The 144,179-nt window shown below is 45.7% G+C and overlaps 1 protein-coding gene across 2 annotated transcripts; it reads right to left on the reverse strand.

The window, feature by feature from the left end:
• Positions 1–13,605: 13,605 nt before the first annotated feature.
• Positions 13,606–48,299, reverse strand: NOP9 (NOP9 nucleolar protein). Of its 2 annotated transcripts, XM_068253538.1 has the most exons (11): positions 48,219–48,299; positions 45,913–46,254; positions 41,512–41,949; positions 30,709–30,789; positions 30,485–30,626; positions 29,800–29,992; positions 28,153–28,293; positions 27,642–27,761; positions 24,083–24,313; positions 16,284–16,389; positions 13,606–13,854 (listed from the first exon to the last, which is right to left on the reverse strand). In XM_068253538.1, exons 2-11 carry the CDS (start codon positions 46,184–46,186, stop codon positions 13,697–13,699), a joined length of 1,884 nt encoding a protein of 627 aa, XP_068109639.1. In that variant the 5' UTR covers positions 46,187–46,254; positions 48,219–48,299; the 3' UTR covers positions 13,606–13,696. The 2 variants fall into 2 exon arrangements, with proteins under 2 accessions (XP_068109639.1, XP_068109640.1); XM_068253539.1 differs by lacking the exon at positions 48,219–48,299 and having other exon boundaries at positions 41,512–41,935; positions 45,913–46,236.
• Between the last annotated feature and the right edge of the window lie 95,880 nt (positions 48,300–144,179).

Raw genomic sequence — 144,179 nt, forward strand, 5'->3', positions numbered from 1 at the left:
GCTAACCTATACTGGGGCCACTTACCTAGCTAACCTATACTGGGGCCGCCTACTTAGCTAACCTATACTGGGACCAGTTACCTAGCTAACTTATAGTGGGGCCACCTACCTAGCTAACCTATACTGGGGGCACCTATGCCTGACTAACCTACACTGGGGGCACCTACTTAGCTAACCTATTCTGGGGGCAACTATCATGGCTATTTATACTGGAGGTGTCTACCTGGCTAACCTATACTGGTTGCACCTATGCCTGACTAACCTATTCTGGGGGCACCTACCTAGCTAACCTATACTGGGAGCACCTATGCCTAGCTAACCTATAGTGGGGGCACCTACCTGGCTAACCTATACTGAGTGCACCTATGCCTGTCTACCTATATTGGGGTCACTTACCTAGCTAACTTAAACTGGGTGCACCTATACCTTGATACCTATACTGGGGGCACCTATGCCTGGCTTCCTATACAGGGGTCACCTATATCTGGCTACCTCCTGCCTTCCTATACCAAGGGTGTTTTTTTTCCCCCACTGCGGCTATGGCACGCGGTGCAAATTGTCAGGTGTTGTGCGATCATTCCTAATTGGGGGGGGGGGGGATAAATATGACTGTTGGCCCTCGACCTGGTCTAAGTTTTTCATTTCGGCCCTCCACCTTTTTGAGTTTGACACCCCTGCTCCACGGCAATGGTGTGTTGCTGCCAGGGTAACCAGAGCCAGCTTCTCCCCTCACTGTGAGAATAGACCGGAAGCACTGTTATCTTCCTGGCTGCAGAAAGAAGCCTGTTTTGGTCACGCTGCGGGAGGATGTGTCCCCTCTGTGAGTACACACGATTCACCCCATACTGAGACTTTCCATCTGACAGACTCTAGACACCCTAGCCTGAATTTCAGCTAGCTAGAGCAACCTATACCTTACCTGTGCCAGTGGCAGCTACTTCTGTACTATAGTAGCATTTGCACATTTTGGCATTTTAGACTCTGATGTATATATATCTATATACTATATATACACGGTGGCTTGCAAAAGTATTCGGCCCCCTTGAAGTTTTCCACATTTTGTCACATTACTGCCACAAACATGAATCAATTTTATTGGAATTCCACGTGAAAGACCAATACAAAGTGGTGTACACGTGAGAAGTGGAATGAAAATCATACATGGTTCCAAACATTTTTTACAAATAAATAACTGCAAAGTGGGGTGTGCGTAATTATTCAGCCCCCTGAGTCAATACTTTGTAGAACCACCTTTTGCTGCAATTACAGCTGCCAGTCTTTTAGGGTATGTCTCTACCAGCTTTGCACATCTAGAGACTGAAATCCTTGCCCATTCTTCTTTGCAAAACAGCTCCAGCTCAGTCAGATTAGATGGACAGCGTTTGTGAACAGCAGTTTTCAGATCTTGCCACAGATTTTAAATTGGATTTAGACCTGGACTTTGACTGGGCCATTCTAACACATGGGTGTTTTGTTTTAAACCATTCCATTGCTGCCCTGGCTTTATGTTTAGGGTCGTTGTCCTGCTGGAAGGTGAACCTTCGTCCCAGTCTCAAGTCTTTTGCAGACTCCAAGAGGTTTTCTTCCAAGATTGCGCTGTATTTGGCTCCATCTATCTTCCCATCAACTCTGACCAGCTTCCCTGTCCCTGCTGAAGAGAAGCACCCCCAGAGCATGATGCTGCCACCACTATATTTGACAGTGGGGATAGTGTGTTCAGAATGATGTGCAGTGTTAGTTTTCCGCCACACATACCGTTTTGCATTTTGGCCAAAAAGTTCAGTTTTGGTCTCATCTGACCAGAGCACCTTCTTCCACATGTTTGCTGTGTCCCCCACATGGCTTGTGGCAAACTGCAAACAGGACGTCTTATTCTTTTCTGTTAACAATGGCTTTCTTCTTGCCACTCTTCCATAAAGGCCAATTTTGTGCAGTGCACGACTGATAGTTGTCCTATGGACAGATTCCCCCACCTGTGCTGGAGATCTCTGCAGCTCGTCCAGTCACCATGGGTCTCTTGATTGCATTTCTGATCTGCGCTCTCCTTGTTCGGCCTGTGAGTTTAGGTGGACGGCCTTGTCTTGGTAGGTTTACAGTTGTGCCATACTCCTTTCATTTCTGAATGATCGTTTGAACAGTGCTCCGTGGGATGTTCAAGGCTTTGGGAATCTTTTTGTAGCTTAAGCCTGCTTTAAATTTCTCAATAACTTTATCCCTGACCTGTCTGGTGTGTTCTTTGGACTTCATGGTGTTGTTGCTCCCAATATTATCTTAGACAACCTCTGAGGTCGTCACAGAGCAGCTGTATTTGTACTGACATTAGATTACACGCAGGTGCACACTATTTAGCCATTAGCACTCCAGGGGCCCCAACCGCCCCGATTTCGGCGGGACGGTCCCGATTTTGGGGGGCCGTCCTGCTGTCCCGCGCAGCCCCCCCCCTGGTCCCGGCCGCTGGGGAGTGAGGGGAAAAACAAAACGATCGAGGCACCAGCCCGATATGCGGCATGGATGGCCGCCGCCATTACACTTCTCCCTCCCTCCCTCCTAATCTGCCCCCCAGTGTCCCCTTCTCCCCCGCAGAGTAAAATGGGCAGTGGAGCGGGCAGTAAGTCTTACCACTGCCTCTCTGCTGCGTAACAGGATCTCCTCTGATCTTCTTGCTTCCTGTGACGTCACAGGAAGCGAGAAGATCAGAGGAGATCCCGGTTCTGAGGACAAGTCAATTGCTAATGTGCATGCAAGTCCGGGCTTGTGTACACGCAGTCCCCGGAACTACTTGGGAACATGAGTGTAACGATTGGTGTATGAGTGTAACGATTGGTGTCAGCAAGAACAGACTTCTGATTATGAAATGATCTGCAGTATCACCTATAATCAGATATATACCAGATTATATGGTGATCTGCAGAATCACCAATAATACTGGTATATATGTACTGATGTGTAACAGGTAAGTAACCACTTTAATGCACAGAGTGTAGTGATTGGTGCAACAGTAATTACTGATAGAGTTAACTAAACCTCACCAGAGGAGCTGGTGGGCACTATCAGTACAGCACTCCTCACCAGGGACAAGGGCTCCCTGGTGAGTATAGAGAGGTCAGAAAAATCGGTTCAGCAACCAACAGACAGAGCAGGTACAGAATCGTAAGACAGAGACAGAACATATTTCAGGCAGAGTCGGCAACAGGATCAGATAGGCAAAGGTACAGAATCACTGAGAGTTAGATAGGTCAGAACTAGCCAGAGTCATACACAAAAAATACAATAATAATATTAGCTAACAAACACTGCATATACATCTATCATCCACAGGAACCTCTCTAGGTCTGAGTGCTCACACGAAGTATCCGCAACAGCAGACAGTTTGCAAATGATTCCCAGAGGCTTAAGAAGCGGAGGAGACCCCTCGGCCATGCCCACACCATTCAGCCAACCCGAGCAGCCGAAGGACTCCTCTGACGTCAGCCGACCGGCAGGTCAGCTGGCGTGTCTTCTCCCCGCATAAAGATCCTCACGGCGAGCGCGCGCACGCGCTAATGTCCCCCTGAGCACAGCAGAGACACGCGTCCCTGGCGTACTAGACGCCCGGGACGTGGAGAACCAAGCAGGCAGGGATCCTGTGATGGCCGCGGTGGACCCCCCGTCCACCGCAGCCGACAAACGAGTACTCCTCATACCCGTCCTCGGCGTGCTAGACGCCCGAGGAGCGGGGAGACTGGCAGGCAGAGAATCATAAGCAGCTGCGGTAGTACTGCTATCCACCGCAGGTGTCAGGTCACTAACCATTACTGTACCCCCCCCCCCCCCTTGAGGAGTGGACTCCGGACACATACCACACGGTTTCTCAGGATGCAATTCATGAAACCTTTGCTTCAACTCCTCCGCAAGCATGCGGTAAGCTGGTACTCAAGAACTCTCCTCCGGCCCATACCCCCTTCCAGTGCACCAGATACTGAATGGAATTGCGCACCCGATGAGAATCCAAAATCTGCTCTATCTCATACTCAGGTTCCCCATCAATCACCACAGGGGGGGGGGGGGGAGAGGAATCCACATGTACTGCAGGCTTCAAAAGAGACACATGAAAAGACTTTCCACATCTCATACTGGGAGGCAGAGCAATCACATAGGTCACATTGTTAACTTTCTTGGATACCGGATATGGGCCTATAAACCTAGGGCCTAGCTTGACTGAAGGCTGTTTCAATGCCAAGTGTCGTGTAGAAACCCACACCATATCCCCATGAACAAATTCCCACTCCGCAGACTGCCTCTTATCCGCATGTCTTTTCTGAGTCGCAAAGGCCTTCTCCAAATTTCTCCTCACCATAACCCAGATGTCCCGTAAGGACTTCTGCCAATCTTCCATGGCAGGAAGAGAAGAGGACTCCACAGGTAATGGAGAGAACTTAGGCGATCTCCCCGAGACCACCTGAAAGGGGGAGAATCCAGAAGAAGCACTTTTGAGATTATTATGCGCAAATTCCGCATATGGCAGGAATTTTGCCCATTCTAGTTGAGCATCAGCCACATAGCACCTGAGGAACTGCTCGAGTGACTGATTGACTCTTTCGGTTTGCCCGTTGGTCTGTGGGTGGTAGCCTGAGGAAAATGACAAATTCATTCCCAGATGATGACAAAATACCCTCCAAAACTTAGACACGAACTGGACCCCCCTATCTGACACCACATCTTCTAGTATCCCATGCAGTCTAAAGATGTGGTGGATGAAGAGATCCGCCAATTCTTGGGCTGAGGGGAGTCCGTCCAGTGGGATAAAGTGGGCCATTTTGCTGAATCTGTCTACTACCACCCAGATGGGCTGCCAGGCAACTGGTATTGTCTAAAAGGAAATAAACATGACAGCCTCCATATACCTCTCTCTTCAGTTCCCCTTTAATGAACTCCCTCAGTAACCTCGAACAGGCACTTCTCCAGTTTAGCATACAGGGAGTTCAGTCTTAGTTTTCTTAACACATACTTCACATGTTCCCTGTGTTCAGCTCAACTGGATGAGAAAATAAGAATGTCTTCCAAATAAATGAGGACGAACCGTCCCAAAACCTCCCGGAAGACCTCATTGATTAACTCCTGGATGACGGCTGGAGCGTTACACAACCCGAAGGGCATAACCAGATACTCGTAGTGCCCGTCGGGCGTGTTGAACGCCGTCTTCCATTCATCACCCTCCCTTATGCGAATCAGGTTGTATGCCCCTCTGAGATCAAGCTTAGAGAAGATACTGGCATTGGTGATCTGGGAGAATAGATCATCTATCAAAGGGAGTGGGTAACGATTCTTTACAGTAATCTTGTTTAAAGCTCTGTAATCTATACACGGCCGAAGTCCACCGTCCTTCTTTTGCACAAAAAAGAAATCTTGTTCCGTGAAGGACGGATGAACCCTTTAGCCAAATTTCCCTTTATGTACTCCTGCATAGCAAGTTTCTCTGGAGCAGACAAGTTATACAGATGGTCTCTAGGGGGCATACAACCTGACCTCAACTCAATAGCGCAGTCAAAACTTCTGTGTGGCGGAAGTTTATCTGCGGCTTTGGGACAAAAGACGTCCACTGAGTCATTATAAGATGCAGGCAAACCTTCCATTTGAACCTTGGTGGCGCAAACAGCAACTTTCTCCAGACAATGATGATGACAGTGAGACGACCAGCTCAATAGCTGACCTGAACTCCAGTCAATCTAAGGGGAGTGTTGCTGCAGCCATGGCATACCAAGGATCACTGTGGAAGTAGCCATTTTGAGTACAAAGAACTGAATGTGCTCTTTATGAAGCACCCCCACTTGGCATAACAATACAGGAGTCTGTGAAAGAGGTTGTTTCCCCTGAAGTGGAGAATCGTCCGCTGCAGTTACAAAAATCTGTCTGTCTAAGGGAACAATGGGAATTCCTAATTTCATAGCAAAATCACTGTCAATGAAATTGGCTGCTGAACCCGAGTCTATGAATGCCTGGGTAGGTAAGACACGATTCTCCAAGGTAATAGAGCATGGCAGAAGCAGACGATTTTCTTTTAGAGGTAAGACAAGCTCGCCTAGGGTAGTACCTCTAGCTACACCTAGGCGGCAGAGTTTTCCGCCTTCTTGCGGCAATTCTATACCACATGGCCCTTCTCTGCACAATATAAACAAAGCCCTTCCATCAATCTCCGACTACTCTCTACCTCCAACAATTTAGAATGTCCAATCTGCATCGGCTCATCCCGGGGAAGAGACGGAGAAGATGAGGAGACGGCAGCAGGGGTAGATCTCCCAGATAGTCGGCCCCGGGTCTGTCTTTGATAACGGACCCGGCAATCTATCTTAGCTGCCAATGAGATGGCGTCGTCAATAGTTTTAGGCTCGGGGTGACTCAGCATGAGATCTGCCACTGCATCAGAGAACCCTGTCAAAAAACAGTCCAGTAAAGCGAACTGACCCCATCTTGCCGAGACAGCCCACCTTCTAAACTCAGCGGCGTATGTCTCTACCATGTTATGCCCTTGCCTGAGTGTTTTTAGCTTCCTCTCAGCGGTCACTGCTAAGTCTGGATCGTCATATATAACGGCCATTGTTTTAAAGAATTCCTGAACTGAACTTAAGGCCTCATGCCCTGTGGGGAGGCTGTAGGCCCATGTCTGTGAGTCCCCAGATAACAGAGTTTTAATGAAGGTGACCCTCTGAGTTTCTGACCCTGATGAAGTAGGAGATAACTCAAAGTAGGAAAGGCAACGATTCCTAAAATTCAGAAAATCTGGAAGAGGAATTCTAGGTTTCAAAACCACAGGGGATGGCACAGTTGCGTTAGTATTCTGAAGGATCCGCACCACCTCAGATAACTGGTTGATCTGTGTCTGCTGAGCGTTAACCGTGTTGGTAAGACCATTAACGGCCGCGGTTAACAGCTCAACTTGACCGCAAAGTGCCTCCATAGACATTTTGGTCTGCTGTTCTGTAACGATTGGTGTCAGCAAGAACAGACAGATTATGAAGTGATCTGCAGTATCACCTATAATCAGATATATACCGGATTATATGGTGATCTGCAGAATCACCAATAATACTAGTATATATGTACTGATGTGTAACAGGTAAGTAACCACTTTAATGCACAGAGTGTAGTGATTGGTGCAACAGTAATTACTGATAGAGTTAAAGGGACTCCGAGCTCACGAAAAAAAGAACAGTTGTACTCACCAGGGGCTTTCTCCAGCCCAGTGCTGGTCGGGAGGTCCCACGCCGGCGTCCTGGCTCCTCTCCTTCTCCCCGCTCCGGTATAGCCGACAGGCCGCAGCCCGGGCGACACTCGGTGGAGTGTCGGGCTGCAGCTTCCGCGTATGACGCGGATTACGTCACACGCCGGCCGCCTCGCGTCATCACGGCGGCCGGCGTGAAAGTACTGCGCATGCGCGCTTTAATCGCGCATGCGCAGTACTTTCACGCCGGCCGCCATGATGACGCGAGGCGGCCGGCGTGTGACGTAATCCGCGTCATACGCGGAAGCTGCAGCCCGACACTCCACCGAGTGTCGCCCGGGCTGCGGCCTGTCAGCTATACCGGAGCGGGGAGAAGGAGAGGAGCCAGGACGCCGGCGTGGGACCTCCCGACCAGCACTGGGCTGGAGAAAGCCCCTGGTGAGTACAACTGTTCTTTTTTTCGTGAGCTCGGAGTCCCTTTAACTAAACCTCACCAGAGGAGCTGGTGGGCACTATCAGTACCGCACTCCTCACCAGGGACAAGGGCTCCCTGGTGAGTATAGAGAGGTCAGACAAATCGGTTCAGCAACAGACAGACAGAGCATGTACAGAATCGTAAGACAGAGACAGAACGTATTTCAGGCAGAGTCGGCAACAGGATCAGATAGGCAAAGGTACAGAATCACTAAGAGTTAGATAAGTCAGAACTAGCCAGAGTCATACACAAAAAATACAATAATAATATTAGCTAACTATAGATAGATGTATATCGCAAACACTGCATATACATCTATCATCCACAGAAACCTCTCTAGGTCTGAGTGCTCACACGAAGTATTCGCAACAGCAGACAGTTAACTAGGCCTTTACTTCTTTTTCTGCCTGAAAGAGTTAACAATTCAGGTATGCCAGAGTTTCTTTCTAGTCAGATCTAACATAACCCTCACTGGTAAAGAATTACAAACATAAAACTTTTGCCTGGAAGAGAACAGCTTCTAAGTGCAGGAGATAGATAAATACAGACCAAGTGGGGATGGGAGCGTCCAATCAGCATGCAGACTAGTGAATAAAGTTAAAATGATGCGTACATAATGACGCATATGACGCGGATAAAGGCAGCCAATTATTGCAGCCCGAAAGACAAGTGATGACGCGTACATACTGACGCGTATGGATGACGCCTACATAATGACGCGCATGACGTGGAAATGGGTCACCAGCCGCGGACGTAATGACGCGTATGATGTGCGCGGACGCGACCAATGATATAACAGGAAGGAAACGTGATCACGCGTACGGAAGCGGCCAATCAGCGTTAAGGAAAAGGATATAAGTACCCTGGTAATGAGTCCAACCCCTGTGCCCCTGATGATGAAATCGATCGGGCGGGAGATTGGACATACCAGGAAGTGAACGGCCGGTGGAGGCGGTGGTGTCTGCAAGCTGAGTGGAGGAGGAGCTGGAGTGGAGGACCCAACACAAGCAGTGCCCTACCTGGCAACGGGGGAGAGCCCGTAAAACTCTATGTGTGCAATACTCTTGGAGCATGTGAGTGCAATTTTATAATTAAAGTTTTAAGTGTCATACGGAGTTACGCTATGCAGGCTATTTCTTTGAGGTACTATACATGGATTATGTGGAGAATGATGGTTGTCTAAAGGGACAGCATTAAGTGGTACCAGGATCCTGAAGTACTGAGGCTCCTGGATTTGTGCATGGTTGGCCAGTCTAGCAGTGGCCAATACATCTGGTGAGTCTGTTTACTGTTGGGTGTCTAAGGTGATGGTGGCACAAGAAATCAAGATACTGCATATGTGGACTTTGACGTGATTTTCATGTGGACTTTAATATAAACTAGGATGTGCGCTTAAACGATTGTGTACAAATAAACAGACAGTTAGCTGCTGTTAGAGTCAAAAGGCACTGATATGTGATTTGAAATGTCGGGAGAAATGTAGGGTGAAGGGAGATGGGTCACTAGCCACCAGGGAACTGTATAGGAGAAAGAGGGGGCTACTAGCCATCAGGGAACTTTATAGGGGAGGGAGGGGGCCACTAGACACCAGGGAACGGTGTTGGGGAGGGAGTCCATTGAACACTGGGGAACTGTATATGGGAGGGAGGATTATATACTAAACACCAGGGAACTGTATAGGCGAGGGAGTGGTGGCCACCGAACACCAGGAACCTGTGTAGGGGAAGGAGGGCGCTCATTAGACACCGGGGAACTCTATAAGGGAGGAAAACAACCCCTAGACATCAAGGATGGCCTACGACTTGGTCCCAGTTTTTTGATTTTACTCCACTGTGTATTTCAGTTTGACACCCCTGCCCTAGATAATGCAGGCACTCTGCCTTTTCTGAGAATTTTCCATCTTCACTTTCTTCTTCTCGACAGGACAGGTTGCTGGGAATTTTCTGTCATCTCCCTCTCTTTATCTTATATGGACAACTGCCAAATAATCTACTAGGCCTACTTGCTGTGTGTTGCCTGCTAAAAGGAAGAGGAGAGCAGTGGTGGGAGAGGAAGAGAGTAGCTTCACTGACAGGAATTTGCTGGTCCGCATGAGGGAGCTGTGCTAGGAGAGATGATGGAACACAGGTAAGGAAGAAGAAAGAAAAACATAAAACCCTACTTTGTATATATAGTTCTTGCAATATCCCACTAAACCTCCTTCACATCTTAGCTGCTCCACATAGCTGTGATCATACAGACACACTGACTTCTGTCCACTCACACTTCCAGTTATGCTGTGACAGCCTCCAGAAAAACCTCCATCTTCTCAATCCTGGACGTTTGCTGCTGGTAGTGGCTACTGAAATGATTTTGTGCATGATTTCATAGGCTAAGAAAGTGTGGAAAAGATGACATTAGTTATTGAATAACTTGATTATTGGGTCTTTCCATTGCAAACCAATTTCTTTTGGCTATTTCTTAACTCAGACCTAGTATTTTGCCACTGGCGAGCGACACTGGGAAATTATATTTCAATAGGAAACTGCAATAATTTGTGAAAAAAATTGCATAGCACAGGGTTGGGCTACAATTATTTGGCGTTCCTATACTTTTAACACAAATACATTTCACAAAAAAATGCAGCAGGCAGTGCGCTTTCGTTAAAGGGATACTTAAGTCAAACAAAAAAAATGAGTTTTACTCACCTGGGGCTTCCAATAGCCCCCTGCAGCTGTCCGGTGCCCTCGCCGTCTCCCTCCGATCCTCCTGGCCCCGCTGGCAGCCTGTCAGCTCCTGTCACCGAAACAGGAAGTGGCTGCCGGCGGGGCCAGGAGGATCGGAGGGAGACGGCGAGGGCACCGGACAGCTGCAGGGGGCTATTGGAAGCCCTAGGTGAGTAAAACTCATTTTTTTTGTTTGACTTAAGTGTCCCTTTAAGTAAAATCCAGCCTGGCTTTTTATGTATTTCTTTTGACAATTATGTCCTCCGGGGTATTTTTCTATCAAGCCAAATGTCATTCAAAAAAGTGAGAAATAGTGCTGACAGGCCTTTGAGTTCAGCTTACAGTCATCCTTTGCCAATTTATCTACCATCCCTACGATGACTATTTTTCTCTTGAAACTGTATCTTGAACTTCTTAGTGATATTTGCATATCCTCTCACAGTAACATCAAACTGCTTAAAGGACCACTATTGCGAAAATCGTAAAAATTTAAAATAACGTAAAACACATACAAGTAAGAAGTACATTTCTTCCAGATTAAAAGGAGACATAAATGACTTTTCTCCTATGTTGCTGTCACTTGGAGTAGGTAGTAATCGGACAGAACCGACATGTTTTGGACTAGCCCAGCTCCTATGGGGGATTTTTATGGTTTTCTTTATTTTTAAAAGCACTTAGTAAATGGCAGTTGCCAAAAAAAGATGCGCAAACAGGTAGGAGGGCGGTCTGCATCTTTATGTAAATCCTTTTCAGGGATTGTCTCTGTAGAAATAATAATGTCAGATTTCTACTGCTTTCTGTAACAGCAAAATAGGAGAAAAGTAATTTATGGCTCATTTTACTCTGCAAGATACATACTTCATATTTGTATGTGTTTACATGTATTTTACAATTTTCACGGTAGTGGTCCTTTAAAATGCTTTCAATAAAAATGGAACATTGCTCAAAGCAATCAATAAGAATCTTTGGTCTGAGCATCAGCTCTTCTTTTGCTCCAATTTTCATTACACTAATTTTGTTACATCTACCAAACAGCAGAGTGGCCACTTTATCCATTCAAGTAGCCTAAAGTAACTAATTGCTTGCACAAATTCTAACTCACCTGGTGCCGTAAATTAATTTGGGTTTTAGAAAAGTTTAACTTTTGGGGAAAGTGCTGGGAGATGCCTTTGTTTTGACATAGTGGTGTCCTAATATATTATAAATTAAAGGCAACTAAGCACCTGGCAATAAAATGGTTCACAATAAGAGTCCCCATAAGGTGTTCATTGGGGGAACATAGGCTGGGGTGAGTGTCTCTACTTACCTACGAGGTGCTACTCCTCTGGTTTTCAGCTCATATGGGATACACCATCTTTTCCACGGAGAGACAGCAGCTGTACAGAATTTTCAAATCCCCATATAAGTGTGATGGACGCGCCTGTCGCAATGCATGTCGGAAGATGTAGTCCTTGGATGCGAGTACAGAAATGTTCTTGCTTGGGGCCAGAGGAGTAGCACCCTGTAGGCAAGTAGTGATGCCCCGTCCCCCAATGACACACTCCATTACGAACCTCCCTTTTAGGACGAGGTTCATTTTAAAACCTTTTATTGCCAGGTGCTCAGTTCACCTTAAAAGCATAAAAAAAAAAAGGTGTTGGCTTACCTCCATGAATACATGGGATTGAAACAACGGGAAAATACGTTCCCGTTCGTTGATCTCTGCCCCCCAGTAATGATCGGCGATCATTGTGGAAAAAAGAAACAAAAAAAAGTTGCCCAGCCTCCCTGAACTTCCTGCAAGCGTACTTCCTGTACGCTTGCAGGACGCATTTACAAAAAGTTACTGTGGCCATCTTGTGGCCAAATAGTAAAACTACACCCAAAAGCATTTTTCATATACAAATACATTGTTTTACATTAGAAATTAACTCATTACCTCCCACACTCCCCCAATTTTTTTTTTTGTAATAAAAAACAAAATTACAATTAAATATTTAAAGCGTTCAGTCCCTAAGGTAACTATTTATGTATTTTTTTTATGTCAAGAGGGTAGAACACTGTTACTTTATAAACTATGGGCTTGTAATTAGGGATGGACGCAAAACTGAAAAAAAAAATGCACCTTTATTTCCAAATAAAATATTGGCGCCAAACATTGTGATAGGGACATAATTTAAATGGTTTTATAACCGGGACAAATGGGCAAATACATTTCATGGATTTTAATTACAGTAGCATGCATTATTTAAAAACTATAATGGCTGAAAAATAATGATTTTTTCCCCAAATTTTTTCCTATTTTCCCATTAAAACACATTTAGAATAAAATAATTCTTGGCATAATGTCCCACCTAAGAAAGCCTAATTGGTGGCAAAAAAACAAGATATAGTTCATTTCATTGCGATAAGTAATAATAAAGTTATAGACGAATGAATGGAAGGAGCGCTGAAAGGTGAAAATTGCTCTGGTGCTCAAGGGGTAAAAACTCTCAGTGGTCAAGTGGTTAAGTGTATTGGGGTCTGAAGAGAGGAAATGCAACCTGACTAAGCCCAAATGAGCACAGCACAGTTATATGAATCACCAAATCTATAAGTGGAGTTCCCCTACTTGAAAGAAATGACTCTTGTACAAATATACTGTTTTATTTTAGAGAACATCCATTAGTATGTACACAAATAACAGGCAAATGGGGTTCATGAACTCAAAATTGCTTTTTTAACATGATGACAAGTCATTCTCTTCCACAAGGATAGTGGATTTTTGTCCACCTCTGCAAAACAGCTGTGGATTTTATGCTGATAGCTCAGTTTGGCTCTGAAAGTGAGCAGCATAAATGGACAAGGTGGTTTTATTTCACAAATGAGCCCAGGGTGAAATTGAAGTTCTAATCTCTTCCCACCCTATTAAAAACCTAAAAAAGGTAAGCTCTCACAAACTAAAAAGATTTATACGTACCTGGGACTTTCTCCAGCCCCATATGCTTCCGGTCGCTCCCACGCTACCATCCTCAGTCTTCTGCAGCTCCGGTACTGGGTCCCCGCACTTCCGTCAGTCGGCTCCAGCCTACGCAGGAGAAGTGCACTCTCTGCACATCTCTCCAGCAGCTGCTGAAGAGATACGTAGAGGAGGCACTTCTCTTACGCCAGACTGAAACCAACTGACTGAAGTGCGAGGACCCGGTATCGGAGCTGCAGAAGACTGAGGATTGCGGCGTGGGAGCGATTGGAGCGTATGGGGTTGGAGGAAGCCCCAGGTATGTATAATTCTATTAATTTATGAGAGCTCTGGTACACTTTATGGCCTTTGCCCATAAAACACTGCTGTGAAGTGCCTCCTCAGTCCTCCAAGATCTCAGCAAACATTTTCCGACGTTTATTCTCTGCCTGTTGGTGCTCTTCCCAGTCTTTTCGCCGCTTCAAAAAGTGTGTCAGGGCAAAGTTTCTGGCAATGTGATGACCAATGGGGTCGCTTTGCAACACTTGGAGTCGTTCAACTGCAAAAGAGAAACAGAAAAACATTTCAGCAGACTGAATTGCATAGAGACTTGTTTTAAAGTGTAGAACATTCATACATAAATATTAAATGATCAGTGAGCTACCTAATATACAAACTGAATATAAACTGGTACTAGGCTCACTGTTTACATTTTAATACTGATACTGAAAATGCACAGTGTAGGCAGGGCTCGCTAGTGCCTGTCTTACCACCAAGCCATCAACATATAAAACAAAAAAATGTTACTGTAGCAAAAAGTCCAGACACGGTCTCTGAAATTACCACAGAGAAAAAAATTCACTCCTTGGTCTCGCTAAAGGTGCTGTTGGACCCTGTATAAAATAGGTGACCCATCTGTGGAGAATACTAAACACAATTAATCATCTCTAGAGAAAAATTACATAGAACAGGATTTTAAGAAATATTCAAATAACATAATAAATACCTAGACGCTTTTGTCATCTGAAGTACATAAAATTAAAATATACTTTACCAAATTCTCATTTCTGGGGGCTTGAACCCACAATCCTGAGATCCAGAGTCTTATTCTCTAAACCATGTACGATGTGGGATGCCTCTATGTACAGTATATGTGTGTCTTGACTGAGCTTCTAAATAAATTGAAAAGGATCGGACCTAGTTCTGACACTTGTGGACTTCACTGCTAATAATATTCCATTTCGAATATGATCTGTTTACGACCACTCTTTGCTTTCTATCCCTCCATCAGTTATATAACCACATGCACACACTTTATCCCAGTCCATGTATACTTAGCATTTGAACCAGGCTATTGTGGGGAACAGTGTCAAAAGCCTTTGCGAAGTCCAAGTATATTACATACTGTATATTGTTTTTCCAAGAACTAAATTTGCTTTCACCACTTCATAAAAGCTAAGCATGTTGGTCAGTTAGGACCTGCCTTTAGTAAACCCATTGCCGCTGACATGAAATGAGATTATTCTTTGCTATATCATTTTGAATAGCATCCCTTAGGATACATTCAAACAATTGTCACACAGCTCATGTTAAGCTTACAGATATAGTTTATGGTTCTGATTGTTTTCCTTTCTTGAATAAGCTGTGCGCCAGTCATAGGGAACTGACCTACCGTACTCTCAGAAAATAGGATAATGTGACCTATCTATAACTGAACTCAACTGTTGTATTACCCTGGGGTGAATGCATATTGGCCAGGTGCCTTATCTATTCTGATGTTCTTTTCCAGTTTAGGGGTGGTCTGGTAGCCCCTGTGAGTTTTTGACATGCTTACCTGCAATTCACATCCTACTATTAAGGGTGTTAATGGCAGAAACACAGGTAACATAGGACGTTTGTAAGCAAAGTATCCCCATAAGTTAACCAGGCAATTGAAATGTGATGTAACTAATACCTGTGATTCCTTATGACTGTTAGAGACAGGGATTGTTACAGCCAGCTGGGGTAAGGTACAGTGTTTATTCATTGGTTTCTGGTTTGATCCAATGCCAGATCTTAGTATTGCCCTGAGACTGGGTTATAAGCATGTTTGAAATCAATAATATGTAGTAGGTAGTGTCTACAATGCATAGAGCAAAAATGTCTTTGTTGAGTTGAAGGAAATGGCAAGTTTACTTTAAAGAGTAACTGTCAGGCTGCAGAAGCTAATTTAAACCTTTATTCTCCTGTGTTAAACAGTTTAGAAGGAAGCCAAAAAGGCATTAGTGAAGATAAAAATCTCTCTTACCTTTGATGTGTCCTTATCAGAAAAGCTGTTAGACCCAAGCAGGACGCAAGCCGCATACTATACTGCAAAGCATTCTGGGGCCCTCCCCTCGGCTGCTAATGAGACGTTACAGCAGCTTGTAATCAGTCCAGCGCATAGCACTGATAAATCTCCGGGCAGAGTACACTGCAGGAGTCAGCTATTGTTCCTAGCCACATGGCTAATTAATATTCACTGCGCACTGTGTTATTCAGTACGAGCTTTTCTGTGATCAGGAAGCAGGGAGGACATGACGACACAATTGGCTTCATAGAAGACAGAAAAACATGGAACCTGCCATGAGCTGTCAGGAGCATCAATCTCTGCATATACTATATAAAAATTCTGTGAAGTACAAACGTGGACAGTGAAATGCATATGTAATGTAAGTACAGCCTATATTTAGCTACTGATATATGTGTTTATTTTCTCTGAGACCTTATACCTAACAGCTCCTCTTTAAAGCAGTTCTGAACTGGCGAAAGAGAAACTGTTTTAAATTGTTATATCGTGCACTTTGAGCCCCACTGCACTGTGCCCAAAATGTATCAAACTGCTTTGAGCATAGTGTTGTCACTTACTGCAGGTGACCTGCATTGAAATATCTCATATTACCATCAACAATGCAATTTCTATAGTATTGTTTCCCCAAATTAAATAAATATCCATATATTTCAGCTTACCCAGCTTCTGTGCAATCTCCTCTTTAACTCCTATGGTGGATGCATTCCAGACACGGTCCAGTACTCGGCTCCCGTATTTGTTACATGCCAGTGCCATGGGGGAGGTCTACGGAAAGAGGTCACAGATTAAAGAAATTGGTAATGGCAAGACATATTGAAGCTACCATTGCATAATTCATTGTAAAAATACACATTTTGCTTTTTAAGCTATTAGATCTGTGACTAGAGTCATCTAAAATTAGATATAGATGAAGTTACATTTCAAAAAGCTTTGGGGAATTCTGAAGGAAGGAGCACCCTAATGTAATACTTCAGTTACAGGAGGAGTGTGACAGGTTCAAAAACATATTGACTATTTCAACTCCATGTGGGGGGGGGGGGGGGGGGGGGTGAGGTGAATGATGACCTTAGGAAAAAACACAGACAACTGGAGCCCAATAGCACAATATGTAACTATTTTCTGAAATGATTGAGTCAACAACAAGAAATATACTCACAAAAGGTAGGTTGCAATAAGGGGCAACCAACCACTTGAGGCAGGCGGAGAGAATCAGCCCGTCTCCACTCCTTTAATCCAGTGTTGGCCGGATGGGATTCGGTTGCACTCTTTAAAAATCGTAGATAAGATCTGCAGGAGGCTACGCCAAAACAGACTAAAGCATACAAACCACCCCACGAGAAAATGCAGGGGAGGTTAAACTTAGCACAGCAAGGGTGAAGAGGTGCCCAGGATGAATAAAATTTAATGAAAAGCACAATAAAATAAGAAAATATTAGGTGGCTCTTGAGAGGCGTCCCTGGCTATCTGGCTTGTTTGAAGTGGCACTCTTACTGGCCTGAGGAAGTGGGCGAGACCTACGAAACGCGTTGCATGTGCAAATAAAAATCTTTTTGTTGTTAAAGGGGAACTGAAGAGAGAGATATATGGAGGCTGCCATGTTTATTTCCTTTTAAGCAATGCCAGTTGCCTGGCAGCCCTGCTGATCCTCTGCCTCTAATACTATTAGCCATAGCCCCTGAACAAGCATGCAGCAGATCAGGTGTTTCAGACTTTAAAGTCAGATCTGACAAGACTAGCTGCATGCTTGTTTCTGGTGTTATTCAGATACTACTGCAGAGAAAAAGACCAGCAGGGCTGCCAGACAACTGGTATTGATTAAAAGGAAATAAATATGGCAGCCTCCATATACCTCTTACTTCAGTTCCCCTTTAAGTTGTTAGTGTCATTGGAGAGGTAAGCCACCTCCTATTTTCTTATTTTATTGTGCTTTTAACAAAGTTTTATTCATCCTGGGCGATTCTTCACCCCTGCCATTTTAACTCCATGTACATACAGTATTTAAATATAGTTTTCAATAGCTTATGAAGCAAAATGACAAATGCTACCTTTTTGTGTCAAAAATAAGTTAGTGGTGCCGAACCAGCATAGGGTCCCTATCAAAGAAAAAGGGGACTGGGGACCATAGGGACACTCGCTAAGTATAATGATTCCACCAATGGGTATTTTCTAGAGATGGTCAATGAAATGCAAATTTCAAACTGGTACAGTTATGTAAATGTATGTAGCTTGAAAATGAACCAATTGAACTCCACCTCAGCTTTAATTGGTCCATTTTAAAGCTACATAAATTTGCATAATTTTGCATCAACTTAGAATGATTTGCATTTCACTGACCTACTTTCTACAATTTGCCCAGAGCTTTAACTACAAGTTTTATGGGTAGGGCTGCTGTTACTGATTGACCCAAAATCACTGTGCTGTACAGACAGCAAAACAGCAAGAGAGCATCTGTCTGAGCTGACTGCTGCCACCAGCTCAAAAAAAATCTGTGCTGCAGTAAATGGCTGCAGATGTGGGTCCTGATCAAGGGATTTAAAATGTCACTCCACAGTAGCACCAAAGTCCTTATATGAAAACGCTATAAAAGCCATTTTGTAAGTAAATACCATGAAATGTTAACTTTCAACTCATGCATGCAGCTGCTAAAACGTTACACAGGAGTTGGGAGTGCTCTCAGCCCTCTCCATAACAGCCACAGCAGGCCATACACACAAAGATTTTCCCGTTCAACTCCCGGCAGTTTTGGTCACTCTCATTAAGTCTGCCGGGAACCTATTGCGCACCATGCAGTTGGAACACTCTGGGATAAAATCAATCAAAACTACAGGACGTAGAATTTCTGTCAATTGAGGGCAGGACAGGAGCGGCAATAGATTGCCGGCTCAATAGCCGTGCACAGCACTGAGCAGTGCAATGCTGTGGTTTACCACAACAGTAATGTTCCTCTTTGCTCTAAAGATAAGCAACAACTTACTAACCTTTAAAGAAAAAACATTTCATTGTTACAGCTGATACAAATGCAGTGTGTGTCTACTTCCTGCTTTCATGGAAGCAGACATCTTGTTAACATCCTGTGTTTACCAATTAGCTGCTCTGCCGTGCAGCCAGCTGACACAACTGCGAGAGCAAATTACAACTTGTGATTAGTCACAGATGAGGAGGAATCAGAGAGGCTAAACTCTCTAAATGCATACTATGTGCATTTCTCTATGTTTTCCTTCTGTCCTGTGCAATAGTTCAAGTCCACTTTGAAAGGAACCCTGAGCAGTAAATAAAAATGAAATTTGGACTTACCTAGGGCTTCCTCCAGCCCCGCATAGCCTGCGAGGTCCTTCGGCATCCTCTTCTTTCCACTCCTGGTCCCGCTGGCAGCTCTGGTAATCGGTGGCTTTGGGTGCAGTCGCACATGCGCGCCCTTAGCATCATCACGCCTACTGCGCATGCGCAGCTCTATAAAGACTGAACTGCGCATGCGCAGTAGGCTTACAGCAACCAGCGTGATGACGCAACGTGTGTGCGGCAAGGGTTGACTTCACCTGAAGTCGCTGATTGCTGGAGCCGCCAGCTGGACCAGGAGAGTGAAGAAGAGGATGCTGGAGGACTTTGCAGGCTATGGGGGCAGGTAAGTCCAAATTTCATTTTTATTTACCACTCAGGATCCCTTTAAAGTCATAGTCTAAATAGTTTTCACTAATTTAACAATCAAATTAGTCCTCATGAATGACAGAATGACCCAAAAATGGAAATACAAGTATAATGCAAGAGAACATTAATCTATCATCACATCTTATGTTTCATTAACCATCCGGGAATTGCCCGGTTATTCTGAATATCATTTACCAGACTCTCACACTGCATAAAGGACAAATGTATGGAACATTAGGTTTAACATACAATTAGCTTTTAACTTTTTCTTAAGAAATCTACAGTTATAGAGAGTGTTAAAGTCACTGAAGACAGGTCAGGGCACTCTAACTGTTTTTAAGGGGATATTAACCACTTGAGGACCACAATCTTTCTACCCCTTAAGGACCAGGCACTTTTTTTCCATTCAGACCACTGCAGCTTTCACGGTTTATTGCTCAGTCATACAACCTACCACCTAAATGAATTTTCCCTCCTTTTCTTGTCACTAATACAACCTTCTTTTGGTGCTATTTGATTGCTGCTGCGAGTTTTACGTTTTATTATATTCATCAAAAAAGACATGAATTTTGTCCAAAAAATTGATTTTTTTAACTTTCTGTGATAAAATTTGTCAAAGTAAGATTTCTGTATACATTTTTGTCCAAATTTATTGTGCTACTTGTCCTTGATAAAAAAAAAAAAAAAAAAAAAACATTCAGTGTATATTTATTGGTTTGGGTAAAAGTTATAGCGTTTACAAACTATGGTGCCAAAAGTGACTTTTCCCATTTTGAAGCATCTCTGACTTTTCTGACCACCTGTCAGGTTTCATGAGGTGCTAAAATTCCAGGATAGTATAAATACCCCCAAATGACCCCATTTTGGAAAGAAGACATCCCAAAGTATTCACTGAGAGGCATGGTGAGTTCATAGAAGATTGTATTTTTTGTCACAAGTTAGCGGAAAATGACACTTTGAGACCAAAAAAAACAGTTTCCATTTCTGCTAACTTGTGACATAAAAAAAATGAAATCTGCCACGGACTCACCATGCCCATCTCTGAATACCTTGAAGTGTCTACTTTCCAAAATGGGGTCATTTGTGGGGTGTGTTTACTGTCCTGGCATTTTGGGGGGTGCTAAATTGTAAGCACCCCTGTAAAGCCTAAAGGTGCTCATTGGACTTTGGGCCCCTTAGCGCAGTTAGGCTGCAAAAAAGTGCCACACATGTGGTATTGCCGTACTCAGGAGAAGTAGTATAATGTGTTTTGGGGTGTATTTTTACATATACCCATCCTGGGTGGGAGAAATATCTCTGTAAATTAAAATTTTTTGATTTTTTTTTTTACACACAATTGTCTATTTACAGAGATATTTCTCCCACCCAGCATGGGTATGTGTAAAAATACACCACAAAACACATTATACTACTTCTCCTGAGTACGGCAATACCACATGTGTGGCACTTTTTTGCACCCCAACTGCGCTAAGGGGCCCAACGTCCTATGAGTACCTTTAGGATTTCACAGGTCATTTTGCGGCATTTGGTTTCTAGACTACTCCTCACGGTTTAGGGCCCCTAAAATGCCAGGGCAGTATAGGAACACCACAAGTGACCCCATTTTAGAAAGAAGACACCCCAAGGTATTCCGTTAGTAGTATGGCGAGCTCATAGAAGATTTTTTTTCACAAAGTGTCATTTTCCACTAACTTGTGACAAAAAAATAAAAACTTCTATGAACTCACCATACTACTAACGGAATACCTTGGGGTGTCTTCTTTCTAAAATGAGGTCACTTGTGGTGTTCCTACACTGCCCTGGCATTTTAGGGGCCCTGAACCATGAGGAGTAGTCTAGAAACCAAATGCCTCAAAATGACCTGTGAATAGGACGTTAGGCCCCTTAGCGCACCGAGGCTGCAAAATAGTGTCACACATGTGGTATTGTTGTACTCAGGAGAAGTAGTAAAATGTGTTTTGGGGTGTATTTTTACACATACCCATGCTAGGTGGGAGAAATATCTCTGTAAACGGACAATTGTGTGTAAAAAAAAATCAAAAAATTGTCATTTACAGAAATATTTCTCCCACCCAGCATGGGTATGTGTAAAAATACACCCCAAAAACGCATTGTACTACTTCTCCTGATTACCGCGATAACACATGTGACACTTTTTTGCAGCCTAGGTGCGCTAAGGGGCCCAACGTCCTATTCACAGGTCATTTTCAGGCATTTGGTTTCTAGACTACTCACGGTTTAGGGCCCCTAAAATGCCAGGGCAGTATAGGAACCCCACAAGTGACCCCATTTTAGAAAGAAGACACACCAAGGTATTCCGTTAGGTGTATGGTGAGTTCATAGAAGATTTTATTTTTTGTCACAAGTTAGTGAAAAATGACACTTTGTGAAAAAAAAAACAATAAAAATCAATTTCCGCTAACTTTTGACACAAAATAAAATCTATGAACTCGTCATACACGGAATACCTTGGGGTGTCTTTTTTTCTAAAATGGGGTCACTTGTGGGGTTTCTATACTGCCCTGGCATTTTAGGGGCCCAAAACCGTGAGGAGTAGCCTGGAAACTAAATGCCTCAAAATGACTGTTCAGGGGTATAAGCATCTGCAAATTTTGATGACAGGTGGTCTATGAGGGGGCGAATTTTGTGGAACTGGTCATAAGCAGGGTGGCCTCTTAGATGACAGGTTGTATTGGGCCTGATCTGATGGATAGGAGTGCTAGGGGGGTGACAGGAGGTGATTGATGGGTGTCTCAGGAAGTGATTAGAGGGGAAAATAGATGCAATCAATGCACTGGGGAGGTGATCGGAAGGGAGTCTGAGGGGGATCTGAGGGTTCGGCTGAGTGATCAGGAGCCCACATGGGGCAAATTAGGGCCTGATCTGATGGGTAGGTGTGCTAGGGGGTGACAGGAGGTGATTGATGGGTGTCTCAAGGTGTGATTAGACGGGGGAATAGATGCAAGCAATGCACTGGCGAGGTGATCAGGGCTGGGGTCTGAGGGCGTTCTGCGGGTGTGGGCGAGTGATTGGGTGCCCTAGGGGCAGATAGGGGTCTGATCTGATGGGTAGCAGTGACAGGTGGTGACAGGGGGTGATTGATGGGTAATTAGTGGGTGTTTAGAGAAGAGAACAGATGTAAACAATGCACTTGGGAGGTGATCTGATGGCGGATCTGCGTGCGATCTGATGGTGTGGGTGCGTGATCAGATTGCCCGCAAGGGGCAGGTTAGGGGCTGATTGATGGGTGGCAGTGACAGGTGGCGACAGGGGGTGATTGACAGGTGATCAGGGGGGATAGATGCATACAGTACACAGGGGGGGGGAGGGGTCTGGGGAGAATCTGAAGGGTGGGGGGGTGATCAGGAGCCCCCAGGGGGCAGTTTAGGGCACACAAAAAAACAAATAGCGTTGACAGATAGTGACAGGGAGTGATTAATGGGTGATTAGGGGGGTGATTGGGTGCAAACAGTGGTCTGGGGGGTGGGCAGGGGGGTCTGAGGGGTGCTGTGGGCGATCAGGGGGCAGATCAGTGTGTTTGGGTGCAGACTAGGGTGGCTGCAGCCTGCCCTGGTGGTCCCTCGGACACTGGGACCACCAGGGCAGAAGGCAGCCTGTATAACATGCTTTGTATACATTACAAAGCGTTTTATACGCTTCAATTGCGGCGATCGAGGGGTTAACAACCCGCCGGCGCTTCCGAACGGCCGGCGGGTTGACGCCGCGGGTGGGCGAAGCCAGTTGCTGGGGGAAGCGCGCTTCACCAGTGACGCGATCGCTCCCCCGGCATGCCGAAAGGACGCAACGCCGATGGGCGCATTGCGGTCCTTTCGGCGTCCACTTTGCCGCCGCCCATCGGCTGTGGGTGGTCGGCAAGTGGTTAAAGCGGAACTGTAACAAGAAAATTATTTGTTTTTTTTACAAAACAAAGGAAAAGAGAGAGTGTTATGGAGAGACGAAGATATAACCAAAAGAGAGGAAAGAAAACCTCTTATCCCATCAGTGTAGTGTAGAAAAAGTGCCTAATGCAGCATAGGAGGAAACATGTTTACTACTTAGTTGAGATAGATAGATATATATATATATATATATATATATATATATATATATATATATATATATATATATATATATATATATATAGATAATACAGTTTATCCAGATTGCTTAGGGCCCTGTTTCACACTGATCTGATCTAATTCCATTAGGTACTAAAGGCACTACTATATAGATAAAGGTAAGTGCTCCAAGTGCCTGCACAGAGCTAGGAATGTTTGTCCCTAGAAATGGTCTATAAAAGTGATGGCTAACCTTGGCACTCCAGCTGTGACAAAACTACAAATCCCATCATGCTTCTGCCTCCCCGAGTTATGCTTAGAGCTGTCAGAGTATTGCAATGCCTCATGGCACTTGTAGTTCCACCACAGCTGGAGTGCCAAGGTTAGCCATCACTGGTCTATAAGGTTCAGTTTACACTGCAAGAAACAGCAGGAGTAGCACCATAACTGTACTGTACAGATACAATGTACAGGCTTCCAGGATCCATTGCAATGTGTTACCGGTTTGGAGAAGAATGTGCCATGCAAATACAACCGACAAAGTGAACACATAAAACAATGTTGTTTTACAACAAGCCCATAAAAAAAATCAGTGTAGTTTTCATTTCATGTATTTTTGTATAGAGCATATTCCATCAAAAAGACAGAGCAGCAGACCTAGTGTGATCCAAGCCAAACACTCAAGAATCCTTTAAATATTAAAATATCTATACTGGGTTGTTTGACAATTCCACAAACTGTGGTGACAATCTCACCCTGAGCTTCCGCAGAACCTTCTTCCTCTGTTTCTCTGTTATAGTGCTGCTGGAGAGAAGGGCATCAAAGACATGGCAGCCAGCCTGGCTACAGGCCACGGTAATGAGATCGGCCTCCGACATACTTCCCAGACTCTGTAGGGCTGGGATGGGGTCTTCAAAATGGAGGAGCTGCTGGACCAGTAGGGAGCCGTGATAGTTCACCAGCTGTAGCTTGGCCTCTGGGGTATCCTGAAGGTAAAAGTAAGATAAAGTGTAACTTTTTTGTTATCAGGTACTGTCTTCGGAAAAAAAGCAGCAAAAAGAATATAGTGTTCCTAAGCCATTCTTTGAAAGGTGCACTACATTGAAACATTTTTAAATGTAAAACACTTACCAGTACATATAAGATGTACATTTATCCCAGAGTAAAATGTACTTCAACCGCTTTGCATCCAGACCTTGTTTCCCCCTTTTGGACCAGAGCAGTTTTGACATTTTAGCTATGTCCCTATTTAATCAGCAATAACTTTATCCCTACTTATGACACCTAAATTAAATATATATTGTTTTTTCAAGACAAACTAGGCTTTCATTATATGGCACTTTTTTCTTTGAACAATCTTGTTTTCTATGCACTTTAATGGGAAAAGAAAAAAATAGAAAAAAAAAAACACATTATTTCTCAGTTTTACCAATTCCAGTTTAAAAATAAAAAAAAAATGGTACAGTAGATAAAAAAAAAAAAAAAAATTGTTTGGCTATTTCTACCATTTATCACAAAACTTAGATTATGTTCCTGTCACAATTTATGTTGAAGATATGCGATTCTGAAATAGTGCTCCAGTGTGTATTTTTCACTATGAACTTAGAAAATAAAATCATTTTAATGGTGCAAATCAATTTTATTGGCTCAGGGAACATATATTTCCTTTAACCAATGAATGCTGCAGTAGATAGTGCCAGAGGTGTGCACAAGAACAATGGCCAATTCTGCACAGCTGTGTTTCAGCTACACGACTTATATCTACGTCCTTGTGGCTTGAAGTCACAGAGGACATAGAAATACTACAGTGGTGGATAAAGTGGATAAATTACTCTTTCCTATGTAGTAAAAAGCTGTCAGGTTTTGGACTATTACTTCTCCTTAGGTTGGATGCTCAGGTCTTTCTCTATTTTCCAAAGAAATTACTGAAAGGCAGTTGCTCAATCCAGCTGCCAAAATGCTGTTGTACAAGCGAGTAAGGAGGCTGGCTGGCATCTTTCTACAGATTCTTTCCATTGCCTTACTGATGGAAATTCTGAGAATTCCCAATGAGGCGATGGACTAGACCAAAACATATCTGATCTCTCAGATTTTTACTAGCTAATGTGACAGCGATATAGGAAAAAAATTTAAGCCCCATCTACACCATACAATTTTTTATCCGATTTGTTTCATTGATTCGATTCAATCCAACATGTCCGATCAGGATTCGATTCAATTTGCCATTGCAAAACGGACATGTCGGATTGAATCAAATCAAATCAATGAATCGGACAAAAATAAGTGTATGGTGTAGATGGGGCTTTAGGTTTGGATTTAGATAGCAGAGAGGGTTGAAACCTCCTATAAATCATTACTGGCATCTAGATATTGTCTGGAAATATTTCTACTCGATGTCCTGTACAAATAATAGGATCAGCGAGAACAGGTAGTAAAATCTCTTCAATGTGGAAACCACAATAATAATATATAAAATAAAAACAAACTACATTTTCACAAGTAATTTTTTTTTTTTTCACAGATTTCATTGATTTTTTTGTCCTCAGTGAAAACTTTTCCCTTTCTCCCTGTCTTAGGACCCTATCACACCAAATAGAGTTTGTTTTCTTTTTTTTAAAAAAAAGCCTCCATTGATTTACATTAAAATCGCAGCAAAATTTCCACGATCACGGTTTTTTAAAAAGCGATTTTAATGTAAGTCAATGGTTTTAAAAAAAAATGAAAACAACTCACAAAACTCTATTTGGTGAGTCAGGACCCTAAGTGAGAGATTCACCAAATGCAGAAATCTCTCCAACTTGGGCCCAAATAATCTGACTAAGGCTCTAATGCTTCTTGAGCCATACCTGACACCAACATAAAATGTTTTGGCTTGAGTTATGTTTTCAGTTCAGAAGGAAGATTAAGCCCAAACTAAAATCTCCCAAAACTACAAAAAGAAATTATTGATTATGTCAACAGATCCAAATTAAGGCGGATCCGAGATGAAAAACCAACTATAACAAGTAACTTGTCTATATATCTTATCTAAAGTTTAGATAGTTTACACAGCATATCTAACTGCAAACAGCATCAAATGTTTATGATTATTTATTCCTGTAATACAATGAGGGCAACCATGTTCTGTTTGTCACATTGTCACAGGCTGAGGGCTGGAGATGCTATCAGCTTGTCTGTGTGTAAATTCAGTCCCCTCACCTCCTTCCTTCTCCCCTCTGCCTCTGAAATCAATGGCTAGTAACCTCCTCCTCCTCCTGCCCAGACTGAGCTCCCATAAGCCCTTGCTACAGTGCCAAGGCACAAAAGAAGCTGTGGTCGAGGCTTGTTTAGTTTATAGGGAAATATAGTATTAAAACAAAACAAAAAAAGTATTTGGCTTGAGGAATGCCCTGTAAACTATATGAAAGGAACACAATTATGCAATGAGTAAAAGTTTATCTTGGTTCCACTTTAACACTAAATGTAGGCCCTTATCCAATTAACTTTTTCTCCTGTGTTTTCATCTTATCTTAAAGATAACTTTTTTAGCACCTAGTAACTGAAAAATTGCTAAAAGTAAGCAAAAAGGTAACATCAAACTAATTGTGAGTGTTTTCTTGCATGCTGGGAGCTTTTAAGTGAACCTAAGTAAAAAAAAATAAAATAAAAAAAAATGCCCATTTACTTACCTGTGGCTTGTTCCAGCCCCCTGAAGTCTTCCTGGTCCCTCACCATCTCAGCCATTCCTCCACTGTCCAACCTCTGTAATCTGGCCAACTGATGATTTGGCTGGCCGCTGTACATGCGCAGTGCTGGCCGTGTGCATCCTCTATCGCGCTCCCAGCGCTCTGTGCATGCATGGTAGCAATTTTTGCTTACTGTGAAACCGATAGAGGATGCATGCAGCATGAGGCAGCACAACGAGCATTGGAGGGTGACATCAGATAAACAGCAGAGTGCAGGATGACTGCAAGGGACATGGAAGACTTCCGGCGGTTGGGAGAAAAAGTAAACAGGCTTTTTTTTTTACTTTAGGTCTCCATTAAAGTACTTTACTGATGAAGTTGGAAAATCTATACTTGGAGAAAACTCAGGAAAAAAAGTTAATAGGATATGGGTCCTATTGTTGATAACAATTATTGTCGTCAAGTTATGCCATTTTATACAGTGTAGTACAATAATAAGGTGCAAACTTGAAAAGAGCAATTACTAAAACATGACGCAAGAGGAGGGGAAGAATCTGCCCAAAAGAGCTCACATGAAACAAAGATCTGATTAGATATGATAGGCAACATTAATAATCCTTTCTTAAACTTAATAGTTTTAGTCACTTACCACATGTTCTGATGGTTCCTCTGCCTCATCAGTCTTGTAATAAACCTCGTATGTCAGTAGTGAAAGGAAAAGCGGTATGCAGGTTATGCGGCGGGAGGTGGGAGTGGCGCAGTGGAAAGCCTATGGAAGGAGGGAAAAAAAGAGTTATCATTGGCAAACTAAAGGTGGCCACTAACTGGCCAATTTCTAGCGAAAAATCGTTTGGGCGATCAGAAATTCTGATCAGATTGTTTGTAAATAATCTCCATTGATGGGCACAACCGATTACAAATGATTATAAAAATAGTCGTCCAATTGGATTTTCGTCAAATCAAAATTTGGATTTTCTTGTTGGTTGTGAAAGATAGGAAGCAAAGATTGGTTTGTTGATGGTGTAGTGAACGATTTTTCTTCTGAACAGAATTTTCTGATCGCTCTAATGATTTTTTACTAGAAATTGGATTGTTAGTGGCCACCTTAAGCTGAATTAGGAGAGATCAGAAGAGATCTGGGCAGCATGCTAAATACCAACCTCCATAAGCTGTGACAGCAGCACTGTCTGGCGACATTCTAGCTTCTTGCAAGCTTCTGCCAGGGTAGTGATGATGCCCATGTGACCTTTCGCCAATACATCCTCTATGGCTAGAGACAGCTCATCGAACAGCACACAGAACTGAGCAGAAGAAAAAAGGGAAGGACATCCAGCAAACAGTCCTGAAACTATAAGCAGGGCTAGACACTGGGTACAAATGTGTGTCCTAGCAGTGAAGAACAATAAAGTTCTATAAAGTATCGTATATGAATTTCAGAAAAATTTTGACACTTTGCTGACACACACCCTGCCTGTAACTTATCACATACACAAAAACACTTAGGACTTCCCCCATGCTTTTCCAATTCCAATGTCCTACTAATGTCCCCATTACTTATTTCCTCCTCCCATGCATGGCTACAAGACATCTTTCAGGCTGCCCACTTTTAGCAGAAATGGCTCCTCAAAACCTTAAATATTCACCAACACCCTTATTTTGGTACCTCCCTCACTCATAACCCAGGCCTGGGTAAAAATTAACCAGCCCGGGCCCCGGCTGCAGACCATTGCGGCTCGCAACTCTCCCTGCAGAGTTGCGAGCCGCGATAAGAGTGGGTTAACACTCACCTAATCGCAGCTTCCAGTGTCAGGTCTCCATGGCAACAAGTGACACAGCCATCAGGACACGCAAGAGTATTATACGCAGGCACGTCCTGATGGCGTGACACGTCAGCTCTGTTGCCATGGAGATCTGAGGCTGGAAGCAGTGATTAGGTGAGTTTTAAAGAACTCTTATTGCTCACAACTCTGCAGGGATGGACGGAGGGAAGAGAGGAATCCAACCAGCAACAGGCCGGATCAACAGCGCATGTGAACCTTGGGCCGTAGTTTGCCCAGCACTGCTACAACTTGTGTTTTCCCTCCTCTTAGATTGTAAGCCTTACTGAGATACATATATACACACTAAGGCCTGGGACCCACTTGCAACCACTAATTGCTATCGTTCAGCATTTTTGCTAAAGTTTTGTAAGCAATTTTAGGAGCAATTTCTGGCGATTTTTTAAGCATTTTTATTTCAGTGCTAGCAATTTGAGAGAGATTGCAATTAGCTATTTGAAATCTTATGTTTTCAAAGGATTCTAGGAAAAAGCAGGCGATTCTGGGTAATACAAACGCTTCAAAATAGCTCACAAATCACTTTGTACGGATGATTCAGGAGTGATTTTGCAACTGGCCAATACTTTACCTGGGAGCGCTATCACTCACAAAATGCTGCATGACCTACGATTGTGATTAGCTATAATTGCAATTGCTCTAGTGGGTTCCCATCCATTGACTTTCACTGGCAAAGCAGTTTTTGAATTGCGAACGAATTACAGCGAACCAAAAAACACTGCCAAAAGCACTCTATTGGGTCCCAGAGCAAAATGTACTACTACTTGGGAGTAAGGGAAGTGGAAATGGAAAAAAGCAAACCATAACAATGTTAGCTCCTTATTTTTGTTTATGCCGTAGGCAGAAAAGAAGTGGGAAAAGGGAAGGGACACTGGAAAAGAGAAGGAAGGACAGGGAAAATTAATAAATGGCAAGGTAAGAAATAAGAGAGGGAACTGAAGAGTAAGGTAGAAAGCCAGGAATCGCTCTCACCAGCTTTTTGCTCTGGGCAGCACGGATTAGCCTCTGCACGGTGTAGTTAGCAATGGGGTGGGCAGCCAACACACCCAGCTGCCCCTGAAAGTGGCTGTTATAGAGGCGTCGAAGCTGCTTCTTCTCACTCACTTCCAGAATTCTCTCCAGTAGACGGCTGCTGGTCTCATCCTTCAGGAAAACCAGGAGGGAGCTGGTAGACGAGGTAGAATATCAACCTCCATCCACAACTAAATATCAAACTATATCCTACTATTAAACAATTCCACTAAGCACTAGTTATATGTTAAACTGTGCAAATGTATATGTAATGCCATAAAATCACCCAAATATTTTAGAAACTTTGGCTGTGGAAAAATATACTATGAATTGTAGCTCCTGCATGAGGTCATTCGGTCATTTCAAAAGTGAACCAGAAAAAGAAAAATCAGTTTCCCCAATTTCCCTCATGAACTGTGTTGTCATCTGGCATTATGTATGAGAGATGGAGTGGGAAACAGTGAGGTGGCAGGCCCAGAGCTGTGCAATTAGCTGTGACCCTAATGTAAGGAAGGAGACATTTTGTTTTATTTAGGATATTTTGAATTAGGATGATATTATTTGGTAATATTTAACATCTCCATATTTTAAAACTTAATTTGATTAGGATGGAGTGGTTGTTCAAATTAGAGAGTCAACACCTTACCTGCTGTCACCAGACACATTCCTGGAGGAGAGGAACTTAATGATGTCATCACATAGCATAGCACAGATAGATGGTAACTTCCTGTGCAGAACCTGCAGAGCAACTTGCATCCCCAGACAAGCAACTTTATTGGTAGCGAACACTGCAGGTGGGAGGAGACCAGTTGTTAGTTGAAGTTCAATTGGTGAGAAGCAGAGGGATTATTTTGGGTAATGAGGACTCACCTCCAATGTTATCACGAAAATAGCTGCTCATTTCCTGTAACTGTTGTAGAAAGATGTCCGGGACATCAAACTCAGAACTTACTGTAAGACAGAGATGCAAGAGGGTGTGAACAAAGTGGAAAAGATGGGAAAACAGCAAGATGGAGACAGCATGAGGGCTTGGGGTGAAAGGTGGAGGAACAAAAAAAAGTAAAATGTGAATGAGAGGAAAATGGGAGGAGAGTAAAGGGCAGGGAAGAAAGGAACAGTAAAGTTAGGAAGGATAAGAGTGGAAAAATCAAAAACGGAGAGGAGAGTGAAAAAAAAAAAAAAAAAAAAAAAGGGAGGATGGGGTGGAGAAGTAAATTATGGAACAGGAAAGGAAGAGCAGAAAATAAAGAGTAAGGCTGGTTTCAAAAAGTGGATTGGTGGTACCGCCAACAACAAGCCTTCGGGGATTACCGCATTAGACTGTGATAATCCCGTCTGGCAGCGGCCAAGCAGGAAATATCACTCACTTCCTGTGGCTGAAAGCAATCACGTGTGCGAAAGTATGTTGATAAAATACGCTTCCGCGCATGTAATGTAGGTATGCGCTTGCGTAAGATAGGGTACTTCTAGCACACCGCAGGCAATGTGAACTCCCCCATAAACTTATTGCCCTAGTGGTAGGCTGTGGTTAAGTGCTGCACCGCGCCAGTGTGAAAGGGCTCTCAGGATAAAAGAAGAAAAAGGCATGGTTCACACTTTATAAAAATCACATATGAATTGAGATTTTGTGAAAATCACCACACATGGAATTGCAAATCTGCGTCTGCGATTTTCCTGCATTTTAAATTTGGATGGCAGTGTGTGTGTAATGCGCTATTTGTGTTTCAAGGCAAGTCAATGGAAACACAGAAAAATAATGTATTATACGAAAGATTGCATGCAATTTCAATTTTAATATGTATTTTTATGTAAATTAGTTTCAATGGCATTAATGAATAATTAACATGTATAAATACATCAGAGGTCAATCTAAAAGCTTGGTGAATGAGCTTTTTGTCCCTAGGCCTTCACAAAGGACTAGAGGACATAATCTGCGCATGGAGGAAAAACACTTTAGCCATTTATTTAGGAAAGGGTTCTTTACAGTAAGAGCGATTAAGATGTGGAATGCATTGCCACAGGAAGTAGTTATGGCAAAATCTATATCTGCATTTAAAGGAGGCTTAGATGCTTTCCTTGCAATAAAAGATATCCATGGCTAGAATTACTAGGTAATGCCGAGTGGTGTTGATCCAGGGATTTTATCCGATTGCCATCTGGAGTCGGGAAGGAATTTTTTCCCTTTTCGGGCTTGTCACACGCCCCCTGGTGACCAGACCGCACAATGCCTTCCAATCGGTTCCAGCACACAGACCATGCAATCTGTGGTCGCAATCAGTGCGCAGAAACCACTGGAATGTTGGCAACAGACACGCTAGAAGGGAGCTTGTGAGTTACAGTAACACAAATAACACACTATTTCAGGGTATAAAAATGCCACCACTTCTGCAGAAGGGCAGAAGACCTAACCTCACTGATATTAATACCTGCAAATAAAATGGTTTAAACACACTCTATTTTATCTAGCTATCAACAGTAGTAGTGACTCTTCGGAAAGCGAGGATTCTTCCTGTGTGGCTGAATAGCAGGGGTAGCTGAACAAATAAATGACTTTTAAAAGTCTTTTATTATGAATGCAATATAAATAATTAATACATACAGAAAATCATTAAAATCAATAACTATAGAGACAATAGTAGCGTAGGATAAAAATAAAAGTAAGGGAAGAAATAAACGGATACTTAAGCTCAGGTGAAAATGTCCTTCTGGGTATGCACATTAAGTTCCTTTGTTTTTGGAGCAAAGTTCAAACAAATATTGCCGCTGCTCAGTCCTCAGAGCAACAGCATGCCTTCGTGACGATGGAATTTGGAGGACTCAGGGGAGGAGTCACTGTCAAGTTCTTTTGAATGACCCACATTTTTGGGTGGGGTCTCCGGTTCAGCCCAGGGGCTGGACAGGGGCAGTTACCCTTCTGGGTGGGACATTTTCCATCCACCCAATATGACATTTCATAACTCAGCTTACGCGTTCCGCACACACAACAACCACAGAATATGACAATTCTTAGGACATCAAACTTGATTAGGGTAACATGTTCTGACATGAGGCAGCTGCATACCTCGGTGACTGGGTATGTCAGTGGCCCCAATTTAATATTAAAATATTCACCAGATCCGGAGCAGCAGAACGATATAACTTTCGTACAACTTATACAGTGGCTTGCGAAAGTATTCGGCCCCCTTGAAATTTTCCACATTTTGTCACATTACTGCCACAAACATGAATCAATTTTATTGGAATTCCATGTAAAAGACCAACACAAAGTGGTGTACTCGTGAGAAGTGGAACTAAAATTATACATGATTCCAAACATTTTTTTAAAAATGAATAACTGAAAAGTGGGGTGTGTGTAATTATTCAGCCCCCTTTGGTCTGAGTGCAGTCAGTTGCCCATAGACATTGCCTGATGAGTGCTAATGACTAAATAGAGTGCACTTGTGTGTAATCTAATGTCAGTACAAATACAGCTGCTCTGTGACGGCCTCAGAGGTTGTCTAAGAGAATCTTGGGAGCAACAACACCATGAAGTTCAAAGAACACCGCAGACAGGTCAGGGATAAAGTTATTGAGAAATGTAAAGCAGGCTTAGGCTACATAAAGATTTCTAAAGCCTTGAACATCCCACAGAGCACTGTTCAAGCGATCATTCAGAAATGGAAGGAGTATGGCACAACTGAAAGCCTACCAAGACAAGGCCGTCCGCCTAAACTCACAGGCTGAATAAGGAGAGCGCTGATCAGAAATGCAGTCAAGAGGCCTATGGTGACTCTGGACGAGCTGCAGAGATCTACAGCTCAGGTGGGGGAATCTGTCCATAGGACAACTATTAGTCGTGCACTGCACTAAGTTGGCTCTTATGGAAGAGTGGCAAGAAGAAAGCCATTGTTAACAGAAAAGCATAAGAAGTCCCATTTGCAGTTTGCCACAAGCCATGTGGGGGACACAGCAAACATGTGGAAGAAGGTGCTCTGGTCGGATGAGACCAAAATGGAACTTTTTGGCCAAAATGCAAAACGCTATGTGTGGCAGAAAACTAACACTGCACATCACTCTGAACACACCATCCCCACTGTTAAATATGGTGGTGGCAGCATCATGCTCTGGGGGCGCTTCTCTTCAGCAGGGACAGGGAAGCTGGTCAGAGTTGATGGGAAGATGGATGGAGCCAAATGCAGGGCAATCTTGGAAGAAAACCTCTTGGAGTCTGCAAAAGACTTGAGATTGGGGTGGAGGTTCACCTTCCAGCAGGACAACGACCCTAAACATAAAGCCAGGGCAACAATGGAATGGTTTAAAACAAAACATATCCATGTGTTAGAATGGCCCAGTCAAAGTTCAGATCTAAATCCAATCGAGAATCTGTGCAAGATCTGAAAACTGCTGTTCACAAACGCTGTCCATCTAATCTGGCTGAGCTGGAGCTGTTTTGCCAAGAAGAATGGGCAAGGATTTCAGTCTCTAGATGTGCAAAGCTGGTAGAGACATACCCTAAAAGACTGGCAGCTGTAATTGCAGCAAAAGGTGGTTCTATAAAGTATTGACTCAGGAGGCTGATTTACTACGCACACCCCACTTTATAGTTATTGATTTGTAAAAAATGTTTGGAATCATGTATGATTTTCATTCCACTTCTCACGTGTACACCACTTTGTATTGGTCTTTCACGTGGAATTCCAATAAAATTGATTCATGTTTGAGGCAGTAATGTGACAAAATGTGGAAAACTTCAAGGGGGCCGAATACTTTTGCAAGCCACTGTATAAACGGTATTCCTTAAGCATGCTAAAATCATACACTACATTTAGGTTTAATGCTGATGGGATAGCTCCACTGTGTCTGGAGCCCTGCTGTGTGGAAAGCTCGCTTTTGCTGGAATCACCAAATGGTATCTTGCCAGCTCAGCAATTCACACCTGGATATGATTGGTTCCTTGATGAAACTTCTTTTGACCAAGTTAATTAAACAAACATTGGGACAGTCAGAGACAAAAGGGGACTTCATGAAAAGAGCTCCATCAGCTACAAAGAAAAACAGAGACCCCCAGGCTTTACTGCAAGGACCTACACATCCAATTATGATCTGGCACGTCCACGACAATCGGTGCAGAAAACCGATTGCTATGGCATTTTCTTTTCTCACGGCTTTTCCTTGACAGGGCTAATCGGACCATGCTTTGTAAGGGTTTTTTGCCTTCCTCTGGATCAACAGGGATATGTGAGGGAGAAGGCTGGTGTTGCACTTTGTTTTCTGGTTGAACTCAATGGACGTATGTCTTTTTTCAACCCAAATAACTATGTAACTTTGTAAACAAACGCATTTTAAAAAAAAAAATCATAAAATTGCTCACAAGACTAAGAAAAAAATATATACAAAAATAGCAAGCACAGAAACGTTTATATGAAAAACTGCATGCTTTTCCGCTAGAATGAGGGTGAAAAAGTAAAATAGAGTTAGGGATGGTTCAGACAGGTGACTGCCGGCAGCTGTGCACAGGGCTTACCGCGTCCCACATTGAGATGAATGCAAGAACGCTTTGGCCGATCAAAATGTATGTGTAGAGTCTAGCTTGGCTGAGTTTGAGGTTCTGTGTCCACCTAGAGGCTCAAAGCGCAACGCGATGACAAACCGCTGGGAACTGATGCCAACTGCTTTTCGGTAGCAGAAAAGCGTTTAAGAATTTGCTAAACGACCTGCCGGCAGACGTCTGTCTTAACTGGCCCATAAGAGGAAAGAATGGATAAAGATAATGGAGTGAGTGGACAAAGAAGATGGAAAGGAAATCAGAAAGATAGAGTAGGAGAGATGAGGATTTGCTAGAATTCCAGTTTGTTAAAAAATATATTTGCAGACATTTTGAAACCAAGCTGTAATTCTGATCCTTTGCTTCACTAACTTACTAATCCGCTATTAGAAATTGTTAAGGAGATGAAAAAAAAATCCAGCTTGCAAGCAAATTTTTAGAGCATAGAGAAAAGGTGGAGGGGTTAGAAACTCTTTTACAGCTGCCGTGAAAGACGAACTGGATTAATATTGTGAAGATATGGGGCCAATTTGGGTAAATATTCATTGTAGAAATAACTGTTACCAATTGCTTACTGGTGTGTACTATATGCTACCACATATCCACGATGCTACAGAACTGCAACTACTACAGTAGATTGAAAAAGTAAAAGTGAGGTCATAGTTATGGGTTATGACTTCAACTATCCAGGCATTGATTGGGATATTGAAGGTACTCATTTTAGTAAAAGTCCCAGATTTCTGGCAACACTACAGGACAGTTACTTGACTGAAATGGTAAACTGAACCAACTAGGGGGAATGCGTTGCTGTATTTGGCCATTTCAAATAGACCAGATAATGTATCAAATGTGCAAGTTTAAGAACATATGGGGAATAGTGATCACAACATGATAACATTTGATTTGGTGATTGGTAGGTTGGTGGAGCAGTGGAACACCTAAAGCTAAGAATTTTAGCAAAGCAAAGTTTTATCAACTCAGGCATGCACTAAGTTCGGTGGACTGGAATTGCATACTACAAGGGGAGGACATTGAAGGGCAGTTCAAACTATTTTCAATGAATATTGTAGTAAGCATATCCCATATGGAAACAAAACTGAGGAATTAAAAAAGGGCCTCTATGGATGAATAGAAATGTCAGAGATAAAATGAAGTGGAAAAAGATTGCCTTTAAGGCCTTAAAACAAGAAAAAGGCTGCATTAAGCAATTATAAGGAGTGAAATAAAAGTTGTAAAAAAATTAAAATAAATTAGGCTGGCAAAGACTGAAGCTGAAAATCAAACCACTAGGGATATCAAATCTAACCCAAAGAGGAGTAGAAGTAGGAAGTAGGTAGTAGTAGGAAGAAGTAGGGAGTAGGTGGTAGTAGTAAGTAGTAAGTAGTAGTAGTATCAGTAGTATCATGGATTTGTGACGACCTTTAGTACACACCAGTGGGCAGCACGGTGGCGTAGTGGTTAGCGCGCCCGGTTTGAATCCCAGCCAGGTCAAAATCTGCAAGTATGCAAGGAGTTTGTATGTTCTCCCCATGCCTGTGTGGGTTTCATCCGGGCACTCCAGTTTCCTCTCACATCCCAAAAACACAGATAGTTAATTGGCTTCCCCCATATTGGCCCTAGACTATGATACGTACACTACATGATACATACATAGACATATGACTATAGTAGGTATTAGATTGTGTGCTTCTCTGAGGGACAGTTAGTGACAAGACAATATTCTCTGTACAGCGCTGTGTAATATGTTGGCGCTATATAAATACTAAAATAAATACATAAATAAAAAAAAGAAAGGTGGACTGTATTGGACTTCTAAAGAATGAGGGAAAGAATTCAATGGTGGACGACCAAAGCAGGGCAGAACTATGAATGCTTGCTTTGCTTCTGTCTTCACAAGGGAAACAATGTTGCAAATTCCAGATGTGGAAGGGTCCCAATCTTCCAATTTTAATATTAAATAGTAAATGCAGGAAGGAGTAAAGGCAAGACTAAATAAAATAAAACTGATAAGGCACTTGGCCCAGATGGCATACATCCTCGGCTGCTAAGGGAATTAAGGAATTAAGTTCAGGCATCGACAAACTCCTGTTTCTTAACATCAGCATGTTCAGCTTTTAGGAGGTGATGAATGTTAGTGTGGATATTGGGAATACTGTAGATGTTATACTTGGGCTTTGCAAAGGCCTTCAATACAGTTTCCCACATCAGTGTGGTGGAAAAGCAGAGGATACAAGGACTGGGGAAGAGTGTGTGCATGGATAGGGAACTGGCTAATGGACAGAAAGCAAAGAGTTGTGGTCAATGGATCATATTCAAAATGGGTGACTCTTAGCAGTAGGGTCCCATAGGGGTCAGTACTGGGTCCAGCACTCTAATTTATAAATTACCTAGTAGATGAAGTAGAAAGTAATGTTGATATTTTTGCAGATGAAGTACAACTATGCAGAATTCTTACCTCTCATATTGCAGAATGATCTTAATAAATTGGCTTTATGGGCACATAAATGGCAGATTGGTTGTACCAACTGCCTAGCACCATACAAAATAAATGGGATATAGATGGGTACATCACACTTGGAAAAAGGACTTAGAAGTACTGGTCAACAACATGTTAAAGAAAACCTGTAACAAAAAAAAAAAAAACTCCCCTTGGGGTTACTCACCTCAGGTGGGGGAAGCCTCCGGATCCTATTGAGGCTTCCCCATCCTCCTCGGTCCCACGGCGGCGGCGATAAAGCTCCCCGAACAGCGGGGATGTAAATATTTATTGTAATAATTAATGCGAGCAGACCTAATACTCCAGCACAACTCCAAGGAGGAGGGCCCACCTGGAAATGTTAAATTCAGTAAAAAATGTAAAAAAAAAACAGGCGGCCCTGCATCCGCTTGTACAAAAACTTTATTAATACTAAAAACCTTTGCCCATTCAGCAGCTGGATTACCCCTTTAAAATTCTTAAAACCACATTTAGAACTGTAGGGAACGCTTCTTCACATAATGTTACCACCAATCACCATTTGGTAATTGCAGAACACGGTCACCCAGACTTAGCATATGCTAACCGCGTCTGCCACCAATATGGTTGGATTGTATGTGGACCACCACCGCACACCACGAGGCCTCAAAAATTTACTGCAGCCACTTGTGGTAAGAAACATCAAAAACTTCAAATGTCCATGTTCTTAAGCCCTATGATCTGCAAAAGACCTATGACTGAATCACTTATGTCCACTCCGTGGGAATCTATGAGTTCCCGTGTGTGGCCTGTATACCTGTCTGAATGGTATACCTGTCTGTATACCTGTCTGAATGGTATGCCCACGGACTACTGGTATGAAGTGTTGTGAACCAGGCTATTGATAAACATCATGATGGCTAGATGGCAAAGTTCTCTGTTCCCCGCAGGGCAAGTTGTATAACTCACGGCTCCTTGTCGCCAGTGCCTCCAGATGCATCTCGCCGTTGCTCTGGCTCAGCCCAATCTGGCGCTGCTTGCTGGCTCTTTCACAGAGCTCAAGCTCCTAGGAGCAAGCTTCTGCCTTTACTTGTCCCAGCTAGTGGCGTCTTGCCTCTCCGGATTCGCCGCCATGCTCAGCGATCAGCGGCAACTTGAGATTCAACTCCGGCATCCGGGGGTCATGTGAGCGCTCAACTCCAGTTCTGGAGAGACACCTCTGGAGGCACTGGCGACAAGGAGCCGTGAGTTATACAACTTGCTCTGCGGGGAACAGAAAAGTTTGCCATCTAGCCATCATGATGTTTATCAATAGCCTGGTTCACACCACTTTATACCAATAGTCCGTGGGCATACCATTCAGACAGCTATACAGGCCACACAAGGGAACTCATAGATTCCCACAGAGTGGACATAAGTGATTCGCTCATAGGTCTTTTGCAGATCATAGGGCTTAAGAACATGGACATTTGAAGTTTGAGGTTTCTAACCGCAAGTGGCTGCAGTCAATTTTTGAGGCCTCGTGTTGTGTGTCGGTGGTGGGTCCACATACAATCCAACCATATTGGTGGCAGACGCGGTTAGCATAGGCTGGTCGACCGCGTTCTGCAATTACCAAATGGTGATTGGTGGTAACAATATGTGAAGGAGCGCTCCCTCCAGTTCTAAATGTGGTTTTAAGAATTTTAAAGGGGGAATCCAGCTGCTGAATGGGCAAAGGTTTTTTGTATTAATAAAGTTTTTGTACAAGCGCATGCAGGGCCACCTGGTTTTTTACATTTTTTTTACAGGATGTAAATATTTACCTTCCTGCCTCCAGTGCAGGCGCAGTATGGACTCTCCGCTTGGAGATAGGTGGAAATAGTTGATCGCTGTTGGCCCGCTCTACTGTGCAGGTTGCAAGTCTCCTGCGCAGTAGAGCGGACCCGACAGATATTGGCTATTTTCGCCTATCTCCGTGTGGAGAGCCGCAAAAGCGCCCCCCCCCCCCCCCCCCCCGCTAGAACGAAGAAAGGTAAATAAATCAACGCTAATCAGCGCTTGTTAGGCTTGTCGAGGGAGGATTGCCAGACACTTCGGGGGAGCCAGCGCTGGATTGCCTGCAGCTACAGGGGAGGAGGAAGCCTCATTGGGACCCTGAGGCTTCCCCCTCCCGAAGGCGAGTACCCCCCAGGGGGACTTTTTTTTTTGTTACGGGTTCTCTTTAAATAATCCTATTCAATGCCAAGCCGCAACAGGTAAAGCAAATAACATTTTGGGATGCATTTAAGGAGGAATAAGAACTCGGGATGCTAACATAATACTGCCCATTTAACTCTCTAGTAAGGCTGCATCTGGAATATAGAAATTCAGTTCTGAGCACCTGCATTACAGGAAGGATATTGCAGTTTTAGAGCAGGTGCAGAGAAGAGCAACAAAATTGATTAGAGGGATGGAAGGAAAAGGAAAGATTAGAAAAACTGGGCTTACTTATGCTAGGTGTACATAATGCACTTTTCTGACAAATTTACTGTCCGATCATTTATTTCCAACATGTCCAATTTGATTTTTCATACAAGTGAACGGAAAATCGATTGAAAAATCAATCAGAAATCAGATCAGACATGTTGGAAATAATCGATCTGACAGTAAATCTGTCAGAAAATCGCATCGCGTGCACCTACCATTAGTCTGGAGAAAAGATCTAATTGACATGTATAATTGCATTAGAGGGCAATATAAAAGCTTGGCAGACAATCTTTTTGTCTCCAGGCTTGTGCAGAGGACTAGGGGACATGATCTGCGCATGGAGGAATAAAGTTTTAGCCATTTATTTAGGAAAGGGTTCTTTACAGTAAGAGTGATAAAATGTGGAATGTATTGCCACACACAGGAAGTAGAAATGGCAAAATTCTATATCTGCGTTTGAGGGCCCGTTTCCACTTGTGCGGTGCGAATTAGTAGCGGAAACCACAAAAACGAATTTGCACGCGGATGCGAATTTTACCGCAAATTCGCTGGCGTTTTAGCGTATGTTAAGGAGTATGCGAATTTAACCACGTCAGTGCCTGTATGCCTTTACATTGATTTTATGTGAAAACGCCTGCGAATTCGCAGTAAAATTTGCATACGAAAACGCAGGCAAATTTCCTATTAAATACATTGTATGCGAATCGCACACCGCAAGGCGGTATGCGAATTCTGATGGCTCTGCCGTGCAGATTTTTTCTGCACAGAAAAATGCTTAGAAATCCTGACAAGTGGAAACAGTCCCATCCACTTGTATTGGCTATGCAAATCTGCATGCAGGAAACACATGCAGATTCGCTATAGTGGAAACGGGCCCTAAGGGGCCTTCGATGATTTTCTTGTGTTGAAAGACATCCATGGCTACGATTACTAGGTAATTCCCAGTGGGGGATTTTATCTGATTGCCATTTGGAGTCAGGAAGGATTTTTTTTTCCTTTTTGGAGCTAATTGGACCATGCCTTGTAGAAATTTTTCGCCTGCGTGGCCATCCGCGTTTGTGATGTGCGGCCACCTTTATACTTGCACTCTTGAAGACTATACAGTCATGACATACCATACTTATGCTGCTAAGGATTTACTGCAATGCACCATTACAAAATGATGAAGAGTAACCTTTGACTACACAGGATCCAAGTTGTTGTCACACAGACACAGAACATGGTGACAGCACAGTGCATACAGTACCTGTTGGTCCCTGTGTTCCCTTCTTATTGGTCTCCTGCTTCAGGATGGTGCCACTAAGCACCTGGAACAAAGTCCGTACAATGAAACTGCCATGTATGTCCTGATTGTAAGGCAGAAACTTCCCCTTCACTTCTAAGCACAGACTCATTATCAGGTCCTCCAGATTCTGGCCTGGTTCTCCTTCCTCGTCCTCTACCTCTGCCTCCTCCTGTTGGTAAAGACGAGGGTACTGCAGCAGTGCAGTCTGGATGACATGCGCCCCACTTCGGTGCCAACACACCTCCTGCCAGTGTCTACTGAGAATGGTAAGAAGCTGGCATAGCTGAGCTGAAGTGGCCACTTCAAGAAGCTTCTGTAGAACAACACTGCCGGACATGTCTGTGGCCAGCGCCAGCTCGTTGCCCTTCACTTCATTAAAGACATTCTGAACAAACAAACCTACAATTAATCAGAGGGAGTGTTAAGCATCTATCTGCCATGTTCATTCAAAGTTAATCTACAACAAATTATTAATAATTATTAAAAACTGGATAAAATACAGTTTTATCCATAAAAAAAAGGCCTTGGTAAGTAAAGTGGAACTAAACTCAGAACTTCCTCTCTGCTCTAAAAGATTAGCCACAGCATGATAACCTTTATGGAAGAAAAATTCAAATTACCGTGCTTGCCTTCCTTAACTAATCAAGAGATTGTCGGCAGGCTGTGTTTGCCATTTGAATTTGTGTGTGAATAGAAAAACGAGGCAAGTAAACGGAAGTGATGTTTGTAGCAATCCTGGCGTAGTATAGAACTGAACTGCAAGGTCCCGTTCCTCTAAACAAAAGCTGAAGGGTAAAATGAAGTTAAAGTGAACGCTTGCACAGCACACAATGAAAAATCTTAATTTCTGGCTCCTTTGTACCCTGAACAGAGTTGCAATTAAGTGCAAGTGCTTGTATTTTTCAAAGTAATTTCCCCGCCCTAGTGCAGTAAACACTGCTCCAATGCATTGGTTCCCCACACAAATAATATATAGGCAATCTGCACATAAAATTACATCAGTAATTGATTCTATCCATGTATATGGCATGTACACAGCACAATGCACCCGAAAAAATGGTGTGAGGGACCGTGGAATTTATGGGTACCTTATATACAGATTAAATATATTACTCTGCAGTTCTGGAGCCACCTAGGGTTCCTGGGTCTGGTAAATAATATCATGTAAAGCACATCACCACTGCTTAATTACATAGTGAGTTTGTATACTGTATGCAAAACCATTTTTCTAACTTTAATGAATACACCTCTCTCTTTTTCCTTACTGTTTATGCCAGATTTACATTACCTCTGTGTTTCCTTATAAGGGACATGCTGATGCTTGTGCACTACAAATGTAGGCACCTGCACTTTATTACACTCTGCTCAGAGTGCAAACTATACATAAATTAATTACACATTAATTGTTTTAGAGAGGCATTAATGCGTTTTCTGTAAGAGCATCATTTTTAAATATTTAGTTATATATTTTCATGTGACAACACTGAAGATACAACGTAGTCAGTGTAAATTTATTGTCTTATTAAAGTTACTCAACACACAGCCATTAACAAAAAGGGAGTACAGCCCTAAGCAAAGAATATCAACACTTTTCCGAACTACTGTAGATGATTTTCCTCCATCTGGGTCATGTTACATAGTGTTACAAGGTCACAGGTGTGAATGGGGAGAAGGTGTGTTCAATGTGGTGTTATAGCTCTCACACTGGTCACTGAAAGTATATCATGGCACCTCATGGCAGATAACTCTCTAAGGTTCATTAAAAAAATAATTGTTGCGCAACATAAAGATGGCTATAAAACAATTGCTAACACCCCGATACTGAGCTGAAGCACAGTGGCCGAGACCAGTGGTGGTGGGCTCATGAGTCCGTAAGGACTCGAATTCGTGATTTAAATATGGCTTAATTGCCTCAGGTGTGCAGCTGGGAGAGAGGGGGTTACTTACCCATAAGTCCACTGTCTTCTATGTGTTTCAAACGTCTTGCACACGTACTATTGGAGGCGTTGCAAGACTCACTACCGCACTTCCTCCTTCAAGCCGGGAGGAGAAAGTGCGTAGTGGTGAGTCTTGCAACGCATCCAATATGACGCCTGCAAGTCGTCTGAAACGCATGGAAGACAGCAAACTTATGGGTAAGTAACTCCCTTTCTCCCAGCCGCACACCTGAGGCAATTAATCCTCATTTAAATCACAAATTTGAGCCCTAACAGACTCTTGAGCCCATGCCTAGCCAAGACCATACAGTGATTAAACAGGACAGGTTCCACTCAGAACAGGCTTCACCATGGTCTACCAAAGTTGAGTGCACATGCTCAGCGGCATATCCTGAGGTTGGCTTTTGCAAACAGATGTATGAGTGCTGGCAGCATTACTGCAGATGTTGAAAGGGTGGGGGGGGTTGTCATCCTGTCAATGCTCTGACCATATGCTGCACATTGCATCAAATTGGTCTGCATGGCTGTCATCCCAGATGGAATCCTCTTCTAAAGATGATGCCTAAAAAAGCATGCCAACAGTTTGCTGAAGACAAGCATATGGAGGACATGGATTACTGGAACCATGTTCTGGAACTTATGAAACCAAGATAACCAAGATAAACTTATTTTGCTCAGATGTGTTAAGCATGTGTGGTGGCAACCAGGTGAGGAGTACAAAGACAAATGTAATAGGGCCGGATCACACTTGCGGTTCCCTGCCAAACGGACCGGATGACCTGACCGGATCCGGTCAGGTTGCATCAGGTGTTCATCAGGATGCGATCCGGATCCGTTTGGCAAAAGATAGTAGAAACCGAATAAAAATGTTGGGGTCTGGGAGGTCAGCAGAAGGTGGACCTGTGGAATCAGGCCCTCCGCTGTTTAGCACTCACCTCCACCTCCGACATACTGCCAACATCTCCAGCACGTTTAAAGTCACTGCTGCTCCACTCCAAAATGCTTGCCCATGTGTCCCCATCCAAAATCGCCGCTACAATACGCATAGGAAGTGGGGTAGAACATCCAAATTTTTAGCCAGTGTGTTGTGCGCTCTCCGGTTCTCATTGGTTTGTATTGGCCGGATGGTGCAGTCCGGCTCCGCTCCGGATACGGCTGCCGGAGGAGCCGGACCAAAAAATAGCGCATGTTGGGTCTTATGCCGGAGTCCGGATCCGGTCCGGACGAAACGGACGCATAGGCTTTCATTGCTATGCCGTGCGTCCGTTCTGCATGCGGTCCGGCTCCGGCACGACTATTCCGGACGGTGACCGCTAATGTGAACCGGGCCTTACTTGCATACAGTCAAGCATGGTGCTGGCAGTGTCATGGTTTGGGCTGCATGAGTGCTGCCAGCACTTGGAAGCTACCCTTCTTGAGAGATCCATGAATGCCAACATGTACTGTGACATACTGAAGCAGACAGGGCAGCATGCCAACATGATAACGACCCCAAACACACCTCCAAGATGACCACTGCCTTGCTAAAGAAGTGGAGGGTAAAAGTGCTGGGCAGGCCAAACAGGTTTCCAGACCTAAAGCCGATTGAACATTTGTGGGGCATCCTCAAATGGAAGGTGGAGGAGTGCAAGGTCTCTAACATCCACCAGCTTCGTTAAGGAGTGGAAGAAGACTCCAGTGGCAACCACTGAAGTTCTAGTGAACTCCATGGCTAAATGAGAGAATGTAAAATTTTGACAATTCTTCACTTAAGGGTGTAGTCACTTTTGTTGCCAGGGCTTTATACATTAACTAGTTACTACAAAACGGATGTTTTCAAACGATCCCTTTTGCAGTACTGAGAATAGTACCACAAGGGGGAGGGAAGAGGAGGGGTTGAAGTGCGCACAGCCACTTTCCGCTGCTAATGGACTGATGGGATGTGGCTAATAACTGTGTTACACTGTTATACAAGCTGCACACTGACTACTTTACATTGTATCAAAGATTCATATCTTCAGCGTTGTCCCATGAAAAGGTATAATAAAATATTTACAAAGATATGAGAGGTGTACTCATTTTTGTTATATACTGTATATCTGCAGCAGATATTAACCCACGTCCTGCCTCACCCTCTAGTTCCTCTGTCACGTTACTGAGTGTCCCTGCCCCACTCCCTTCTAGACTGTAAGCTAGGGTCCTCAATTGTGTTTCTAGTCTCTGAGGTACTTGTACTTTCAAGTAAACAAGTACCTGTATTGCTGGATGCCATGATACCATGCATTAACTTTGCATGTATGTTTGTATTTGTACTGCTAGATATTCCAAATGTACTATACATGAACCGTGTATTTATGTTTCCCACTATTGTCTACATTATACTCTCTATGGCACCACAGAAGGTGATGGGGATATAGAATAGAAAAAAGACAAAACATTTCCTTACTTCTGTCTTCATCAGAACTGAAGCCCTGTTGAAGCGTTTCCCCCACTCTTCGGAAATATCCAACAGACTTTGGGTCCAGCCGTGGCAGTAAATTCTCAGTTGGAACTTTCTTTTTCTGTACAGTAGGCAGGTTTTCAGGCCACGATGGACCACTTTTATTCTCTCTCTTTGGTTTCTTTGATGGGGGTTTCTCTTGTCCTGATGACTCATGATTCTTTACTTGCTTTGGAGGATGTCTTTTCTTGCCACTATCTTTCTTCTTCTCTGACCCCATTCTGATCCAACTTCACCAGATCTAGGGACACAGGTCTGGTCTAATTATGAATCTTAACATATTGCCACCTAAAAAAAATGACAAAAACAACAGAACCTTGTTGTAAGCCTATGCCTTGGGCATCAAGGAAAAAGCACAACACAATAAAGCAAAGCGTGTCGAACTTGAATCTGAGGTTCAAGTGCTCTGCATCTGTCACTTTTCCAGGACATTATCTTTACAGCAACAAAAGCAATGCACATGCATGTATTTGTTTCTCATGCAACTTTTGGCTAAATAAAAAAAATTACAAAACGAGGCATGTGCAAAGATTTATACACCATGTTGAACCTTATACATGCATTAAAGTGGACTGAGCAGCATTAATTTACAGTACGTTAAAAATCGAACCTCCCCAAAAGGGAAGTTCGTAATGCTGTGTGTCGCTGGGGGTTGGGGGAAGCCCCATTACTTACAATGCTGTACACGCATCACCTGGACTACACCTCCCAGCATGCACATGCTTGACCCCCACCAGGAATTACAAATGCTGGCAGAAGCTGAGGTTGGCTTTAGAAGATGGAGACTACCAAAAAGGCTGGGAGCCAAAGGAGCAGCACACTGTAGGTAAGTAATGGTGCTCCCCCCAATCCACGCACTCCCATCGGCACACACCATTATGAATCTCCCTTATGGGGGGGGGGGTTAGTTTTTTTTTGAAAGTAAGAAAAACGCTAATAGTTATAAGATTGACATCTGTACAGTGCTAGTGCTTCCATCTGCCTCAACTAGAAATTTCCAGATGATTTATACTTTGCTCAACTCTGTGAAGACTCACGTGCCATTTTTACCCTCCCTGATGATACAGTACAATCTGATCCTCTCACCACTTCATAGGCACAGTATATGCTACTCCTATCTCCCCCCCCCCCCCCATCTCTATAGTACAAGACATATTATTTGTCTGCCCCTAACTTCTCCACAATACAGCGCCTTTTTGTTCCTATTTGTCCCACAGTACAATTGCGTTAGTGCATTAATAACTAGAATATAGCCAATTGCATGTACAGTAATAAATGTTTTTGATGGTTACATTATCTTACTATGTAATATGGTCTATACATCAAAGGCTATGGTTTTCATTACTTATTAGAATTCTTAGGCACTAGTCTAATTTAGGGGACCTAGTAGGAAACCACATAGGTAAATTCCGCCAACATGATTGGGTAGACAGCACCCTCTCGAACTGCTAGGTTTCAGATAGGTTGTAGTTAACTATGCCAGCACTATTCAGCCAATCATAATGCTTTGTGCTGAAGAGGGTGTTGTGATTGGAGAACTGTTCCCTAATAGGTTTCTTGCTGGGTCCCCTAAACTAGACTAGCGCATAATTAGCTTACAAGGCTTCCCACTGGGTCAACCTAAACCATACTAGGGCCCAGTGCCGCATATGTATTATTCTGTCCCCTGGTCAGTTGGGTGCAGGGTGAGCTGAATAATGAAATTCCACATGCCATTGGGACTAGCTATTGTCAACACCCTAATTACATTGAAAATCCTGCTGCGCCACTGTAGTCATAATAACAAGTCTAGCAGGCGCTACATTCCAAAACCACCTGTTCTGCCAATGCTGACATTCAGTGTGAAGACACAGAAAATACCTAGTCAAATTCACCTTCCATCACTATAACCCCCCTTTCCCGTTTCACCAAATCTAAACCAAAACGTTTTGGATGGAGTTCCCCTTTACCTGGGGTTACACATGATTGTTTACAATCCAAATTGCATTGAATGCACTGCACTGAGAGATGATAACAACAAAAGTAAAAACAAAACAATAGTGTCGTTTTCATTGCATAAACAGTACATTCATATAACTATACAACTTTGCATATAGTACGGGACATATATATATATATATATTTATATATATTATTTAGCTGAATAAAAACACTAGTAGACAATAATAATCTTCAACCGAAGACTGTACGTCACCCAGTCCTCGGTACAATAATCGCCCTGAATATAGCAATTATTACTGATCAGTTCCTACCTCTCTACCGCGTACAGGAACTGTGAACATGTGCGGTGGTCGCGTAGTGATGACATCAACAGCCTAGACTCACGTCTCACGCCTTCTCCCTGACATCTTCCTGCGGTGGCTGGTTACTGGTTAGCGGTAGTTGCTTGGTTTCCAAAGAAAGCGCGTCAGAAAACAATTACAACATTGTAACAAATTAACGTGCATACATAGACCTATCTAACGTTTTATAGTGTTTCTTTTTTAGTTCATGGTAGTGTTTCTTTGTTCGTACAGTGATCTGTTATTATACAGTATACTGACTATTATCCACTATTATGAATATTATCAAAAGAATGCATGAATGAATGCAGAATGAATTCAATAGGTCAGGAGAAGCACTCCTAAAACTGAGAAAGTGAATTGCTATTTGAGATAAACATTTTATTACTAGTACTGCTGGGTCCATAGAGGGGGGGGGGGGGGAGACTTCGGGGGTGTTACACACGCATGCTCTATAGCTGCTGCTTAAATATGAATAAGCATAAACTGACTCCTACTATTACAGCGAGTGGAAGTTAATTTCCAGTTCATGTGAGAAGAAAACAGGTTGTCTGATTAGATTAAAGATATGTGACATTTATTGGATTGTTGGATTTTAAACTCTAGTGTGGACTATTGGGGGGGGGGGGGTTTACAGGCATTACATGCCTTTAGGAGGCAGCCCCCATTAGTAGTGTCTAAATCACACTCCAGTAACAAGCATGAGGCAAGTCCAGTCAAACTTCAAACATTTTATCTGCATGCTTGTTCAGGGTCTATGGAAAATGTATTAGAATCAGTAGATCAGCAGGACAGCCAGGCAATTTGCACTGCTTAAAGGGGAACTGAAGTAAGAGGTATACGGAGGCTGCCATATTGATTTCCTTTTAATCAATTCCAGTTGCCTGGCAGCCCTGCTGGTCTATTTCTCTGCAGTAGTATCTGAATAACACCAGAAACAAGCATGCAGCTAGTCATGTCAGATCTGACTTTAAAGTCTGAAACACCTGATCTGCTGCATGCTTGTTCAGAGGCTATGACTAATAGTATTAGGGGCAGCAGATCAGCAGGGCTTCCAGGCAACTGGTATTGCTTAAAAGTAAATTAATATGGCAGCCTCCATATCCCTCTCAATTGTGTCCTTCAGGCCTTGTTCACATCATAAATTGCAATCGCTGAGGCCAGCGTTTTTACGATTTTGTGAGTGATTTTTTTTTGTTTGTTTGTTTTTGTTTTCTGTAGCGCCACCTGGTGCTTGCCTGTATGTTGCGATATTATTTTTTTATATTTTTTTTTTATAAAGTGGAGAGCACAGCTATTCTGTTTTTGACGTCAGGAAGTGAACTCTTTCACCTGGAAATGAATAAATACAATGTATTTATTTATGAAAGCGCTGGGCAAATCGCTATACAAAGTGCTTTTGCGATTTCTCTATACCTTCAATTGAGGCAAATCGCCCCGAAAATAGTACAGGCACCACTTTGGTGAGCGGATCGTAATCGAACCGCTCATATGTGAACACTCTCATAGGGAATCATTGCACAATCGCTTTTACGGCGATTTTGAAAATCGCCGCGCTTAAACAAAATCCCGAAAACACCTTTAGTGTGAACAAGCCCTAAAGCCTGATTAATAACTTTGCAATTGGTTTCAGGCAGCTTATTAATCAAAGCACTTCAATGACTAAATGAATGAAAGAGGGTTTTAAAGTAAAAACCTCATTTTTTTGGAGGCTTCACAGTCTCTTTAAACCTCATGTATGTCCATATCTCCAAACCCAGACAAGCAGCCTGTTGCTCCTACCTAGAAAATGGCCCAGGAGTAGGTCTGACCAGTGAAGGTGCAAATGTACAGCAGTGAGCCTGCCTCCGTCATTACACAGTGAAGAAAGGATGGAATTAACTAGGCATGAACGCATCAGGAAGATTCAGATCACAACCACTTTTGTTACTGCATGTTTTATACTCATTCATATTCCCTTTGTGTCGCAGTACTTTCCTTCCATGCTCCCACTCTGCAGCTATTTGAAGTGGCCATTAGTCTTTAGACTGGCCACACTACCCACAGTATGACGACACTGATTGTTGCGGTGCGCATGCGCCAATCATTCAAAAATCAGTGACAAACTTCCTGTCCAGCAGGGAGCGCGTCACTGAGTGGGGACCAAAGCTATGCAAATTGCTGTCGGCGGACTCTGCTGCAGGGTGATTTACAGTATATACTAAATGGTTCAGTGCGATTGTCCTGCGGCGGGCTCCTCTGCCACTGAACAGTTGCACCGCATCATGTGTGAAACCAGCCTAAAGCTCACCGCCAGACAGAGATCTGAAAATACAATAATGGATTAGTAATCAGTTACCTGTTTATGTACTATAAAGCTTCTGCAACTAGGATGCTGGTACACGAAAACAAGCTGCAACTGTGAACCTACAGAAGACAAGGAGAACACTGGTGTCTGAAGAAGGTCTTTAAAGCACAACTAAACCAATGAATCTACTAAATCAAGTCTAACCTGTTAAATCTCTACATTGTTGAATAAAATACTTTTATTACAGTGTGTCTGGTAGCGAAATCTTATTTGAAGCAGAGATCTGCTGCAGTGACAACTGCCTCCGCCCCACTAGGTCACATTTTGGCTCCTATTCTCTTATATTAAAGCATGCCCAAAGTGAGTGGAATATAGAGGCTGACATTTTAAACAATGCAAATTGTCTGGCTGTCATCCTCTGATCTGCATGCTTGTTCAGGGTCTGTGGCTAAAAGTATTGGTGGCAGATGTTTCTGACTGAAGTCTGACTCAATTTGCCACATGCTTGTTTCAGGTATGTGATTCAGACTGATGCCTGAAAGATCCGCAGAATGTCAGGCTAGTGGTATTGTTTAAAAGGAAATAAATATGGCAGCTACAATGTGCTTCTCACTTCAGGTGTACTTAGGATACACTGGGTGACCAGGGTAAAAAAAAAAAAAGTAAGAGAGGGCGCATGCGCGAACCACCCAAGATGGCCGCATAGGAGATACGCTCCGCTCACCGCCGCTCTTCACAGCCGCATCCTCCGCCCCAGAAGCAATAGACATCGGCGGTTTTGCTGGGGAGAACCTCCGCACACCTCCCTGCCCGGAATGACGTCCAAAGGGGGCCCCAAATCTTCGTCCCCAGCGGGCACTATGGACAAATTTCTCCGTCCCTCCCCCAGCCAAGATGGCGCCGAGCACACAGACCAGCCAGACGCTCCCTCCTCTGACCAGGCAAGTGACATACACTCTACGCAGCCACTGACTGCAGCACTACTAGAAATGTCTCTGGACAAACATTATCACAGCCTGCAAGACTCTCTGCAAAAAGTTATTATGGCTGCAGTGGGGGAAATACATGCTGACATGGCAGGGCTGGGGGAGCGCACACAGGCCTTGGAGGAAAAAGTAGATGCCATTGCTATAAAACAGGCTGACTTAACAGAAGACCAACAACTCATGCAATCTGATATAAAAGCAATGCGTCTAGCCCAGGAAGATATGGAAAACAGGGAGAGGAGACAAAACGTACGCATCAAAGGGGTCTCTATGTCTCTTAAAAACGAACACATTGTTTCCTATCTGAAAGAACTGTTCCACACTATTGTTCCAGATTTGCCAGATGAGATGTGGAGAATAGATAGAGCACACAGATCCTTAGGGGAAAGGAAACCAGGCTCTAAATTACCTAAAGACATAATTGCTAGACTGCACTACTTTGAGGCAAAGGATGCTCTCTTTAAAGCACTGCGGAACACATCAAACATTACATTTAAGGGAGAAGATATTGCTATCTACAATGACTTGTCTCTAATAACTTTGACAAAACGCAGGATCCTTAGACCAGTCACGCAGCTACTTAGGGACGCCGGCATCTCATATAAATGGGGCTTCCCCTTTCGCCTAATTGTTAATAAACAAGGCCTTATCCTAACTCTATCTGATGTGGATGATGCTCCCATGTTCCTAAAGCAACTAGGCCTCAAACTCCCATCTTCTTCCGCATCCCTTACTCGCCCTGCGATAACCTCTTCACCACCGAGGAAAATCCGGCACATCTCTGAATGGACTAAACAACCACTGAGGAGCCTCACGTTCTCAGATAGAACGGAAGACATGGATGATCACCCTGCTTGATCAAACCCTCACAACGCTATAATTCTCCATAACAATTTTGGAAAGTTATCATAGCTCCCATACACCCCTTCTTTTCCTATCCTCATGACTGATAGTTGAATTCTTGTTTGTGATGCTAGCTGGCCTAGCAAAAGAAATATCTTCAACTAAGTCCTGATATATAAAGTTATCACCCCCCTTCCGTTTTCATACTTCTGGGATTTGTTTATACGAGCGGCGGGATGGAGCCTATCTCGGTATTTCTCAATGGTTTATGACATGTTTATTATTATGTTTATCCTAATGTTTCTATTCCTGGGACTCGGCATGCACCTCAGGGAGATCCTCCTTCGAATTGTCTGGTTGCTACGGCAACCGGCCAATCTAGGACGATTTCCATCTAGGCAGCAGTTTTATGCTGCCCATATGCTTAGCCATTGGTTTATATATGGCTTGCCCTTAGATGACCGATACGCTAAGCTACAATTTGTTACTTTCAGTACAATATATATTGTTATATCTATATACATGGTTATACCTTTTTACTTTTTATTATCTGTTTATATTTGTCCTTTTTTTTCTTTCTCTTCTGATATTGCATATGAGCTTCACATGGCCTGTTCACCAAATACCTACACCACTTTATATACATCTCAAAAATGGTTAAATTTCTGACACTAAATACTAAAGGCCTAAACACACCTCAGAAAAGGTTTTCACTATTTCGAGATATGAAGAGGCTGGATATTGACTTAGCCTTCCTTCAGGAAACCCATCTCCGCAAAACTGACAATACACGTTTATATAACAGATTATATTCTGAGGTGTGTTTGGCCTCCGGCCCCACAAAAAAGGCAGGAGTAGCAATCATATATAAAAAAGGTTTCCCCCTACAAATCTCTAAAACCATTTCTGATCCCAAAAGTCACTATCTGATACTACAGGGATCATTGGCGGGTAAAGATATCACGATGGCCAATGTCTATGTCCCCAACAATAGTCAGCTATCTTTCCTTACCTCATTTCTTAAGAAACTATTCAAATATACAAAGGGTTGCTTATTGTTGGGAGGAGACTTTAACCTAGCATTCTCTAACCTCAAAGATCGATATGTTCCCCCCAGTACTATTACAACGGCCACTCATGACCGCAACTCCCGCAAGTTTAGAATCCTTATGAGACAGTATAAACTGCTTGATTTGTGGAGGATCTCTAATCCTACCTCTATTGAATACACCTTCTTTTCTCCCCCACACGCATCTCACTCCCGTCTAGACTATTTCTTTTCAACATCTAGTCTCCTGTCATCGTTGAAGGGAGCTGAGATACTACCAATTGCATGGTCTGATCACCAAGCAGTCATCACAGAAATTGATTTACTCTCCCACACTCATAAACCGATTTTCTGGAGATTGAATGAAACTCTATTACAAGACAAAAAAATTCTATCTAGGCTGGCGGATGAATTGCAATCCTATTTTACAGTTAACATTGAATCAGTTCCCTCCTTTGGGATGGTATGGGAAGCACATAAGGCCTTCATCAGGGGTCTATGTATATCAGAGGCCACTAAACGTAAAAGAATGTCTTCCTCAAGACTCTCTAAACTCTACTCAGACTTAGACTCGGCCCAAAAATTATACAAATCTAATCCAACCCAGATACACTATTCTAAAATACAAACCCTCAAACAAGAAATACAAACCCTCCAATGTACACAATTGGAGAAAAGCCTGAGATGGACTAGACAACTTTTCTATGAAAGAGGTAATAAGCCACATACGATTCTTGCCCGCAAATTAAACCCAAAATCTTCTAACCACCACATATATTCTATGAAAGACACCCATGGGACTGTCCATTATCACCCACGAAAGGTAGCACAAATTTTTACAGACTACTATAAGACCCTCTATAATTTACCAAAATACCCCAATCCCTCAACACATCTATCCAAAATTGATGCGTTTCTAGATCAATTAAATATGCCTTCCCTTACTGAAGAAAACATTAAATCCCTTAATGCCCCCATAACAGACGAAGAAATTATAGAAGTTATAAAACATCTTCCTTCCACAAAAGCCCCTGGCCCAGATGGTCTACCATATTCTTACTATAAAAAACTCCAAACCACTCTGGTCCCATATTTGAGTAAATTAGCAAACACACTTATGAAGGGGAATGTAGCACCCAACTCATTCCTCAATTCCCTAATCACTATGATTCCTAAGGAGGGTAAGGACCCACAACTCCCACAGAATTTCCGGCCTATATCCCTACTCAACTCGGACCTAAAAATCATCACAAAAGTAATGGCAAACCGTCTAAACCCAATCCTTATCTCTATGATTAATAATGATCAAGTAGGATTCATATTGGGCCGTCAGGCGGGAGACAACACTAGGAAGGCTATTGATTTGATAGAATTGATGAATAGATCTGGGAAGCCTTCTCTGCTTCTAAGTTTGGATGCAGAGAAGGCTTTCGACAGGTTGTCGTGGCCTTTCTTACTAAGGGTAATGGAACGTCAGGGTTTTTGTGGATCCTTCTTGACTTTAATCCGCTACCTATACTCCTCTCCATCCACAATGGTTAAACTTCCCTTTGCTTCAGTATCTCCCTTCCCCATAACGAATGGCACACGCCAGGGGTGTCCCCTTTCCCCACTTTTATTTGCAATAAGCATTGAACCCCTGGCGAGTGCCATTAGACAAAATCAAGATATCAATGGAGTCAAACAAAATACTCAGGAATATAAAATATCGCTTTTCGCAGACGATATACTATTAACGATCACTAATCCTCTCACCTCTCTCCCAGTACTACACTCAATCTTAAAAGAATTTGAAGCCATATCAGGCTTCAAACTTAACCAGGATAAGACTGAAGCACTCCCCATTAAAATACCACAGACAATGCTTCAAAACTTAAAACAATCCTTTTCCTATAAATGGAAGACTCATTCTATTAAATATTTAGGGATCCAATTAACAACTACCTACACTACCCTATACAAAGCCAACTTCCCTTCATTAATACAATCCATTCTACAAGACTTACATAAATGGACAGCTTACAAAATTTCATGGATAGGTAGGATCTACTCCATAAAAATGAATATACTACCACGCCTACTATACCTATTTGAAACACTACCTGTCCAAGTCCCCTCTCCACAGTTTAAAACTTTACAACGAGCCTTTTTAAAATTTGTTTGGAACAATTCTAAACCACGAATCCACTCCTCTGTTCTATTAGCTTCTAGAGAACAAGGGGGCTTAGGCCTACCTAATTTGAAACTATACTATCAGGCCGCCCACCTACGCCAACTTCCTGAATGGTCGGATCTGAAGACATATACTAAATGGGGCCTCATTGAGGCATTCAGTATTTACCCAACCTCCCTGGCTTCTTTAATTTGGTCTTCACCTCCTCCCAAGCTACCCCATATTAAACTACTCCCTACAATTAAATTTACTATCCAAATATGGCATTCGACAGCTCTTAAAGCTAACCTCAGATCCTCAATATCCCCTCTATATCCCGTACTAGGAAACCCTGCATTTACTCCGGGTATGACAGAAAGTTTCATGGGTAGATGGTTTAGTCTTAAATACACTAATCTTCATGACTGGACGAATGTTCTCACCAGAAAACTCCTCACCAACACTACATTAGAAGAAAAAATAACCTTCACGCCACAACTGTCTATGGAGTATAATCAAATTAGTCACTTTCTTAGAACTCTCACTAGGGGAATAGATCTCCTTCCCATGTTCACTCCTTTCGAAAGACTATGTCACAATAAAGGCCATCAAAAAGGGCTCATCTCGGCTATTTATGTGCTACTCCTGGACAACTCTGGTACCCTCAAAATTAAACACTCATATATGAATAAATGGGAACAAGCTCTTGGACAATCCCTAGAATTGGAAGATTGGGTCTCAATATGGGAAACCGCGAAAAAAACATCATTATGCACACAAGTAAAAGAAAACATCTATAAGTTGATGTTTCGGTGGTATAGAACGCCGGAAGTGTTATCAAAAATATATCCTGATGTACCCAACCAATGCTGGAGGGGTTGTAATCAGATAGGCTCGCTAGAGCATATATTCTGGTATTGTCCAATAGTTCAACCACTATGGGTAGAAATCCAATCTTTAATAACAAGGGTAACAAACTCTAATATTCCTCTAGACCCCTTATATATGCTCCTAGGTAAACCGCTACCTGGAATAAAGAAAAATACGATGAGACTGATTACACATATACTCACAGCTACTAGACTATCTATAGCATCTTATTGGCGTAAACCTCTCTCTCCCACAATCTCTGCAGTTATTACAAAAATCAGCTGGACTAAGGCTATGGAGTATCTCACCTCCCTTCTAAGAGACACAGAAGAGAGATTTAAACAAATATGGGACCCATGGGAAACATATTTTCTCAACTACATCCCTCCCTGATCTAGGTTTTTACTTCCTAACCTCCATTGAAATGACCTATGGGACATTAGACGGGAAACAAACTATACCTGGGATTATACAGACTACTATGAATGGTTTAACTAATATACATCATAATAACCCATGACTTTTGTTGCTTCTCCTCCATAGTGGGGCACAACCCACACTATAATTGGTACGCTCTCTCTTCCGCACTGATGGACAGGCCAAAGGAACAAAGACTCATATATCAATCTAGCTTGGATCTTGTTAGTATGCTATCTTTATTTTTTCTATTTTGTTTAGGTTTTATGGATAACTGGAAAATACGGACAATACAAACTTATAAGAATAATACATGTTCCATATCTTCAACTCTATTGTATTGTAAACATGATATGTTTTCTCTTTTGTTAATATGGACATATTCTGATATTTTCAAACGTCTGTAAGATACATTATATGTTTAATAAAAACAGTGTTACAAAAAAAAAAAAAAAAAAAGTAAATAACTAAGGCTGTAGCCACACTGAGTGCTTTCCCAGTGTTTTTCTTTCGACTATCAGAGCTTTCTGAGATCTTTTTTTAAAAAAATGCTCTCATTCACTTGTAGTAAAATTTTTAAGAAAAGTGCTTGGAAAGCTCTCAGGGCTGGAACCCACAGGAGCGCTTTTGGCAGCGTTTTGGCAGCACTGCGATACACTAGCAGTTTGCCTAAACACTGGGCTAATGTTAATGGATGGGGCAACTTCCACAGGAGCGTTTGCGTTTCCCAGAAACGCAAACGCAGGACCTGCAGCATTTTGGGAGCGTTAGCGCTTCAATGTAAAGTATTGAAACGCTAGCAGAAACGCTCAGCAAAACCTAAACTGAGCGGTTTTGCTAGCGTTTTGCGGTTCAGCACACTGTAACAAAATTAAAAATAATTCACAGGATCAATCAGGATAAAAACGCAAAACGCTATGCACCCGCTGGGCAAAAAAATACAATGTTGCAAAGCACTACCAAAAACGCGCATTAATCCGCTTGCAAATCGCTCAGACAAAACGCTAGCGGTTGCGTTTTGCGTTTGCTGATTTCAGTGGGTTCCAGGCCTGACAGTGTGTCTACAGCCTAAAGCTGCATAATGCTTCTAGTATGCGGTCTGCGTCCTATTTCCCCACATTGCATCCAAATGCTTTGCAAAGTGCCTGGACCAGGCCCCGATCCTCCCATGGGTTGGCATCCTCAACCCAGAAAGAATACTGCCATAGCCGCCCGCGCAGTTTGCATTGCTGCCCAGGCATTCAGGATGTCATGGAGGCCACCCGGAGCAAGGACTCAGCGGCAGAGAGCTTCCGACCTGCGCGAGCAACAATGTGAACTGCGCAGATGGCTATGGCAGAATTCTCTTTCATGGGAGGGTCGGGGGCCCGGTCCGGGAACTTTGCAAAGCATTTGGATGCAATGTGGGGGAAAAGGATGCAGACCTCATCCTAGAAGGATTATGCAGCCTTGCAGGTATTTACTGGTTTTTATTTTAACCCTGGTCACCTCTCATATAAGATGTATGCGCATTTTCATTCTGCCTTTTTTCACTTGCACCCAATCAGGTTCAAGAGAAAAAATGAGTTATAAACCTTTACCACAAAAGAATATACACTTCCTAATAAAGCTAGGACCGATGTCCTCTTGGTCTCAGTGAATTGGGCCCCTGTGTGCCATGGCGACTGCAGTTCTTGTCACCAATTGCTGTGTGAACAGAGAGGCATGTGTTGGTTACTACTGCCATAAAGTAGATTCTAGCTGTGCATCTTACTGTTAACATTTTAATGATGCAAGCACATCATTATACAGTATTAATTAGGTAATAATTTGTATACACAGGACATGCAAAGTGTGGATCAGATATTTTATTGCAAGAGAGAAACTCTTTAACCTCCCCTCCCTCCCTATGATTCTTTCTGGATTTTTAGGGTCTAAAAGTGGTACAACTTTTTTTTATTAGCTTTTAGAGTCTAAATATATTAAGGAGAGATCTGCAGCAGCCCCTGCATCTTCCCAGAATCTAGCGCTGCAACTCCTCCAGCTGGCACTCTACTTCTATGGTGAGATTGTAGTCTGTCGTCATGTGACAAACGGTGACCTCACCTAAGAGATCAAGAGCCTCAGGACCGGAAAAGTTATAACCTCACAGCACTGCGTGCATATGCATATACCTCCCGTGATTACCCCGAGTTACGCTCTGGATTACTGCTTACTGCAACCTTTTTTCACCCCGAGGGATGTAGAGGCTGCCATGTTTATTTCCTTTTAAAGAATACCAGAGGTCTGGCATCCTACTGACCTTTAATGCATCATGAGTGTCTGAATCACCCACCTGAAACAAGAATGCAGCAAATCAAGTCTGACCTCGGTCAAACATCCAATCTTCATGCTTGTTCAGGGTCTATGGCTAAGGCCATGTTTCCACAAGGATTATACATTTCGCATGAGTTTTTCTCTAGGCCAATTTTTGAGTCCTTTTATGCAAATTGTTGCATACATCAAGCGTAAATGATAAGCATTACACAGGAGACTGCAGAGTGGTGTGAAAATCTGCAGCAAGCTATTTTTGTTTTCAGATTGGAACTGACAAGACAAATAACATTTATATTGCGCTTTTCTCCTGGCAAGCTCAAAGCGCCAGAGCTGCAGCCACGAGGGCACGCTCAGTAGGCAGTAGCAGTGTTAGGGAGTCTTGCCCAAGGTCTCCTACTAAATAGTTGCAGGCTTACTGAACAGGAAGAGCCGAGATTCAAAATGGGTCTCCTGCGTCAGAGGCAGAGCGGGTTGTCCAGTGAGAAAAAACGCATTCAATGGAAACTATTCCATTAAAATTGCATTCCTTTCGGTGCTAATTTTTTATTTTCACTATGCGAAATTCACACTCAGTGGAAATGGGCCCTTGGTGTACTAAAGGCAGAGGATCAGCAGGGCAGCCAAGCATTTTCCATGGTTTTAAGCTTCTTTCACATGATCTAAACTGCATTGTAATGCCATGCAATCGGAACATGGCTTAAAAATCACATTGTGTGGTCCTATTACATTAGGACCACACAGTGAGGCATACAAGTACAATGAAAATGCACTGAATGCTCTGCGTTATTCCTACACACAGCAATCAATGCAAGAGCTCCATAGGAATATGATTATATTGTCCATTGCGACACAACGGAGACAGGGCCTAATCCAATTTACTTTTTCTCCCATGACACATGGAAGTAAGCAAGTTCAGTGACTCGACTACTCAACAGTCTGTTTGAAATGCATGATTTTTACAGGCCTGGATAAGACCGAGGAAGAGAAAGTGTACCCAAAGTGAAAAGTCAAATACTTACCTAAAAAGAGAGAAGCGTATGGATTCTGTGGAGGCTTCCCACACTGTCCTCTGGTCCACCGTTGCCGAGTGTGGACCTCCAAAATGAATCCAACAAGAACTTGTTGGATTCCAAGCTTGTCACACATGGTATCGCCGTACTTTGGGGTGTATTTTTACACATACCCATGCTGGGTGGGAGAAATATCTCTGTAAATGGACAATTGTGTGTAAAAAAAAAAAAAAAAAAAAGCAAAAAATTGTGAGATATTTCTCCCACCCAGCATGGGTATATGTAAAAATACTCCCCAAAACACATTATAGTACTTCTCCTGAGTACGGCGGTACCACATGTGTGGCACTTTTTTGCACCCTAACTGCGCTAAGGGGCCCAAAGTCCAATGAGTACCTTTATGATTTCACAAGTCATTTTGAGACATTTGGTTTCTAGACTACTCCTCACGGTTTAGGGCCTCTGAAATGCCAGGGCAGTATAGGAACCCCACAAGTGACCCCATTTTAGAAAAGACACCCCAAGGTATTCCGTTAGGTGTATGCTGAGTTCATAGAAGATTTTATTTTTTGTCACAAGTTAGTGGAAAATGACACTTTGTGAAAAAAAAACAATGAAAATCAATTTCCGCTAACTTTTGATAAAAATGAAAATCTTCTATGAACTCATCATACACCTAACGGAATACCTTGGGGAGTCTTCTTTCTAAAATGGGGTCACTTGTGGGGTTCCTATACGGCCCTGGCATTTTAGGGGCCCAAAACCGTGAGGAGTAGTCTAGAAACCAAATGCCTCAAAATGACTGTTCAGGGGTATAAGCATCTGCAAATTTTGATGACAGGTGCTCTATGAGGGGCCGCATTTTGGGGAACCAGTCATAAGCAGAGTGGCCTCTTAGATGACAGGTTGTATTAGCACTGAAGTGCAGGAAGCGCAGAATGTTCTCAAATCCTGACCTGGATATGGCAGCAGATGGGCATGTGATGTATTGGGTGCGTAGTCCAATAAGACCGCAATACATTCTTTTTGACTAGACCCATGTTAAGGAGAAGGCCCCAAAAAATGTTACGTTCGGAATCTTCTACCGAAAAAGGCTGGGCATGGTAGCTTCTTGGATTGGCGGTTGCGTATTGTGTGGCATAACGGTTGGTCTCACCATAATTAAGTCGTACCAGCAGTGATCAGGAAAAAAAAATTCTGTCACTGTGGTGGAGCGGGTGAGGGTTTGGCCGGGTGATCAGAAGCCCACAAGGGTCTGATCTGATGGGTAGCAGTGACAGGTGGTGACGGAGTGATTGATAGGTGATCAGTAGGTGATTACAGGGGAGAATATATGCAAGCAATGCACTGGGGAGTTGATCAGAGGGGGTCTGGGGGGCTATCTGAGGGTGTGGGTGGGTGATTGGTTGCCCGCAAGGGGCAGATTAGGGTCTAATCTGATGGGTAGCAGTGACAGGTGGTGACGGCGTGTTTGATGGATGATCACTGGGTGATTAGAGGGGAGAGCAGATGTAAACAATGCACTTTCGAAGGTGATCTGAGGGTGGGTCTGCGGCAATCTGAGGGTGTGGGCGGGTGATCAGATGCCCACAAGGGGCAGGTTAGAGTCTGAGCTGATGGGTGGCAGTGACAGGGGGTGATTGATTTGTGATTGACAGGTGATTACAGGGGAGAATAGATGTATACAGTATACGGGGGGGGGGGTCTGGGGAGGATCTGAAGGGGTGGGGGGTGATCAGGAGCCCCCAGGGGGCAGTTTAGGACCTAATATAAAAAATAGCATTGACAGATAGAGACAGGGAGTGATTGATGGGTGATTGGGTGCAAACAGGGGTCTGGGGGGTGGGCAGGGGGGGGGTCTGAGGGGTGCTGTGGGCGATCAGGGGGCAGGGGGGGGCAGATCAGTGTGTTTGGGTGCAGACAGGGAGTGCTGCAGCCTGCCCTGGTGGTCCCACGATCACTGGGACCACCAGGGCAGGAGGCAGCCTGTATAATACGCTTTGTATACATTACAAAGCGTATTATACGCTTGTAACGCGGCGATCGAGGGGTTAACAACCCGCCGGCGCTTCCAAATGGCCGGCGGGTTGACGTCGCGGGTGGGCGGAGCCTATTGCCGGCGTATGTGTGCCGGATACAGTCCCAGGACCCGACGCCCATCAGCGTTACGTGGTCCTGGGCATGCCACTTTGCCAACGCCCATAGGTAGTGGGCGGTCGGCAAGTGGTTAAAATGATATAAATATGGCAGCTTCCATGCTCTTCTCACCTCAGTTGTCCTTTAATATTAGATCCAGTGCAGTTTGAAGTCAGTTTGTCACAGGTATTCACAACCCTGAACTGACATTAAACTTATGAGATAATCATTTGAAGTATTGATTTAAAGTAGAACTAAATTCATAACTTCCTCTCTGCTCTAAAAGATCAGCCATAGCATGATAACCTTAAGGAGAAAATGTCTTAATTACAATTTGTGGAAATCCTACAAAAAACCCCTGATGTGTTCACTTCTTGCACATTCCTGGGAGCACAGAAAGGGTTAAGCTTCAGTGTTATTGTCACAGAGCTATGGCACAGCTCAAAGCCCTGATTCACACTTGCAGATAACTGCTAGACAAGCTGGTCTAACTAAAAACGCACACACACACTTCTTAGCAATTATACAGTATGTGTTTTCATTGTGTGCTGTGCATGAGTTCAGGTCTGCTTTAACCTCCTTGCCGGTCTAATTCCCGCCGGCAAGGAGGCAGCGCAGAACTTTTAATTTAATTTTTTTTTTCAAATCATGTAGCGAGCCCAGGGCTCGCTACATGATAGCCGCTAAGCGGCGGCATCCTCCCACCCACTCCGATCGCCTTCGGCGATCAGAGTAAGCAGGAAATCCCGTTCAGAACGGGATTTCCTGCAGGGCTTCCCCGGTCGCCATGGCGACGGGGCGGGATGACGTCATGGACGTCGGGACGTCACAGGGAATCCCGATCCACCCCTCAGCGCTGCCTGGCACTGATTGGCCAGGCTGCGCAGGGGTCTGGGGCGGGAGGCGGCTCGGCGCGGCGGGTAGTGGCGAATCGGTGGGTAGCGGCGGCGATCGAATGTTACAAGCAGCTAGCAAAGTGCTGGCTGCATGTAGCAAAAAAAAATTATGCAAATCGGCCCAGCGGGGCCTGAGAAATCCTCCTGCGCAGGTTACCCCAAGCTGAGCTCGGGATAACCGGCAAGGAGGTTAAGATCCAAAAATGAATTCTAAACAGCAGCCATACGGGCTGATCTAAAATCTGCTTCAATTTATTGCAAAACAAACAGAAGAACCATTTGAAGGTTCAATACTAAAACTTTACTGGCCAGATAAAGTGATTTGCCTTCTATTTACTTTTCAGGACATCAGGCTAAAATTGGCTCTCTGACTGCCTCACTTGCATAGATAACAGCTCTCAGAACAGGAAAAAAGGGTGCTGCCATAAGCAACCATTATAAAAGCCGCGCTTTGTGGTAAAGAAGGGAAATTGTGGCACGGAGATGCCTGATGAAAACGTACGTGCCGAGGCTTTCTGATATGCAAATTGCAGCATTAAATATATTACATGCTCAAATATCCTTTCTTTGCTGAAAATTGAGTCGTTGTGGTGGACGAAGGGGGGTTAAGTGTTAAGCACCACCTGGGAGGGTTAAGGGTAAGGGCTTGTTTTCCCTGCAATGTTGCCCATCACTCCCGGGGGCGGAGCTTGCAATCCCATTCATTATACTGAATGGAATCGCAGGCGCAATCACCCCGAAATACAGGCAACCATGCACTGCGATTTATAAGTAAAGCATGTATGGAAACAGCAGACAGTGCAGTCTATGCAATCGCATTTCCATAAGCATGCCTTAAAGCACGCTATATAAAAACGAGCCCGCACAGGTAGAGGAAGGGTTAAGATGGCCACACACACCATACAATTTTTGAAGCATCTTTTCAATTCAAGAGTTGCAATCAATTTTTCTGACTGGATGTAACATTTAAAAAAAATCTGAATAATGTACCACATATGTTCATTTTTTCCTCAATTATGATACAAATTATTGAAAAATTTGCTTGGGTCTGTACATCAAAAAATTGTCAGAGTTTTCAATCTACCACACATCATACAATTTTCATATAAATTGATCAGAAAAATCCAACACTAAACAAAATGGAAAATTAGTTCAGATTTCTTGAATGAATGAAAAACCTTTTGATTTTTTTTTTTTTTTGTACAACCAATTGTATTTATCAAATTGGTGTAAAATTGGATCTTTTAATTGTATGGTGTGTGGCCACTTTTAGGCATATAGGAAGTTAAAGAGAACTCAAGGTGGATCTTTGGTTGGCAGATGGGACACAGAGGCATGTCTTCTGCCTAATGACATGGCTCTGTGTCCCCCAACCGCAGCGCTATAGCCCCCCGAGTTTAGCAACAAGATTTGTTGCTAACTCAGAGGTAAACACGGGGAGAGGAATTCCCTATTCAAAATACCTGCCAGGGGCATTCCTGCAGGGTTTCCTGAGCTGCCATTGGGCAGCTCTCTCCCCCTGGCCGCACCTCCTGCCACCCCTCTGCCTCCCTGCACGTGATGAGAGACACACAGTCTCTCAGTGCAGCGTTGTGACCCAGAGGTCACCAAAGTGAAAGTGAGCCATTGCATCCCACAGGAGCTGCGTTTTTTTGCAGCTACTTGATCCGCTCAGCCCCACAGATCAGGTAGCCTACTTTTTTTTTTCCTTCTTTTTTTGATCCCACCTCGGACTGTCTTTAAGGGTTAGGCATCGGTAAAGTTCTGTGTGAGAGTAGGGTAAAGGTTACTGATATTTTACTATTAGAATTAGGTATTAGAATATCTGTAATTTTACCGATATTCTACTAGCGGCAATCCCCTGCACCCCTTTTCCATGAATGCAGCAGCTCTAGTTTAACCTCCCTGGCGGTAAGCCCGAACTGGGTTCGGGCTATGCCGCTGCAGAGGATTTCTCAGGCCCTGGTGGGCCGATTTGCATAATTTTTTTTGGTACACTGCGTGTACTTTACGATCGCTGCCGTTCCGCGCTGATTCACCGCTACCCACCGCGCTGCCCCCCCCCCCCCCAGACCCCTTGTGCAGCCTGGCGTATCAGCGCCAGGCAGCGCTAAGGGGTGGATTGGGACTCCCCCGTGCGCCATGACGTCATCCCGATCGTCGCCATGGCGACGGGGGAAGCCAAACAGGAAATCCGGTTCTGAATGTGATTCCTGTTTGCTCTAATCACCGGAGGCGATCGGAAGGGGAGGGGGGATGCCGCTGCACAGTGGCTATCATGTAGCTAGCGCTGGGCTATCTACATGATTTAAAAAATAAAAAAAAGAGAATCTGAAGTGAAAATAAACTTATGATATAATGATTTGTATGTGTAGTACAGCTAAGAAATAGAACATTAGTAGCACAGATGAGTCTCATATTGTTTCCAGTACATGAAAAGTTAAGACACTTCAGTTATCTATGCAAAAGAGCTTCTCTGAGCTTCCCGACTAATTTAGTCAATGAGCAATGCTATTTTATGAAGCACTTATCTCAACCTGTCTCTCACTGTTTCTTGTTTGTTGAAGGCTTTTCTTCCAGGTAGTTCAAAGGGCCATTCGCTCTGCTCTGTTTCATCATCTAAAATATAGAGTGTAATTTGTAAACTGCAAATATTAGAGAATGATGCAATGTTATAGAAAAACAGCTATATAACTGAAAATAAAAATGACTTTTCTTTGCTACTAATGTTCTACTAATTATCTGTACTACACGTACAATTCATTATATTACTTTTTTTATCACTTCTGTGTCACTTTAACATTTGCTGTACAGGAAAACAGAGAGATACTTAAAACAATTTCTTAGTAGGACTAGTACTATATGTACTTATGTTTATCTCATTATGTCATATGTCACTTCAAGTGTCCTTTAAGTCTGAGCGAAGGTTGAAGACAGTGACATATGACTCCATGCACAATAGCCCTAACCCTGGATTCAATACATGGTTGCTTCAATTATATACCATAGGTGGAAGTGGTAATGGGAATATTTACGTACATCATTATAGTCAAAATATATAGTATCAACTAACAGGTTTTTCGGCTACTTACAATATAGTGGAATTCGAAGATGTACAAAAGTTTAAAAAAAAAGATAGGCACTTAACGACAGAAGAATTATCCCAGCATATACAGTTTGTAAGAATTAATTACTCATTAGAGGTATAATGTAAAAGACTATAATTTCATTAAGAAGAAACAAGGAAGAGGATCAGTGAAAAAATACAGGAGATTCTGTAACGGATTTAAGTCTTGCCAGACAATTATTGCTTGGAAAAAGAATCTGATATGTTCATAGCTACATTTTATTCGTAGATTTCAAAGACTAAAGGCTAAGAAGAAAAATATTGAAGGTATAATTTTCTTCTCTCTGCAGATTTCCATCACTCAAAAAGCTTGTATAATAAGTAAGAACTTTGAAAAAAATCAGCATTTTTTTTTAATAAATAATATTTCCCAGGCTGGTGTCGTTCCTCCGTTTGCGGTGTGAAGTAGTGCGGAATGTGTTAGGAAGCAACAGAGATCCTCTGCATTTATTTTAGAGTCCGATTCACACCAGCAGCAGTACTTCATGCTATCAATGGGGCTCTCCAGAATTAAGCCGATTCTGTTGGAGGTCATCTTTCTGAAGGCCGGGATAGTCTCGCTGGTCAGGTGCAGGTTGTTAGAAATATCCAGAACGCGCAAAGAGTACAAGTTGGCCAAGACAACCAGAGCTTCCTCGCTCAATCTGGTGTTACTGAAAAGAAAGGGAGAGTCATTTGTAAGAAAATCCGCTTTCATAAAAAACAAAAATAATTGTCAGTCATATTTTGATCTTATTTGGAATTTAACTCCCGTGTTTCCCTGAAAATAAGACAGTGGGCCATATGCAATTCACTTTTTCTCCTGAGTTTTCTCCTAGGAGATAATTTTTCATCTTTGATTTAAAATAGCTTTTTAGCACTTTGCAATGGAAAAGTACCAAAAGGTAGGCGAAAAAGTACTATCAAAATTATTTTAAGTATTTGTTTGCTTACTAGTTATGTAAAAGGCATTTTATTTGCAAGTTGTGAAAATATCACCTGGGAGAAAACTCAGGTGAAAAAGTGAATTGCATATGGCCCATTGTCTTATATTAAATTTTGCTCCAAATGTTGTGCTAGGGATTATTTTCAGGGGATGTCTTATATTTCTATGAACACACAAGTTCCTGTGCTGTGTGTCCTCCTGCCTTCCCCACTGTGCCACCTCTGCCTCTTCTGGATCCCCCTTTTGTGTGCCCGTGTCCCTCTTGTACCTTTAGTGTCCTCCTCTGTACCCGTGTCCTCCTCTATCCCCTAAACTCCAGTGTCCCGTGTAACCCTATGTCCTCCTGGTGTCCCCTGTGTCCTACTCTTACCCCTAGCTCCATATCGCGCTGTCCCCCGTTTCCTGCAATGCCCCCCTTATCCTCTTCTTCCCCCCCCCCCCAGCTCCATGCTGCTCTGTTCCCGATCTTCTTGAAACTTGTGTTTCTATTGGAGCTGATGATCCCGTAGGCTGGACCATGGCTCTGTTAATGGGCCGATCACTGCACTCGCTAAGTAGCAGTAAGTGCAGTGATTGGCCCAATGAGGGAGCCTTGGTCCTGCTTGTGAGACCATCGGCTCCAGACAGACAAGTTGGCATACTTTTTCCCATTACTGCAGCTGGGGCTTACTTTCGGGGTAGGGCTTATATTTTGAGCATGCTTGAAATACCTATTAGAGCTTACTTTCAGGGGATGTCTTAATTTCAGGGTAAGAGGGTATAAGTAAAAAGCATCTTTCCATCTCAATTAGGAGCCTGCTGTAAAATTGATAAAAACTAGACATGTGCTACTTTTGCAACTGTGGCAACCGTACGTTAGTGTCCTTATTGCCCAGAAATGCATCTTTCTGCAAATTGAAACAGAGGACAGAGCACACCAGCACTAATGAATGGTTAACCACTGTATTTGTGTATAGCATCTAATCCACACAGTGTCAAGTCCTCCCCGATGTCTAATCCTAATCATTAGCTATATCCTCCATCAACCCCTAACATTAAAGGAAACCTGAAGTGAGAAATATGGAGGCTGCCATAGTTATTTCCCCTTAAACAATATCAGTTGCCTGGAAGTCCCGCTGATCCGCTGCCTCTAATACAATTAGCCATAGACCCTAAAGAAGCATGCAGATCAGGTGCTCTGACTGAAGTCTGAATGGATAAGCTGCATGCTTATTTCAGGTGTGTGGTTCAGACACTACTGCATCCAAAGAATTCAGCAGGACTGCCAGGCAACTGGTACCGTTTAACCACTTAACGACCGCCCCCAGCCGATGGGCGGCGGCAAAGACCGGGCCCAAACGACCGCAATACGCCCATCGGCGGGGGCGGCTGCGTGGGTGGCTATGCGGCGATCGCGTCATTCGTGACGCGATCAGCCGCCGGGGACTGGCTCCGCCCACCGCTCGTAGTAACCCGCCGGCCGTTCGGAAGCGCCGGCGGGTTACTAGCACCCGGATCGCCGCATGGAAATAGTATAATAGGATTTGTAATGTATACAAAGCCTATTATACTGGCTGCCTCCTGCCCTGGTGGTCCCAGTGTCCGAGGGACCACCAGGGCAGGCTGCAGCCACCCTAGTCTGCACCCAAGCACACTGATTTCCCCCCCCCTGCCCCCTGATCGCCCACAGCACCCCTCAGACCCCCCCTGCCCACCCCCCAGACCACTGTTTGCACCCAGTCACCCCCCTAATCACCCATCAATCACTCCCTGTCACTATCTGTCAACGCTATTTTTTTTTTATCCCCCCCCCTGCCCACTGCCCCCTCCTGATCACCCCCCCACCCCTCAGATTCTCCCCAGACCCCCCCCCAGACCCCTCCCCCCGTGTACTGTATGCATCTATCCCCCCTGATCACCTGTCAATCACCCGTCAATCACCAGTCAATCACCCCCTGTCTCTGCTACCCATCAATCAGCCCCTAACCTGCCCCTTGCGGGCAATCTGATCACCCACCCACACCAATAGATCGCCCGCAGATCCGACATCAGATCACCTCCCAAATCCATTGTTTACATCTATTCTCTCCTCTAAACACCCACTAATTACCCATCAATCACCTATCAATCACCCCCTATCACCACCTGTCACTGTTACCCATCAGATTAGACCCTAATCTACCCCTTGCGGGCACCCAATCACCCGCCCACACGCTCAGATTGCCCTCAGACCCCCCTTTATCAATTCGCCAGTGCAATATTTACATCTGTTATTCCCTGTAATAACCCACTGATCACCTGTCAATCACCTATCAATCACCCCCTGTCACTGCCACCCATCAATCACCCCCTGTCACTGCCACCCATCAATCAGCCCCTAACCTGCCCCTTGCGGGCAATCTGATCACCTACCCACACCAATAGATCGCCCGCAGATCCGACATCAGATCACCTCCCAAATCCATTGTTTACATCTATTCTCTCCTCTAAACACCCACTAATTACCCATCAATCACCCCCTATCACCACCTGTCACTGTTACCCATCAGATTAGACCCTAATCTACCCCTTGCGGGCACCCAATCACCCGCCCACACGCTCAGATTGCCCTCAGACCCCCCTTTATCAATTCGCCAGTGCAATATTTACATCTGTTATTCCCTGTAATAACCCACTGATCACCTGTCAATCACCTATCAATCACCCCCTGTCACTGCCACCCATCAATCACCCCCTGTCACTGCCACCCATCAATCAGCCCCTAACCTGCCCCTTGCGGGCAATCTGATCACCCACCCACACCAATAGATCGCCCGCAGATCCGACATCAGATCACCTCCCAAGTGCAGTGTTTACATCTCTTCTCTCCTCTAAACACCCACTAATTACCCATCAATCACCCCCTATCACCACCTGTCACGGTTACCCATCAGATTAGACCCTAATCTGCCCCTTGCGGGCACCCAATCACCCGCCCACACCTCAGAACGTCCTCAGACCCCAGCCCTGATCACCTCGCTAGTGCATTGCTTGCATCTATTTCCCCCCTCTAATCACACCTTGAGACACCCATCAATCACCTCCTGTCACCCCCTAGCACACCTACCCATCAGATCAGGCCCTAATTTGCCCCGTGTGGGCTCCTGATCACTCGGCCAAACCCTCAGGTCCCCCTCAGACCCCCTTCCGATCACCTCCCCAGTGCATTGATTGCATCTATTTTCCCCTCTAACCGCCCCCTGAGACACCCATCAATCACCTCCTGTCACCCCCTAGCACTCCTATCCATCAGATCAGGCCCAAAACATCCTGTCATCTAAGAGGCCACCCTGCTTATGACCGGTTCCACAAAATTTGCCCCCTCATAGACCACCTGTCATCAAAATTTGCAGATGCTTATACCCCTGATCAGTCATTTTGAGAAATTTGGTTTCCAGACTACTCACAGTTTTGGGCCCGTAAAATGCCAGGGCAGTATAGGAACCCCACAAGTGACCCCATTTTAGAAAGAAGACACCCCAAGGTATTCTGTTAGGTGTATGATGAGTTCATAGAAGATTTTATTTTTTGTCACAAGTTAGCGGAAATTGATATGTATTGGTTTTTTTTTCACAAAGTGTCATTTTCCGCTAACTTGTGACAAAAAAAAAATCTTCTATGAACTCACCATACTCCTAATAGAATACCTTGGGGTGTCTTCTTTCTAAAATGGGGTCACTTGTGGGGTTCCTATACTGCCCTGGCATTTAAGGGGCCCTAAACCGTGAGCAGTAGTCTAGAATCCAAAGGCCTCAAAATGACCTGTGAATAGGACGTTAGGCCCCTTAGCGCACCTAGGTTGCAAAAAAGTGTCACACATGTGGTATCGCCGTACTCAGAAGAAGTAGTATATTGTGTTTTGGGGTGTATTTTTACACATACCCATGCTGGGTGGGAGAAATCTCTCTGTAAAAGGACAATTGTGTGTAAAAAAAAATCAAACAATTGTCATTTACAGAGATATTTCTCCCACCCAGCATGGGTATGTGTAAAAATACACCCCAAAACACATTATACTACTTCTCCTGAGTACGGCGGTACCACATGTGTGGCACTTTTTTGCACCCTAAGTGCGCTAAGAGGCCCAAAGTCCAATGAGTACCTTTAGGATTTCACAGGTCATTTTGCGACATTTGGTTTCAAGACTACTCCTCACGGTTTAGGGCCCCTAAAATGCCAGGGCAGTATAGGAACCCCACAAATGACCCCATTTTAGAAAGAAGACACCCCAAGGTATTCCGTTAGGAGTATGGTGAGTTCATAGAAGATTTTATTTTTTGTCATAAGTTAGCGGAAAATGACACTTTGTGAAAAAAAACAATTAAAATCAATTTCCGCTAACTTGTGACAAAAAAAAAAAATCTTCTATGAACTCACCATCCTCCTAACGGAATACCTTGGGGTGTCTTCTTTCTAAAATGGGGTAATTTGTGGGGTTCCTATACTGTCCTGGCATTTTAGGGGCCCTAAACCGCGAGGAGTAGTCTTGAAACGAAATTTCTCAAAATGACCTGTGAAATCCTAAAGGTACTCATTGAACTTTGGGCCCCTTAGCGCAGTTAGGGTGCAAAAAAGTGCCACACATGTGGTATCGCCGTACTCAGGAGAAGTAGTATAATGTGTTTTGGGGTGTATTTTTCCACATACCCATGCTGAGTGGCAGAAATATCTCTATAAATAGACAATTGTGTGTAAAAAAAATAAAACAATTGTCATTTATGGAGATATTTCTCCCACCCAGCATGGGTATGTGTAAAAATACACCCCAAAACACATTATACTACTTCTCCTGAGTACGGCAATACCACATGTGTGGCACTTTTTTGCAGCCTAACTGCGCTAAGGGGCCAAAAGTCCAATGAGCATCTTTAGGCTTTACAGGGGTGCTTACAATTAGGCACCCCCCAAAATGCCAGGACAGTGAACACACCCCACAAATGACCCCATTTTGGAAAGTAGACACTTCAAGGTATTCAGAGAGGAGCATAGTGAGTCCGTGGCAGATTTCATTTTTTTTTGTTGCAAGTTAGAAGAAATGGAAACTTTTTTTTTTCTTTTTTTTGTCAGAAAGTGTCATTTTCCGCTAACTTGTGACAAAAAATAAAATCTTCTATGAACTCACCATGCCTCTCACTGAATACTTTGGGATGTCTTCTTTCCAAAATGGGGTCATTTGGGGGGTATTTGTACTATCCTGGAATTTTAGCCCCTCATGAAACCTGACAGGTGCGCAGAAAAGTCAGAGATGCTTGAAAATGGGAAAATTCACTTTTGGCACCATAGTTTGTAAACGCTATAACTTTTACCCAAACCAATAAATATACACTGAATGGGGTTTTTTTTATCAAAAACATGTTTGTCCACATTTTTCGCGCTGCATGTATACAGAAATTTTACTTTATTTGAAAAATGTCAACACAGAAAGTTAAAAAAATCATTTTTTTGCCAAAATTCATGTCTTTTTTGATGAATATAATAAAAAGTAAAACTCGCAGGAGCAATCAAATAGCATCAAAAGAAAGCTGTATTAGTGACAAGAAAAGGAGGTAAAATTCATTTAGGTGGTAGGTTGTATGACCGAGCATTAAACCGTGAAAGCTGCAGTGGTCTGAATGGATAAAAAGGCTCTGGTCCTTAAGGGGCGAAAAGACTGTGGTCCTGAAGTGGTTAAAAGGAAATCATTTGGCAGCCTCATTATACTTCTCACTTTAGGTGTCCTTTAACTCTCCTAATCTAGCACTTGTCCTTAATTAATTCAGGTGTCATTGGGCCTGATGCACAAAAGCATGGTAATATTGACAATGCACTGCAATAATATGCTTACTGTGTACCGCAAGTTATGCTATTAGCGCGACCTGCAGTACTGGACTACTGAGAATGTTGCTAGAGTCATGCACAATACCAATATGCGTAATCGTTAGTATTTTGTGCAAAAAGTTAGTCCAGGCACTGTCCCTTTAAATGGCTTTAATTCAGTCTGCAGCCATGTCTATATCACAAGACAATTCCATACAAACACACTTGCAAAATGCACCTGACATGTAACGCAGAGTAATAAAGGGGTGATGAGGAGAGCGGTGACCAGGGGATCAGGGGGGCTCCTTTTCAAAATCCGAATTGATCTGGATCCGGATACCCAGATATCCAGATCGGATATCCGGATCCAAATGCATTATCCGGGCTATCCGGGCAGATTCGGATATCCGGATAGAAAAACCGGTAGTGGCCTATAAATAGCTTCCAAAACGTTTTTTTGAGGTAAATGATGCATGTAGCATCATGTTTTTTTAACCTTCTGCCGCCCGCGTCACGCCAGTAGGCGTGGCCGCGGCGGCAGCCCCAGGACCGCCTAGCGCCAATTGGCATAAAGTCCTGGGGCTCTGTTTTGCATGAGATCGCGCGCATGGTGCGCGCGCATCTCATGCTCGGAGGGCGGAGCTCCGCCCCGCCTTCAGTCTCTGAGCGGCTATTGCCGCTCGGGAGACTGTTAGACGGCGACCACGCCGTCTATTTACTAGGTGCAGCGCTGCGATGAGCAGCAGCGCTGCACTGGGGACAGCCGTGTGACACGGCTGTCCCCATGGGGGACAAGAGAGCGATCGGCTCTCATAGGCAGAAGCCTATGACAGCCGATCGCCATAATTGGCTGGCTGTGGGGAGGGAGGGAGGGTAGAAATTTAAAGTAACAGGGTTTTTTTTAAAACAAAACAAAACAATAATATTTATTAAAAAAAAAATAAACATGGGGGGAGCGATCAGACCCCACCAACAGAGAGCTTTGTTGGTAGGGAGAAAAGGGGGGGGGGATCACTTGTGTGCTGAGTTGTGCGGCCCTGCAGCTTGGCCTTAAAGCTGCAGTGGCCAATTTAGCTAAAAATTGCCAGGTCACTAGAGGGGTTTAGCCCTGCAGTCCTCAAGTGGTTAAAGAGAAACACTAATTTATTATGTGGGGAGTTAAAAATGCAAAAAAAAATGGCTGTAAATTAACATCAGGAGTAGGTTCCAGACAGCGGTCGTGGAAGCCCACAAATTGTGTCCAAAGTCCAACCGCACATCTGGGACATGACAGTTTTCAGTTCAGACACCTCCAAAAAAATTACACAGCAATTGTGTTTAGATAGTTAGTTTAGTTAGTTCACCATGGCACCTAGTGTTGGTGCAACGGCACAGTAAAACATTAGGAGAGGTTCCAGGAAGCTGTCGTACTGCTGCAGTTGGGGCCTCCCCACAACTCGGACAGCACAGACATCTCAAAAAAAATTACACAGCAATTGTGTTTACATCGTGCACCATGGCACCTAGTGTGTTGGTACCACGGCTGTAAAACATTTTTGAACCAGGCTTATGACTCAAGACGGAGCCTGCAGGTTGTGGTGGTAAGGCAGGCATAGTGATTTCCAGCCACTTCATTTCCCCCTCTTGCCAACAACAGGGGCCAGGAATTCACCAACCACCCAAGCCTGGTTTATTTTGAGAAACGTCAGTCTCTCCACAGACTGGATGGACAGACGAGAGCGCTTCTCGGTGACCACGCCACCGGCCGCACTGAAGCACCTTTTGGACAGCAAGCTGGAAGGGGGGCAAGCAAAGACTTCCAGGGCGTACTGTGCCAGCTCGCTCCAAATATCCAGGTGCTTGACCCAGTAAAGCAAGGGGTCCATAGGGGTGTCGCTCTCAAGCTCACTGTAGGACCCCATGTAGTCTGCCACCATCCGGGTCAGGCGCTGGTTCTGGCTTTGATAGCCACATGCTGCTGCAGCAGGCACCTCCTCAGTCGGCGGCTGTACTGGCGTGGCATACAGTGCCTTTGTGAGAGACAGCAGGTTTGATGGGCGCCTGCTGCTGATGGACGCAGGCACTTGCTGCTGTGCTGGCTGGACTGTGACAGCGGGGGGGGGGGGGGAGTCTAGGGGAAGGCTTCTTCCAAGCGCCGAACCAGGGACCGCTGCAAGTCCCTCATGCGGGTCTCCTCCTGCAGGCAGGAACAGATGCAGCTTCCTTCCCCTTCAGCCATGGGTCCAGCATCAGGGTGATCCTCATGTCCTCCCGAGCACGCATCTGCTTGACCCTTGGGTCACTGCGCAGGTACTGCAGCATGTGTGCTGCCATGGGGAAGAGGGCTGCCATCACTGCCGACACATACTCTGAATCATCACCCCCAGTGCTGTCCTCCTCCTTTTATTCCTGAGCCTGCCCCTGCTCTCTCCACCCCGCACCACTGCAGCTGCACTTGGCCGTGTCCCCTCATCTTCAAGGTCAGGGACCACCAACTCCTCCAAGTCCTCCAACTCCAAGTCTTCAACCTCCTCCTCCTCCTGACGCACAGAGGTGGACTGTGAAGGTTGCTGCTGCTGCTCCTGCTGGATCAAGGCTGCCTCTCCCACTTCCAGCAGAGCATCGAGGGCCTTGTCCAGCATGCACACCATGGTCACCCACTCACACAGCGACGTACGGTCCCGGCTGACCATGTTGGTGGCCTCCAGGAACGGTGCCAGCACCAAGCACACCAGCTGCATTTTTTCCCACTCTGCATTCACGATGATGTCCGGGAGGTGGGTGGTGCCGGTCCCGAACACGGTGGCGTCCGCGGTGGCTCTGTCCAGGTATCAGTTGACAGCCTGCCTCTGTTCAACCAGACGCTCTAACATGGCCAGGGTGGCGTTCCATCGTGTTGCAACATCAATAATGAGCCGGTGTCGTGGAAGGTTCAGCTCCAGCTGTTTTCTGAGCCGCTTTCAAAAGTGGGTCCATGCCCTGGTAGGTGCTCAGAAATTTCTGCACCACCAGGTTCAGGACGTGGGCCAGACAGGGGATGTGGGTGAGGTCTCCCTGGTGGATGGCAGCAACCAGGTTGGCCCCATTGTCGGACACCACCTCTCCGACTCTGAGGACTCTGGGGGTCAGCAAACTCCTCTCCTGCTCTTGGAGTTTGTCCAGGACGTGGTCTGCCATCAGTCTGAGCTTCCCCTGGCTGACCATCTCCAGCAGCGCTTGGCAGTGGCGGGCCTTCACACTGCTGCTGAGGCGGGGGCGTTTGGCAGCGGCGGGTTTGCCGGAGGTTGGAACCGGACCAGAGGAACCTGCTGCACTTCCCCTGACCCTGCTGCGAGGTGGCACCACCCACTGGATTGCTGCTGTGCCCGATGCTGCTGTCCCCTCCTCACCCCCTTCCACCAAACTGACCCAGTGCGCCATGAAGGACAGATAGTGGCCTGTCCCAAACCTGCTGCTCCAGGAGTACATGGTCTTATGGACCCGCTCACCCAGCGCATGATCCAACCCATGCTCCACGTTGGCCACCGCGAAGCGGTGCAGTGCTGGGATGGCCGTGCGTGAGAATTAGTGCCGGCTGGGAATTGGCCAATCCGGCGCTGCGCTCTGCAGGAGCGCACACATGTCACTCCCCTCCTGCACAAAGGAGTACGGGAGGAGCTGGGAGGACATGGCCCGTGCAAGCAGGCCGTTCAGCTGGCAGATGAGATGGCTGCTGGGAGGCTGAGCCCTGACCACAAAGGACTCCCTGAAAAGGGTCTGTTGGCATTTTTTTGTTGCACGGGAAGAGGAGGAGGGAGCAGAGGAGACCACTGAGGAGGCCTGGCTGCCTGAACAGGCCTCAGTGTCGGCAGGAGTGGCACTGGCAAAGGGGGTTCTGGTGGTGCTTTTGGTCGGAACACTGCCAGCACCAGCTTCCTTCAGCCTCTTGAACTCCTCATGCTCGTGAAGATGTTTGTTGGCCAGGTGGTTGATGAAGCTGGAGGTGCCGTAGTTGGAGGGGTTGCAACCTCTGCTCAGCTTCACCTGGCACACGTTACAAGTGACGAACTTGCTGTCCACTGAGGGCAGATCAAAAAACTGCCAGATTGGGGATTGTAATTTTCCCTTACGCCCTGATTGGGCTGCTGCTGCTTTTTTTCTACCTGCGGTGGTTGGCCCTGCGGTGGTTGGGGCCTGGGGTTGAGTGGTGTGGCTGGTGGTAGCGGCAGAAGATGAAGCAGCAGGCTGTGGGTCCCGCATTCCATGCCCAATGCTAAACCTCAGTGCCAGACCCAAGGATATAGCCTCCTCCTCAGACTCAGAGCCAACATACCCCTCCTGTGGTTGGTATTCACGGTCCTGTCAGTCGTCATCATTATTATCATCATCATACTCCCCCTCCTCAAACAATTGCTGGGATATTGATGACCCCCCAAACGCCTCTTCTGCTGACACCTCAGGCAAGGTATTCCCCCCAACAATCACCGTCACAATCTTTGACTCCTCTGCAAACCCCAGTGTGGCCAGAATGTCATTCTCAAAGTCAGTGGTAACAGCCCCGATTGCGCTCGCGGTGTCTGGACTACAGAGCGCGCTGACTGAGGGTAGGCTGCCCGCTAGGGTCGACATGATGACTGACGAGTCCCCATGCACTGCTGGGCTGCTGCTGCTGCTCCTGCGAACAGGAGTGGGGGTGGAGGTGTCTGTTGTAGAGCTGGTGGTGGCCTGCTCATCCACCATCAGCTGCATCAAAGGCTCGGCGTCTTTCTCCTCCAATTTGCGGCGCCGACCCTGCTGAAAAATGGCTGCTACACGCTGCTGCGCATCTGCAGCGTGACTCCCCCTATCAGCTGGGCGTCCAGTGCGTCCACGGCCAGTGGCTAGCGGCGGAATGGACACTGGTGCGGCAGAAATGGTGGCGGTGATGGTTCCAGCAATGTTCCCTCTCTTTGTGCCCTTGATGCCCTTCCCCCGGGTGCCAGTGCCAGCAGACATAGTGCAAGTTTGTGTGATGATGATGTCACCAGATGGATGTGGGGTACTTGCACTTTATTGAAATTGGTGTTGGACTTTGATGAATCAGCACGGGGGGTGACAGACAACTGAGTAGAAGAAGAAAACAGTGTGCACACTAACGGACGGTCTATCTGTCACACACACTGACAATCAGCAGCGCAGCAGAAATGCAGTGATCTGTACCTAACACATACACAGTACTAGTCTCTAACAACTAAGCACTGCAGTAATAACAACACAGTAATCCCTATACCCTAAACTATACTGTAGCTAAGGCAATATAGCACAGGCCTGGCCTGTGTGCACAAACAGCACACACACAGCAGTGTTGCCAACATTCCGTAAATTTTGTTACAATTTTAGCTGCCCGTGAATCTCGTAAGGAATTCAGCAGCATTCGTAAGGGCCGCCCTGTGAGCAGGAGGGGAGCAGAGAAGAGGGAGAGCTGTGGGGACAGCAGGGAAGGGGGGCCATCTCCTCCCTTCCCTCACCTTAGGGCTCTCCCTCGCTCTCCCCTCCAGAACGAAGTGTTGTGCGGTGTTTGGCAGTGGGCGGAACTTACCTCCGTCTCGCTCCAAGCGCCAGAAGTTCTGGTGCCGCTGGTCTGGTCTGGACCAGACCAGACTAGCGGCAAATCCATCCCGTGCCTGCAACGAGACGGAGGTAAGTTCTGCCCGCTACCAGCCACTGCACAACACTTCGTTCTGGAGGGGAGAGCGAGGGAGGGAGAGCCCTAAGGTGAGGGAAGGAGGGGGGAAAAGCCCCCATTCCCCACTGTCCCCACAGCTCTCCCTCTTCTCTGTGCTGCTCCCCTCCTGCTGGGGGCACACCTGGCTACCTATTCTTGGGACATATACCCCCGCCTACATATACTGGGGACATATACCCCTGCCTACATATACTGGGGACATATACACCTGCCTACATATACTGGGGACATATACACCTGCCTACATATACTGGGGACATATACCCCTGCCTACATATACTGGGCACATATACCCCTGCCTACATATACTGGGCACATATACCCCTGCCTACATATACTAGGCACATATACCCCTGCCTACATATACTGGGCACATATACCCCTGCCTACATATACTAGGCACATATACCCCTGCCTACATATACTGGGGACATATACCCCTGACTACATATACTGGGCACATATACCCCTGCCTACATATACTGGCGACATATACCCCTGCCTACATATACTGGGGACATATACCCCTGCCTACATATACTGGGCACATATACACCTGCCTACATATACTGGGGACATATACCTCTGGCTAGTGGCTACATATACTGGGCACATATACCCCTGACTACATATACTGGGCACATATGCCCCTGACTACATATACTGGGCACATATACCCCTGACTACATATACTGGGGACATACACTTGCCTACATATACTGGGCACATATACCCCTGCCTACATATACTAGGCACATATACCCCTGCCTACATATACTGGGCACATATACCCCTGCCTACATATACTAGGCACATATACCCCTGCCTACATATACTGGGGACATATACCCCTGACTACATATACTGGGCACATATACCCCTGCCTACATATACTGGGGACATATACCCCTGCCTACATATACTGGGGACATATACCCCTGCCTACATATACTGGGCACATATACACCTGTCTACATATACTGGGGACATATACCTCTGGCTAGTGGCTACATATACTGGGCACATATACCCCTGACTACATATACTGGGCACATATGCCCCTGACTACATATACTGGGCACATATACCCCTGACTACATATACTGGGGACATACACTTGCCTACATATACTGGGGACATATACACCTGCCTACATGTACGGGGGGACATATACCTCTGGCTACATATACTGGGCACATATTCCCGTGCCTACATATACTGGGGACATATACCCCTGCCTACATATACTGGGTACATATACCTCTGGCTACATATACTGGGGACATATACCCCTGCCTACACATACTGGGCACATATACCCCTGCCTACACATACTGGGCACATATACCCCTGGCTACATATACTGAGCACATATACCCCTGGCTACATATACTGGGGACATATACCCCTGCCTACATATACTGGGGACATATACCCCTGCCTACATATACTGAGGACATATACCCCTGGCTACATATACTTGGCACATATACCCCTGGCTACATATACTGGGCACATATACCCCTGGCTACATATACTGGGGACATATACCCCTGCCTACATATACTGGGCACATATACCCCTGGCTACCTGTTCTAGGGACATCTCTACCCCTGGTTACCTGTTCTGGGGACATCTATACCACTGGCCACCTATTCTGGGGACACCTATAGACCTGGGGCTACCTATTTTTGGGGAACCACTGCTGTCAGATTAAGTGTATTTTGGGGAACTACTGCCAGATTACGTGTATTTTGGGGTAATCGCTGCTGCCAGATTACATCTATTTTTAGGGAACCACTGCCATATTATCTGTATTTTTACGTGGATTTTTGGTGAAATGCTGTAAGATTACATGTATTTTGGGGGAAGGGTGGGAAACACTATGGCAGAGCTCAAACTTCCCCAGCAGACCTTTTACAGCACTACTAAAATCATGTATATTTGGCCCCACCCATGACCACGCCCACATTATGTTGCGTGACCATGCCCGTTTTTCATGCAGTGCAGGGGATTTTGTCAGTAAAAAAAATATTTTGTTAGTAAATTTTTAGGTATTTGTCAGTAAAAAATAACGTGAAAGGTTGGCAACACTGACACACAGACACAGACACCTAACTAGCAGAGCTGCTGCAGGCTGCAGACACACACACTAACTAAAATCACAATACAACAAACTAGCTAAACAACAATAAAAGAGTGGTATAGTACAGGTGTTAATGTACAAAAACACTGGGTTTAACCCAGTAGAAAGCACTTGCTTTAGCCAAACAGCACTGGAGTGTCCTCGTGTGCAGTCACAAAGCAAGGACGAGTTGCCTCAAAATGGACGCCTCTTTATATACAGGGGGGGCTGGCCAGAGTTCCCCTCTGTGATTGGTTGCTAGGGCTACTGCTGGGAGCCCTCTGATTGGCTCAATGACGTCATCTCCTTAGTTACAGTATTCGGATTCGGATATCCGACGGATATCCGCGGATATCCGGGTATGCGACCAAATATCCGCAGATAGCTATCTGGATTTCCACAGAAATCTGGAATCCGAACCCAAATCGGATAGCTGAAAAAAGGTCGGATATCCGGAATCCGGATGAGCATCCCTGATTACAACACAATGGGCTTGATTCACAAAGCGGTGCAAACACTTTGCACGCCTGTGAAAACCCCTTTATCACGCCTAAACTCAGTTTAGGCATGATAAGAAGAAACTCGTGCAAAGTTTCCGCGCGCAAAGCCTTGCGCGCGCAACCGCGCACGCGCGCGCGCGCAGCGGCCCCCGCTTCGCGCGAAGCTCCCATTAAGCTCTATGGGACTTTGCGCGCGCACGTAAAACTTCTATGGGACTTCGCGCGAGTTAGAGCACAAAGCGGTGATAACTTTGCTAGTGCAAAGGTTATCACGCCTAAAGTCTTTTAGGCGTGATAACTGAGTTATCACCGCTTTGTGAATCGAGCCCTATGTCCCGTTGTGAATGAGGCCTTAGTGTTTTTTGCCACATGGAGGACAGTGGTGCTATGTATTTTTCACTGGAATTATGAAACCCATACCCCCGATATTTGACTAAAATTCATTATTATTATTACAATTCCATTAATTAAGTGCTGCTTTGTTCTTAATTATTTTTATTTTACTTGTTCGCTGTTAAGGACTTGTTAAATATTGTTCAGTGCTGAAAACATAATCATAATCACTATTTTCCTTATTTTTATTAATACTAGGGCACTATATAAATCATTATTATTAATTATAAATATGATAAATAATAATGCAAGACACACTATTAACTATATTATTTAGGGACACCTTATCAAAGATATCACACCTTATCAAAGTTAACGCACCTTATCAGAGTAGAGTAGCATAGCGAGCGCTACGAACCCGCAGGGGCGCAGGGCAGGACAAGTGCAATTGTCAATCTGCAGGCATAAGTTCGTAGCGCTCGCTGTGCTACTCTGATAAGGCATGGTAGCTGATAAGGTGTGACATCTTTTCATAAAGTGTGATATCTTTGATAAGGTGTGATATTTGAGTTATCACGGTTTAGTGAATCAAACCCATTCTGTTTAAATGTTATGTGAGGTTGGTTAAGCGGCTGCCTAATTGCTATTTGGGGTCATGCTGCTGCTGCTGTATAGTTTTTATACATCATTAGGCTTTGTGCCTCATACCTCAGAATACTTTATCTGACCCTGTGCCTCATTATTCCTCAGTTCCCCCTGGACCTTATGCTTTGGTGTCAGTAGCCGGAGGACCCATCACCACATTAATAATTATCATTCAAAGGGAAATCATCACAATTCATTTTGCTCCACCTCTGGCATTTGTGCCCCTCCATCACATAGCAATGGTAGCTGGCCTTTCACCCCTTCCCCCGCTAATGTTGTTAGGTGGCCTTTATTGCCCGCATACATATGTATGGGTCACCATTGAGATGGGTGCCAGGAGAGCTGAATTATGACTCTCCCTGCTGCCACAAAACTCCCCGGCAGTGTTAAATACTATTCCCCCTCTGAGTTGTCGCAACTCGGAGAGAGATGTAATTCGCAGTCCGGCAACCGCCACGCGCAGGCGAAGGCGCAGGAGGTTGTAGTGTCAGCTGACATTGCTAGTTAGCTGACATTTAGGCAGGCTTGTATAACCTTGTGTCAGCTGATCTTTTAGTCAGCTGACACTCAGGCACGGGTGCTGTGTGATTGGTTGCTGTGTTGTGGCCAGCCACTGATTGGATGACCGCATGTATTTAACCACTTGAGGACCCTGGGCTTTAACCCCCTTAACCTCCCTGGCGGTTAATTTTTTTTTTCCTGATTGAAAAAATCCTTTTTTTTTTTCTTTTTTTTTTTTTGTTTCATGTAAAGCTACCAGAGTGGTAGCTACATGAAACACCACTAGAGGGCGCATGTGGCCCTCTAGTCCGATCTTCGCCGGCATCTATAGCAAACAGGGGAACGCGTATATAACGCGTTCCCCTGTTTGGCTTCTCCTGTCGCCATGGCGACGATCGGGATGACGTCATGGACGTCAGCCGACGTCCTGACGTCAGGCACACCCGATCCAGCCCATAGCGCTGCCCGGAACTCATTGATCCGGGCAGCGCAGGGCTCTGGCGGCGGGGGCCCTCTTCAGCCGCTGCGTGCGGCCGATCGCCGCAGAGCGGCGGCGATCAAGCTGTGCGCGCGGCTAGCAAAGTGCTGGCTGCGCGCACAGCAATTTACAGCTTGAAAATCGCCCCACCAGGGGCTGAGATCTCCCCCTGCGCGGCATAGCCCAAGCTCAGCTCGGGCTTACCGCCAGGGAGGTTAAGGACCAGGCACTTTTTTTCCATTCAGACCACTGCAGCGTTCACGGTTTATTGCTCGCTCATACAACCTACCACCTAAATGAATTTTGGCTCCATTTCTTGTCACTAATAAAGCTTTCTTTTGGTGCTATTTGATTGCTGCTGCGATTTTTACTTTTTATTATATTCATCGAAAAAGACATGAATTTTGGCAAAAAATTATATTTTTAACTTTCTGTGCTGACATTTTTCAAATAAAGTAAAATTTCTGTATACATGCAGCGCGAAAAATGTGGACAACATGTTTTTGGGTAAAAGTTATAGCGTTTACAAACTATGGTGCAAAAAGTGAATTTTCCCATTTTCAAGCATCTATGACTTTTCTGACCCCCTGTCATGTTTCATGAGGGGCTAGAATTCCAGGATAGTATAAATACCCCCCAAATGACCCCATTTTGGAAAGAAGACATCCCAAAGTATTCACTGAGAGGCATAGTGAGTTCATAGAAGATATTATTTTTTGTCACAAGTAAGCGGAAAATGACACTTTGTGACAAAAAAAAAAAAAAGTTTCCATTTCTTCTAACTTGCGACAAAAAAAAAATTAAATCTGCCACGGACTCACCATGCCCCTCTCTGAATACCTTGAAGTGTCTACTTTCCAAAATGGGGTAATTTGTGGGGTGTGTTTACTGTCCTCGCATTTTGGGGGGTGCTAATTTGTAAGCACCCCTGTAAAGCCTAAAGGTGCTCATTGGACTTTGGGCCCCTTAGCGCAGTTAGGCTGCAAAAAAGTGCCACACATGTGGTATTGCCGTACTCAGTAGAAGTAGTATAATGTGTTTTGGGGTGTATTTTTACACATACCGATGCTGGGTGGGAGAAATATCTCTGTAAATGACAATTTTTTTAATTTTTTTGGTGGTTAGAGGGGAAAATAGATGCAATCAATGCACTGTGGAGGTGATCAGAAGGGGGTCTGAGGGGGATCTGAGGATCTGAGGGTTTGGCCGAGTGATCAGGAGCCCACACGGGGCAAATTAGGGCCTGATCTGATGGGTATGTGTGCTAGGGGGTGACAGGAGGTGATTGATGGGTGTCTCAAGGTGTGATTAGAGGGGGGAATAGATGCAAGCAATGCACTGGCGAGGTGATCAGGGCTGGGGTCTGAGGGTGTGGGCGGGTTATTGAGTGCCCTAGGGGCAGATAGGGGTCTAATCTGATGGGTAGCAGTGACAGGGGGTGATTGATGGGTAATTAGTGGGTGTTTAGGGTAGAGAACAGATGTAAACACTGCACTTGGAAGGTGATCTGCCGTCGGATCTGCGGGCGATCTATTGGTGTGGGTGGGTGATCAGATTGCCCGCAAGGGGCAGGTTAGGGGCTGATTGATGGGTGGCAGTGACAGGGGGTGATTGATGGGTGGCAGTGACAGGGGGTGATTGACGGGTGATTGACAGGTGATCAGTGGGTGATTACAGGGAAGCACAGATGTAAATATTGCACTGGCGAATTGATAAGGGGGGGTCTGAGGGCAATCTGAGCGTGTAGGCGGGTGATTGGGTGCCCGCAAGAGGCAGATTAGGGTCTGATCTGATGGGTAACAGTGACAGGTGGTGATAGGGGTGATTGATGGGTAATTAGTGGGTGTTTAGGGTAGAGAACAGATATAAACACTGCACTTGGGAGTAGTGTTGGGCGAACACCTGGATGTTCGGGTTCGCGAACGTTCGCCGAGCATGGCCGCGATGTTCGGGTGTTCGCGCCGAACTCTGAACATAATGGAAGTCAATGGGGACCCGAACGTTCGTGCTTTGTAAAGCCTCCTTACATGCTACATACCCCAAATTTACAGGGTATGTGCACCTTGGGAGTGGGTACAAGAGGAAAAAAAATTAGCAAAAAGAGCTTATAGTTTTTGAGAACATCGATTTTAAAGTTTCAAAGGGAAAACTGTCTTTTAAATGCGGGAAATGTCTGTTTTCTTTGCACAGGTAGCATGCATTTTGCCGCCATGCAGTCATAAATGTAATAAAGATAAGAGGTTCCAAAAACAGGGACCGGCAACGCTAACCCAGCAGCAGCACACGTGATGGAACAGGAGGAGGCGCAGGAGGAGAAGGCCACGCTTTGAGACACAACAACCCAGGCCTTGCATGAGGACAAGAAGCGTGCGGATAGCATGCTTTTTGCCGCCATGCAGTCATAAATGTAATAAAGATAAGAGGTTCAATAAACAGGGACCGGAAACGCTAACCCAGCAGCAGCACACGTGATGGAACAGGAGGAGGCGCAGGAGGAGAAGGCCACGCTTTGAGACACAACAACCCAGGCCTTGCATGAGGACAAGAAGCGTGCGGATAGCATGCATTTTGCCGCCATGCAGTCATAAATGTAATAAAGATAAGAGGTTCCATAAACAGGGACCGGAAACGCTAACCCAGCAGCAGCACACGTGATGGAACAGGAGGAGGCGCAGGAGGAGAAGGCCACGCTTTGAGACACAACAACCCAGGCCTTGCATGAGGACAAGAAGCGTGCGGATAGCATGCTTTTTGCCGCCATGCAGTCATAAATGTAATAAAGATAAGAGGTTCAATAAACAGGGACCGGCAACGCTAGCCCAGCAGCAGCACACGTGATGGAACAGGAGGAGGCGCAGGAGGAGAAGGCCACGCTTTGAGACACAACAACCCAGGCCTTGCATGAGGACAAGAAGCGTGCGGATAGCATGCTTTTTGCCGCCATGCAGTCATAAATGTAATAAAGATAAGAGGTTCAATAAACAGGGACCGGAAGCGCTAATCCAGCAGCAGCACACGTGATGGAACAGGAGGAGGCGCAGGAGGAGAAGGCCACGCTTTGAGACACAACAACCCAGGCCTTGCATTAGGACAAGAAGCGTGCGGATAGCATGCATTTTGCCGCCATGCAGTCATAAATGTAATAAAGATAAGAGGTTCAATAAACAGGGACCGGAAACGCTAACCCAGCAGCAGCACACGTGATGGAACAGGAGGAAACGCAGGAGCAGAAGGCCACGCTTTCAGACACAACAACCCAGGCCTTGCATGAGGTCAAGAAGAAGCGTGCGGATAGCATGCTTTTTGCCGCCATGCAGTCATAAATGTAATAAAGATAAGAGGTTCAATAAGCAGGGACCGGCAACGCTAACCCAGCAGCAGCACACGTGATGGAACAGGAGGAGGCGCAGGAGGAGAAGGCCACGCTTTGAGACACAACAACCCAGGCCTTGCATGAGGACAAGAAGCATGCGGATAGCATGCATTTTGCCGCCATGCAGTCATAAATGTAATAAAGATAAGAGGTTCAATAAACAGGGACCGGCAACGCTAACCCAGCAGCAGCACACGTGATGGAACAGGAGGAGTCGCAGGAGGAGAAGGCCACGCTTTGAGACACAACAACCCAGGCCTTGCATGAGGACAAGAAGCGTGTGGATAGCATGCTTTTTGCCGCCATGCAGTCATAAATGTAATAAAGATAAGAGGTTCAATAAACAGGGACCGGAAACGCTAACCCAGCAGCAGCACACGTGATGGAACAGGAGGAGGCGCAGGAGGAGAAGGCCACGCTTTCAGACACAACAACCCAGGCCTTGCATGAGGACAAGAAGAAGCGTGCGGATAGCATGCTTTTTGCCGCCATGCAGTCATAAATGTAATAAAGATAAGAGGTTCAATAAACAGGGACCGGCAACGCTAACCCAGCAGCAGCACACGTGATGGAACAGGAGGAGGCGCAGGGGAGAAGGCCACGCTTTCAGACACAACAACCCAGGCCTTGCATGAGGACAAGAAGCGTGCGGATAGCATGCTTTTTGCTGCCATGCAGTCATAAATGTAATACAGATAAGAGGTTCAATAAACAGGGACCGGAAACGCTAACCCATCACAGATGGTCATTGTTCATGTTACTTGGTTGGGGTCCAGGAGTGTTGCATAGTCGTTTCCAATCCAGGATTGATTCATTTTAATTTGAGTCAGACGGTCTGCATTTTCTGTGGAGAGGCAGATACGCCGATCTGTGACGATGCCTCCGGCAGCACTGAAACAGCGTTCCGACATAACGCTGGCTGCCGGGCAAGCCAGCACCTCTATTGCGTACATTGCCAGTTCGTGCCAGGTGTCTAGCTTCGATACCCAATAGTTGAAGGGTGCAGATGGATTGTTCAACACAGCTACGCCATCTGACATGTAGTCCTTGACCATCTTCTCCAGGCGATCGGTGTTGGAGGTGGATCTGCCCGCTTGCTGTTCTGTGGGCTGCTGCATGGGTGTCAGAAAATTTTCCCACTCCAAGGACACTGCCGATACCATTCCCTTTTGGGCACTAGCTGCGGCTTGTGTTGTTTGCTGCCCTCCTGGTCGTCCTGTGTTTGCGGAAGTCAGTCTGTCGGCGTACAACTGGCTAGAGGAGGGGGAGGATGTCAATCTCCTCTCTAAAGTCTCCACAAGGGCCTGCTGGTATTCTTCCATTTTGACCTGTCTGACTCTTTCTTCAAGCAGTTTTGGAACATTGTGTGTGTAACGTGGATCCAGAAGGGTATAAACCCAGTAATTGGTGTTGTCCAGAATGCGCACAATGCGTGGGTCGCGTTCAATGCAGTCTAGCATGAATTGAGCCATGTGTGCCAGAGTCCTGCCAGAATCCTCATCATCCTCTTGTGAGCGTTGTGATAGTTGTTGTGATGCATCATAGTCGTCACCTTCTTCCTGGTCTGCTTCTGCTGACCATTCACGCTGATTTGTGGAAGTCCAACGTGCACTGCTCTGGCCCTCGTCAGTGGTGGCATGAAATTCCTGCTCCAACTCCAGCTGTTCCTCCTCCTCTTCTTCGTCATAGCTGCTGGGGCCAGCGTTTCCTGAGGCGGATGGCCTGATGTTGGTACCATCACGCTGATCGTTTTCTCCTTCAGATTCCCCCAGTTGCATCATGACAGCTGTTTCCTTGATTTTCAACATTGACTTCTTCAGTAAACACAGCAGTGGTATGGTAATGCTGACTGAAGAGTTGTCACTGCTCACAAGCAACGTGGATTGCTCAAAATTTTGGAGGACTTGGCAGAGGTCCAACATGTTGGCCCAATCGGATCCACAGAAGCTTGGCAGCTGTCCGGATGCGCCTCGGTACTGCGCCGCCATGTACTGGACCACTGCACTCTTCTGCTCGCAAAAGCGGGCTAGCATGTGCAGCGTAGAATTCCAGCGCGTAGGGACATCACACAGCAAGCGATGGTGGGGGAGATTGAAGCGCTCCTGCATCTTGGCGAGTGCCCCCGAAGCAGTACTGGAATTTCTGCAATATTTGGCCACTCGTCGCACCTTCAACAGAAGATCGGCCACGCCTGGGTATGTCCTCAGGAACCGCTGAACTACTAGGTTCATCACGTGCGCCAGGCAAGGGATGTGTGTCAGCTTAGCCAACCTTAAAGCGCGAATGAGATTACTCCCATTATCACACACAACCATGCCCGGTTTCAGGTCCAGCGGTGCCAGCCACAAATCCGTCTGTTCCTTTATTCCCCTCCAAATTTCCTCCCCTGTGTGCTGCTTATCCCCAAGGCAGATCAGCTTCAGCAACGCTTGCTGACGCATGCCAACAGCTGTGCTGCACTGCTTCCACGATCCTACTGCTGCTGGGTTAGCGTTTCCGGATGAGGTACAGCTTTGAGATGCGTTGTAGGAGAAGGAGTCAGAGAGGTAGGTGCTGCTGTTGTTATCCAGTGGGAGGGACGGCGGTGCAGCTGTTTGCGGCGTGGGCAACACCCGCGCCGTAGCAGGTGAGGAATCGCTGCCAGGCTCCACAAGGTTCACCCAGTGCGCGGTAAGGGAGATGTATCGACCCTGGCCGAACGCACTCGTCCAGGTGTCAGTGGTGAGGTGAACCTTGCAGGCAACGGCATTCTTCAAGCTTCGGGTTATTTTGCTGACCACGTGCTCATGCAACTCAGGCACTGCAGAGCGCGCAAAGTGGTAGCAGCTGGGAACCACGTAACGTGGGATGGCCACTGACATCATGCCGTTGAAGCTGTTTGTCTCCACCACTCGATATGGCAGCATTTCGCAGGCCAGAAGCTTGGCTATGCTGGCTGTTAGTGCCACGGCCTGGGGGTCATTTGCTGGCAATTTCCTCTTGCGCTCAAGCATCTCCGAGACAGACAACTGAACCGTAGGGCTGCACACTGAACGGCTGTTGGTTGTTGTGTTTGATGACTGGGAGACCTCAAGAGCACTATTCCGGAAAGTGACAGTGTCAGCGTCGTCTGATGTTTGTGAATGTTGTTGTGAACCACGCAATGGCTGGGCTACTGCTGCTGCTGAGGAGGGTCTGGTGGTAAATTTGGTGACCCCAAGGGAGGCAGTGTTGCTGCTGGTACCCTGTCCTGGCGGCCTCAGAGTGGGATGTTTGGATACCATGTGGCGGGTCATGCTGGTGGTGGAGAGGTTGTTAATATGTTTCCCCCTGCTCAGGCGGGTCTTGCACACCTTGCAAATCACCATGGTACCATCCTCACTGCAGTCTTCAAATAAAGGCCAGACTTTGGAGCACCTGCCTTGCTGGCGATTTCTGTTTGCGCCTCTTTTTTGTCTCACTTGAACTTCCACGCTTGTGGTGCCTGAAATTTCGCGCCGCCTACCTTGTGGCACAAGTCGAACTCGTGCAGCAGTGGGTTCTTCAACAGACTCATCTGTGCTGCTGCTACGAAGGCGATGTTCTCCTTCACATACAACATACAACATACAGTGTTAAATACTATTCCCCCTCTGAGTTGTCGCAACTCGGAGAGAGATGTAATTCGCAGTCCGGCAACCGCCACGCGCAGGCGAAGGCGCAGGAGGTTGTAGTGTCAGCTGACATTGCTAGTTAGCTGACATTTAGGCAGGCTTGTATAACCTTGTGTCAGCTGATCTTTTAGTCAGCTGACACTCAGGCACGGGTGCTGTGTGATTGGTTGCTGTGTTGTGGCCAGCCACTGATTGGATGACCGCATGTATTTAACCACTTGAGGACCCTGGGCTTTAACCCCCTTAACCTCCCTGGCGGTTAATTTTTTTTTTCCTGATTGAAAAAATCCTTTTTTTTTTTAATTTTTTTGTTTTGTTTCATGTAAAGCTACCAGAGTGGTAGCTACATGAAACACCACTAGAGGGCGCATGTGGCCCTCTAGTCCGATCGTCGCCGGCATCTATAGCAAACAGGGGAACGCGTATATAACGCGTTCCCCTGTTTGGCTTCTCCTGTCGCCATGGCGACGATCGGGATGACGTCATGGACGTCAGCCGACGTCCTGACGTCAGGCACACCCGATCCAGCCCATAGCGCTGCCCGGAACTCATTGATCCGGGCAGCGCAGGGCTCTGGCAGCGGGGGCCCTATTCAGCCGCTGCGTGCGGCCGATCGCCGCAGAGCGGCGGCGATCAAGCTGTGCGCGCGGCTAGCAAAGTGCTGGCTGCGCGCACAGCAATTTACAGCTTGAAAATCGCCCCACCAGGGGCTGAGATCTCTCCCTGCGCGGCATAGCCCGAGCTCAGCTCGGGCTTACCGCCAGGGAGGTTAAGGACCAGGCACTTTTTTTCCATTCAGACCACTGCAGCGTTCACGGTTTATTGCTCGCTCATACAACCTACCACCTAAATGAATTTTGGCTCCATTTCTTGTCACTAATAAAGCTTTCTTTTGGTGCTATTTGATTGCTGCTGCGATTTTTACTTTTTATTATATTCATCGAAAAAGACATGAATTTTGGCAAAAAATTATATTTTTAACTTTCTGTGCTGACATTTTTCAAATAAAGTAAAATTTCTGTATACATGCAGCGCGAAAAATGTGGACAACATGTTTTTGATTAAAAAAAACCCATTCAGTGTATATTTATTGGTTTGGGTAAAAGTTATAGCGTTTACAAACTATGGTGCAAAAAGTGAATTTTCCCATTTTCAAGCATCTATGACTTTTCTGACCCCCTGTCATGTTTCATGAGGGGCTAGAATTCCAGGATAGTATAAATACCCCCCAAATGACCCCATTTTGGAAAGAAGACATCCCAAAGTATTCACTGAGAGGCATAGTGAGTTCATAGAAGATATTATTTTTTTGTCACAAGTAAGCGGAAAATGACACTTTGTGACAAAAAAAAAAAAAGTTTCCATTTCTTCTAACTTGCGACAAAAAAAAAATTAAATCTGCCACGGACTCACCATGCCCCTCTCTGAATACCTTGAAGTGTCTACTTTCCAAAATGGGGTAATTTGTGGGGTGTGTTTACTGTCCTCGCATTTTGGGGGGTGCTAATTTGTAAGCACCCCTGTAAAGCCTAAAGGTGCTCATTGGACTTTGGGCCCCTTAGCGCAGTTAGGCTGCAAAAAAGTGCCACACATGTGGTATTGCCGTACTCAGTAGAAGTAGTATAATGTATTTTGGGGTGTATTTTTACACATACCGATGCTGGGTGGGAGAAATATCTCTGTAAATGACAATTTTTTAAATTTTTTTGGTGGTTAGAGGGGAAAATAGATGCAATCAATGCACTGGGGAGGTGATCAGAAGGGGGTCTGAGGGGGATCTGAGGGTTTGGCCGAGTGATCAGGAGCCCACACGGGGCAAATTAGGGCCTGATCTGATGGGTATGTGTGCTAGGGGGTGACAGGAGGTGATTGATGGGTGTCTCAAGGTGTGATTAGAGGGGGGAATAGATGCAAGCAATGCACTGGCGAGGTGATCAGGGCTGGGGTCTGAGGGTGTGGGCGGGTTATTGAGTGCCCTAGGGGCAGATAGGGGTCTAATCTGATGGGTAGCAGTGACAGGGGGTGATTGATGGGTAATTAGTGGGTGTTTAGGGTAGAGAACAGATGTAAACACTGCACTTGGAAGGTGATCTGCCGTCGGATCTGCGGGCGATCTATTGGTGTGGGTGGGTGATCAGATTGCCCGCAAGGGGCAGGTTAGGGGCTGATTGATGGGTGGCAGTGACAGGGGGTGATTGATGGGTGGCAGTGACAGGGGGTGATTGACGGGTGATTGACAGGTGATCAGTGGGTGATTACAGGGAAGCACAGATGTAAATATTGCACTGGCGAATTGATAAGGGGGGGTCTGAGGGCAATCTGAGCGTGTAGGCGGGTGATTGGGTGCCCGCAAGAGGCAGATTAGGGTCTGATCTGATGGGTAACAGTGACAGGTGGTGATAGGGAGTGATTGATGGGTAATTAGTGGGTGTTTAGGGTAGAGAACAGATGTAAACACTGCACTTGGGAGTAGTGTTGGGCGAACACCTGGATGTTCGGGTTCGCGAACGTTCGCCGAACATGGCCGCGATGTTCGGGTGTTCGCGCCGAACTCCGAACATAATGGAAGTCAATGGGGACCCGAACGTTCGTGCTTTGTAAAGCCTCCTTACATGCTACATACCCCAAATTTACAGGGTATGTGCACCTTGGGAGTGGGTACAAGAGGAAAAAAAAATTAGCAAAAAGAGCTTATAGTTTTTGAGAACATCGATTTTAAAGTTTCAAAGGGAAAACTGTCTTTTAAATGCGGGAAATGTCTGTTTTCTTTGCACAGGTAGCATGCATTTTGCCGCCATGCAGTCATAAATGTAATAAAGATAAGAGGTTCCATAAACAGGGACCGGCAACGCTAACCCAGCAGCAGCACACGTGATGGAACAGGAGGAGGCGCAGGAGGAGAAGGCCACGCTTTGAGACACAACAACCCAGGCCTTGCATGAGGACAAGAAGCGTGCGGATAGCATGCTTTTTGCCGCCATGCAGTCATAAATGTAATAAAGATAAGAGGTTCAATAAACAGGGACCGGAAACGCTAACCCAGCAGCAGCACACGTGATGGAACAGGAGGAGGCGCAGGAGGAGAAGGCCACGCTTTAAGACACAACAACCCAGGCCTTGCATGAGGACAAGAAGCGTGCGGATAGCATGCATTTTGCCGCCATGCAGTCATAAATGTAATAAAGATAAGAGGTTCCATAAACAGGGACCGGAAACGCTAACCCAGCAGCAGCACACGTGATGGAACAGGAGGAGGCGCAGGAGGAGAAGGCCACGCTTTGAGACACAACAACCCAGGCCTTGCATGAGGACAAGAAGCGTGCGGATAGCATGCTTTTTGCCGCCATGCAGTCATAAATGTAATAAAGATAAGAGGTTCAATAAACAGGGACCGGCAACGCTAACCCAGCAGCAGCACACGTGATGGAACAGGAGGAGGCGCAGGAGGAGAAGGCCACGCTTTAAGACACAACAACCCAGGCCTTGCATGAGGACAAGAAGCGTGCGGATAGCATGCTTTTTGCCGCCATGCAGTCATAAATGTAATAAAGATAAGAGGTTCAATAAACAGGGACCGGAAACGCTAATCCAGCAGCAGCACACGTGATGGAACAGGAGGAGGCGCAGGAGGAGAAGGCCACGCTTTGAGACACAACAACCCAGGCCTTGCATTAGGACAAGAAGCGTGCGGATAGCATGCATTTTGCCGCCATGCAGTCATAAATGTAATAAAGATAAGAGGTTCCATAAACAGGGACCGGAAACGCTAACCCAGCAGCAGCACACGTGATGGAATAGGAGGAGGCGCAGGAGGAGAAGGCCACGCTTTGAGACACAACAACCCAGGCCTTGCATGAGGACAAGAAGCGTGCGGATAGCATGCTTTTTGCCGCCATGCAGTCATAAATGTAATAAAGATAAGAGGTTCAATAAACAGGAACCGGAAACGCTAACCCAGCAGCAGCACACGTGATGGAACAGGAGGAAACGCAGGAGCAGAAGGCCACGCTTTCAGACACAACAACCCAGGCCTTGCATGAGGTCAAGAAGAAGCGTGCGGATAGCATGCTTTTTGCCGCCATGCAGTCATAAATGTAATAAAGATAAGAGGTTCAATAAACAGGGACCGGCAACGCTAACCCAGCAGCAGCACACGTGATGGAACAGGAGGAGGCGCAGGAGGAGAAGGCCACGCTTTGAGACACAACAACCCAGGCCTTGCATGAGGACAAGAAGCATGCGGATAGCATGCATTTTGCCGCCATGCAGTCATAAATGTAATAAAGATAAGAGGTTCAATAAACAGGGACCGGCAACGCTAACCCAGCAGCAGCACACGTGATGGAACAGGAGGAGGCGCAGGAGGAGAAGGTCACGCTTTGAGACACAACAACCCAGGCCTTGCATGAGGACAAGAAGAAGCGTGTGGATAGCATGCTTTTTGCCGCCATGCAGTCATAAATGTAATAAAGATAAGAGGTTCAATAAACAGGGACCGGCAACGCTAACCCAGCAGCAGCACACGTGATGGAACAGGAGGAGGCGCAGGGGAGAAGGTCACGCTTTCAGACACAACAACCCAGGCCTTGCATGAGGACAAGAAGCGTGCGGATAGCATGCTTTTTGCTGCCATGCAGTCATAAATGTAATACAGATAAGAGGTTCAATAAACAGGGACCGGAAACGCTAACCCATCACAGATGGTCATTGTTCATGTTACTTGGTTGGGGTCCAGGAGTGTTGCATAGTCGTTTCCAATCCAGGATTGATTCATTTTAATTTGAGTCAGACGGTCTGCATTTTCTGTGGAGAGGCAGATACGCCGATCTGTGACGATGCCTCCGGCAGCACTGAAACAGCGTTCCGACATAACGCTGGCTGCCGGGCAAGCCAGCACCTCTATTGCGTACATTGCCAGTTCGTGCCAGGTGTCTAGCTTCGATACCCAATAGTTGAAGGGTGCAGATGGATTGTTCAACACAGCTACGCCATCTGACATGTAGTCCTTGACCATCTTCTCCAGGCGATCGGTGTTGGAGGTGGATCTGCCCGCTTGCTGTTCTGTGGGCTGCTGCATGGGTGTCAGAAAATTTTCCCACTCCAAGGACACTGCCGATACCATTCCCTTTTGGGCACTAGCTGCGGCTTGTGTTGTTTGCTGCCCTCCTGGTCGTCCTGTGTTTGCGGAAGTCAGTCTGTCGGCGTACAACTGGCTAGAGGAGGGGGAGGATGTCAATCTCCTCTCTAAAGTCTCCACAAGGGCCTGCTGGTATTCTTCCATTTTGACCTGTCTGTGTGAGAATCTGCCCAGCTGCCTGTGCAGACAGGCAGCGTTTTGACCACTGTTCACGTCTGCATTCTGCAGGTCTCTTTAAGAGAGACTTTCTGTCAGTTCTGCAGCTTGTGTTGCTGAGGAATTTGCATACATTAGTCATGCAAATCCGTTACCTGCCTTCTTTTGATGACTAGCACTATAAAAGCATTCTGCTCCCAGAATGCTTTGCTGGACATTTCCCTTCCATGGTCTGTTCCTGATGGACACTGCTGGAGTGTCAGCCATTGCTATCTAGTATAGTTAATTCCTGGGGGTTGCTTTAGGCTCCCCTTCTAGTCCAGTCAGGTTGTATTATCTGTTTTGCCTGTTCCGTCTGTCTTGTGTTTGGATCGCACAAGCCCTAGCGTTAGCGGCTGTGGATCCTTCTGATTGAGTCTGGAGTGTAGGTTGGAACAGTGGTTGTTTCTGCCTACCTCATCTGTTCTGTCTGCCGTGTGTTTGGATCCTTCTGTTCTGTCTCCTGGGATCGCGCTAGCTACTTTTCGCTAGCGCTGGGGATCCTTCTGTTCTGTCTCCTGGGATCGCGCTAGCTACTTTTCGCTAGCGCTGGGGATCCTTCTGTTCTGTCTTCTGGGATCGCGCTAGCTACTTTTCGCTAGCGCTGGGGATCCTTCTGTTCTGTCTTCTGGGATCGCGCTAGCCACTTTTCGCTAGCGCTGGTGATCCTTCTGTTCTGCTACTCTGTAACTGGATCGCGCTAGCCACTTTTCGCTAGTGCTGTGGATCCTATCTCTCGCTTGTCCCTGTTTTCGTGTGTCTGTCTTGTCTGATTCGAAACGCTTGCTGTAGGCTCGGTGAGGTAACCGTTAAGCAAGCGCTCGCGTTCTCTGTTTCGTGTTTGTCTGTTAATGGTTAGTTAGGCGTGCTTGTCTTTATTGTGCTTATCACGTGGAGACCGCGCATAACCGCGTGCACTGTTGCGAATGAGTGCGGTGTTCGCGGTTAGCTAGCATTTGTTATTTTCCGTATTTCCTTATTGTATTATTTGCTGTGCCTTTGCTACTCTCGTGCTCCGCCTTGCTGTACCTTGTGTCACGTCTGGCGATCGCACCTCTCGCGATCGCGTTCCTGCTTCTTATCTGCTGTGGTGTGTGCACAGTCGCGGGTTGGCGACTAATTTTATGCACACACACACAATCTGTCTCTGTGCTCACTTTCAATCGCTTCTCTTGCGATTGCGTTTCTTCCCTTCGTACAATTCCTGTCTGGCGTGTGTGGTAGGGCAGAGGAGCTGTTCCTCTGCACTCCACAGCTCCACCTGCCGACAGGAATTTCCCTCTGCAGGTGCATAGCACCTAGCCTGGGTGTCCTCAATTATACGCTTGTGGAGGAAATCCGCCGCGTCAGCGCACGTCTGGTGCGCTGACCACGGAGACGATTCCGCAATCGTTACAGTCTGACTCTTTCTTCAAGCAGTTTTGGAACATTGTGTGTGTAACGTGGATCCAGAAGGGTATAAACCCAGTAATTGGTGTTGTCCAGAATGCGCACAATGAGTGGGTCGCGTTCAATGCAGTCTAGCATGAATTGAGCCATGTGTGCCAGAGTCCTGCCAGAATCCTCATCATCCTCTTGTGAGCGTTGTGATAGTTGTTGTGATGCATCATAGTCGTCACCTTCTTCCTGGTCTGCTTCTGCTGACCATTCACGCTGAATTGTGGAAGTCCAACGTGCACCGCTCTGGCCCTCGTCAGTGGTGGCATGAAATTCCTGCTCCAACTCCAGCTGTTCCTCCTCCTCTTCTTCGTCATAGCTGCTGGGGCCAGCGTTTCCTGAGGCGGATGGCCTGATGTTGGTACCATCACGCTGATCGTTTTCTCCTTCAGATTCCCCCAGTTGCATCATGACAGCTGTTTCCTTGATTTTCAACATTGACTTCTTCAGTAAACACAGCAGTGGTATGGTAATGCTGACTGAAGAGTTGTCACTGCTCACAAGCAACGTGGATTGCTCAAAATTTTGGAGGACTTGGCAGAGGTCCAACATGTTGGCCCAATCGGATCCACAGAAGCTTGGCAGCTGTCCGGATGCGCCTCGGTACTGCGCCGCCATGTACTGGACCACTGCACTCTTCTGCTCGCAAAAGCGGGCTAGCATGTGCAGCGTAGAATTCCAGCGCGTAGGGACATCACACAGCAAGCGATGGTGGGGGAGATTGAAGCGCTCCTGCATCTTGGTGAGTGCCCCCGAAGCAGTACTGGAATTTCTGCAATGTTTGGCCACTCGTCGCACCTTCAACAGAAGATCGGCCACGCCTGGGTATGTCCTCAGGAACCGCTGAACTACTAGGTTCATCACGTGCGCCAGGCAAGGGATGTGTGTCAGCTTAGCCAACCTTAAAGCGCGAATGAGATTACTCCCATTATCACACACAACCATGCCCGGTTTCAGGTCCAGCGGTGCCGGCCACAAATCCGTCTGTTCCTTTATTCCCCTCCAAATTTCCTCCCGTGTGCTGCTTATCCCCAAGGCAGATCAGCTTCAGCAACGCTTGCTGACGCATGCCAACAGCTGTGCTGCACTGCTTCCACGATCCTACTGCTGCTGGGTTAGCGTTTCCGGATGAGGTACAGCTTTGAGATGCGTTGGAGAAGAAGGAGTCAGAGAGGTAGGTGCTGCTGTTGTTATCCAGTGGGAGGGACGGCGGTGCAGCTGTTTGCGGCGTGGGCAACACCCGCGCCGTAGCAGGTGAGGAATCGCTGCCAGGCTCCACAAGGTTCACCCAGTGCGCGGTAAGGGAGATGTATCGACCCTGGGCGAACACACTCGTCCAGGTGTCAGTGGTGAGGTGAACCTTGCAGGCAACGGCATTCTTCAAGCTTCGGGTTATTTTGCTGACCACGTGCTCATGCAACTCAGGCACTGCAGAGCGCGCAAAGTGGTAGCAGCTGGGAACCACGTAACGTGGGATGGCCACTGACATCATGCCGTTGAAGCTGTTTGTCTCCACCACTCGATATGGCAGCATTTCGCAGGCCAGAAGCTTGGCTATGCTGGCTGTTAGTGCCACGGCCTGGGGGTCATTTGCTGGCAATTTCCTCTTGCGCTCAAGCATCTCCGAGACAGACAACTGAACCGTAGGGCTGCACACTGAACGGCTGTTGGTTGTTGTGTTTGATGACTGGGAGACCTCAAGAGCACTATTCCGGAAAGTGACAGTGTCAGCGTCGTCTGATGTTTGTGAATGTTGTTGTGAACCACGCAATGGCTGGGCTACTGCTGCTGCTGAGGAGGGTCTGGTGGTAAATCTGGTGACCCCAAGGGATGCAGTGTTGCTGCTGGTACCCTGTCCTGGCGGCCTCAGAGTGGGATGTTTGGATACCATGTGGCGGGTCATGCTGGTGGTGGAGAGGTTGTTAATATGTTTCCCCCTGCTCAGGCGGGTCTTGCACACCTTGCAAATCACCATGGTACCATCCTCACTGCAGTCTTCAAATAAAGGCCAGACTTTGGAGCACCTGCCTTGCTGGCGATTTCTGTTTGCGCCTCTTTTTTGTCTCACTTGAACTTCCACGCTTGTGGTGCCTGAAATTTCGCGCCGCCTACCTTGTGGCACAAGTCGAACTCGTGCAGCAGTGGGTTCTTCAACAGACTCATCTGTGCTGCTGCTACGAAGGCGATGTTCTCCTTCACATACAACATACAGTGTTAAATACTATTCCCCCTCTGAGTTGTCGCAACTCGGAGAGAGATGTAATTCGCAGTCCGGCAACCGCCACGCGCAGGCGAAGGCGCAGGAGGTTGTAGTGTCAGCTGACATTGCTAGTTAGCTGACATTTAGGCAGGCTTGTATAACCTTGTGTCAGCTGATCTTTTAGTCAGCTGACACTCAGGCACGGGTGCTGTGTGATTGGTTGCTGTGTTGTGGCCAGCCACTGATTGGATGACCGCATGTATTTAACCACTTGAGGACCCTGGGCTTTAACCCCCTTAACCTCCCTGGCGGTTAATTTTTTTTTTCCTGATTGAAAAAATCCTTTTTTTTTTTTATTTTATTTTTTTGTTTCATGTAAAGCTACCAGAGTGGTAGCTACATGAAACACCACTAGAGGGCGCATGTGGCCCTCTAGTCCGATCGTTGCCGGCATCTATAGCAAACAGGGGAACGCGTATATAACGCGTTCCCCTGTTTGGCTTCTCCTGTCGCCATGGCGACGATCGGGATGACGTCATGGACGTCAGCCGACGTCCTGACGTCAGGCACACCCGATCCAGCCCATAGCGCTGCCCGGAACTCATTGATCCGGGCAGCGCAGGGCTCTGGCGGCGGGGGCCCTCTTCAGCCGCTGCGTGCGGCCGATCGCCGCAGAGCGGCGGCGATCAAGCTGTGCGCGCGGCTAGCAAAGTGCTGGCTGCGCGCACAGCAATTTACAGCTTGAAAATCGCCCCACCAGGGGCTGAGATCTCCCCCTGCGCGGCATAGCCCGAGCTCAGCTCGGGCTTACCGCCAGGGAGGTTAAGGACCAGGCACTTTTTTTCCATTCAGACCACTGCAGCGTTCACGGTTTATTGCTCGCTCATACAACCTACCACCTAAATGAATTTTGGCTCCATTTCTTGTCACTAATAAAGCTTTCTTTTGGTGCTATTTGATTGCTGCTGCGATTTTTACTTTTTATTATATTCATCGAAAAAGACATGAATTTTGGCAAAAAATTATATTTTTAACTTTCTGTGCTGACATTTTTCAAATAAAGTAAAATTTCTGTATACATGCAGCGCGAAAAATGTGGACAACATGTTTTTGATAAAAAAAAACCCATTCAGTGTATATTTATTGGTTTGGGTAAAAGTTATAGCGTTTACAAACTATGGTGCAAAAAGTGAATTTTCCCATTTTCAAGCATCTATGACTTTTCTGACCCCCTGTCATGTTTCATGAGGGGCTAGAATTCCAGGATAGTATAAATACCCCCCAAATGACCCCATTTTGGAAAGAAGACATCCCAAAGTATTCACTGAGAGGCATAGTGAGTTCATAGAAGATATTCTTTTTTGTCACAAGTAAGCGGAAAATGACACTTTGTGACAAAAAAAAAAAAAGTTTCCATTTCTTCTAACTTGCGACAAAAAAAAAATTAAATCTGCCACGGACTCACCATGCCCCTCTCTGAATACCTTGAAGTGTGTACTTTCCAAAATGGGGTAATTTGTGGGGTGTGTTTACTGTCCTCGCATTTTGGGGGGTGCTAATTTGTAAGCACCCCTGTAAAGCCTAAAGGTGCTCATTGGACTTTGGGCCCCTTAGCGCAGTTAGGCTGCAAAAAAGTGCCACACATGTGGTATTGCCGTACTCAGTAGAAGTAGTATAATGTGTTTTGGGGTGTATTTTTACACATACCGATGCTGGGTGGGAGAAATATCTCTGTAAATGACAATTTTTTTTAATTTTTTTGGTGGTTAGAGGGGAAAATAGATGCAATCAATGCACTGGGGAGGTGATCAGAAGGGGGTCTGAGGGGGATCTGAGGGTTTGGCCGAGTGATCAGGAGCCCACACGGGGCAAATTAGGGCCTGATCTGATGGGTATGTGTGCTAGGGGGTGACAGGAGGTGATTGATGGGTGTCTCAAGGTGTGATTAGAGGGGGGAATAGATGCAAGCAATGCACTGGCGAGGTGATCAGGGCTGGGGTCTGAGGGTGTGGGCGGGTTATTGAGTGCCCTAGGGGCAGATAGGGGTCTAATCTGATGGGTAGCAGTGACAGGGGGTGATTGATGGGTAATTAGTGGGTGTTTAGGGTAGAGAACAGATGTAAACACTGCACTTGGAAGGTGATCTGCCGTCGGATCTGCGGGCGATCTATTGGTGTGGGTGGGTGATCAGATTGCCCGCAAGGGGCAGGTTAGGGGCTGATTGATGGGTGGCAGTGACAGGGGGTGATTGACGGGTGATTGACAGGTGATCAGTGGGTGATTACAGGGAAGCACAGATGTAAATATTGCACTGGCGAATTGATAAGGGGGGGTCTGAGGGCAATCTGAGCGTGTAGGCGGGTGATTGGGTGCCCGCAAGAGGCAGATTAGGGTCTGATCTGATGGGTAACAGTGACAGGTGGTGATAGGGAGTGATTGATGGGTAATTAGTGGGTGTTTAGGGTAGAGAACAGATGTAAACACTGCACTTGGGAGTAGTGTTGGGCGAACACCTGGATGTTCGGGTTCGCGAACGTTCGCCGAACATGGCCGCGATGTTCGGGTGTTCGCGCCGAACTCCGAACATAATGGAAGTCAATGGGGACCCGAACGTTCGTGCTTTGTAAAGCCTCCTTACATGCTACATACCCCAAATTTACAGGGTATGTGCACCTTGGGAGTGGGTACAAGAGGAAAAAAAATTAGCAAAAAGAGCTTATAGTTTTTGAGAACATCGATTTTAAAGTTTCAAAGGGAAAACTGTCTTTTAAATGCGGGAAATGTCTGTTTTCTTTGCACAGGTAGCATGCATTTTGCCGCCATGCAGTCATAAATGTAATAAAGATAAGAGGTTCCATAAACAGGGACCGGCAACGCTAACCCAGCAGCAGCACACGTGATGGAACAGGAGGAGGCGCAGGAGGAGAAGGCCACGCTTTGAGACACAACAACCCAGGCCTTGCATGAGGACAAGAAGCGTGCGGATAGCATGCATTTTGCCGCCATGCAGTCATAAATGTAATAAAGATAAGAGGTTCCATAAACAGGGACCGGAAACGCTAACCCAGCAGCAGCACACGTGATGGAACAGAAGGAGGCGCAGGAGGAGAAGGCCACGCTTTGAGACACAACAACCCAGGCCTTGCATGAGGACAAGAAGCGTGCGGATAGCATGCTTTTTGCCGCCATGCAGTCATAAATGTAATAAAGATAAGAGGTTCAATAAACAGGGACCGGCAACGCTAACCCAGCAGCAGCACACGTGATGGAACAGGAGGAGGCGCAGGAGGAGAAGGCCACGCTTTGAGACACAACAACCCAGGCCTTGCATGAGGACAAGAAGCGTGCGGATAGCATGCTTTTTGCCGCCATGCAGTCATAAATGTAATAAAGATAAGAGGTTCAATAAACAGGGACCGGAAACGCTAATCCAGCAGCAGCACACGTGATGGAACAGGAGGAGGCGCAGTAGGAGAAGGCCACGCTTTGAGACACAACAACCCAGGCCTTGCATTAGGACAAGAAGCGTGCGGATAGCATGCATTTTGCCGCCATGCAGTCGTAAATGTAATAAAGATAAGAGGTTCCATAAACAGGGACCGGAAACGCTAACCCAGCAGCAGCACACGTGATGGAACAGGAGGAGGCGCAGGAGGAGAAGGCCACGCTTTGAGACACAACAACCCAGGCCTTGCATGAGGACAAGAAGCGTGCGGATAGCATGCTTTTTGCCGCCATGCAGTCATAAATGTAATAAAGATAAGAGGTTCAATAAACAGGGACCGGAAACGCTAACCCAGCAGCAGCACACGTGATGGAACAGAAGGAAATGCAGGAGCAGAAGGCCACGCTTTCAGACACAACAACCCAGGCCTTGCATGAGGTCAAGAAGAAGCGTGCGGATAGCATGCTTTTTGCCGCCATGCAGTCATAAATGTAATAAAGATAAGAGGTTCAATAAACAGGGACCGGCAACGCTAACCCAGCAGCAGCACACGTGATGGAACAGGAGGAGGCGCAGGAGGAGAAGGCCACGCTTTGAGACACAACAACCCAGGCCTTGCATGAGGACAAGAAGCATGCGTATAGCATGCATTTTGCCGCCATGCAGTCATAAATGTAATAAAGATAAGAGGTTCAATAAACAGGGACCGGCAACGCTAACCCAGCAGCAGCACACGTGATGGAACAGGAGGAGGCGCAGGAGGAGAAGGCCACGCTTTGAGACACAACAACCCAGGCCTTGCATGAGGACAAGAAGAAGCGTGTGGATAGCATGCTTTTTGCCGCCATGCAGTCATAAATGTAATAAAGATAAGAGGTTCAATAAACAGGGACCGGAAACGCTAACCCAGCAGCAGCACACGTGATGGAACAGGAGGAAACGCAGGAGCAGAAGGCCACGCTTTCAGACACAACAACCCAGGCCTTGCATGAGGTCAAGAAGAAGCGTGCGGATAGCATGCTTTTTGCCGCCATGCAGTCATAAATGTAATAAAGATAAGAGGTTCAATAAACAGGGACCGGCAACGCTAACCCAGCAGCAGCACACGTGATGGAACAGGAGGAGGCGCAGGAGGAGAAGGCCACGCTTTGAGACACAACAACCCAGGCCTTGCATGAGAACAAGAAGCATGCGGATAGCATGCATTTTGCCGACATGCAGTCATAAATGTAATAAAGATAAGAGGTTCAATAAACAGGGACCGGCAACGCTAACCCAGCAGCAGCACACGTGATGGAACAGTAGGAGGCGCAGGAGGAGAAGGCCACGCTTTGAGACACAACAACCCAGGCCTTGCATGAGGACAAGAAGAAGCGTGTGGATAGCATGCTTTTTGCCGCCATGCAGTCATAAATGTAATAAAGATAAGAGGTTCAATAAACAGGGACCGGAAACGCTAACCCAGCAGCAGCACACGTGATGGAACAGGAGGAGGCGCAGGAGGAGAAGGCCACGCTTTCAGACACAACAACCCAGGCCTTGCATGAGGACAAGAAGAAGCGTGCGGATAGCATGCTTTTTGCCGCCATGCAGTCATAAATGTAATAAAGATAAGAGGTTCAATAAACAGGGACCGGCAACGCTAACCCAGCAGCAGCACACGTGATGGAACAGGAGGAGGCGCAGGGGAGAAGGCCACGCTTTCAGACACAACAACCCAGGCCTTGCATGAGGACAAGAAGCGTGCGGATAGCATGCTTTTTGCTGCCATGCAGTCATAAATGTAATACAGATAAGAGGTTCAATAAACAGGGACCGGAAACGCTAACCCATCACAGATGGTCATTGTTCATGTTACTTGGTTGGGGTCCAGGAGTGTTGCATAGTTGTTTCCAATCCAGGATTGATTCATTTTAATTTGAGTCAGACGGTCTGCATTTTCTGTGGAGAGGCAGATACGCCGATCTGTGACGATGCCTCCGGCAGCACTGAAACAGCGTTCCGACATAACGCTGGCTGCCGGGCAAGCCAGCACCTCTATTGCGTACATTGCCAGTTCGTGCCAGGTGTCTAGCTTCGATACCCAATAGTTGAAGGGTGCAGATGGATTGTTCAACACAGCTACGCCATCTGACATGTAGTCCTTGACCATCTTCTCCAGGCGATCGGTGTTGGAGGTGGATCTGCCCGCTTGCTGTTCTGTGGGCTGCTGCATGGGTGTCAGAAAATTTTCCCACTCCAAGGACACTGCCGATACCATTCCCTTTTGGGCACTAGCTGCGGCTTGTGTTGTTTGCTGCCCTCCTGGTCGTCCTGTGTTTGCGGAAGTCAGTCTGTCGGCGTACAACTGGCTAGAGGAGGGGGAGGATGTCAATCTCCTCTCTAAAGTCTCCACAAGGGCCTGCTGGTATTCTTCCATTTTGACCTGTCTGACTCTTTCTTCAAGCAGTTTTGGAACATTGTGTGTGTAACGTGGATCCAGAAGGGTATAAACCCAGTAATTGGTGTTGTCCAGAATGCGCACAATGCGTGGGTCGCGTTCAATGCAGTCTAGCATGAATTGAGCCATGTGTGCCAGAGTCCTGCCAGAATCCTCATCATCCTCTTGTGAGCGTTGTGATAGTTGTTGTGATGCATCATAGTCGTCACCTTCTTCCTGGTCTGCTTCTGCTGACCATTCACGCTGAATTGTGGAAGTCCAACGTGCACCGCTCTGGCCCTCGTCAGTGGTGGCATGAAATTCCTGCTCCAACTCCAGCTGTTCCTCCTCCTCTTCTTCGTCATAGCTGCTGGGGCCAGCGTTTCCTGAGGCGGATGGCCTGATGTTGGTACCATCACGCTGATCGTTTTCTCCTTCAGATTCCCCCAGTTGCATCATGACAGCTGTTTCCTTGATTTTCAACATTGACTTCTTCAGTAAACACAGCAGTGGTATGGTAATGCTGACTGAAGAGTTGTCACTGCTCACAAGCAACGTGGATTGCTCAAAATTTTGGAGGACTTGGCAGAGGTCCAACATGTTGGCCCAATCGGATCCACAGAAGCTTGGCAGCTGTCCGGATGCGCCTCGGTACTGCGCCGTCATGTACTGGACCACTGCACTCTTCTGCTCGCAAAAGCGGGCTAGCATGTGCAGCGTAGAATTCCAGCGCGTAGGGACATCACACAGCAAGCGATGGTGGGGGAGATTGAATCGCTCCTGCATCTTGGCGAGTGCCCCCGAAGCAGTACTGGAATTTCTGCAATGTTTGGCCACTCGTCGCACCTTCAACAGAAGATCGGCCACGCCTGGGTATGTCCTCAGGAACCGCTGAACTACTAGGTTCATCACGTGCGCCAGGCAAGGGATGTGTGTCAGCTTAGCCAACCTTAAAGCGCGAATGAGATTACTCCCATTATCACACACAACCATGCCCGGTTTCAGGTCCAGCGGTGCCAGCCACAAATCCGTCTGTTCCTTTATTCCCCTCCAAATTTCCTCCCCTGTGTGCTGCTTATCCCCAAGGCAGATCAGCTTCAGCAATGCTTGCTGACGCATGCCAACAGCTGTGCTGCACTGCTTCCACGATCCTACTGCTGCTGGGTTAGCGTTTCCGGATGAGGTACAGCTTTGAGATGCGTTGGAGGAGAAGGAGTCAGAGAGGTAGGTGCTGCTGTTGTTATCCAGTGGGAGGGACGGCGGTGCAGCTGTTTGCGGCGTGGGCAACACCCGCGCCGTAGCAGGTGAGGAATCGCTGCCAGGCTCCACAAGGTTCACCCAGTGCGCGGTAAGGGAGATGTATCGACCCTGGCCGAACGCACTCGTCCAGGTGTCAGTGGTGAGGTGAGCCTTGCAGGCAACGGCATTCTTCAAGCTTCGGGTTATTTTGCTGACCACGTGCTCATGCAACTCAGGCACTGCAGAGCGCGCAAAGTGGTAGCAGCTGGGAACCACGTAACGTGGGATGGCCACTGACATCATGCCGTTGAAGCTGTTTGTCTCCACCACTCGATATGGCAGCATTTCGCAGGCCAGAAGCTTGGCTATGCTGGCTGTTAGTGCCACGGCCTGGGGGTCATTTGCTGGCAATTTCCTCTTGCGCTCAAGCATCTCCGAGACAGACAACTGAACCGTAGGGCTGCACACTGAACGGCTGTTGGTTGTTGTGTTTGATGACTGGGAGACCTCAAGAGCACTATTCCGGAAAGTGACAGTGTCAGCGTCGTCTGATGTTTGTGAATGTTGTTGTGAACCACGCAATGGCTGGGCTACTGCTGCTGCTGAGGAGGGTCTGGTGGTAAATCTGGTGACCCCAAGGGAGGCAGTGTTGCTGCTGGTACCCTGTCCTGGCGGCCTCAGAGTGGGATGTTTGGATACCATGTGGCGGGTCATGCTGGTGGTGGAGAGGTTGTTAATATGTTTCCCCCTGCTCAGGCGGGTCTTGCACACCTTGCAAATCACCATGGTACCATCCTCACTGCAGTCTTCAAATAAAGGCCAGACTTTGGAGCACCTGCCTTGCTGGCGATTTCTGTTTGCGCCTCTTTTTTGTCTCACTTGAACTTCCACGCTTGTGGTGCCTGAAATTTCGCGCCGCCTACCTTGTGGCACAAGTCGAACTCGTGCAGCAGTGGGTTCTTCAACAGACTCATCTGTGCTGCTGCTACGAAGGCGATGTTCTCCTTCACATACAAAATCTGGGTCTCTGTCAACATTGTCCATACCCTCCTCCTCCTCTTCCATCTCCTCAAACTCGTCATATGTGATTGTGGGCCGCCGCCGTGGAGTAGAGCTCCCCACAACAAAATCTGCGCAGCACACTCCAACGTCGTCTTCAAGATCTTCTCGGCCGACCTCCTGCAATTGAAACCCCTCCTGCCCAACTTGCTCTGGGATTTGGGTTTCCGAGTCCTCCTCAGACTCGCCTTGCATTTCAGTGCGCGGTGCATTTCCCACAGTCAATGGTTGTGAATCCGGGCAGAAAATTTCTGGCAGTTCCATTGACCTTTGAAAGGTGGAAGTTTGTTGGGCTGGGAATAGCTCCTGCGAATACCCCATTGTGTCCTGAGGAAATTCTTCGGACTGGTTATTTGGCAGTTGTGTGGCAGATGCGTGGTGTCGCTGCCGGTTGTGTCTGCTTTGTGCCCACTGGCTCCTTGTAACTGGCTGAGGACTCGGACCTCGTGCGTGATGTGCTGGTGCTGCTTAACCCACTGCTGGACGCTTGAGAGGTCATCCAATTAATTATCTGGTCCTGTTCTTTTGGATTTGTGAGTGTTGATTTCCTGGACAACATGGGCGGTATTGAGTGGGTTTTCTTCGGTGCTCCACTGTGGCCTGTACGTGAACCGTCAGGGGGAACACCTCTTCCCTTGCCCCTCCCTCTTTCACAGGATTTCTTCTTCATTTCACTTATCCGTAAAAGTACACGCTGACTGGCAGCAGTACAGTGGCAGTACAGAAATGCTATACAGTGGCGGGTGAGCGGTGTACTACTATTCCCAGCAGCGACACAGAGCACAATGCTATACAGTGGTGGGTGAGTGGTGTACTACTATTCCCAGCAGCGACACAGAGCACAATGCTATACAGTGGTGGGTGAGCGATGTACTACTGTTCCCAGCAGAGACACAGAGTGGCAGTAAACACAATGCTATATAGTGTGGCTGAGCGGTGTACTACTGTTCCCAGCAGCGACACAGAGCACAATGCTATACAGTGGTGGGTGAGCGGTGTACTACTGTTCCCAGCAGAGACACAGAGTGGCAGTAAACACAATGCTATACAGTGGTGGGTGAGCGATGTACTACTGTTCCCAGCAGCGACACATAGTGGCAGTAAACACAATGCTATACAGTGGTGGGTGAGTGGTGTACTACTGTTCCCAGCAGCGACACAGAGTGGCAGTAAACACAATGCTATATAGTGTGGCTGAGCGGTGTACTACTATTCCCAGCAGCGACACAGAGCACAATGCTATACAGGGTGAGCGGTGTACTACTGTTCCCAGCAGACACACAGAGTGGCAGTAAACACAATGCTATACAGTGTGGGTGAGTGGTGTACTACTATTCCCAGCAGCGACACAGAGCACAATGCTATACAGGGTGAGCGGTGTACTACTGTTCCCAGCAGAGACACAGAGTGGCAGTAAACACAATGCTATATAGTGTGGGTGAGCGGTGTACTACTATTCCCAGCAGCGACACAGAGCACAATGCTATACAGGGTGAGCGGTGTACTACTGTTCCCAGCAGCGACACAGAGTGGCAGTAAACACAATGCTATATAGTGTGGGTGAGCGGTGTACTACTATTCCCAGCAGTGACTGTAAGGCTTGGTGGTGTATTCTCCACAGTCAGCATGCAACGCATGAGCTGGCGTGGAGGAGGTACACACACCAGCACAAGGAAACAGGCTATCCCTAGTATAGTGGAGGGGAGGACTGACTCCAATAGGAGATTGTGGCGCACAGAGCCGGTGCAGATCTGACAGCCACAAACAATGCTTTCGTTATAACGTCTCAGCGCAAAGTAGCGCTGAGCGCATAAACCAGAACTGAGGAGATCAGGACAGGTAGACAGAATGAACGCTTGCTAGCTAGCGGCTACTTAGCGACAGCAAGCGTCCAAAACAAGACAGACTGGAATGAGGCAGCCAATGCGATTGCAGCGATGGCGTGCCTCACAAAGACAGGACAGGATAGTCAGGAAATAGCAGGATCAAGATAGATGAACGTAACACAGACAAATATACAATAAGTATGTTTTCCTAGCGTATTACAATTACAGCTATCAATGAAACTATTTGTAACGTCTGACTAACATATGTATATATCGGCAATGAACCGATATATGACATAAGCAGGAACGCTGACTAGGACTGGAGTAATACAGGGAACAGGACTCAGAAGGATTCGCTATCTCTTCGCAGAGATGAACGCAATCCACAAACGGTAACAGAACAGGATTCAGAAGGATTCGTTATCTCTTCGCAGAGATGAACGCAATCCACAAACAGTAACAGAACAGGATTCAGAAGGATTCGTTATCTCTTCGCAGAGATGAACGCAATCCACAAACGGTAACAGGACAGGATTCAGAAGGATTCGTTATCTCCTCGCAGAGATGAACGCAATCCACGAACAGGACCAGGAGCAGGATACTAGCTCAGCACGGGTGCTCACGATACGCGCAAACTACCAAAACGTGCTGGAAAGCTGACTAACTGCACACAGGATATAAACAGTTCGTGTATGTATACATCAGCGACACTGATGTATCAACGTAACACGAATACAAGGAAAATAATAAACGTTCTGGTATATATATATATCGGCAATGAACCAATATATGATGCAAAACCAGCAAAGTATCTTTTAGAACAAGAAACACGATCGGGGGCTGAAGCGACAGCAAGACAGGCTTAAACTGAAGCTATGAAAACCCGAGGAGTCCTACAGGAAGCAGATCTTTATACTGAGGTCATCCAATGGGAGCAGACATGCAGATTCCCACACAGGTGAATGATAATCAGTCACAAGCTGACAGCAGGGAAAGGCAGACAAAGCTATGCAGCTTGCATGGAAAGAGATCAGAACTGCCTGAGCTGCAGCACTACTACTTCCAGCAACACCTGCTGCAGCAGCGATCATTACAGTACCCCCGCCCTTAAAAGCGGATTCCAGACGCTTTTCAAAACTGAAATTCCCAACAAAACAGTCTGACTGATAATTCATGATGACCGGGACAGCCCGGCAAGACCGAATTCCAGGATCAGTCCCCACAAGACTGGACCCATCAGAACCAGAACCTACAGAACCATGCCCATCAGTACTACAAGCCCCAGTGTGACACCCATCAGAACCATGATTTCCAGAAGAAAGCCCTCCGAAACTCCCTGAGCGATACCCACCGCCTTCCAGGAACCGTTCAAAAACGCCAAAGCCTTTGCAATGCCCACCGGGACTGTCTTTACCAACACAAAACCCACTGTTGAACCAGTCCAAGGCACCAGGACAAGTTTTCTCAGAGACCTCCCAGAACACCTTGAAGCTCCAAAGAGATCCCCATAGGTCAGAACGCCCCTTAGGCTCACATGGAGAACTATCAAGAACCCCTATGGAACCTAGGGCAATTCCCGAGTCAGGGCCACAAGGACAAACATCAAGATCAGGGCTTTCAGGGACCAGAACCATCTCTGGGCATGCAGGCAGACTATCAACATCAGAACATGTTCCCACTAAGGAAGCATCAGAGCACGCTAACACCTTAGACACACTTGGGCATTCTGGCACACAAAGAACATCTGGGCACACTGGCACAAGAGAAACCTCTGGGCATGTCAAGGAACTGTGAGCCTCAGGGTCAGCCAAGACAGGACCAAAACCAGGACAGGCCAAAAAAAAATCATCATGACTAGACTTCGCAACTACTGGACTTTTACACGAGAATGCAGGATCAGACTTAGATGTCGCTGATTCCAGCAAAGTCAGTAACAAATCAGATTCAGGGGCACTAACAAGACAGGACAAATCTTCTGATGTATGCACTGAACCAGATAGGGACTCCACAACTACCTCTGGACTGGACAGAGACTCATCTAATACACTGGATTGGAGCTCATGAGGCGCTGCAGAACAAGTCAGTATTGCAGCAGCCCCCACTGGACTAGGCAAAACTGAGGAATTCCCTGGACAGGAAGGGGACTCTGGAACCTCTGCCACAGCGGCCAGAGAACCAGAATCTTTCAGGATACAGGGCTGGGTTTCCTCGGCTGTTACAACACTGGAGAGGGACTCAACAACATTGGTTAAATCAGACTGTGTACAGGGCAAGGTATCTAACACACTTGCTGACGAGGACAATATTTCAATGGCTTCTGCTTTGCTGGGCAGAAATTCATCAAGTTTTATTAGAGCAGACTGTAATTCCAAAACAGCTGCTAGACAAGTGAATATTACTGCAACACCAACTGAGGTAAGCAGTGCCTCAGACTCCTCTGCTAGAGGGTTTGAAGTATCCAAAGTACTGGGTAAAGCATAAGACTCTGCGACCACAGCTTCACTGGACAGGATCACTGAACAGTCCATATTGCAGGGCAAAACCATGGAAGCACCTGCTGGACAGCATAATGATTCTGTGACCTGAGTTTCATTGGAGAGATCTACTGCACAATTCATGGTACAGGGCAAATTTACTGGAACATTTTCTGAACAAGGTAATAATTCTGCGATTTCAGGTTCACATAGCAGATGCTCTGAGCTATTCACGATACAGGGCAAATTTACTGGAATATTTTCTGAACAAGGTAATAATTCTGCGATTTCAGGTTCACATAGCAGATGCTCTGAGCTATTCACGAAACTAGAGCGAGGTGTAGAAACAGGAAGATCAAGACACAATGTTTGCGCATCTGAATCACCATTCATTTGTAAAATTGGAAAATTCAGATGCTGGGGTTCTGAGGTTTCTAGACAGGATTGCTGGGACTCGAAAACTGATGTAATGCATCTATTGGCATCTGCTGGATCAGACAGGAGTTGAACTTTATTAACACAGGTAATTTCTGCAGAAGTGTTTGCAGAGGCAGGCAAGATTTTTCTGGTGTCTGTTTCACTGAACAAAGAGTCATGAGTACTGGCTAGGCTGGACTCAGAAGTCAGCAGGACCTCTGGATTCTCTGCTGAGAAATTTGCGCAGGGCAAGGTTAAGAATGTATCAGTGGCTTCTGTTTTACTGGTAAGTAACACTGAGTTATCCATGGTACAGGGTGGAATTGCAGGAACTTCAATTTCACACAAAAAGAGCTCCGAATCACCTGCTGAATCAGCCAAAGGTGCTGAAGCAGGCGGGTCAGAACGCCAAATTTGCGAATTCGGAGTCACATAAAAATCATCCAAAATCAGTTCCCACACATCAATCAATGGAGCCACAAAGTCATACCCACACACACCAGTTTTTATTAGGTTATAGGCAGACTTAATGCATGCATTCAATACTAATTCACTTTTTGCACTGTAAAATTGACAAAATGAACTTGAATCATTCTTCCATTCATTGACCAGAGCTTCCATCTCTCCTTTCTCAAATGGAGGATTCCAAGCATACTTAACAGGCAGATCATGGTTTGCAGATATGATTGTAGCAGGGACATATATTGGGTTAATTAGCAGGTGATTGGCAGATTCCTTATTCCTAAGAATCTCCAATACCTGTAGCAAGTGCTGAACTGTAGTGTATGCAAACTTTCCTTGCTTCACAAATAAGTTGATTTGTTCAATACTCTGTAATATCTCCTCATAATCATACTCAGATAATTCTTTTAAACAAAAATCTTTATTTTCCCTAGCCAGGGAGGAAAGTTCATTAGTAGTTTCATGAGTCCATTTAACTCCCCTGAAAGACAATTGCATTTCATTATCTGTTAATGGCAGAATCTCATTATAGGTCTCAGTCGCTAAGGATAACGACTCTGCAGATCGGACACGTTTCTTAGAACGTTTGCGTTTTGCCTTAGACCCTGCTGTTTTTGGTGATTTATTCAAGGCTGCAGGAAAATTATCAGTAACACTTTCTGCTTGCTGAACATTTTTGCAAGCAATTGAAGGAGAAGCTGATTGGCCTGCTGCCAGGAGTTCATTAAGAGGAAAAGGCAATGGATCTATGCGCAACCAGTTATGGATCACAAACGCTAGAAATTCCAGCGGTCTCTCTTTCAAATCGGAATGATTGAGAACATCAAATGCCCACTGGAATAATTCCCCTTTAAACAAAATATAACTTAGTTGGAGTGCCCAGGTTGAAACAGGAGTCGCTTGGAGATCGGGATTGGCCAGGAACCTGGCACATTCAGAGAAAAACTCATTTTCTGTTTCAGAGTTAAGGTCTTCAAATTTCTTAAAGGAACAGGAACCATAATTAACAGTGTCATACTTTCTGGGAATCCCCCCCACAATGGGGATTGGTAATGGGGTTTTCATAATGTAAGGCTTGGTGGTGTATTCTCCACAGTCAGCATGCAACGCATGAGCTGGCGTGGAGGAGGTACACACACCAGCACAAGGAAACAGGCTATCCCTAGTATAGTGGAGGGGAGGACTGACTCCAATAGGAGATTGTGGCGCACAGAGCCGGTGCAGATCTGACAGCCACAAACAATGCTTTCGTTATAACGTCTCAGCGCAAAGTAGCGCTGAGCGCATAAACCAGAACTGAGGAGATCAGGACAGGTAGACAGAATGAACGCTTGCTAGCTAGCGGCTACTTAGCGACAGCAAGCGTCCAAAACAAGACAGACTGGAATGAGGCAGCCAATGCGATTGCAGCGATGGCGTGCCTCACAAAGACAGGACAGGATTAGTCAGGAAATAGCAGGATCAAGATAGATGAACGTAACACAGACAAATATACAATAAGTATGTTTTCCAAGCGTATTACAATTACAGCTATCAATGAAACTATTTGTAACGTCTGACTAACATATGTATATATCGGCAATGAACCGATATATGACATAAGCAGGAACGCTGACTAGGACTTGAGTAATACAGGGAACAGGACTCAGAAGGATTCACTATCTCTTCGCAGAGATGAACGCAATCCACAAACGGTAACAGAACAGGATTCAGAAGGATTCGTTATCTCTTCGCAGAGATGAACGCAATCCACAAACAGTAACAGAACAGGATTCAGAAGGATTCGTTATCTCTTCGCAGAGATGAACGCAATCCACAAACGGTAACAGGACAGGATTCAGAAGGATTCGTTATCTCCTCGCAGAGATGAACGCAATCCACGAACAGGACCAGGAGCAGGATACTAGCTCAGCACGGGTGCTCACGATACGCGCAAACTACCAAAACGTGCTGGAAAGCTGACTAACTGCACACAGGATATAAACAGTTCGTGTATGTATACATCAGCGACACTGATGTATCAACGTAACACGAATACAAGGAAAATAATAAACGTTCTGGTATATATATATATCGGCAATGAACCAATATATGATGCAAAACCAGCAAAGTATCTTTTAGAACAAGAAACACGATCGGGGGCTGAAGCGACAGCAAGACAGGCTTAAACTGAAGCTATGAAAACCCGAGGAGTCCTACAGGAAGCAGATCTTTATACTGAGGTCATCCAATGGGAGCAGACATGCAGATTCCCACACAGGTGAATGATAATCAGTCACAAGCTGACAGCAGGGAAAGGCAGACAAAGCTATGCAGCTTGCATGGAAAGAGATCAGAACTGCCTGAGCTGCAGCACTACTACTTCCAGCAACACCTGCTGCAGCAGCGATCATTACAGTACCCCCGCCCTTAAAAGCGGATTCCAGACGCTTTTCAAAACTGAAATTCCCAACAAAACAGTCTGACTGATAATTCATGATGACCGGGACAGCCCGGCAAGACCGAATTCCAGGATCAGTCCCCACAAGACTGGACCCATCAGAACCAGAACCTACAGAACCATGCCCATCAGTACTACAAGCCCCAGTGTGACACCCATCAGAACCATGATTTCCAGAAGAAAGCCCTCCGAAACTCCCTGAGCGATACCCACCGCCTTCCAGGAACCGTTCAAAAACGCCAAAGCCTTTGCAATGCCCACCGGGACTGTCTTTACCAACACAAAACCCACTGTTGAACCAGTCCAAGGCACCAGGACAAGTTTTCTCAGAGACCTCCCAGAACACCTTGAAGCTCCAAAGAGATCCCCATAGGTCAGAACGCCCCTTAGGCTCACATGGAGAACTATCAAGAACCCCTATGGAACCTAGGGCAATTCCCGAGTCAGGGCCACAAGGACAAACATCAAGATCAGGGCTTTCAGGGACCAGAACCATCTCTGGGCATGCAGGCAGACTATCAACATCAGAACATGTTCCCACTAAGGAAGCATCAGAGCACGCTAACACCTTAGACACACTTGGGCATTCTGGCACACAAAGAACATCTGGGCACACTGGCACAAGAGAAACCTCTGGGCATGTCAAGGAACTGTGAGCCTCAGGGTCAGCCAAGACAGGACCAAAACCAGGACAGGCCAAAAAAAAATCATCATGACTAGACTTCGCAACTACTGGACTTTTACACGAGAATGCAGGATCAGACTTAGATGTCGCTGATTCCAGCAAAGTCAGTAACAAATCAGATTCAGGGGCACTAACAAGACAGGACAAATCTTCTGATGTATGCACTGAACCAGATAGGGACTCCACAACTACCTCTGGACTGGACAGAGACTCATCTAATACACTGGATTGGAGCTCATGAGGCGCTGCAGAACAAGTCAGTATTGCAGCAGCCCCCACTGGACTAGGCAAAACTGAGGAATTCCCTGGACAGGAAGGGGACTCTGGAACCTCTGCCACAGCGGCCAGAGAACCAGAATCTTTCAGGATACAGGGCTGGGTTTCCTCGGCTGTTACAACACTGGAGAGGGACTCAACAACATTGGTTAAATCAGACTGTGTACAGGGCAAGGTATCTAACACACTTGCTGACGAGGACAATATTTCAATGGCTTCTGCTTTGCTGGGCAGAAATTCATCAAGTTTTATTAGAGCAGACTGTAATTCCAAAACAGCTGCTAGACAAGTGAATATTACTGCAACACCAACTGAGGTAAGCAGTGCCTCAGACTCCTCTGCTAGAGGGTTTGAAGTATCCAAAGTACTGGGTAAAGCATAAGACTCTGCGACCACAGCTTCACTGGACAGGATCACTGAACAGTCCATATTGCAGGGCAAAACCATGGAAGCACCTGCTGGACAGCATAATGATTCTGTGACCTGAGTTTCATTGGAGAGATCTACTGCACAATTCATGGTACAGGGCAAATTTACTGGAACATTTTCTGAACAAGGTAATAATTCTGCGATTTCAGGTTCACATAGCAGATGCTCTGAGCTATTCACGATACAGGGCAAATTTACTGGAATATTTTCTGAACAAGGTAATAATTCTGCGATTTCAGGTTCACATAGCAGATGCTCTGAGCTATTCACGAAACTAGAGCGAGGTGTAGAAACAGGAAGATCAAGACACAATGTTTGCGCATCTGAATCACCATTCATTTGTAAAATTGGAAAATTCAGATGCTGGGGTTCTGAGGTTTCTAGACAGGATTGCTGGGACTCGAAAACTGATGTAATGCATCTATTGGCATCTGCTGGATCAGACAGGAGTTGAACTTTATTAACACAGGTAATTTCTGCAGAAGTGTTTGCAGAGGCAGGCAAGATTTTTCTGGTGTCTGTTTCACTGAACAAAGAGTCATGAGTACTGGCTAGGCTGGACTCAGAAGTCAGCAGGACCTCTGGATTCTCTGCTGAGAAATTTGCGCAGGGCAAGGTTAAGAATGTATCAGTGGCTTCTGTTTTACTGGTAAGTAACACTGAGTTATCCATGGTACAGGGTGGAATTGCAGGAACTTCAATTTCACACAAAAAGAGCTCCGAATCACCTGCTGAATCAGCCAAAGGTGCTGAAGCAGGCGGGTCAGAACGCCAAATTTGCGAATTCGGAGTCACATAAAAATCATCCAAAATCAGTTCCCACACATCAATCAATGGAGCCACAAAGTCATACCCACACACACCAGTTTTTATTAGGTTATAGGCAGACTTAATGCATGCATTCAATACTAATTCACTTTTTGCACTGTAAAATTGACAAAATGAACTTGAATCATTCTTCCATTCATTGACCAGAGCTTCCATCTCTCCTTTCTCAAATGGAGGATTCCAAGCATACTTAACAGGCAGATCATGGTTTGCAGATATGATTGTAGCAGGGACATATATTGGGTTAATTAGCAGGTGATTGGCAGATTCCTTATTCCTAAGAATCTCCAATACCTGTAGCAAGTGCTGAACTGTAGTGTATGCAAACTTTCCTTGCTTCACAAATAAGTTGATTTGTTCAATACTCTGTAATATCTCCTCATAATCATACTCAGATAATTCTTTTAAACAAAAATCTTTATTTTCCCTAGCCAGGGAGGAAAGTTCATTAGTAGTTTCATGAGTCCATTTAACTCCCCTGAAAGACAATTGCATTTCATTATCTGTTAATGGCAGAATCTCATTATAGGTCTCAGTCGCTAAGGATAACGACTCTGCAGATCGGACACGTTTCTTAGAACGTTTGCGTTTTGCCTTAGACCCTGCTGTTTTTGGTGATTTATTCAAGGCTGCAGGAAAATTATCAGTAACACTTTCTGCTTGCTGAACATTTTTGCAAGCAATTGAAGGAGAAGCTGATTGGCCTGCTGCCAGGAGTTCATTAAGAGGAAAAGGCAATGGATCTATGCGCAACCAGTTATGGATCACAAACGCTAGAAATTCCAGCGGTCTCTCTTTCAAATCGGAATGATTGAGAACATCAAATGCCCACTGGAATAATTCCCCTTTAAACAAAATATAACTTAGTTGGAGTGCCCAGGTTGAAACAGGAGTCGCTTGGAGATCGGGATTGGCCAGGAACCTGGCACATTCAGAGAAAAACTCATTTTCTGTTTCAGAGTTAAGGTCTTCAAATTTCTTAAAGGAACAGGAACCATAATTAACAGTGTCATACTTTCTGGGAATCCCCCCCACAATGGGGATTGGTAATGGGGTTTTCATAATGTAAGGCTTGGTGGTGTATTCTCCACAGTCAGCATGCAACGCATGAGCTGGCGTGGAGGAGGTACACACACCAGCACAAGGAAACAGGCTATCCCTAGTATAGTGGAGGGGAGGACTGACTCCAATAGGAGATTGTGGCGCACAGAGCCGGTGCAGATCTGACAGCCACAAACAATGCTTTCGTTATAACGTCTCAGCGCAAAGTAGCGCTGAGCGCATAAACCAGAACTGAGGAGATCAGGACAGGTAGACAGAATGAACGCTTGCTAGCTAGCGGCTACTTAGCGACAGCAAGCGTCCAAAACAAGACAGACTGGAATGAGGCAGCCAATGCGATTGCAGCGATGGCGTGCCTCACAAAGACAGGACAGGATTAGTCAGGAAATAGCAGGATCAAGATAGATGAACGTAACACAGACAAATATACAATAAGTATGTTTTCCAAGCGTATTACAATTACAGCTATCAATGAAACTATTTGTAACGTCTGACTAACATATGTATATATCGGCAATGAACCGATATATGACATAAGCAGGAACGCTGACTAGGACTTGAGTAATACAGGGAACAGGACTCAGAAGGATTCACTATCTCTTCGCAGAGATGAACGCAATCCACAAACGGTAACAGAACAGGATTCAGAAGGATTCGTTATCTCTTCGCAGAGATGAACGCAATCCACAAACAGTAACAGAACAGGATTCAGAAGGATTCGTTATCTCTTCGCAGAGATGAACGCAATCCACAAACGGTAACAGGACAGGATTCAGAAGGATTCGTTATCTCCTCGCAGAGATGAACGCAATCCACGAACAGGACCAGGAGCAGGATACTAGCTCAGCACGGGTGCTCACGATACGCGCAAACTACCAAAACGTGCTGGAAAGCTGACTAACTGCACACAGGATATAAACAGTTCGTGTATGTATACATCAGCGACACTGATGTATCAACGTAACACGAATACAAAAAAAATAATAAACGTTCTGGTATATATATATATCGGCAATGAACCAATATATGATGCAAAACCAGCAAAGTATCTTTTAGAACAAGAAACACGATCGGGGGCTGAAGCGACAGCAAGACAGGCTTAAACTGAAGCTATGAAAACCCGAGGAGTCCTACAGGAAGCAGATCTTTATACTGAGGTCATCCAATGGGAGCAGACATGCAGATTCCCACACAGGTGAATGATAATCAGTCACAAGCTGACAGCAGGGAAAGGCAGACAAAGCTATGCAGCTTGCATGGAAAGAGATCAGAACTGCCTGAGCTGCAGCACTACTACTTCCAGCAACACCTGCTGCAGCAGCGATCATTACAGTACCCCCGCCCTTAAAAGCGGATTCCAGACGCTTTTCAAAACTGAAATTCCCAACAAAACAGTCTGACTGATAATTCATGATGACCGGGACAGCCCGGCAAGACCGAATTCCAGGATCAGTCCCCACAAGACTGGACCCATCAGAACCAGAACCTACAGAACCATGCCCATCAGTACTACAAGCCCCAGTGTGACACCCATCAGAACCATGATTTCCAGAAGAAAGCCCTCCGAAACTCCCTGAGCGATACCCACCGCCTTCCAGGAACCGTTCAAAAACGCCAAAGCCTTTGCAATGCCCACCGGGACTGTCTTTACCAACACAAAACCCACTGTTGAACCAGTCCAAGGCACCAGGACAAGTTTTCTCAGAGACCTCCCAGAACACCTTGAAGCTCCAAAGAGATCCCCATAGGTCAGAACGCCCCTTAGGCTCACATGGAGAACTATCAAGAACCCCTATGGAACCTAGGGCAATTCCCGAGTCAGGGCCACAAGGACAAACATCAAGATCAGGGCTTGCAGGGACCAGAACCATCTCTGGGCATGCAGGCAGACTATCAACATCAGAACATGTTCCCACTAAGGAAGCATCAGAGCACGCTAACACCTTAGACACACTTGGGCATTCTGGCACACAAAGAACATCTGGGCACACTGGCACAAGAGAAACCTCTGGGCATGTCAAGGAACTGTGAGCCTCAGGGTCAGCCAAGACAGGACCAAAACCAGGACAGGCCAAAAAAAAATCATCATGACTAGACTTCGCAACTACTGGACTTTTACACGAGAATGCAGGATCAGACTTAGATGTCGCTGATTCCAGCAAAGTCAGTAACAAATCAGATTCAGGGGCACTAACAAGACAGGACAAATCTTCTGATGTATGCACTGAACCAGATAGGGACTCCACAACTACCTCTGGACTGGACAGAGACTCATCTAATACACTGGATTGGAGCTCATGAGGCGCTGCAGAACAAGTCAGTATTGCAGCAGCCCCCACTGGACTAGGCAAAACTGAGGAATTCCCTGGACAGGAAGGGGACTCTGGAACCTCTGCCACAGCGGCCAGAGAACCAGAATCTTTCAGGATACAGGGCTGGGTTTCCTCGGCTGTTACAACACTGGAGAGGGACTCAACAACATTGGTTAAATCAGACTGTGTACAGGGCAAGGTATCTAACACACTTGCTGACGAGGACAATATTTCAATGGCTTCTGCTTTGCTGGGCAGAAATTCATCAAGTTTTATTAGAGCAGACTGTAATTCCAAAACAGCTGCTAGACAAGTGAATATTACTGCAACACCAACTGAGGTAAGCAGTGCCTCAGACTCCTCTGCTAGAGGGTTTGAAGTATCCAAAGTACTGGGTAAAGCATAAGACTCTGCGACCACAGCTTCACTGGACAGGATCACTGAACAGTCCATATTGCAGGGCAAAACCATGGAAGCACCTGCTGGACAGCATAATGATTCTGTGACCTGAGTTTCATTGGAGAGATCTACTGCACAATTCATGGTACAGGGCAAATTTACTGGAACATTTTCTGAACAAGGTAATAATTCTGCGATTTCAGGTTCACATAGCAGATGCTCTGAGCTATTCACGATACAGGGCAAATTTACTGGAATATTTTCTGAACAAGGTAATAATTCTGCGATTTCAGGTTCACATAGCAGATGCTCTGAGCTATTCACGAAACTAGAGCGAGGTGTAGAAACAGGAAGATCAAGACACAATGTTTGCGCATCTGAATCACCATTCATTTGTAAAATTGGAAAATTCAGATGCTGGGGTTCTGAGGTTTCTAGACAGGATTGCTGGGACTCGAAAACTGATGTAATGCATCTATTGGCATCTGCTGGATCAGACAGGAGTTGAACTTTATTAACACAGGTAATTTCTGCAGAAGTGTTTGCAGAGGCAGGCAAGATTTTTCTGGTGTCTGTTTCACTGAACAAAGAGTCATGAGTACTGGCTAGGCTGGACTCAGAAGTCAGCAGGACCTCTGGATTCTCTGCTGAGAAATTTGCGCAGGGCAAGGTTAAGAATGTATCAGTGGCTTCTGTTTTACTGGTAAGTAACACTGAGTTATCCATGGTACAGGGTGGAATTGCAGGAACTTCAATTTCACACAAAAAGAGCTCCGAATCACCTGCTGAATCAGCCAAAGGTGCTGAAGCAGGCGGGTCAGAACGCCAAATTTGCGAATTCGGAGTCACATAAAAATCATCCAAAATCAGTTCCCACACATCAATCAATGGAGCCACAAAGTCATACCCACACACACCAGTTTTTATTAGGTTATAGGCAGACTTAATGCATGCATTCAATACTAATTCACTTTTTGCACTGTAAAATTGACAAAATGAACTTGAATCATTCTCCCATTCATTGACCAGAGCTTCCATCTCTCCTTTCTCAAATGGAGGATTCCAAGCATACTTAACAGGCAGATCATGGTTTGCAGATATGATTGTAGCAGGGACATATATTGGGTTAATTAGCAGGTGATTGGCAGATTCCTTATTCCTAAGAATCTCCAATACCTGTAGCAAGTGCTGAACTGTAGTGTATGCAAACTTTCCTTGCTTCACAAATAAGTTGATTTGTTCAATACTCTGTAATATCTCCTCATAATCATACTCAGATAATTCTTTTAAACAAAAATCTTTATTTTCCCTAGCCAGGGAGGAAAGTTCATTAGTAGTTTCATGAGTCCATTTAACTCCCCTGAAAGACAATTGCATTTCATTATCTGTTAATGGCAGAATCTCATTATAGGTCTCAGTCGCTAAGGATAACGACTCTGCAGATCGGACACGTTTCTTAGAACGTTTGCGTTTTGCCTTAGACCCTGCTGTTTTTGGTGATTTATTCAAGGCTGCAGGAAAATTATCAGTAACACTTTCTGCTTGCTGAACATTTTTGCAAGCAATTGAAGGAGAAGCTGATTGGCCTGCTGCCAGGAGTTCATTAAGAGGAAAAGGCAATGGATCTATGCGCAACCAGTTATGGATCACAAACGCTAGAAATTCCAGCGGTCTCTCTTTCAAATCGGAATGATTGAGAACATCAAATGCCCACTGGAATAATTCCCCTTTAAACAAAATATAACTTAGTTGGAGTGCCCAGGTTGAAACAGGAGTCGCTTGGAGATCGGGATTGGCCAGGAACCTGGCACATTCAGAGAAAAACTCATTTTCTGTTTCAGAGTTAAGGTCTTCAAATTTCTTAAAGGAACAGGAACCATAATTAACAGTGTCATACTTTCTGGGAATCCCCCCCACAATGGGGATTGGTAATGGGGTTTTCATAATGTAAGGCTTGGTGGTGTATTCTCCACAGTCAGCATGCAACGCATGAGCTGGCGTGGAGGAGGTACACACACCAGCACAAGGAAACAGGCTATCCCTAGTATAGTGGAGGGGAGGACTGACTCCAATAGGAGATTGTGGCGCACAGAGCCGGTGCAGATCTGACAGCCACAAACAATGCTTTCGTTATAACGTCTCAGCGCAAAGTAGCGCTGAGCGCATAAACCAGAACTGAGGAGATCAGGACAGGTAGACAGAATGAACGCTTGCTAGCTAGCGGCTACTTAGCGACAGCAAGCGTCCAAAACAAGACAGACTGGAATGAGGCAGCCAATGCGATTGCAGCGATGGCGTGCCTCACAAAGACAGGACAGGATTAGTCAGGAAATAGCAGGATCAAGATAGATGAACGTAACACAGACAAATATACAATAAGTATGTTTTCCAAGCGTATTACAATTACAGCTATCAATGAAACTATTTGTAACGTCTGACTAACATATGTATATATCGGCAATGAACCGATATATGACATAAGCAGGAACGCTGACTAGGACTTGAGTAATACAGGGAACAGGACTCAGAAGGATTCACTATCTCTTCGCAGAGATGAACGCAATCCACAAACGGTAACAGAACAGGATTCAGAAGGATTCGTTATCTCTTCGCAGAGATGAACGCAATCCACAAACAGTAACAGAACAGGATTCAGAAGGATTCGTTATCTCTTCGCAGAGATGAACGCAATCCACAAACGGTAACAGGACAGGATTCAGAAGGATTCGTTATCTCCTCGCAGAGATGAACGCAATCCACGAACAGGACCAGGAGCAGGATACTAGCTCAGCACGGGTGCTCACGATACGCGCAAACTACCAAAACGTGCTGGAAAGCTGACTAACTGCACACAGGATATAAACAGTTCGTGTATGTATACATCAGCGACACTGATGTATCAACGTAACACGAATACAAGGAAAATAATAAACGTTCTGGTATATATATATATCGGCAATGAACCAATATATGATGCAAAACCAGCAAAGTATCTTTTAGAACAAGAAACACGATCGGGGGCTGAAGCGACAGCAAGACAGGCTTAAACTGAAGCTATGAAAACCCGAGGAGTCCTACAGGAAGCAGATCTTTATACTGAGGTCATCCAATGGGAGCAGACATGCAGATTCCCACACAGGTGAATGATAATCAGTCACAAGCTGACAGCAGGGAAAGGCAGACAAAGCTATGCAGCTTGCATGGAAAGAGATCAGAACTGCCTGAGCTGCAGCACTACTACTTCCAGCAACACCTGCTGCAGCAGCGATCATTACAGTACCCCCGCCCTTAAAAGCGGATTCCAGACGCTTTTCAAAACTGAAATTCCCAACAAAACAGTCTGACTGATAATTCATGATGACCGGGACAGCCCGGCAAGACCGAATTCCAGGATCAGTCCCCACAAGACTGGACCCATCAGAACCAGAACCTACAGAACCATGCCCATCAGTACTACAAGCCCCAGTGTGACACCCATCAGAACCATGATTTCCAGAAGAAAGCCCTCCGAAACTCCCTGAGCGATACCCACCGCCTTCCAGGAACCGTTCAAAAACGCCAAAGCCTTTGCAATGCCCACCGGGACTGTCTTTACCAACACAAAACCCACTGTTGAACCAGTCCAAGGCACCAGGACAAGTTTTCTCAGAGACCTCCCAGAACACCTTGAAGCTCCAAAGAGATCCCCATAGGTCAGAACGCCCCTTAGGCTCACATGGAGAACTATCAAGAACCCCTATGGAACCTAGGGCAATTCCCGAGTCAGGGCCACAAGGACAAACATCAAGATCAGGGCTTTCAGGGACCAGAACCATCTCTGGGCATGCAGGCAGACTATCAACATCAGAACATGTTCCCACTAAGGAAGCATCAGAGCACGCTAACACCTTAGACACACTTGGGCATTCTGGCACACAAAGAACATCTGGGCACACTGGCACAAGAGAAACCTCTGGGCATGTCAAGGAACTGTGAGCCTCAGGGTCAGCCAAGACAGGACCAAAACCAGGACAGGCCAAAAAAAAATCATCATGACTAGACTTCGCAACTACTGGACTTTTACACGAGAATGCAGGATCAGACTTAGATGTCGCTGATTCCAGCAAAGTCAGTAACAAATCAGATTCAGGGGCACTAACAAGACAGGACAAATCTTCTGATGTATGCACTGAACCAGATAGGGACTCCACAACTACCTCTGGACTGGACAGAGACTCATCTAATACACTGGATTGGAGCTCATGAGGCGCTGCAGAACAAGTCAGTATTGCAGCAGCCCCCACTGGACTAGGCAAAACTGAGGAATTCCCTGGACAGGAAGGGGACTCTGGAACCTCTGCCACAGCGGCCAGAGAACCAGAATCTTTCAGGATACAGGGCTGGGTTTCCTCGGCTGTTACAACACTGGAGAGGGACTCAACAACATTGGTTAAATCAGACTGTGTACAGGGCAAGGTATCTAACACACTTGCTGACGAGGACAATATTTCAATGGCTTCTGCTTTGCTGGGCAGAAATTCATCAAGTTTTATTAGAGCAGACTGTAATTCCAAAACAGCTGCTAGACAAGTGAATATTACTGCAACACCAACTGAGGTAAGCAGTGCCTCAGACTCCTCTGCTAGAGGGTTTGAAGTATCCAAAGTACTGGGTAAAGCATAAGACTCTGCGACCACAGCTTCACTGGACAGGATCACTGAACAGTCCATATTGCAGGGCAAAACCATGGAAGCACCTGCTGGACAGCATAATGATTCTGTGACCTGAGTTTCATTGGAGAGATCTACTGCACAATTCATGGTACAGGGCAAATTTACTGGAACATTTTCTGAACAAGGTAATAATTCTGCGATTTCAGGTTCACATAGCAGATGCTCTGAGCTATTCACGATACAGGGCAAATTTACTGGAATATTTTCTGAACAAGGTAATAATTCTGCGATTTCAGGTTCACATAGCAGATGCTCTGAGCTATTCACGAAACTAGAGCGAGGTGTAAAAACAGGAAGATCAAGACACAATGTTTGCGCATCTGAATCACCATTCATTTGTAAAATTGGAAAATTCAGATGCTGGGGTTCTGAGGTTTCTAGACAGGATTGCTGGGACTCGAAAACTGATGTAATGCATCTATTGGCATCTGCTGGATCAGACAGGAGTTGAACTTTATTAACACAGGTAATTTCTGCAGAAGTGTTTGCAGAGGCAGGCAAGATTTTTCTGGTGTCTGTTTCACTGAACAAAGAGTCATGAGTACTGGCTAGGCTGGACTCAGAAGTCAGCAGGACCTCTGGATTCTCTGCTGAGAAATTTGCGCAGGGCAAGGTTAAGAATGTATCAGTGGCTTCTGTTTTACTGGTAAGTAACACTGAGTTATCCATGGTACAGGGTGGAATTGCAGGAACTTCAATTTCACACAAAAAGAGCTCCGAATCACCTGCTGAATCAGCCAAAGGTGCTGAAGCAGGCGGGTCAGAACGCCAAATTTGCGAATTCGGAGTCACATAAAAATCATCCAAAATCAGTTCCCACACATCAATCAATGGAGCCACAAAGTCATACCCACACACACCAGTTTTTATTAGGTTATAGGCAGACTTAATGCATGCATTCAATACTAATTCACTTTTTGCACTGTAAAATTGACAAAATGAACTTGAATCATTCTTCCATTCATTGACCAGAGCTTCCATCTCTCCTTTCTCAAATGGAGGATTCCAAGCATACTTAACAGGCAGATCATGGTTTGCAGATATGATTGTAGCAGGGACATATATTGGGTTAATTAGCAGGTGATTGGCAGATTCCTTATTCCTAAGAATCTCCAATACCTGTAGCAAGTGCTGAACTGTAGTGTATGCAAACTTTCCTTGCTTCACAAATAAGTTGATTTGTTCAATACTCTGTAATATCTCCTCATAATCATACTCAGATAATTCTTTTAAACAAAAATCTTTATTTTCCCTAGCCAGGGAGGAAAGTTCATTAGTAGTTTCATGAGTCCATTTAACTCCCCTGAAAGACAATTGCATTTCATTATCTGTTAATGGCAGAATCTCATTATAGGTCTCAGTCGCTAAGGATAACGACTCTGCAGATCGGACACGTTTCTTAGAACGTTTGCGTTTTGCCTTAGACCCTGCTGTTTTTGGTGATTTATTCAAGGCTGCAGGAAAATTATCAGTAACACTTTCTGCTTGCTGAACATTTTTGCAAGCAATTGAAGGAGAAGCTGATTGGCCTGCTGCCAGGAGTTCATTAAGAGGAAAAGGCAATGGATCTATGCGCAACCAGTTATGGATCACAAACGCTAGAAATTCCAGCGGTCTCTCTTTCAAATCGGAATGATTGAGAACATCAAATGCCCACTGGAATAATTCCCCTTTAAACAAAATATAACTTAGTTGGAGTGCCCAGGTTGAAACAGGAGTCGCTTGGAGATCGGGATTGGCCAGGAACCTGGCACATTCAGAGAAAAACTCATTTTCTGTTTCAGAGTTAAGGTCTTCAAATTTCTTAAAGGAACAGGAACCATAATTAACAGTGTCATACTTTCTGGGAATCCCCCCCACAATGGGGATTGGTAATGGGGTTTTCATAATGTAAGGCTTGGTGGTGTATTCTCCACAGTCAGCATGCAACGCATGAGCTGGCGTGGAGGAGGTACACACACCAGCACAAGGAAACAGGCTATCCCTAGTATAGTGGAGGGGAGGACTGACTCCAATAGGAGATTGTGGCGCACAGAGCCGGTGCAGATCTGACAGCCACAAACAATGCTTTCGTTATAACGTCTCAGCGCAAAGTAGCGCTGAGCGCATAAACCAGAACTGAGGAGATCAGGACAGGTAGACAGAATGAACGCTTGCTAGCTAGCGGCTACTTAGCGACAGCAAGCGTCCAAAACAAGACAGACTGGAATGAGGCAGCCAATGCGATTGCAGCGATGGCGTGCCTCACAAAGACAGGACAGGATTAGTCAGGAAATAGCAGGATCAAGATAGATGAACGTAACACAGACAAATATACAATAAGTATGTTTTCCAAGCGTATTACAATTACAGCTATCAATGAAACTATTTGTAACGTCTGACTAACATATGTATATATCGGCAATGAACCGATATATGACATAAGCAGGAACGCTGACTAGGACTTGAGTAATACAGGGAACAGGACTCAGAAGGATTCACTATCTCTTCGCAGAGATGAACGCAATCCACAAATGGTAACAGAACAGGATTCAGAAGGATTCGTTATCTCTTCGCAGAGATGAACGCAATCCACAAACAGTAACAGAACAGGATTCAGAAGGATTCGTTATCTCTTCGCAGAGATGAACGCAATCCACAAACGGTAACAGGACAGGATTCAGAAGGATTCGTTATCTCCTCGCAGAGATGAACGCAATCCACGAACAGGACCAGGAGCAGGATACTAGCTCAGCACGGGTGCTCACGATACGCGCAAACTACCAAAACGTGCTGGAAAGCTGACTAACTGCACACAGGATATAAACAGTTCGTGTACGTATACATCAGCGACACTGATGTATGAATGTAACACGAATACAAGGAAAATAATAAACGTGCTGGTATGCATATATATGGGCAATGAACCAATATATGATGCAAAACCAGCAAAGTATCTTTTAGAACAAGAAACACGATCGGGGGCTGAAGCGACAGCAAGACAGGCTTAAACTGAAGCTATGAAAACCCGAGGAGTCCTACAGGAAGCAGATCTTTATACTGAGGTCATCCAATGAGAGCAGACATGCAGATTCCCACACAGGTGAATGATAATCAGTCACAAGCTGACAGCAGGGAAAGGCAGACAAAGCTATGCAGCTTGCATGGAAAGAGATCAGAACTGCCTGAGCTGCAGCACTACTACTTCCAGCAACACCTGCTGCAGCAGCGATCATTACAGCGACACAGAGCACAATGCTATACAGGGTGAGCGGTGTACTACTGTTCCCAGCAGAGACACAGAGTGGCAGTAAACACAATGCTATATAGTGTGGGTGAGTGGTGTACTACTATTCCCAGCAGCGACACAGAGCACAATGCTATACAGGGTGAGCGGTGTACTACTGTTCCCAGCAGAGACACAGAGTGGCAGCAGAGGCGGGACAAGGTCCTCCAGCACCCAAGGCTGAGACACCAAAGTGTGCCCCTCTATCCCTCCCCCCTCAGCTGTCACACACTGATTGCTATTAGACTAAGAGGGCCACAGGGCCCACAACCTCCCCAACACCTTAATATCTAGTTATATGGCTTGCAGTCACTGCTATATATCCCCTTTTCTTATTTCTTTCTGCTTCATACACAATTAGGAATGACAGCTGAATGAATTGTGCGCCCCCTCCTACACTGCGCCCTGAGGCTGGAGCCTCTCCAGCCTATGCCTCGGCCCGGCCCTGAGTGGCAGTAAACACAATGCTATATAGTGTGGGTGAGCGGTGTACTACTATTCCCAGCAGAGACACAGAGCACAATGCTATACAAGGTGAGCGGTGTACTACTGTTCCCAGCAGACACACAGAGTGGCAGTAAACACAATGCTATATAGTGTGGCTGAGCGGTGTACTACTATTCCCAGCAGCGACACAGAGCACAATGCTATACAGGGTGAGCGGTGTACTACTGTTCCCAGCAGACACACAGAGTGGCAGTAAACACAATGCTATATAGTGTGGCTGAGCGGTGTACTACTATTCCCAGCAGCGACACAGAGCACAATGCTATACAGGGTGAGCAGTGTACTACTGTTCCCAGCAGACACACAGAGTGGCAGTAAACACAATGCTATATAGTGTGGCTGAGCGGTGTACTACTATTCCCAGCAGCGACACAGAGCACAATGCTATACAGGGTGAGGGTGTACTACTGTTCCCAGCAGACACACAGAGTGGCAGTAAACACAATGCTATATAGTGTGGCTGAGCGGTGTACTACTATTCCCAGCAGCGACACAGAGCACAATGCTATACAGGGTGAGCGGTGTACTACTGTTCCCAGCAGACACACAGAGTGGCAGTAAACACAATGCTATATAGTGTGGCTGAGCGGTGTACTACTATTCCCAGCAGCGACACAGAGCACAATGCTATACAGGGTAAGCGGTGTACTACTGTTCCCAGCAGACACACAGAGTGGCAGTAAACACAATGCTATATAGTGTGGCTGAGCGGTGTACTACTATTCCCAGCAGTGACACAATGCCCGGGGGACCCTGGCTAGCCTGGCTGGAGAGAGAACTACCCTGCCTGCCTACCCAAAGCTAAACCCACAGACAAATGGCGGAGAAATGACGTGGATCGGGTATTTATTTACCCGAACCACGTGACACGTTCGGCCAATCAGAGCGCGTTCGGGTCCGAACCACGTGACCCGTTCGGCCAATCACAGCGCTAGCCGAACGTTCGGGTAATGTTCGGCCATGCGCTCTTAGTTCGGCCATATGGCCGAACAGTTTGGCCGAACACCATCAGGTGTTCGGCCGAACTCGAACATCACACGAACAGGGTGATGTTCTGCAGAACCCGAACAGTGGCGAACACTGTTCGCCCAACACTACTTGGGAGGTGATCGGACGTCGGATCTGCGGGCGATCTATTGGTGTGGGTGGGTGATCAGATTGCCCGCAAGAGGCAGGTTAGGGGCTGATTGATGGGTGGCAGTGACAGGGGGTGATTGATGGGTGGCAGTGACAGGGGGTGATTGATGGGTGATTGACAGGTGATTGACAGGTGATCAGTGGGTTATTACAGGGAAGCACAGATGTAAATATTGCACTGGCGAATTGATAAGGGGGTTCTGAGGGCAATCTGAGCGTGTAGGCGGGTGACTGGGTGCCCGCAAGGGGCAGATTAGGGTCTGATCTGATGGGTAACAGTGACAGGTGGTGATAGGGGGTGATTGATGGGTGATTGATTGGTAATTAGTGGGTGTTTAGGGTAGATAACAGATGTAAACACTGCACTTGGGAGGTGATCTGACGTCGGATCTGCGGGCGACCTATTGGTGTGGGTGGGTGATCAGATTGCCCGCAAGGGGCAGGTTAGGGGCTGATTGATGGGTGGCAGTACAGGGGGTGATTGATGGGTGATTGACAGGTGATCAGGGGGATAGATGCATACAGTACACAGGAGGGGGGGTTCCGGGGGGGGGTCTGGGGAGAATCTGAGGGGTGGGGGGTGATCAGGAGGGGGCAGAGGGCAGGGGGGGGTAAAAAAAATAGTGTTGACAGATAGTGACAGGGAGTGATTGATGGGTGATTGGGGGGGGAAAGGGGTGCAAACAGGGGTCTGGGGGGTGGGCGGGGGGGGGGGGTCTGAGGGGTGCTGTGGGCGATCTGGTGTGGGGGGGTAAAATCAGTGTGCTTGGGTGCGACATAGGGTGGCTGCAGCCTGCCCTGGTGGTCCCTCGGACATTGGGACCACCAGGGCAGGAGGCAGCCTGTATAATACACTTTGTAAACATTACAAAGTGTATTATACACTTTGTATGCGGCGATCCGGCGGCGAACGGCCGGCGGGTTACAGCACGAGGTGGGCGGAGCCAGTCCCCGGCGGCCGATTGCGTCACTAATGACGCGATCGCGCCGCCCATGCCCCTACAAGGACCGCCGCCATTTGTCAATATGAAAGGAGATTTTTCCAATTGAGATTACTTTATGTATCGCTCTCTGGATGTTTTTGTATCTTGTTGAAATCTTTATATTCTTTTGTATATTAATAACTGTTTTGCCCACTAGATGGCGGCCAAATTCTCATAGGGACTCTTAATATTGTGTCTATGTGATTTTGGATGTCTTACTCTTTTTGCCCACTAGATGGCGAATTTTTACTTTTTCCATGCGTACCACATAGTTATATGCGTCCCATCATACGCATGGCTGACCCTTCGTGCTGACGTAAGACGGCACGTGGGGTCAAGCCAGTGACGCGGCCGCGTCTTCCGGGCTCCATTTGAACCGCGCCAGCTTCCCATACCAATGTCCCCTCGCAGCTTCGGCGGAACTAGTCGGAAGGCGCAGGCAGCGCCCCCGCAGCCATTCCTGAGACCTTTCTACCGTTCATACTAGGTGAGCCTTGCCTAATTCTCCGTTCTCTTGCTGCTACCTCACTTATTTCACTCTTGCACCTTATGGGAGTCTTCCCTCCTCTACCTCATACCAATCATCTCTTTTACCTACCTCACTTTCCTCATTTGGTCGTATTCACCTATCATCTTATATATTCATGTTTTTTGATGTTATCAATTGTTGGTTTTGCACAAGCACTTTAACGATATTGTTAGTGGCAGCTAGTGATTGTGAATATTTATTTGCTTACCATTGGTGTGTGGCTTTCCATGGATTATCTCTGCGACACAGTGCCACACTATAATATTACCTTTTGATATTTTGTTTTTTGTGGCCCTGTACAGTTATATTTTTTCCTATTGGTTGGCAGAGACTCCAAGACAAGCCACATTCCGCTTTTTCTATATATTATATATACATGCAGGGCCTCGCACTTATTATTGCATTACTAGGGATTTCTGGCCCAGGTCTGGCTGCTTTGTTTTTAATTGTTTTTAAATTTCTAGTTGGCTTATGAATAAAGATTTTTGCATCTTCTCAAACATCTGGCATTTTTGTACTTTTGCTCACTCTGTTATCATCATTTTTAGGGGGGATCTCTAGTTCTTTTGTTTTTTTGATTGTATATTGTTCCGGGTCGGTGACCCTTTACCCCCCTATTTAGCCTATTATGGCATTTAGAGTAACATTGGTTACCTAGTGATGCTTGCTTGTTTTCTTGGTTTCAAAAATGTTTAATTTGAGGCTGTCTTTTGTCTCTTTTCAGAGCAGCATTTTTATTATATCAATTATGGCGTACAGCTTTATTGATGTCTTTGAGTGAAATTGGAGCGATAAGCTAAAAGAAGTGTTTCAGAATGAACAGCTGATTACTGATAAGTCCTTACCAGAAGATTTTAGAACCTTATGTGAAGCAATTAAGAATACGCATGTCCACTATGTAAAAGTTTGGTGGAATGTTAAGAGCCTACAACACTATGATAAAGAAGGAGTATATCCTAGAGGCCTAAGGGTTCAGATATTTCCCTCCTGGCAACTAGAAGAGAAAAATAAGAAAATTTGGGAAGCAGGTCTCAACAAATGTGCCAGTATAATTATTCAAATGTTAATTGATTTAGATAAAGAACTTTTGTCCAATCTAAAAAATAAAAATACTGATCTTTTGAAACAATTAACTAAATATGATCAAAGGACTCTGGTTGAACCTTTCATGGAACAGCTAAAAAATGATATTAGAAAACTAGAAACTGAGGTCATGGAAAATAAAAAGAAGAAACTTCTAAGAGACAGGCAAGACTATGCTGGCTCTAAGGCCTATTTATGGAAACACAAAAATAATATGAGGGGAAAGAACTTTCCCAGAAAACCAGGCAAGCCACGCAAAAACAAACGACCGGTGCCCACGCCACAGATTCCACAGGGAAATTATGGCAATCCCCCACCTAGGGGCTATGCCTCAGACTCTAGCGAATTCACTGAGTCTGATGTTGAAAACAGTGCACTTCATCATCTGGGACGATTAAATGAAATTCGAATGGACCCACGCCAGGTGGGGAAGAAGCATAAAGCAGATGGAGGAACAAATGTTACTAGGACTGATAATGAGGTACTGAACATAGTTAACTTATCAGATATTCCCTTGACAGCTAATGAACAAAGTCTTTTGCAAAGGGGTTTGACTTTTTCACCCCTACATAAGTATGATCCATTTGATATGTTAAAAGATCTCTACTTTTTTTGTAGGAAATTAGTACTTAAAAAGACTTATTACAAAGACCCTCAGGTGCCTCCAATGAATGAACTTAACCTTGATGAACAAGATAATTTGATCTTTATGGATCTGATGTCTTTATTAGAAGAACAGACGGATAATCAAGGGGTAAGTAAAACCATTAATTTTAGGCCAGTTTCCAAATATTTGCCCCCCTTTACCTCTTGCCCCCAGGTACAGGTCTTCTTTGATGTTGTATCGAGGGAATTACAGCAGATAACAAATAATGGCAGAGTGCAGGATAATCTTACAGGAGAGGAGAGAAAAGCTCTCGCTGAACTTGGCAATAGAACTCATATAATTATCAAGGAGGCTGACAAGGGGGGCAATATAGTCATCTGGCCAAGGGATCTCTATAAAAAGGAAGCATACAGACAGCTTTGTGATGATAGTGTAACGTACCTCTTCTGATGGAGACCGATGTGCCGAGGACAGCAACTCTTGCGGGTTATCAACTGGAGGCCCTGGAGTGGGTACAACGGCAAGCAGTTGACAAAGGGCAGGAGCGCTAGCAGGACCAATGGCGTGACACCGAAGCGTGTGACCAGTGCGGCTCTGAAGCGCCCCCGCGGGTCAAGTCTGGTAGTGCAGGGACTTGACCAACCAGCAGGAACTTGAATCTGGAACAATCCGAAGGACAGGTGAGTAGACAAGCAGCAGGGTTCAGGCAGCGAGGCAGGTTCTCGGACGGGCAGAGGTTCGGCAACAAATCGGGTACTCAGACGGACCAGGGTCGGCAACAAAGCGGGTAGTCGTACAAAGCCAGGGTCGGTAACAAAGCGGGTAGTCAGACGAGCCAAGGTCAGCATTGAAACAGGACAAATCAGGCAGGCAAACACTAAGTCACGTCACAGGAGATACAGGGAACTTGCTGCAAGACTACAGCGCCGAGCACTGATCTCAGCAGGCTTAAATAGGCCGTTTGGCGCTAATTACGTCATGCGTAATGACGTACGCATATGCCCGCGCATGCGTACTTCAAAGCGGGATTACATGTACACGCGGAAGTCCCTCCGCGTGCGTGCACGAACACACCCGCCACCACAACTTCCGGTGCAGAGGCCAGGCGCGCACGCAGCAACACACGCAGACGCACACCACCGGACCCTGTTTCCAGGAGGCCGATAGCATGCCCCAGGACCCGCGGACATCCGTAAGTACCGGCTGCCAAGCCTGCCCAAGAACAGACCGTGACAATGCCCCCCCCTAAGGGGCAGCCTCCGGATGCCCTCTGGGACCTGGCTTACCCGGAAATCTGTGATGAAAGTCTCTGACCAACCTGGGTGCATGTACATCCTTTTCTGATTGCCAGGAATTCTCCTCAGGTCCATACCCCTTCCATTTGATTAGATACTGAAGAGCCCTGCCTCGTCTTCGGGAGTCGAGGATTGCCTCGACCTCGAATTCCTCCTCTCCATTCACCATGACAGGAGGAACAGGATCTTGTAATTGATTAGGGAATGGTTCAGTAGATACAGGTTTGAGTAAAGATGCATGAAACACCGGATGCACTCTAAGTGTACTTGGAAGTCCTAATTCATAGGATACACGCCCAATTCTTCTCTTGACAGGGAAAGGACCCATAAACTTGGGACCCAATTTCCGAGAAGGGCAAGCCAGTTTAATATTCTCAGTGGAGAGCCAAACCAGCTCTCCTTCCTTAATTTCCGGGTCCCCTCTTCTATGACAATCGGCGTATTTCTTGAAAGCGACCTGGGCACGAGCCATATTGTCTTGGAGAAATTTATTGTTGGTGGACCAGAAAGTGACCATCTCTTGTGCAGCAGGAACTGAAGACTGACCAACAACATTAGGCAGAAATGATGGATGAAAACCATAGTTTGCAAAGAAGGGGGATTGTTGAGTTGATGAGTGAATAGAATTATTGTAAGAAAATTCTGCTAGCGGAAGTAGTGGGTACCAATCATCCTGTGAAAAGGAAACAAAGCATCTTAGGTATTGTTCTAATGTCTGATTGGTTCGTTCCGTCTGGCCATTGGATTGAGGGTGGTATGCAGAGGAATAATTAAGCTGAATCTTGAGGATTTTACATAAGGCTTTCCAAAACTTGGATGTGAATTGAGAGCCCCTGTCAGATATGATGTCATCTGGGATTCCATGGAGCCTGATGATTTCCTTTACAAAGGCTGAAGCAGTGGATTTAGCTGAAGGTGTCCCCTGCATAGCCACAAAATGAGCCATTTTTGACAACCGATCCACTACTACAAAGATTGTGTCATAATCCTCAGAAGTGGGTAATTCAACAATAAAATCCATAGATATAGAGAGCCAAGGTCTAGACGGGATAGGTAATGGGTCCAACAAACCCCAAGGCTTAAGTCTTGACCCCTTGCAACGACTACAAACTTGACAGGAATTCACGTACCTCTTGCAGTCTTTAGCGAGACCAGGCCACCAGAAGTTCCTCTGGACCAGATCCTTTGTTTTGAAACTTCCAAAGTGACCCGCTAGTGGATGATCATGGCATAGCTTGAGAACCATGGGCCGGAATTCCTCTGAAACAAAAATTTTATTCTTGAAAAGCCAAAGACCCTCCTTCTGTGTCATCTCAATACGGTATTTGTCAGGAAGTGTAACAGTTGACTGACGAATCTGTTTAATCAGTTCCGGTTGGATCAATAAGAAATTATGACTGGACAGGATTGTATCAGGTGGGGAGTGCATATTTTCATCCTCCGGGAACATACGAGATAATGCATCAGGCTTAATATTCTTTGATCCAGGTCGATAGGTAATGTGTAAGGAAAATCTTGAAAAAAAAAGTGCCCACCTGGCCTGCCTAGGGTTTAGCCTCTTAGCTGATTTGAGGTACTCCAAGTTCCTGTGGTCAGTAAAAATAAGAATGTCATGTGCAGCACCCTCAAGCAAATATCTCCACTCCTCCAACGCCACTTTGATTGCCAGAAGTTCCTTATCTCCCACATCATAGTTTTTCTCAGCATCGGAGAGTTTCCTTGAGAAAAACGCCACTGGATGAAGAAGAGACTTTTCGCCGTGTCTTTGAGATAAGACTGCCCCCACCGCAGACTCTGATGCATCAACCTCCAGAACATACAGTAATTTGGGATCGGGATGTCTTAAGATCGGAGCGGTAGTGAAGAGTTTCTTTAATCTATCAAAAGCCAACTGGGCCTCAGGAGACCAGTAGAAATGAACCTGTTTACGAGTGAGTTGAGTGATTGGAAGGATAACAGCAGAGAAGTTCTTGATAAATCTCCTGTAAAAGTTTGCAAATCCGATAAATCTTTGAATTGCCTTTTTGTTAGTAGGAGGTGGCCAATTGAGAATAGACAAAATCTTTTGGGGATCCATGGTGAAGCCGTTTGCTGAAATGATGAGACCAAGAAACTGGATAGACTGTTTTTCAAACTCGCATTTCTCAGCTTTGACGTAAAGTTGGTGAATTCTTAATTGAGAAAGAACCTGACAAACTTGTCCCCGATGAGTTTCCAATGAAGAGGAGAATACCAGGATATCATCTAAATAGACAATGATGAAATGATCAATAAATTCTCTGAGCACATCATTAATAAAGTATTGAAAGGTCGCAGGAGCGTTACAAAGTCCAAACGGCATTACAAGGTATTCAAAATGACCGTATCGGGATCTAAAAGCGGTTTTCCATTCGTCCCCGTCTCGGATTCGGATTAAATTATAGGCTCCCCTAAGGTCAAGTTTAGTAAAGATCTTTGCCTCGCGTAGTTTCTGGAAAAGCTCTGGTACCAAGGGCAAGGGATACCTATTCTTGATGGTGATTTTGTTTAACTCTCGATAATCAATGCAGGGTCTCAATGTTTTATCTTTCTTTTCCACAAAGAAGATGCCCACACCTGCAGGAGAAGAGGAAGGGCGGATGAATCCCTTCTTCAGATTTTCTTCTATATATTGTTTCAAAACTTCCTGCTCAGGATCAGATAAAGGGAACATGCGTCCAAAGGGAATCTTCGCCCCCGTTTGTAAATCAATCGGACAGTCGTAAGGCCGATGAGGTGGTAATTGGTCAGCTCCCTTCTTATCAAATACATCCAGAAATGCGTGGTATTGTTCCGGAATGATTTCCTGTAAGGCAGATGAACAAAGTAGAGGTCCAGATGATGCGGAACTGGATAGGGTGCAGCAGCTGTTACAGTAGACGGAGTCAAAGGAGATGAGCCCTAATGACCAGTCAATGGTGGGGTTATGTGCCCGTAACCACGGCAACCCCAATATTACTGGGTAAAGAGGGGAAGAGACTAAGTCCATCTTAAGGATTTCCTGGTGGTTATTGCAGATTGAAGTACTGATTGGCTGGGTTTCCAGTGTAACAGGTCCAGAACTAATCGAGGTTCCATCAGCCAGATGGATTAAGAGAGGTTCTCTACGGTTTTGAGTTGGGATTTGATGAGTGGTAGCGTAGGAAATGTCCATAAAACAACTACAGGCCCCAGAGTCAATTATGGCAGAGGTCTTAACGGTTCTTCCGGGAAGCTGAAAATAAACAGGGATAGAAAAATGATTAGCAGATATTTTGATAGGATCTAGCGGTCGAGCCTCAATAGAGACCTTCTTACCAGATGGACGAGTAGGACAGACTCCTATGAAGTGACCAGAAGCTCCACAGTAGAAGCACAAGTTATGTTGACGTCGTCTATTCCTCTCTTCACTAGTTAGGGCCGGACGAATCACTCCTAATTGCATGGGTTCGGGCTGATCCTCTACAGGTTGCTGGGTTAGTACAGGAGCAGGAGGAATGGTAGGAAATAGAGATCGACTAGTGCTAGCTCCCCCTTTTTCCATCTGCCTTTCTCTATGGCGGCGGTCAATCTGGATGGCTGATAGTATTAATTCATCTAAGGTAGCAGGAAGTCCAGTACGGGCCAGCTCATCCCTGATGTAATCAGAAAGGCCCATACGGTAATGAAACTTCAAGGCAGGTTGCCCCCAATCAGTATCTGCAGCCCACCTTCGGAATTCCGATGTGTACTCTTCTACGGGTCGCCGCCCCTGGCGTAAGTGGTGAAGAGAGAGAGCTCTGCAGTGGAACTACGCTGAGGATCCTCAAAAAGCACGGCCATTGCCTTAAAGAGAGCTTCCAAATTGGCTAGGGAGGCATGTTTTTGGTCCATAAGTTGATGGGCCCAGGTCTGAGGTTCCCCTTGAAGAAGAGAAATCACGAATCCCACTTTAGTTGCTTCATCCGTGAAGGTGCGAGGCTGTAATAGAAAAAATAGTTCGCAGGCATGTTTGAATGCTTGAAACTTTGTGCGATCTCCGTTAAATCGTTCTGGTACAGGCACCCGGGGTTCAGGAAGATACGGTATGGCAGGAACCGTCTCAACAGGCGCCGGATTACTGGTGTTAATGGAAGCTGCTGGCGTTGGAGGAGGTGTTTGAGGTACTACATTGGCAATGGTATTCACTCGGCCTTCAAGCTGAATGTGACTAGACTGGAGTTCCTTAATTGCTTCGGTCAGGGCTGAGACCTGCTTGCATAGGGTGCTCAGGATATTTGCTGCCTCGGCGGTCTCCATTCGATGGCTGTAGTCTTTTGTAACGTACCTCTTCTGATGGAGACCGATGTGCCGAGGACAGCAACTCTTGCGGGTTATCAACTGGAGGCCCTGGAGTGGGTACAGCGGCAAGCAGTTGACAAAGGGCAGGAGCGCTAGCAGGACCAATGGCGTGACACCGAAGCGTGTGACCAGTGCGGCTCTGAAGCGCCCCCGCGGGTCAAGTCTGGTAGTGCAGGGACTTGACCAACCAGCAGGAACTTGAATCTGGAACAATCCGAAGGACAGGTGAGTAGACAAGCAGCAGGGTTCAGGCAGCGAGGCAGGTTCTCGGACGGGCAGAGGTTCGGCAACAAATCGGGTACTCAGACGGACCAGGGTCGGCAACAAAGTGGGTAGTCGTACAAAGCCAGGGTCGGTAACAAAGCGGGTAGTCAGACGAGCCAAGGTCAGCATTGAAACAGGACAAATCAGGCAGGCAGACACTAAGTCACGTCACAGGAGATACAGGGAACTTGCTGCAAGACTACAGCGCCGAGCACTGATCTCAGCAGGCTTAAATAGGCCGTTTGGCGCTAATTACGTCATGCGTAATGACGTACGCATATGCCCGCGCATGCGTACTTCAAAGCGGGATTACATGTACACGCGGAAGTCCCTCCACGTGCGTGCACGAACACACCCGCCACCACAACTTCCGGTGCAGAGGCCAGGCGCGCACGCAGCAACACACGCAGACGCACACCACCGGACCCTGTTTCCAGGAGGCCGATAGCATGCCCCAGGACCCGCGGACATCCGTAAGTACCGGCTGCCAAGCCTGCCCAAGAACAGACCGTGACAGATAGATTCTATAAAAAACTTTCCGGTAATCCGGTAGCAATATATCAAAGGGAACTAAAGGCCGTATTACAGCTTGGCCTAGAAGAAAAAGTGATAACCAAAAGAGAATATGACTACTTATGGGTTGAGCAGCCAGTTACGCCCACCTTTTATATCTTACCCAAGATACATAAAAATAAACAGAGTCCACCTGGAAGGGCCCATAATTGCTGGCATGGGAAGTCTGAATGAGAAGTGCTGTGCATATATAGACTTCTTTTTGCAACCTCATGTTTTGTCTTTAGAATCTTACATCAGGGATTCTGCTGATATTATTGCCAAAATAGCTGATATCCAATTAGAAGAAAAAGATTTTTTGGTAACCTGTGATGTTGAGAGTCTGTATTCGAATATCTCACATCAACATGGTATAAGACCTGTCAAATATTTTTTGGATATGGAAACTACAGAAAATCGTCTGAGAAACTTATGGTTGTTGGAATTATTGGAATTTGTACTAACGCACAACTATTTTCTGTTCAACAACACCTACTACCTACAGATAAGGGGTGTGGCCATGGGGGCCAAATGTGCGCCCTCAGTGGCCAACCTCTTTCTTGGATGGTGGGAGAGAGAGCATGTGTGAACGTCGTCGCTGGAACGATTCCACTCCGCCATTGCGGGGTGGCATCGTTTCATCGATGACGTCTTCATATTATGGCAAGATAGTGTGGATCTATTGCAAGAATTTATGACCACTATCAACAACAATGATCTTAATATATTCCTTACCTTTGATATTTCCCAGAAAGAAGTAAGTTTCCTGGACATCAAGATTTTGAAGGGACCAGAGGGCCAACTTAACACAACTTTATACCGCAAAGCTACGGCTGTCAATAGCCTTCTACATTACTCCTCTTTTCATACTGCGGCTACCAAGCGTGGTATACCGATTGGACAATTTTTGAGAGTTAAACGTAATTGCACAAATGATGAAGAGTTCGAAAAGGAAGCAAGCAAACTGGCAGATAGGTTCAGAAACAGAGGCTATCCCAATAAATATATAAGAAAGGCATGGCGGAGAGCCAGGTTCACGCCAAGAGAGAAGTTGTTGCAAACTAGAAAGGTCAATACCAGATGTGAGAATTTGGTTAGATTGATTACACCTTACAATGAGAATTGGAATGAGATTTATGGTATTCTGAATACCCATTGGAGGATCTTACAGAGTGATCCTGTAATTAAAAAATTCATTACTCCAAGACCATCCTTAACAGCCAGGAGAGCACCTAGTCTCAGGGATAGACTTTGCCATAGTCATTATACATATCCACAAAGATCATTGAGTACCAAGGGAAGTTTTCCTTGTGGAAACTGTTCCATTTGTTCATTAATGCAACCTACTAAAGGCATACGCAATCACCTGGACAACTCGTACATAATGTTACATGATTTTATAAACTGTCAGACCCCGTGGGTTATCTACCTTCTTGAATGTGGCTGCACCAAAAGATATGTTGGTCAAACAAAAAATCCCCTCAAATCGAGAATACAGAAATATCGTTCTAACATCAAATTAGCATTTAGGGACTATACAGAAAATAAAACCCTTACTACTGTGGCATCACATTCCTTGACATGCCCATTGGGTAAAATAGAAAATTGGAAGGTGATTGGACTCCAAAGGTTACAGTTAAGCAACAGAGGTGGAAATCATGTCACCAAGATGTTACAGTGGGAACTGCGTTGGATTTACAAATTAGGTACGAGAATTCCTCAGGGCCTTAACGAAGATTTCAGTTTGGGCTGCTACTTACCACAATAATTACATCTATGTAACAGTGCACTCCCTTGGTAAATTATTTTATCTATCCGTGCTCTACAGCTCTTGGTAAGGAAGCTGGACTACTTCTGATCAATTGATCTATCTTCTGATTCTTGTACATATTCTACAGCTTCAAGGTAGGGAAGCTGGACTGTTTTTAGTCTCTTTCCCCTTGTTTTGACATCTAGTTAGTGTTATTTATAGTGGGGGTTCTTTTCTTTCCTCCCTGCTGACATGGTGTGAGTACATGTGAGCATCTTTTTTTAACTATATACCTTTTCTACAGTCTGTGGTAAGAGGACTGGACTGAAGTATGGCTCATGGTTTGAGATTGGTGCACTGTCAGACGTATTTAAGCACTGGGTGGCATCTTTTTACTGGATGTGATATAATGTATTGATATGGTCATTTATGAATGGATACCCATTATTATTATTTATCTTTTTGACCTAGGATGCCTCAGATAATGATACCTTATTGTCTGGATCAAGTCTCATGCCTTCATTGAGCCACCTTTGATTCGTTTGAAGTAAATTTTTACAAGCTCTTCTGCCCGGATTTTCAGTGGACAGCGTTTATATGTTTATATACTATTAATTTATATTATCAAAAAATATAAGCTTTATAACTCTGTATTTCAATGCTTCATATTCATATAAATGAAAGGAGATTTTTCCAATTGAGATTACTTTATGTATCGCTCTCTGGATGTTTTTGTATCTTGTTGAAATCTTTATATTCTTTTGTATATTAATAACTGTTTTGCCCACTAGATGGCAGCCACATTCTCATAGGGACTCTTAATATTGTGTCTATGTGATTTTGGATGTCTTACTCTTTTTGCCCACTAGATGGCGAATTTTTACTTTTTCCATGCGTACCACATAGTTATATGCGTCCCATCATACGCATGGCTGACCCCTCGTGCTGACGTAAGACGCAGTCTTCCGGGCTCCATTTAAACCGCGCCAGCTTCCCATACCAATGTCCCCTCGCAGCTTCGGCGGAACTAGTCGGACGGCGCAGACAGCGCCCCCGCAGCCATTCCTGAGACCTTTCTACCGTTCATACTAGGTGAGCCTTGCCTAATTCTCCGTTCTCTTGCTGCTACCTCACTTATTTCACTCTTGCACCTTATGGGAGTCTTCCCTCCTCTACCTCATACCAATCATCTCTTTTACCTACCTCACTTTCCTCATTTGGTCGTATTCACCTATCATCTTATATATTCATGTTTTTTGATGTTATCAATTGTTGGTTTTGCACAAGCACTTTAACGATATTGTTAGTGGCAGCTAGTGATTGTGAATATTTATTTGCTTACCATTGGTGTGTGGCTTTCCATGGATTATCTCTGCGACACAGTGCCACACTATAATATTACCTTTTGATATTTTGTTTTTTGTGGCCCTGTACAGTTATATTTTTTCCTATTGGTTGGCAGAGACTCCAGGACAAGCCACATTCCGCTTTTTCTATATATTATATATACATGCAGGGCCTCGCACTTATTATTGCATTACTAGGGATTTCTGGCCTAGGTCTGGCTGCTTTGTTTTTAATTGTTTTTAAATTTCTAGTTGGCTTATGAATAAAGATTTTTGCATCTTCTCAAACATCTGGCATTTTTGTACTTTTGCTCACTCTGTTATCATCATTTTTAGGGGGGATCTCTAGTTCTTTTGTTTTTTTGATTGTATATTGTTCCAGGTCGGTGACCCTTTACCCCCCTATTTAGCCTATTATATCATTTAGAGTAACATTGGTTACCTAGTGATGCTTGCTCGTTTTCTTGGTTTCAAAAAAGCCATTTGTCAATACAGCGGTCCTTGCGGGGTCCACTCCCGGCCGCCAATTGTCTATACGGCGGTCGGGAAGTGGTTAAAGCTTGCTGTGACACTTGGTTACTGCCCGTGATAGCTTTGGCTGTGTGCTTTTGCTGGGTGTGATATTGTTGCTATTGTATTATCTGTGTACCGACCTTGACTGGAAACTGACCTCTCTTTGATCACCATCATGCCTATACCGACCTTTGCCTGGAATCTGATTACTCTCTGACTGCCGCCTGTACCGACCCTTTGCCTGGAATTTAACC

This window comes from Hyperolius riggenbachi, chromosome 9 (assembly GCF_040937935.1).
Source record: "Hyperolius riggenbachi isolate aHypRig1 chromosome 9, aHypRig1.pri, whole genome shotgun sequence".
In the NCBI taxonomy this organism is placed as follows: domain Eukaryota; kingdom Metazoa; phylum Chordata; class Amphibia; order Anura; family Hyperoliidae; genus Hyperolius; species Hyperolius riggenbachi.

Bases quoted from the DNA above. Each gene is read 5' to 3' on its own strand.
- NOP9 (XM_068253538.1), bottom strand. From the start codon at position 46,186: ATGGGGTCAGAGAAGAAGAAAGATAGTGGCAAGAAAAGACATCCTCCA. The intron at 24,314-27,641 runs GTAAGTGACTAA...TTTTACCTTCAG, and splicing joins AGGAACCATCAGAACATGTG to GATACCCCAGAGGCCAAGCT. The intron at 16,390-24,082 runs GTGAGATTGTCA...CTCTTTCCGTAG, and splicing joins AGGTTCTGCGGAAGCTCAGG to ACCTCCCCCATGGCACTGGC.